The sequence below is a fragment of the Papio anubis genome, chromosome 1, assembly GCF_008728515.1.
Source record: "Papio anubis isolate 15944 chromosome 1, Panubis1.0, whole genome shotgun sequence".
Lineage (NCBI taxonomy): Eukaryota > Metazoa > Chordata > Mammalia > Primates > Cercopithecidae > Papio > Papio anubis.
The window spans coordinates 289,703-411,598 of NC_044976.1; the positions used below are offsets into that span (position 1 = coordinate 289,703).

General features: G+C 60.2%; 5 protein-coding genes and 1 long non-coding RNA gene across 21 annotated transcripts; 3 read left to right on the forward strand and 3 right to left on the reverse strand.

The window, feature by feature from the left end:
* Positions 1-17,041: 17,041 nt before the first annotated feature.
* On the forward strand, positions 17,042-49,519 carry C1H1orf159 (chromosome 1 C1orf159 homolog). Of its 4 annotated transcripts, none has more exons than XR_647277.3 (11): positions 17,042-17,218; positions 38,372-38,484; positions 38,940-39,033; positions 40,079-40,154; positions 43,061-43,156; positions 43,457-43,522; positions 45,457-45,591; positions 46,826-46,851; positions 46,949-46,979; positions 47,211-47,407; positions 48,328-49,519. XR_647277.3 is itself a non-coding variant. In XM_021934723.2 (11 exons), exons 3-10 carry the CDS (start codon positions 38,962-38,964, stop codon positions 47,354-47,356), a joined length of 648 nt encoding a protein of 215 aa, XP_021790415.1. In that variant the 5' UTR covers positions 17,042-17,218; positions 38,372-38,484; positions 38,940-38,961; the 3' UTR covers positions 47,357-47,398; positions 48,328-48,440. The 4 variants fall into 4 exon arrangements, 3 of the variants coding, with proteins under 3 accessions (XP_021790415.1, XP_003890993.1, XP_021790412.1); XM_021934723.2 differs by having other exon boundaries at positions 47,211-47,398; positions 48,328-48,440; XM_003890944.4 differs by lacking the exon at positions 47,211-47,407.
* A 3,833-nt stretch (positions 49,520-53,352) lies between these two features.
* On the forward strand, positions 53,353-57,024 carry RNF223 (ring finger protein 223). Its single transcript, XM_003890943.4, has 2 exons — positions 53,353-53,974; positions 55,381-57,024. Exon 2 carries the CDS (start codon positions 55,390-55,392, stop codon positions 56,134-56,136), a length of 747 nt encoding a protein of 248 aa, XP_003890992.1. The 5' UTR covers positions 53,353-53,974; positions 55,381-55,389; the 3' UTR covers positions 56,137-57,024.
* A 3,271-nt stretch (positions 57,025-60,295) lies between these two features.
* On the forward strand, positions 60,296-68,172 carry LOC116273781 (syncytin-2-like). Of its 2 annotated transcripts, none has more exons than XM_031663414.1 (2): positions 60,296-60,504; positions 65,615-68,172. In XM_031663414.1, the coding sequence occupies exon 2, from the start codon at positions 66,576-66,578 to the stop codon at positions 67,608-67,610; it is 1,035 nt and encodes a 344-aa protein (XP_031519274.1). In that variant the 5' UTR covers positions 60,296-60,504; positions 65,615-66,575; the 3' UTR covers positions 67,611-68,172. The 2 variants fall into 2 exon arrangements, with proteins under 2 accessions (XP_031519274.1, XP_031519275.1); XM_031663415.1 differs by having other exon boundaries at positions 60,297-60,504; positions 65,882-68,172.
* A 1,738-nt stretch (positions 68,173-69,910) lies between these two features.
* LOC103881263 lies at positions 69,911-79,283 on the reverse strand. Of its 4 annotated transcripts, none has more exons than XR_642660.4 (3): positions 79,199-79,283; positions 71,218-71,323; positions 69,911-70,062 (listed from the first exon to the last, which is right to left on the reverse strand). It is a non-coding gene; the product is annotated as an uncharacterized LOC103881263 (long non-coding RNA). The 4 variants fall into 4 exon arrangements; XR_642661.4 differs by lacking the exon at positions 79,199-79,283 and adding an exon at positions 75,124-75,236; XR_642662.4 differs by lacking the exon at positions 79,199-79,283 and adding an exon at positions 75,124-75,236 and having other exon boundaries at positions 71,218-71,403.
* A 2,840-nt stretch (positions 79,284-82,123) lies between these two features.
* Positions 82,124-116,752, reverse strand: AGRN (agrin). 7 transcript variants are annotated; one of them, XM_031663434.1, is made up of 39 exons: positions 116,507-116,752; positions 114,409-114,670; positions 102,605-102,652; positions 96,992-97,207; positions 96,566-96,790; positions 96,261-96,485; positions 95,614-95,820; positions 94,297-94,515; positions 94,021-94,215; positions 93,730-93,930; positions 93,496-93,644; positions 93,315-93,420; positions 92,464-92,580; positions 92,218-92,382; positions 91,866-92,009; positions 91,654-91,778; positions 91,477-91,582; positions 91,008-91,346; positions 90,784-90,921; positions 90,288-90,415; positions 90,054-90,168; positions 89,846-89,965; positions 89,378-89,731; positions 88,683-88,875; positions 88,328-88,543; positions 87,984-88,213; positions 87,748-87,882; positions 87,455-87,551; positions 87,196-87,360; positions 86,949-87,060; positions 86,743-86,754; positions 86,416-86,532; positions 86,142-86,334; positions 85,973-86,060; positions 85,793-85,816; positions 84,838-84,870; positions 84,353-84,577; positions 83,779-83,882; positions 82,124-83,490 (listed from the first exon to the last, which is right to left on the reverse strand). In XM_031663434.1, exons 1-39 carry the CDS (start codon positions 116,702-116,704, stop codon positions 83,333-83,335), a joined length of 6,204 nt encoding a protein of 2,067 aa, XP_031519294.1. In that variant the 5' UTR covers positions 116,705-116,752; the 3' UTR covers positions 82,124-83,332. The 7 variants fall into 7 exon arrangements, with proteins under 7 accessions (XP_031519294.1, XP_031519295.1, XP_031519306.1 ...); XM_031663435.1 differs by lacking the exon at positions 86,743-86,754; XM_031663446.1 differs by lacking the exons at positions 114,409-114,670; positions 116,507-116,752 and adding an exon at positions 106,022-106,110.
* A 3,102-nt stretch (positions 116,753-119,854) lies between these two features.
* On the reverse strand, positions 119,855-121,358 carry ISG15 (ISG15 ubiquitin like modifier). 3 transcript variants are annotated; one of them, XM_021933437.2, is made up of 2 exons: positions 120,912-121,358; positions 119,855-120,408 (listed from the first exon to the last, which is right to left on the reverse strand). In XM_021933437.2, exons 1-2 carry the CDS (start codon positions 120,930-120,932, stop codon positions 119,914-119,916), a joined length of 516 nt encoding a protein of 171 aa, XP_021789129.1. In that variant the 5' UTR covers positions 120,933-121,358; the 3' UTR covers positions 119,855-119,913. The 3 variants fall into 3 exon arrangements, with proteins under 3 accessions (XP_021789129.1, XP_003918909.1, XP_031519322.1); XM_003918860.5 differs by having other exon boundaries at positions 120,930-121,348; XM_031663462.1 differs by lacking the exon at positions 120,912-121,358 and adding an exon at positions 120,825-120,838.
* Positions 121,359-121,896: the final 538 nt, after the last annotated feature.

Below are 121,896 nucleotides of genomic sequence, written 5' to 3' on the forward strand. Positions count from 1 at the left end.
CTGCCCGCCTTGGCCTCCCACGTGCTGGGTTACAGGTGTGAGCCACTGCACCCGACCACAAGCATAACTTTGATAGAAAAGGCAATAACAAATTAGGTTGGTGTGAGCTCTATCCTCCGAGGCCTGGGAATCGTTTTTAAATTATAAAGGTTTCCAAAACTCACAGCTGTCAACTTATCTGTTCTCAAGGGGCCATCTTTGATCGATTTTCCTAACTCTTCTATGATAATCGGCCTTTTCACCTCTTCCACTTCCTCTCGCTCTGGCGGCCGACGCTCATCCGTAACAGTGCCTGTTTCCCTGGATTTTCCCAGCCAAGGGCCACGCGGTCTGCAGCTCCCCCACCACGGCCACAGCATTCCGTCCCTGTGTCGCGTGGCCGCACATGGCCCAGTACCGTGGGAGCCTCTCCATGTCTGAGGTTAAAGGCAAGTTGGTGCCTCACTCAATGTGTGCCTCACAGGCCGCCCTGACACTCTGAGCTCCAAATCTCTGCAGGACTGGATTTTGGCCGGGACAGAGGAGGCTGTGCCCCCACCCAGTTGTTCCCAGTGCCCATGCACCTCGCCCTGTCAACTGGAATAAATCTGGTTTCCCTGCAAGAGCTCTCTGCCAGGAAATGTAAATCAGAGCTTCTCAGTCTCTCTCCCCCTCCGAGGGCCCCCTGGCTGGGTCATTTACAGGCCCCCTGGGAACTCCGGGGCCTTCACAGCCATCTTTTCCTACAGGAACCCCGAACACCCATAATCATCACGGGGACCCAAGACCTCACCTTCTCCCAGGGCACACATGGTCACCCTGTGGCCCCCTCCAGGCAGCTACGATCAGGCTGTGGGACACCAGGCTCGGCCCATCTGGCCAGCAGAGCCCCGCAGGCCCCAGCCGACCCTCAACACCCCCCAGCCAATAGCAGAGGCCGCCAGCCCTGGGGAAGACGCTCCTGGCTGAAACCTTCCTCTTCTGAGGCCTCGCGCTCCCTGCAGGCTCTGCCTGCCATGACCGAGCCCTGGGCTCACCAGCGGGACCCCCAGGTCCTCCCCAGCACACCATGGAGGCCCCTGAGGGCTGGGTCTCGGCCGGGCGACCGGGGAGGGGCTGGTCCCGGAAGAAAAGCTTTGTGGGGTTGTGAGTGGGGGAGCTTTCGGCTCATCAGAAGCCACCAGCCCTTGAGACAAAACCTCCAGACGCTGCGGGTCAGACCCACAGAGCCTCAGTCCTACCTGGTCCTGGGAGGGCGGAGGACAGTGTGGGCCTGGTCCCAGGACAGCGGAGGGCAGTATGAGCCAGGCGCGGACTCCCCCGGGTGCCCTCACGGTCTTATCTTGGCCCGGATGGCGGAAGGCAGCGGAAACCTTTGCCTGGTACAACCACTGCTGCTCCACAGCCCAGGAATTTTGCATTGAATAATTTTTAACTTCTGCTCTGAGAGAGGAGCTGGCCTTGGGTTTAGTGTCCATGCACACAGGAATGCCGGGGCTCCATTTTCAAGTAAGTTCCTTGTGGAAAGCTGGCCTTGGAAAAGCAGAGAGAAAAGAGCAAGAAAAGTCGGAGGGGCTGGCAGACCTCGCTGGCGTCCAGCAGTGGCCAAGCCCGCAGCCCAGGTCTGACCTCACAGATGGACAGCTCCCCATCGGGGAGAAGCTGCGGACATCTTGGGGGGGCACCAACTCCCTGGGATCCAAAGCAGGGTTTACACTTCCTGGCAGGGTGGAAAGGCTGCACCTCACACCTCTCTGGGTGCAAAGCAGCTCTGGGACGGCTCCCCTCTCCTGTGTGTCCACCCTGCCTGTAACCCTGGGCCTGGTCCCGCACAACCTCGTTGAATGCCAGAACCTGAGGGAGCCCGTGTCACCCCCAAAACCTGCACCCCCGTCTTGCAGTCGCTACCCTTGGCAGCCAGCACGAGCGCCAGACCTGGGGTTCAGTCTGTGCTTGTCCAAGGCTCAGGCCTGTGACCCTGGCTGCAGGTTGCCCCCAACCCCACAGCAGGGACCACCAAAGCCCCAGTCCTGGGCCCACAGCGGGGCGGTGGCGATGACACCCAGGGCCCTACGGTTGAACGTGGCCAGGGCTACACAGAGACCCGGGACCACCTCGTCTCCAGCCACCGTGGGGGAGGCGGCCGCCCTGTGGCTCTACCCGTGGAGTTGGGAACCACAAGGCCCCAAAGCAGACTTGTCCTTTAATTGAGTTTCGCTGGGGCCAGCTTGGGGACCCACCTCTCACAAAAGTGCTGACCTGCCGGGGTACCAGAGCCCCAACACCACACAGGAGCCAGGTGGGGGCTGGGCGTTGCCTGCAGTGTCAGCCCCCCAGACCCAGCCACCTCGGCCCAGGGCAGCACCCATGGAGGACCAGGGTCTGGGTGGCCGGTGACTTCCTGAGGCCACTGCTCAGTCCGACTCTGTCCAGCCCCCGGGAGTGGCTGTGGAGGGCATGCTGGAGGGCCAAGATGGGGAGGACTCTTGTCCGGAGATCCAGGGGTGCCATTTCAGAAAACAGAGCATCATGTGCCAGGGCGCGACACGCCTCGTCTTTTCCACGGGACAGCGAGAAGCACAGGCTGGGTTTTGCAGACCCTCACACTCCTGCTCCTCACAAGGGAAGTGCCTCCAGGGAGCTGCATTTGGGAAAATATTCCACCAAGTACTAAAGAAACACAGCCATAAAGCATCCACGGGGAGAATGTATTCAGATCAATAAAGCTGCAGCGGGCCAGGTGTGGTGGCTCACGCCTGTAACCCCAGGACTTTGGGAGGCCGACACAGATGGATCACGAGGTCCAACATGGTGAAACCCAGTCTCTACTAAAATACAACAAATTAGCCAGGTGTGGTGGCACGTGCCTGGAATCCCAGCTACTCAGGAGGCTGAGGCAGGCGAATTGCTTGAACCCAGGAGGCGGAGGTTGCAGTGAGCAGAGACTGCACCACTGCACTCCAGCCTGGGTGACGACTCCATCTCAAAAAACAAATAAATACATAAAATAAAAACAATAACAACAACAGCAACAAAAAACTGCAGCAAGGGCCTGGCGCATGCACCGCTCATCCACAAGTCAAAGTGCAAACCCCGTGGTTGCACCAGCCGGACCTCGGGTGTGCCGGCTTCCCCACACCCAAACCCGCAAACCTCACACCTGCTGCTCGGGGAGGGCCGCTGAAGCCACAGTGACCTGAGCGAGACCCCCCCATGGCAGAGAAAGACCCGCCTCCCCCATGACAGAGAAAGACCCGCCTCCCCCATGAGAAAGACCCGCCTCCCTCATGGCAGAGAAAGACCCGCCTCCTCCATGAGAGAGAAAGACCCGCCTCCCCCATGAGAAAGACCCGCCTCCCTCATGGCAGAGAAAGACCCGCCTCCCCCGTGACAGAGAAAGACCCGCCTCCCCCATGACAGAGAAAGACCCGCCTCCCTCATGGCAGAGAAAGACCACTGACAGAGAAGACCCGGCCCCATGGCAGAGAAAGACCATTCCCCATGAGAAAGACCCACTGCGGACAGAGAAAGACCTCAGCCCCATGAGAAAAGACCACTGAGAGAGAGAGAAAGACCCCCATGACAGAGAAAGACCCGCCTCCATGACAGAGAAAAGACCTGCCTCCCATGAGAAAGACCTCTCCCTCATGGCAGAGAGTTGACCTCGGCCTCCATGAGAAAGACCAGCCCCCATGGCAGAGAAAGACCCATTCTCAGGAGAGAGAAAGACCACTGACAGAGAAAGACCACTGCAGGAGAGAGAAAGACCCCCATGAGAGAAAGACCACCCCTCATGCAGAAAGACCCGCCTCCTCCATGAGAGAAAGACCAGCCCCTCATGGCAGAGAAAGACCAGGAGAGAGAAAGACCCTATCTCAAGTGACAGAGAAAGACCCTCCACAGAGAGAAAGACCAGCCCCGGGAGAGAGAAAAGACCCCGTGACAGAGAAAGACCCGCCTCCTTCGCGAGAGAGAAAGACCCGCCTCCTCCGTGGAGAGAGGACCCTCATGGCAGAGAAAGACCCGGCCCCCATGAGAGAGAAAGACCATTTCCCCTGTGACAGAGAGACTCTGCCTCCTCCCAAGTGGAGAAAGACCCCCATGACAGAGAAAGACCCGCCTCCTCCATGAGAGAGAAAGACCCGCCTTCCTCAAGGCAGAGAAAGACCCGAATCCCTCATGACAGAGAAAGACCATTTCTCATGGCAGAGAAAGACCCGCCTCCCATGAGAGGAGAAAGACCCCCACAGACAGAGAAAGACTACCCTCCCGTGAGAAAGACCTCATGGCAGAGAAAGACCACCATGAGAGAAAGACCCACCTCCCCTGCGGACAGAGAAAGACCCGGCCCGTGAGAGAGAAAGACCACCCCCATGACAGAGAGACCTCACTTCCTCCATGAGAGAGAAAGACCCTCAAGGCAGAGAAAGACCCGCGGAGAGAGAAAGACCAGCCCCTCATGGCAGAGAAAGACCCGCCTCCCCCATGAGAGAGAAAGACCCGCCCCCATGACAGAGAAAGACCCGCCTCCTCCGTGAGAGAGAAAGACCCGCCTCCCTCATGGCAGAGAAAGACCCGCCTCCCTCATGAGAGAGAAAGACCCACCTCCCCTGGAAAGACCCTCCCAGGAGAGAAGATCCATTTCCCATTGAAAGACCCTCATGAGAAAGACCTCAAGACCCGGCCTCGCGGACAGAGAAAGACCCTCCAGAGACCCCGTGAGAGAAGACCCGCCCCCGTGACAGAGAAAAGACCCGCCTCCATGAGAGACCCACCGAGAGAGAAAGACCCCGCCCCCGACACAGAGAAGACCCGCCCCATGAGAGAAAGACCCAGCCCGAGAGAGAAAGACCCGGCCTCATGGCAGAAAGACCCCCAGGATGAGAAAGACCCGCCTCCCAGACAGAGACCCTCCTGAGAGAGAAAGACCCCCATGACAGAGAAAGACCATTCTCCATGAGAGAGAAAGACCCCTTTCCTCAAGGCAGAGACCAATCCCTGACAGAAAGACCATTCCCCATATAAGAGAAAGACCCCCATGAGAAAGACCCGCCCCATGACAGGAAGACCCGCCTCCTCCTGAGGCAGCACCCTCCCCTGCAGAGACCCCTCATGAGAGAGCACCCACCGCATTAAGACCCGCCCTATATATATAGTTAATCAGCCCCCAGACAGAGAAAGACTACCTCCATGAGAGAGAAAGACCCGCCTTCCTCAAGGCAGAGAAAGACCTCGGCCTCAGGACAGAGAAAGACCCTCCATGAGAGAAAGACCTCCTAGTGAGAGAGAAAGACCCGGCCAAGTGATTAGAGAAAGACCCTCCATGAGAGAGAGAGACCCACTGAGAGAGAGAAAGACCCCGACAGAGAAAGACCCGCCCCCATGAGAGAGAAAGACCCGCCTCCTCCGTGAGAGAGAAAGACCCCGCCATGCAAGCAGAGAAAGACCGCCCCCATGAGAGAAAGACCCCTTCAGACAGAGAAAGACCTGCCTGGAGAGAGAGAAGACCCAGCCCCCATGACAGAGAAAGACCCGCCCTCCATGAGAGAGAAGACCCTCAAGGCAGAGAAAGACCCTGACCCCTCATGACAGAGAAAGACTCGGCCCCTCATGGCAGAGAAAGACCGGCCCCCATGAGAGAGAAAGACCATTCCCCATGACAGAGAAAGACCTGCGGAGAGAAAGACCCGGCCCCTCATGGCAGAGAAAGACCCCGGCCCCTCATGGTAGAGAAAGACCCGGCCCCGTGACAGAGAAAGACCCGCCTCCTCCGTGGAGAGAGAAAGACCCGCCTGTTGAGAGGGAAAGACCCAGCCTCCATGAGAGAAAGACCCGCCTTCCTCAAGGCAGAGAAAGACCCAAATCCCTCGCGACGCAGGTGTTGACCCTCCCCTGGCAGAGAAAGACCCGCCCATTGCAGCAGCACCGCTCTCCCCATGAGAAAGACCCGCCTCCTCCACAGAGAAAGACCCTCATTTCCCAAGTGTAGGCAATCTCAGCCTCCCTGGCGGCAGCAGTTGACCTCCAGCCCCGCAGGAGAAAGACCTCGGCCCCCGCGACAGAGCTAACTCTTCCCCAGACAAGAGGAAAGACCGCCCCCATGGCAGAGGAAAGACCCTCAGCCTCCATGAGAGAAAGACCCTCAAGCAAGAGAAAGACCCCAATCCCTCATATACATCCTCATCTACGGTATAGAAAGACCCCTTGGCGACAGAGAAAGACTCCGCTTTCTCAAGGCAGAGAAAGACCCGGCCCTCATGGCAGAGAAAGACCTGCCCCCATGACAGAGAAAGACTCACTTCCCCATGACAGAGAAAGACCTCAGCCCCTCATGGCAGAGAAAGACTCAGCCCTCAGCAGAGAAAGATCCTCAGCCCCCATGAGAGAGAAAGACTCAGCCCCCGTGACAGAGAAAGACCCGGCCCCTCAAGGACAGAGAAAGACCAAGCCCCCGTGACAGAGAAAGACCCGCCTCCCTCAAGGCGGGTGGATCACCTGAGGTCAGGAGTTCAAGACCAGCCTGGCCAACATGGTGAAACCCTGTTTCTACTAAAACTACAAAAATTAGCTGGGCATGGTGGCAGGCGCCTGTAAACTCAGCTGCTTGGGAGGCTGAGACAGGAGAGGCGGAGGTTGCAGTGAGCCAAGATGGCGCCACTGCACTCCAGCCTGGATGACAAGAATAAAACTCCATCTCAAAAAAGAAAAAAAAAAGAATTCCAGGGAAGAGGCCACCACGCTGGTGCCGCCCAGGGAGCAGCTCACGCTGACTTCGCAGACACACAGGGAGGCTGTGGTGCGGGAGAGTCAGACCGGCTGGCAGGCCAGCACTCCAGGCTGCTGAGGGGCTGCTGCCAGCCGACGGGAGGCGCCCTGGTCCCCACCCCACGGTCCCTGCCCTCCCCCATCTCCCGTCCTTCCCAGGGGTGCCTGACTGTGATGGACAGCAGTGTATTTGGTGCTGCCTGTGCCTGGGGAGCAGTTCTGGAGTCTGTCTAGGGCTTCTGCTTATTTGAAGGCTGTTGTGACTCTCTCATATTTATCAGCAAATTTTCGGGATTTTTTTTCCAGCAGGTGAATGGCCCAGGGCTGGGAGCAGGGTCCGCTCTCCCGAGCTGCTCTCCTGGGCTTCCTGAGGGCTCAGGTCTCTGGAACAAGGTGGACTGGGGATGGGTCCCCTCCAGGTGCACTCCACCCCAAGCCCAGCACGAAGGGCACAGAGGGCAGAGGTCTGGATGGGGTGCCCCAGCCTAGGAAACCGTGCTTGCCTGGGACTCCCAGGGTGTGTTGGAGGAGGACGGAGGACCCAGGAGTCTTCCTGCACGGAGCCTGGGCCACCAGCTCCTTGCCCTGGGGCAACTTGAGGGCCTGGGGAGGAAACATCTTTACTGGAGTCCTGGCCTGAGAGGATGCTGAGGGTTAACCCCTGAGGCTGACCCCAAGGGTGTCCATCCCTGCGCAGCTCAGCCGGTCCCACCAGCCACTGTGGTCGGGGAAGAGTGGAGCTTAGGCGAGGTGTGGGACGGGCCCCTGCTGGCCTCAGAGTCCACCCCTGCAGGCCACACCTTGGTTGCTGCAGTCCCTTTGAAGGAGAGGAAGGCCTGGAGGAGACGCCTCGAGGCAGACACACACCCTCCCTTGTCCCCACCCCACTCCTCTGAGCTCCTGTCTCCGCCACGGTCCTCTGAGCTCCTCTGGGTCCCAGGCCTCGAGGCAGACACACACCCTCCCCTGTCCCCGTCCCGGTCCTCTGAGCTCCGGGGCCCACTCCTGTGATGGGGGCGGGCTGCTGTGCTGGGCCCTGAGACCAAGCACTTCCCTGCGGGGTCAAAAGGCCACCTCGCTGTCTGAGTGCCACCCTGGGGTGTCTTTCTGTGCCACAGCCCCGGGAGCCGGGAGCTCCTCCAGCACCATGGCCTTCCCTATCGTCTCATATCAGAACAGAGAGAGCAGGCACAGGGACTGTCCTGTGCCACACAAGCCAGGCTCCAGCAGCTGGGGCTCCCACCATCCCCAAACTGAGCTGGGGACCCACAGTCGGAGGCCCCCCTTTCCCCACATCCATCCTGCCTCTGCCAAGTGGACAGACTCCTTGGCCTCCATGGCCGCTCAGGGGCCGCCCTGGGGAAAGCCTTCCATGGCCTTCGTCCTGGTGAGCCCTTATTTGTCAAATAAATATTTGCGCAGGGTGGTGCTTGCTGCTCAGGGTCAGGCATTAAATGAGCCTAAAGTCCGAAGAGCCTGCAGCAGCACGGTGGCCCAGGCCAACAGCAAGCGAGGGGGAGGCTGGACCAGGGGTCTCTGCCTGACCTGGACGCGTCTTCCAGCACTGAGCTCCTGACTCACATAAACTCTACAAGGCCAAGGGGTTCTCGGGGTTTGGAGAACATGGAGACCCCGGAGCTGATGGGAGGCAGTCACCCCCTGGGTGGGGCAGTGGGTGGTGAAGGGCCGCACCCTCAGCCTGTGAGGCTCCTTCCAAAGAGAACCTGCGGTGCCTGCCCTGCCAGTGCCCACGGGGCTGCAGTTTCCAACAGTACAGAGGCCGAGGGAACCTGAGAATGTGAGGTCTCAGAGGCAGCAACCCCTCGCCTGTGGCAGCCCCAAGCAGCGAGCAGACTCCGTGCAGGAGGAGGCCCCAACAATGCCCGGAATTCACATGGTTTCCTGCATGAGTTAGGTGCTGCCTTGTAACGAGTGACCCCACACGCAGTGGCTGGAACATAGACGCTTATCACGTTTGCTTCCGGGGCTCAGGAACTCAGACCTGTGGACATAGCAGGAGGCACAATTGTGATGTGGACAGGGCTGTGGTTTGTCAGAGCTCAACTGCAGGGTGTGTGTATGCATAGGTGTGTGTTCAGGTATGTGTGCAGGAGTGTGCACAGGTGTGTGCTCAGGTGTGTGCTCAGGTGTGTGTGCAGGCGTGTGCACAGGTGTGTGTGCAGGCATGTGCTCAGGTGTGTGCTCAGGAGTGTGCTCAGGTGTGTGCAGGAGTGTGCTCAGGTGTGTGCAGGAGTGCGCAGGTGTGTGCTCAGGTGTGTGCTCAGCTGTGTGTGCAGGCATGTGCACAGGTGTGTGCTCAGGTGTGTGTGCAGGCGTGTGCACAGGCGTGTGCTCAGGTGTGTGTGCAGGCGTGTGCTCAGGAGTGTGCTCAGGAGTGTGCTCAGGTGTGTGTGCAGGAGTGTGCTCAGGTGTGTGCAGGAGTGTGCTCAGGTGTGTGCTCAGGTGTGTGTGCAGGTGTGTGCTCAGGTGTGTGCACAGGTGTGTGCAGGAGTCTGCTCAGCTGTATGTGCAGGTGTGCACTCAGGTGTGCACGCAGGTGTGTGCTCAAGTGTGAGTGCAGGAGTGTGCACAGGTGTGTGCAGGAGTGTGCTCAGGTGTGTGCGCAGGTGTGTGCACAGGTGTGTGTGTAGGTGTGTGCACAGGTGTGTGCTCAGGAGTGCACACAGGTGTGTGCTTAGGTGTGTGCTCAGGTGTGAGTGCAGGTGTGCATGCAGGTGTGTGCTCAAGTGTGTGCTCAGGTGCATGTGCAGGAGTGTTCTCAGGTGTGTGCACAGGTGTGTGCAGGTGTGTGGACAGGTGTGTTTGCAGGAGTGTGCTGAGGTGTGTGCGCAGGTGTGTGCAGGTGTATGCTCAGGCGTGTGTGCAGGAGTGTGCGCAGGTGTGTGCTCAGGTGTGTGCAGGTGTGTGTGCAGGTGTATGCTCAGGTGTGTGTGCAGGAGTGTGTGGCATGAGCTGTGTGCACTAGGTCGTGTGCAGGTGTACTGGCTCAGGCTGTGTGTGCAGGAGTGTGCCATTGCAGGTGTGTGCACACAGGACGCAGCCTTTTCAGCCTCATCTGGAGAGCACCATCCCCACTTCTGCCTTTGTCCACAGGAGAGGGGCTTGTGCGGGGGACCAGCAAGCGCTGCCTGCCGGAGGCCCCGGATGTAGAGCGGCCGCGGCCAGGATCCTCGCCTGGGTTTGGTGTTGCTGTTTTCCTGGAAGCCGCTGCGTCCCATCCGCGGGTTTGCTGGCACTGGTGGCGGGTTCATGGAATGAAGTAGAGCAGTCTTGAGAAGATCTGCATTTTGTTTTAGCTTCATGCAGGCACACGCGGGCGCACACGGCCCTGCAGGGGCCAGGAGAGCAATTGCAGAGAAGGCTGTGCTGAGCCTGCAGAGCTGAGGCCAACAGCAACCCCAGAAGTGTGGGGCTTGTCCTCACACCACTCCTCAAAGCGTTCCTCTTCATCTTCACAGACACAGCTCCGTGTCTGGCAGTTATTTCACCGTTTATATCATATTTAAACTGCATCCTTGCACAACCAAAGCTCTGGCCCGAGTCTGAGTGACTGGCGTCCCTACGGTGAACCAGGGTTTCCTGTGTGGATGCAGGACTTTGGTGCATAGAGAACCCCGTGGGGCAGAGGGGCTGGTGGATGGGGCCCCAGGTGGGCGTCTGGGGTTCGAGGCCGGGGTGACTGCCCCACGATGGCCCCAAGGGTGTTGGTCACAGGCCTCACCTCCCCGCGGGCGAGGGGCCCCCTTTGATTCAGGAGGTAGAAGTTGGCACCAGAGGGAGGTGCCATGGGCACGGGAAGACGTCTCCACCTCGCTCAGTGGCCGGCAATAGGAAGGGGGGGGGCATGAGGCACGGGGGGCCGTTGGGGGTGTGAGGAGCACGGCTGGGGTTTGAGCTTCGAGGGGCCTTAGCTTCACTTCCAAGGGAGCTGGCCTCACAGGCCGAGGCGGGGACCCTCTGCCACCCACCCAGCCCGGCGGGGCTGCCTCCCATCAGCTCCGGGGATCCCCCAGATCCCGAGAACCCCTGCTTGGGGTCTCCTGAGGAAGGTCCCAGCCACACTGCCGGACTTCCCGGACAGGAGTCGGAGCAGCTGGGACGGCAATGCCGGTGCAGTGCCCAGGTCGGGCCCGGCACCCGCGGAGGAGGGATGCCACCTGCAGGCGGGCTCAGGGACCTGGCACTGGGGAGACCAGGGTCCGCGGATGCCCCAGCCTGTGCTCCCAGGGCCCCATGACCCAACCCAAGAGTCTCTGCCCGGGTGCCAGGCCCACTGAGGCCACAGGGGAGGGCGGAGGGTGGGGTCCCACGGAGGTGATGGCCAGACAGAGGCCCAGCCACCTGCTCAGCCGGGCAGCCGAGCTCCAAAGGCAGCTGCAACCATGGTCATCTGAGCCCTGGCGAGGACAAGGCTGTCTCACAGCCGCTGGAGGCGCTTCAGCGAGTTCAGGACAGTTTCTGGGGAGGAGATGCCCACCCACACGGAGGGTTCCTGAAGCTCCGAGGAGGGAGCAGCCACAGCCCAGCCCGCTGGTCTCCACGTCTCCTGGTCATCCATCAGCCGAGAGCCCAGCGAGCATCAGGGCCAGCAGCTCAGCCTGGGAGGCTCCAGGACCTCAGGGCCGGCACCCCTCTGCCCAGAGCAAGGAAGGCCCTTCCCCACCCACAGAGCAGGTACCACGTGGGGCTGGCCTCACCCCTGGGCCTGCTGTGGCTGCTGTAGGGGCAGGAGTCCCAGATGAGGCAGGGGGGGAATTCCAGGGGGCAACAGGGGGAGAGGTAGCATGGGCACCAAGAGGGGCTGGGGTGGCCACAACCCTGTCCTGCGCAGGAGAACACAGGGTCTACTGCCGCAGACCAGGAGGCTTTGGCCTCCTTGCAGGGCAGCAGTCTGGCTGGGGAGGAGGTAGGGCCGGGAACAGCACTTGCCTCCTCTAATTAGGGGATTAACTGTGTGCTGATAATTGAGCCTCCCCCAGCACCTGCCTGTTTGGAAGTGCTCACATCTCTGCTCACACCTCCGCCTGCTCACACCTCCACCCGCTCACACCTCCACCTGCTAACACCTCCGCCTGCTCACACCTCCGCCCACTCACACCTGCTCACACCTCCACCCGCTCACACCTCCACCCGCTCACACCTCCACCTGCTCACACCTCTGCCCGCTCACACCTCCACCTGCTCACACCTCCGCCTGCTCACACCTCTGCCTGCTCACACCTCCACCTGCTCCTCCCTTGGGCAGGGAGGCCTCTGTGCCCTCCATGTCAGTGTGGGGGGAGGGGTGGACAAGGTGCCAAGACTCTGCACTGCCAGGGGTATGGGGCACCCAGCTGCAGTTCTGAGCCTCCCTCGTCCACACACGTCCTGGTGTAGCTGTGTGGGGGCCAAGCCCCTTCCCCGTGAGCTGAAGAACACCCCCTATCAGGGAGGCACAGCCCAGCCTGCTGGGAAGAGCAGCCCTTCTGGGAACGGCCTGTGGATAATTGGGGTCCCAGTGCAATGGGAAGCCAGCAAGCTTTGGCATGCCAACCTCAGGGACCGCAGAGAGGTGACGCAACAGAAACCGCACCCCACCGAGGCCTCCAAAACCGAGCCCCACTGAGGCCCCCAAAACCGAGCCTCGCTGAGGTCCCCGGGAGCCCTCAGGAGGAGCTGCTGTTTGGCATGGCTGGGAGCTCCACCTCAGTTTCCCCTCTTTCCGAAGTCATCTCTTAGGGGTTGTTTTGTTTGTTTTTGAGACAGAGTCTTGCTCTGTCACCCAGGCTGGAGTGCAGTGGTGTGATCTCGGCTCACTGCAACCTCCACCTCCCGGGTTCAAGAGATTCTTCTGCCTCAGCCTCCCAAGTAGCTGGGATTACAGATGCCCGCCACCACGCCCGGCTAATTTTTGTATTTTTTAGTAGAGACGGGGTTTCACCAGGCTGGTCTCGAACTCCTGACCTCAGGTGATCCGCTTGCTCAGCCTCCCAAAGTGCTGGGATTACAGGCGTGAGCCACCGCGCCCGGCATCATCTAGGGGTTTTGAACTCTTTGTCCAAACAGCCATGTTCTAGAAAAAAGGACAAAGTCAAGGTCAAAAGACCGTCAAGCCCAGTCAGGGCCGAGGAGCTCAGGGACCCCCGACCCCAACCCTGCTTCCCCCAGCAGAACGGCAGAAGAAGAAGGCAATGTCACGACCAGGAGGCATCCGGGCCCACGTGAGTGGTCCAACCTTCTGGACCCCTGGGGCGCCCACCCCACCCCTGCTCACCGCCATGATCTGTGATCCAGCTCCACCGTTTTACCCTTTAAGAGCTGTCGAACCAGGCACAGCGAGAGGTAGGCAGGTCAAGCCAGGGAGTTCCAGGCCAGCCCGGTCAACACAGCAAGGCTGTCTCTGCTTAAAAAAAAGTTTAAGAGGGAATGGTAGACCGTAGAATCACCGAGCACGCACCCTTTGGAGGCAGGGTTTTCTCACCAGCCAACGCCCTTGAAGTTGTGCGGGTTGCCTACATATGGATGCTGCCTCCTTTTTTTTTCCTGTTTTTTTTTGAAGATGGAGTCTCGTTCTGTGGCCCAAGCTGGAGTGCAGTGGCGTGATCTCGGTTCACTGCAACCTCTGTCTCCTGGGTTCAAGTGATTCTCATGCCTCAGCCTCCTGAGTAACTGGAATTACAGGTGTGTGTCACCACACCCGGCTAATTTTTGTATTTTTAATGGAGACGTGGTTTCACCATGGTCGCCAGGCCTGTCTCAAACTCCTGACTTCAAGTGATCCGCCCGCTTCGGCCCTCACGGTGCTGGGATTCCAGGTGTGAGCCACCGCGCCCAGCCGGATCCTGGCCTCTTCACGGTGCTTGCTCCTCAGGCTGTCTGCACGGGGTGGGCTCACCACCCACCTGGGGGGAGAGCGTTGTTTCAGGTGTGGAACTACTAAAATGAAGCTGCCAGCGAGTGTGTGAAGTATTTATTTCTCTGCAATGGACGCCCCAGAATGCCACTGCTGCCTTCCATAGCACCTGCATGTTCCAATTTTTAAGGAACTGCCAAGGGCTCTCTAGGGGCCGCACCACTCCACACCCCCAGCAGTGCATGAGGGACCAGCTGTGGCTGTCAAATCCTGGTCATCTGGACAGACGGTGGCATCTCCTGGTGCTCTGAATTCACAGCCCACTAGCCAACATTGCACACTGTATTTACAAATGCGTATGTTCTAACTCCTTTGCAAACACTTTGAATTAACAAAATCTTCCCCATTAAATCACTGATACACCTCCAGACTCATTAAAAGTATAGTTTATTCCTAAAATCTCTTAAGTTTTTCAAGACCCTACATAAATGTAGTAAGATTCCACTTCAACTATAGAGCCTAAATAATTTCCTCATTTGAACGATGATTCAGCAGCAAAGCCGCCTCTCTCTCAGGACAAGTTCTCTTCAGCACTATGAATGCTGGGCTGGTCGCGGCAGCTCACACCTGTGGTCCCAAGGCAGGAGGAGGATCCTTGAGCCCGGGAGGTTGAGGCTGCACTGCCACACTCCTGCCTGGACGACAGAGCAAGTCCTCATCTCAAAAACACACCCGCCCCTACAAAACCCCACACATTACAAACATAAAATAGGTTATATTTTAATACAAAAAATACTAGTGCACAACTTAGTTCCCCAACCTTCCCATACCGAATTTGAAATCTCCAGGGAGGAAAGTCCCGTTCAGGGACACAAACAGCCCAGTCGGCAGAGGTGGGTGCCCTCAGCCCCAAGACGTCTGTGGGGTCTCTGGTGTGATCTGCGGGCACCTGCGACTTACGATGCTTCCCTGTGGCCTTCAGACCTAGCATCCCCACTATAACCTGAGTATGGGATTCAGCCCAAGCGGCCCTTAGGGTAGTAAACGTCCTTTCTGTTTTAGTCTAGAGATTGTCGTTCAACTTGATGCGACCCTAAGATGTCCTTACGTTTCCACCTGGCCTACTGGAATCCTGCACCCTTTCATGTTCTCGGGAACGTGCACCCCGTGGGGTTCCTCAGGAGACTCCAGGGACATCTCGTGTGGCCTCATCTCCCTTCCCCAGGGAGAGGACTAGCTATCCACTGCCCGCCTGGCAGACGAGGGAATGCCCAGTGCCCAGGCAGCTGCTGTCAGGTTGGCCCAGGCCGGTAGGGGCTCTGCTCCCAGAGGTCGGGTGGGTGCCGGTCTCAGAGCACAGTTTGGCAGGTTCAGGGCGGGCCCTGTTGGGGCCTGCAGCCCGGGCCCAAGGCACACACGCCCGTACACTGCACAGCTTCCCGCAGCCCCAGGGCTTTGCCCTCTTCCCCCTGACAGGGGCCAATGTGTGGAGAGGTGCAGACCGCTGTGAGTGATGGAACAAGGGGCGGGGACGCTCGTGCACCAAGCTCCAGCATAAGGACGTGGTCACCCAGGGTCACAGTCCCAGGCCAAGCCAAGGGGTAGGGACTTGAAACTGACACAGCAGCTTCTGCACCTGTGAAATGAGCTGGGAAACGCTGGTCTTCAGGAAATAGTCAAGAAAGTGGACGCCAGGCATGGTGGCTCACGCCTGTAATCTCAGCACTTTGGGAGGGCCAGGCGGGAGGACTGCTTGAGCCCAGGAGTTTGTGACCAGCCTGGGCAAAACAGACTCATCTCTACAAAAAATAAAGAAATATGTGCCAGGCATGGTGGCAAACACCCGTGGTCCCAACTACTCTGGAGGCTGAGGTGGAGGATCACTTGAGCCCAGGAGGTCTGGGCTGCAGTGAGCCTCGATCACACCACTGCATCCAGCCTGGGTGACAGCGTGACACCCTGTCTCAAACACACACACACAAAAAGGAAGTGGAAACACTGGCTCAGCTCCATGATGAGGTGCCGCAGACGACAAGAGCCCGTGGCACAGACTCGACTCCGAGAAGGGGACCGCGACTGTGTCCTCCCCGTGGTCCTCAAACGTCGCCCAGGACAGGTTCCTCTTAATGGGGCCGACACACAGAAGCTGCACATCCGCGGGCGCATGGCCGGAAACCCTGCAGCTGTCAGCGAAGCCCTAGTGCTGGGCGCCCACGCCCAGGCGTCCCACGGCCAGAGGCACTGGTGGCATCAACTCCTCTACAGAGGCCCCGAGGGAACCCTGGGATGGACCCTCAGACGAACACTGTTCTTCTAAAGAGAAGATACAAGCGTGGCTTCCCCACCTGTCCCCAATACTCCTGTTTAGAAAACATCCTCCCGCTGTTAAGATGGGAGCTTTATTTCCATTGAAATCTCTGGCATTTAAACTTGGGAGGGAATCCGGAAGCGGCGTCCACCAACGGGGAACAACCCCAGAGAGCACGCAGGACGGGCCTAGGAGCTCCCGGGAGCCAAGAGAGCTGGAGGGTCTGGGGGTTTGGGGGGTCTGAGGGGTTGGGGGATCTGGGGGGGTCCTAGGGGGTTGGGGGGTCTGGGGAGGTTGGGGGCCCCGGGACACCTGCAGCGCCCCCCAACCCTGTGCGCTGGCCCAGCCAGGAGAGGGCCCGGGGACACCGACAGGACCCAAGCCTTTCATGAGCGGACGGACGCCCCCAGTTCCTTCGGGGAGCTCCTTTAAAGGTGTTCGCCGAAAGCTGCGAGAGCCGCGGGACGCACAGAGCGGTCCTTTTCCTCCGAGGGTGGCTCAGAGGCAGAGTCCCGGAGAAACCCACGCGCCCGGCCTGTGCGGCAGCGACGCCACCCGGACCCCGGGACAGCCGAGACTCACGGGGGAGCGTCCTGAGGCCGCAAGGCCCTGGCCCGTCCGAGATGCGGAGCCCCGGGAGCCCTCCGGGTCCCAGCCGTCCTAGCCCCGCACCCGAGCCGGGGTCTCTCCCGCCGCGCTCCGACCCCGGCAGCCGAGGTCCCAGCACAGGCGCTGGCCGCGGACTTCGGGCGCATTTGGCAGCGGCTCGCGAGGCGCTCGGGGCGCTCCGTGGGTCTGGAGGGCGGGGGCTCCGCGCGCCCGCGGCCAAACCTGGTGCAGACGAAGCCGAAGCCGAAGCCGAAGCCGAAGCCACAGCCCCGGCCGCCCCCAAACGCTCCGCCTCCGCCTAAACCTGCGGAACACTAAGGACGCCGACTCTTGGGTGGTCGCCCGGGAGACCCCGACGACGCCCCGCCCCGTCTCCCGGCAACGCCAAGCAGCCGGCGCGCGAGGAATCCTGGGGAATGTAGTCCCTCCCTATCGGGGGGTGGCCCGAATCGTACGCCGGGTCTTCCAGGACTACATTTCCCAGGGCGCTCCGGCCCCGCCCCGGCACCCCACCCACGGCCTCGCGCGACGGTACCACCGGGCGAGGGCGGCTCTCGCGCGGGCCTCCGGGAGTTGTAGTTTTCTGTGGGAGCTGCGGGGCCTGGTGCCGGGGCCGGGGCGGAAGAAAGACTACAAGTCCCAGGGGGCGCGGCGCCGCCGCCTGAGGGCGGGGTGTACGAAAGAGAAACTCGGAGGCCGCCCGGGTGAGTGAGGGGCTGGGGGCGGGCGTGAAGGCAGCGAGTGGGGGCGCCGGGGTCCGTCTGGGCGGCTGGGTAGGCGCAGGGAGCGCGAGAGGCAGACAAAGGTCGGCGGCCCCGGCCCGGCCCGAGGGACGCCCCCTGCACGTCCCCCATCGTTCAGCGCGCGGAGAAGCCGTCCGCGCCTGGGCCCGCGTCCTCGTCGCCGCCTCCCAGCAAGCCTGGCCGCGTCCTGTTGGGGAGAGGCGCCCAGGCCCAGCGGGACGCCTGGGGAGGGGAAGGGGCGTCTGAGGAGGGAAGGGGGAGCCCAGGGAGGGGCGGGGAGGGGGTCCCTGGGGAGGGGAGGGGCTCCCGGGACAGGGGAGGGGGTCCCTGGGGAGGGGAGGGGCTCCCGGGACAGGGGAGGGGGTCCCTGGGGAGGGGAGGGGCTCCCGGGACAGGGGAAGGGGTCCCTGGGGAGGGGACAGGACGGGCCCCCGGGAGAAGAAAGGGGGCGCGCTCGCCTCTCCTTCCCCGCAGGCGGGAGTGGGGGCCCCGGCGGTCCCCGGTGTCCTAGAAGTCGGCCACGATTCGGGTCTTTTTCCCGCGAGGCTTTGGGATTTGTTTTTGTCCGTTTGTCACCTGCAGTAGCCGAGGGCTAGTGGGGGGGCAGTTTTTCAGGAGCGCGTCGTTGCGGTGGCAGCGAGTCGATGTTTTAGTTTGGGTGTAATTTAAGCCCAGGTGTTCGGGTGCATTTGTTACCACGTTTCAAAGCAAACGCGGCTTCTTCCCTGGGAAACTACTTTGTGACTGAATTCTTACCCGCCTCGTCCTGTTAAATTTCAGGATGTCAAACTTGGCACCCTGTTCTGGTTTTCGTTTTTCTTAGTATTACCACAGTGTGCAGAGAAGGCAGAGCTGCGTCTTCCTCTTTTATTTTTCCGTAGGTTACTGCTCAGGTGGTTTGGTTACATGGGTAAGCTTTTTAGTGGTGATTTGTGAAAGATTTTGGTGAACCCATCACCCGAGCAGTACAAACTGCAACCTATTTGTAGTTTTTTATTCTTCGCCCCCTCCCACCCTTTCCTCCAGAGTCCGTTGTATCATTCTTAGGCGTCTTCCCGTTTCCTGATGGCTTAACCTGGGAAACCCTCGTCCTCGCAGAGGGTGCCGGTTCCGAGCCCCGGAGTAGGGGCAGCCGCCCGGGATGTTCAGTGATGAGCCCAATTACTCAGGTTTCCGTTCCCCGTTTGCGTTCAGCCAGGATGCGTCATGGCCACGTTGTTTTTAACGTATATGTTTATGAATTATACAGAAACGTTATTTTCCTGACACACACACATCCTGCCCCCAGTACTCCTCCTAAAAGCCGGTCAGGCAGGTGTCTCCACGCGCAGTCACCTCAGCGCTGGGGTCCACGGGCAGCATCCCGGGAACCCGAGATACCTCCCAGCCCCTCCCTGCCTTGCCGCTGCTCTCCACCGTAGCTTTGACTTATTGGGTAGCTCATTTAAAGAACGGTTGTGGGTGCTGGGGTGTGAGATCACTTGAGACCAGCCTGTGCAACATAGGGAGACCCCGTCTCTATAAAAAATACAAAATATTATCCAGGCATGGTGGCAAGCGCCTGTGGCCCGTTAAAGTAGGTTGCTAGTCAGACATGAGCAGGGCAGAAGAGGGCCCCTCTACCAGGGACATTTGGCTGGTCAGTGAAGGCGGCCTTGGCCGGGCGTGGTGGCTCACACCTGTAATCCCAGCACTTTGGGAGGCCCGGGGGGTGGTGGTGGGCGGGTCACAAGGCGAGGAGTTCGAGACCAGTCTGGCCAATATGGTGAAACCCCGTCTCTAATAAAAATACAAAAATTAGCTGGGCGTGGTGGCCTGCGCCTATAGTCCCAGCTATTCGGGAGACTAAGGCAGGAGGGAATTGCTTGAACCCGGGAGGGGTAGGCTGCAGTGAGCCGAGATCGCGCCATTGCACTGCAGTCTGGGTGACAGAGCGAGACTCCGTCTCAGAAAAGAAGGCCTAGAGGGAGCGTGGGCACAACTCCAGTAAACTCTACGCATACTTCCTCCCAAGTGCTGGCAGCCGTGCGTGAGGATGGCCTACCCCGAGGGAAGAACTGGGAGAAGTAACACACCCCGGAAGCCTGCCAGTAGAAGACCCGAAGTCAAAGGTCAAACCACGCACTTGATCTCTCAGGTCCCCCAGCCTGGCCCTCTTCCAAGGGTGCTTTACTTCCTTTCATTCCTGCTCTAAAGCTTCTTCATAAACTGTTGCTCCTGTTGTAAAACTGCCTGGGTCTCTTTTGCCTCCTGCCGCTCAAATTCTTTCTTCGGAGGAGGGAAGAATTGAGATTCACTGCTGCTAACGTGCTTTGGTGTCAGAAGTGGGATATGTTCTGCCACTAACAGTCCCAGCTACTCGAGGGACTGAGGCAGGAGGATCACTTGAGCCCCGGAGGTGGAGACTGCAGTGAGCCGAGATCACAACGATGCACTCCAGCCTGTTTCACAAAGAAAAGAAAGAGCCACCGCTTCTCACCACTCCGGCTGAGGATTGTGTGTGCTGAGATGGAGCATGGAGCTCAGGTGAGCCCGCAGAGCTCTGTTACCTGCAGAATGTATCTGAGTCGCGGCACCAAAGTATGTCAGCAGCGGCCTCAAATCTCGCCGCTTCAGAAGAAAAAATTTGGTGGAAGGACATGAGGCAGAAGGAGAGACTGAGGCAAGTTTTAGAGCAGGAGTGAAAGTTGAAGCTTTAGAGCAGGAATGAAAGGAAGTACCCTTGGAAGAGGGCCAGGCTGGCACTGTGAGAGATCAGGTGCGTGGTTTCACCTTTTGACTTGGGGTTTTATACGCTGGCAGGCGTCTAGGGTCTTGCACCCCTTCTTCCCTGATCCTTCCTCAGGGTGGGCTGTCCACCCACGCAGCAGCCTGCTGCACGTGGGCGGGAGCATGCGCGGTGTGGTCACTGGAGGGAGGGAGCATGCGCGTTTTCCCTGGAGGGAAGGAGCATGCGCCGTGTGTTCACTGGAGGGAGGGAGCATGCACCGTGTGTTCACTGGAGGGAGGGAGCATGCGCCGTGTGTGCCCTGCTGGAGGGAGAATGCGTCGTGTGCGCCCTGCGGGAGGGAGCATGCGCCGTGTGGTCCCTGGAGGGCAGGAGGGAGCCTGCGCGGTGTGGGCCCTGGAGGGAGGGAGCATGCGCGGTGTGGGCCCTGGAGGGAGGGAGCATGCGCGGTGTGGGCCCTGGAGGGAGGGAGCATGCGCCGTGTGTTCACCGGTGGGAGGTAGCATGCGCGGTGTGTTCACTGGCGGGAGGGAGCATGCGCCGTGTGCGCCCTGCGGGAGGGAGCATGCGCCTTGTGGTCCCTGGAGGGAGGGAGCATGCGCCGTGTGTTCACTGGAGTAGTGCTCATGCTCACCTGAGGCGTTCTTCCTTTGCCTGTCAAACGTCCCTGGAAGGTCATAGACCAGTTACATGCCGCCGTTTTGCCTCTCAGTGCACACGCTACCGGTTTCGGGTGTTTTCTAGCTATTGGGAGCTGCCTTTCCCTGGCGCTGGCTGCGACCAGTTCTTTTAGAGAGACAGTTAACAGCCACCTGACCATCACCTGATGCTGGCCTGACCTTCCTGGTGGGGGGTGGGCCCGATCCTGCCCTGCTCCACCTATGGCAACAGCCCGACTCGGGTGTGCTGAGCCCAGGGGTAGGTGGGCAGCGTCTACCGTGCAGGTCAACAAAGGGGGATGTCTCCTTCACAGCCCATCAAGGGGTTCGCGGTATTTGTTTCTATCACAGCAGGAGAGGGGATCTTTAGATAGAGAGGCCTGCGTTTAAGGCTCCCAGACAGTTCTCACTGGGCCCTTAAAGCTACGTTTCACGTTGGCTTCCTTTGCTTGCTATGAAGATGACCAGCATTAGCTACACGGGTGCAGCGGAAGCTCCAGCCGGCCCTTGGGGCTGTGTTTACCGGGGTTCGGCAGCGTGAGAAGCCCGCCAGCGGGCCCTCCCGCCTCCCTGTTCAGTGACTGCTGCCGGGAGGCTGGCATTACGGTGAGCGTGGGTGTGGTCTACCCACTGCCCCAGCCGGTGGTTGCTTTTACAGGGTGGTTTTGCAAGATGATACTTATTTAAAATCACAGTGACCTGAGCCATCATTTTTTCATTGAAACGAATTCTTTTTTGTTGTTGAGACGGGGTCTGGCTCTGTCGCCCAGGTAGAGTGCAGTGGTGCCATCGTGGCTCACTGTAGCCTTGACCTCCGGGGCTCAAGAGAGGCTTTCACCTCAGCCTCCCAAATAGCTGGGACCACGGGTATGTGCCACCAAGCCCAGCTATTTTTTTTTTTTTTTGGTAGAGATGAGATCTCACTTCCAGGCTGGTCTTGAACTCCTGGGCTCAAGCGATCCTCCCACCTCGGCCTCCCAGAATGCTGGGATTACAGGCCGGAGTCACCACACCTGCCCTGAAACCAGTTCTTCTAAGGGAAAATAAGGGTGGTGAAACAGTGGATAGCACAATTTAAATTCTCACTAACTTTTACATTGACTTGTAGAAATTTTCACCCCATTATGTAGCTTTGTGGCTCCAATGAGATTTTCAAAATAGAAAATGCATTTATTTAGTTACTGAGGCATAATTTATATGCAGTGAAACACACAGAGCTTGTGTCCAGTTAACTTGTTTTGACAAAGGATTCACCTGCGTAACCCAGACTCCTGTCGTGATGGAGAATCTGCCTGAGACCCGCGGAGGCCGCCTCGCAGGCTGTTCCAGTGCCTGCCTGCCGCGCAGGACCAGAGCGCTGACTCTGAGTGTTAGGAGTCACATGTGTGGGCGGTTTTGCGCCTGCCACGGTTCACACAGAGAACCGTTTTGGAGTTTCCTCTGAGGCGCTGCACGAGGAGCTGCTGTGGGACGCGCTGTTGCGGGCTCGTGGTCTCTGAGGGCGCTCGGGTGGGTTTCCAGCGTCTGAAGACCTTGGGCCTATTTTTGTGCACGTTTGGTGGGCAGGTGGTGTTTTTCTTGGGAACGTGCCCGGGGGAGGCGGCATCCCAGGTGTGGAAGTCCCAGTGGTTCCATGTGTCGCCACAGTGGAGGGGCCGAGTACCGTTTGGTGGCAGAGGCTTTAGTTTGCATTTCCCCGATGCTCACCCGTGTCGGGTACTCCACCCACCTGTTGCCATTCGCACACGTTTTCTGAGTGTCCGAGGACGTCTTTTGCCCAATTTTTGAGGGCCAGGTTGTGAAAGTCCTTTATATATTCCATATACAGGGCTTTTGTCTGGTACGTGTACTGTGAATATCTCCCATTGTTTGATTTGCCTGTTCATTGTATTACTGATGTTGTAAACTAAGAATAAAATCGTAAGTCCCAGCCGACTGAACGAGCTCCCTCTTGGCCAAGGGGACCCCAGAGAAACTTTCAAAATTGAATTTCCGGCCATAAAAGGATGGGAAGTTGGACACACCTGGTTATACTCGGTTTGGACACAACTGACCAGCATTAGTGTTAAAGTGGTGATCACAAGACTGACAGACTGTGGCAATAAGACACCAAGTTATAATCAGGACCTAAGGCTGTGCCAGGCAAGGATTAAATAACACACACACCCCGACACACACACTTAAAGAATGAGGCTCCAGTTCCTTTTCTCTAGCAGTTGAGCAGGCACTGGCCTGAGATGAGCGGAATGGAAACAGTGATGGCTCGTTGCCAGGCGCTAACTGACTCCCTGTTTCCCAGCCATAACTACAGCATCACTGTCCGTAACTTCCTCCTGGTAAGACACCGCCGACCACGGACTGGTTCTGAAGGTCCACGGAGGACGTGACTGGCGTGACTTCCAGGCCCCGCCTCACCTTTGGCCATACAGGGCCTCATTGTCTTACATGTAAATGTCTCACCTCTCAGTGAACATGGGTCCTACGTTACACGCGTGTTTATCCAGTGCACATGCATTAAGACACGCAGGAGAGAGGAGCGCTTGGGCCCAGGAGTTCAAGACCAGCCTGGGAAACACCAAGGCACCCTTTTTACCGAAATAAAATAAAATAAAAATAAAATTGGCCAGATGTGGTGGCAGGCATGTAGTCCTAGCTACTTGGGAGGCTGAGGCGGGAGAGTTGCTTGAGCCCAGGAGTTCAAGATGGCAGTGAGCTGCGATCGCACCACTGCACTCCAGCCTGGGCAACAGCAAACCTCTGTCTCTAAAAGGAAGAAAGAAAGACATTTTAAAAAGGAAGAAAGGAAAGGAAACTGTTCCCATTAAACACCAACTCCGCGTTCCTCCCTGCCCCCAGCCCCTGGTAACCACCATTGTCTTTTCTGTCTCCATGAATTTGACGGACGACCCTGGGAACCTCATGAGTAGAATCATACGGTATTTCTCCTATTGTGATGAGCTGCTTTCACTTAGCATAGTGTTTTCAAGGTTCATCCTTGTTGTAGCATGCATCCAAAGTTTCTTTTCAGGACTATAGAATATTCCACTGTGTGTATAGACCACGTTTGGTTTATCCATTCATCTGTGGGTGGACACTTGCTCCCACCTTTTGGCTGTGGTGAACAATGCTGCTGCAGGCGTGGTGGCCATGGTGGCCCATGCTGCAGACGTGGTGGCCGTGGTGGGCCATGCTGCAGGCGTGGTGGCCGTGGTGGGCCATGCTGCAGGCGTGGTGGCCGTGGTGGGCCATGCTGCAGACGTGGTGGCCGTGGTGAACAATGCTGCTGCAGGCGTGGTGGCCGTGGTGGGCCATGCTGCAGGCGTGGTGGCCGTGGTGAACAATGCTGCTGCAGACGTGGTGGCCGTGGTGGGCCATGCTGCAGGCGTGGTGGCCGTGGTGGGCCATGCTGCAGACGTGGTGGCCGTGGTGGGCCATGCTGCAGGCGTGGTGGCGTGAAGGCGAACAATGCTGCTGCAGGTGTGGTGGCGTGGTGGGCCATGCTGCAGGCCTGGTGGCGTGTGGTGGCGTGGTGGGCCATGCTGCAGATGTGGTGGTGGCGTGGTGGGCCCATGCTGCAGACATGGTGGCGTGGTGGGCCATGCTGCAGACATGAGTGGCCGTGGTGGGCCATGCTGCGAAGGGTGGCGTGGTGGAGGCCATGCTGCGCAGGCGTGGTGGCGTGGGCCATGCTGCGAATGTGGTGGCGTGGTGGCCGTGGTGGGTAATACTGCAGGCGTGGTGGCATTGGTGGCCGTGGTGGGTATGCTGCAGACGTGGTAGCCGTGGTGGCGTGGTGGGTATCTGCAGGCGTGGTGGCGTGGTGGCGTGGTGGGCCATGCTACTGACCGTGGTGGCCGTGGTGAACAATGCTGCTGCAGGCGTGGTGGCGTGGTGGGCCATGCTGCAGAAGCGTGGTGGCGTGGTGAACGAAATGCTGCTGCGAAGTGGTGGCCGTGGTGGGCCACATGCTGCAGGCGTGGTGGCCGTGGTGAACAGTGCTGCTGCAGATGTGGTGGCCGTGGTGGGCCGCGCTGCAGGCGTGGTGGCGTGGTGAGCCGTGCTGCGAACATGGTGGCCGTGGTGGCGTGGTGGAATACGCTGCAGGCGTGGTGGCCGTGGTGGGCCGGATGCTGCGGGCAATGGTGGCGTGGTGGGCGTGCTGCGAAGCGTGGTGACGTGAGCGTGGTGGGCCCATGCAGACGTGGTGGCCGTGGTGAACAGTGCTGCTAAGACATGGTTGTACAAACATCTCTTGGAGTCCTGGTTTTCAGTTCTTTGGGGTGTAGACCCACAAGTAAAGTACCTGGGTCATAGGGTAATTCTGTGTTTAATTCTGTGTGTGTGTTTAGTTTCTGAGAAACTGACATACCGTTTTTCACACCATTTTATATTCTCAGCAGCGTGCACAAGGGTTCCATTCTCTCCGCATGCTTTCGCCAACATTTATTTCTGTTTTTTTGGTAATAGCCATTCTCATGGGTATGGAATAGTATTTCATTTTGGTTTTGGTTTGCATTTCCCTAATAGTTAGTGACGTTAATTGATACTTTTTAATTGAAGATTTAGCCATTTGTATTTAATGCCGATATTAGAGTGTTTGGGTTGGAATCCCCCATCTTTATGTTCGATTTTATTTTTCCACCTACTTTTCCCTGCTCCTCCTTTTTCCTTCCTTTTTTGTAGGTGAATTGAGTTGTGTTTTTTAATCCAATTTTATCTCTCCTGCTGACTTTTTAGTTCTGCCTCTTTGTGTTGTTTTTTAAGTGGTTCCTCTGGAGATTAAATATGCACGTTTAGCTTACTGTAATCCATCTTTAAAAATATTCCTGTGCTTCACAGAACCTTAGCGAACAGACTCCAGTTACACTCTGTGCTCTCGTCGGCATACATTTCACTTCTGGGTATGCTGGAAAATTCTACAACACACTTACTATTATTATTTATTTTATTTTATTTATTTATTTTGAGATGGAGTCTTGCTGTGTCACCCAGGCTGGAGTGCAGTGGTATGATCTCGGCTCACTGCAACCTCCATCTTCCTGGGTTCATGCCATTGTCCTGCCTCAGCCTCCCAAGTAACTGGGAGTACAGGTCACCCACCACGCCCGGGCACTGTTTTTGTATTTTTAGTAGAGACGGGTTTCACCGCGGCTAGCCAGGATGGTCTTGATCTCTACCGCGATCCGCTTCCACCTCAGCCTTCCAAATGCTGGGATTACAGGTGATGAGCCACCGCGGCACCCGCCCACACTTATTATTTTACTTTAGTTAATAGTCTAATATTAAGGATTGATTTATTTATTTATTTTTATTTATTTATTTATTTATTCTTTTTTTTTTTTTTTTTTTTTTTTGAGGCGTGAGTCTGCCCGTCGCCTTCAGGCTGGAGTGTAATGGCCGGATCTCGCTCACTGCAAGCTCCGCCCCGGTTCACGCTTTTATTCTCCTGCCTTCACTCTCGGTAGTTGGGACTACAGGCGCCCCGCCACCGCGACCCTCGCTAGTTTTTTTGTATTTTTTAGTAGAGACGGGGTTTCACCGCGTTAGCCAGGGATGGTCTCTCGACCTCCTGACCTCGCGGATCACTTCCTCGCCTCGCCTCCCAAAGTGCTGGGATTACAGGCTTGAGCCACCGCCTATTTATTTTTTTTTTGAGACGGAGTCTTGCTCTGGTCGCCTCAGGTTGAGTACAGTGGCCGGATCTCGCTCACTGCAAGCTCCGCCTCCGGTTCACGCCATTCCTCCTGCCTCAGCCTCCCGAGTAGCTGGGACTACAGGCCTGCCACCGGGCCTCGCTAGTTTTTTGTATTTTTAGTAGAGACGGGTTTCACCAGGTTAGCTTGTGATGGTCTCTGATCTCCTGACCTCGTGGATCCACCCATCTCGCCTCCCAAAGTGCTGGGATTATACAGGCTTGAGCCACCGCGCCCGGCTATTTATTTTTTAAATCCAATGCATTTACTTTTTTTTTTTTGAGATGTCTTGCTCTGTCATCCAGGCTGGGGTGTGGTGGCGCGATGATGGCTCACTACAGCTTCAACCTCCTGGACTCCAGCGATCCTCCCACCTCCCTCCCGAGTAGCTGGGATCACAGGCGAGCGCCAGCGTCTGGCTGATTTCTGTAAGGGTTTCGCCGTGTTGCCCAGGCTGGTCTCAAAACTCCTGCCTTTGATCCTCCAGCCTCAGCCTTCCAAAGTGCTGGAATTCCAAGTGTGAGCCACTGCTCCTGGCCTTTACTTCTTAAATTGAGAATTTCTATACAATTTTACGGTAGTTGGCCAGACATGCTGAACATATTTGCTGAACGTTGCAGTTGAAAACTGTCAGACACCAGTTTATTCTGCAGTCAGAGGGCCTGGCCTGGGCCTATCCGTGCCACCTACTCACCGTGTGGTCTTGTTCAAGTCTTTTTCCTTATCTTTAAAGTGGGGCGATAAGAGGCATCGTTGACATTAGTGAAGACAGATCCCTTTGCGTGGGGTCTGGCACGTGGCAGGTGCTCTGTAAGTGTTGATTGCTGCTGTTGTCGGACAGTGAACAGGTTTACATCCCTTGGAGACCCAGGATCTGTAGCACAAAGAGACTCGTCCTTTCAGCCCGTGCTCTCCACGTTCTGTGCTGCCAAAGCTTTTTTGTCTCCTTTGAGACAGGGCCTCACTCTGTTGCGCAGGATGGAGTGCAGGTGCATTCCTGGCTCGACCAGTTTGAATGCACCTGCACTGTGGCTTCGAACTCCTGGCCTGAAGCAGTCCCCTCGCATCAGCCTCCCAGGCAGCTGATATTCCAGGTGTGAGCCACCATGTCCAGACCGCAGGCTTGTTACTGCCCAGAGCTGAGCCCCTGGGAAGCAACACCAGTGCCCACCGTCTGGAAACTTTTGGTTTCTGGATACAGAAAGCCATACGATGGGGTTCTTCTTCCAGTGTGAAAGAATAAACTTCTAACAGAGTGACCCTGCCATGGCGCAACTATAACCCTGGACAGAGTATGAGAAACAGCTCCCTGAGGGCTGTGGAGAGGGGCAAATTTTGGAGGCAAGTTTAGACTTGAAGGAAGCAGCCAGCACAGTTTCCTGTTTTTGCATCTTTGCCCTGAGGAGAGCCACAGTCCCCACATGATAGTGTGAGGTGACTAACGCACTGACAGAAAGTCTGCTATCTCGGCCTGGCGCAGTGGCTCATGCCTGTAATCCCAACACTTCAGGAGACTGAGGCAGGCGGATCGTGAGGTCAGGAGTTGGAGACCAGCCTGGCCAACATGGTGAAACCCCGTCTCTACTAAAAATACAAAACATTAGCCAGGCGTGGTGGCGGGCTCCTGTAATCCCAGCTACTCGTGAGGCCGAGGCCGGAGAATCGCGTGAGCCTGGGAGGCAGAGGCTTCAGTGAGCTGAGATCTTGCCACTGCCCTCCAGCCTGGGTGACAGAGCGAGACAAAAAAAAAAAGTAAAAAGTCTACTATCTGGCTGGGCAGCTCACTCCTGTAATCCCAGGATTTTGGGAGGCTGAGACGGGAGAATTACTTGAGGCCAGGTGTTCAGGACCAGCCTGGGCAAAACAGTGTCTACAAAAGACTAGAACATTACCTGATTCCCAACTATTCAGGAGGCCGGGGTGAGAGGATCGCCGCCACTGCATTCCTGCCCGGGCAACAAGGCAGAATGTGTCTCCGAAAAACAAACAAACAAAAAAGAAAGTACGCTACCTTCCTCGTTCCAGGAGCAGGCAGGGGAAGGAGCGAGGCACCCATAGCCACTCGAAAATGAGAGTAGAAGCCCCAGAAGGACTCAGAGAGGAGGAGTCCTGTGTGTAGATGCCACTCGTTTCTGGCAAACCCCTGACCCCTGCATGCACCCCGTGCCATGCAGTGACCTGAGCCACTGCTCACCGCAGGTGTGACAGCGTTTGCAGTTTGAATCTAATGAAATTAATTGCCTGCTAAGTAGAAACATGGATTCTCTTCAGAGGAATATCTCAGAATCCGGTGTCTCCACAATGTGACGTTTGCAATGGGTGGGATGCAGTTCAAACTAACATATGAAGAGCCGGGAAAATGTGCGCCCTTCTCGAAGGGAAAGACGACAGATATGAATCGTGCCCTGACCTAGCTGCTGGGGTCATCAGAAAAGCACTTTGGAGCAGGCTTAGGGACTGTGCTCAGTGAAGAAAGGGGAAATGCATGCAGAATGAACAAAGTGCCGGAAATCTCAGCAGAGGAAACATGTTTAAATGAGCCAAATGGGAATTTTAGGTTAAACAAATACAAGATCTGGCTGGGCGTGGTAGCTCACACCTGTAATCCCAGCACTTTGGGAGGCCGAGGCAAAGAATCGCTTGAGCCCAGGAGGCGGAGGTTGCAGTGAGCCGAGACTGTGCCACTGCACTCCAGCCTGGGGACAAGAGCGAAACTATCTCAAAAACAAAAACAACAACAAACAAAAAAACCAAGATTTGGGCGGGGCGCGGTGGCTCAAGCCTGTAATCCCAGCACTTTGGGAGGCCGAGGCGGGTGGATCACGAGGTCAGGAGATCGAGACCATCCTGGCTAACATGGTGAAACCCCGTCTCTACTAAAAATACAAAAAACTAGCCGGGCGTGGTGGCGGGCGCCTGTAGTCCCAGCTACTCGGAGGCTGAGGCAGGAGAATGGCGTGAACCTGGGGGGGGGAGCTTGCAGTGAGCCGAGACCGCGCCCCTGCACCCAAGCCTGGGTGACACAGCGCGAGACTCCGTCTCAAAAAAAAAAAAAAAAAAACCAAGATCTGAAATTTTATTTTGTTTATTTTATTTATTTATTTATTTATTTATTTATTTTATTTATTTTTTTTTTGAGACAGGGTCTTACTCTGTCACCCAGGCTGGAGTGCAGTGGTGTGATCTCGGCTCACTGCAACTTCCGCCTCCCGGGTTCAAGTGATTCTCCTGCCTCAGCTTCCTGAGTAGCTGGGACTACAGGCACTTGCCACCACGGCCGGCGATTTTTTTTTTTTTAAGTAGAGAGGGGGTTCACTATGTTGGCCAGGCTTGTCTCAAACTCCTGACATCAGGTGATCCACCTGCCTCAGCCTTCCAAAGTGCTGAGATTACAGGTGTGAGCCACTGCACCCAACCAAGATCTGAAATTTTAAAATTCACCAAATGAATATAACAGAAGAGAAATAACAGAGAAAATAGGCAGAGTCCTCAAAGACAGAGGAATAGAAATTGTCCAATCTGTGAAAAAAAAAAAAAAAAGAGAGAGGGTGGAAGCGATTGGAGGAAAAAAACAAAACAAAACCATGAACAGAACCTCAGGGACCTGTAGGGCAATATCGATGAAATGTCTAACACTTCAGGGACCTGTAGGGAGATATGGACATGTCCTAACATGCAGGTAATTACAGAAGTCCAGGAGAGGAGAGGCACAGCTGACAGAAGAAATACTTGAAGAAACAGTAACCAGAAACTTTCAAATTTGGTGAAAGACATAAGTTTATAGTTTTAAGAATCTCAAACAGTATAAATGTGAATAAAACCATACCTGGACCCATCACTTCAAATTTTTTTTTTTTTTTTTTTTTTTTTTTTTGAGATGGAGTTTTGCTCTCGTCGCCCAGGCTGGAGTGCAGTGGTGTGATCTCGGCTCACTGCAACCTCCACCTCCCGGTTCAAGTGATTCTCCTGCCTCAGCCTCCCGTGTAGCTGGGACTACAGGCCCACACCACCACACCCAATTAATTTTTGTATTTTTAGTAGATAATGGGGTTTCTCCTTGTTGGCCAGGCTAGTCTCGAACTCCTGACCTCAGGTGATCCACCTGCTTTGGCCTCCCAAAGTGCTGGGATTACAGGTGTGAGCCACCATGCCCAGCCCCAAAACGATTAAAAACTAAAGATTAACTTTTAAAATCTTGAAAGCAGCCAGAGAAAAATAACAGATCACACACAGCACAGCACTGTCAAGACTGTGAGCTGATTGATAAACCGTGAGCTGACAGACCCTGGGCCGAGAGAGCCTGATCCTACAGAGCCTGGGCGGACAGAGCCTGGGCCGACAGAACCTGAGCCGACACAGCCTGAGCCGACACAGCCTGAGCTGACAGAGCCTGGGTGGACAGAGCCTGGGCCGACAGAGCCTGAGCCGACAGAGCCTGGGCGGACAGAGCCTGGGCGGACAGAGCCTGGGCGGACAGAGCCTGGGCCGACAGAGCCTGGGCCGATAGACCGTGAACTGATAGACTGAGTCTGTGAGATTTAAAAAAAATTTTTTTTTTTTATACAGAGTCTCTGGGATTAGCGGCGTGTGCCATCACACCCAGCTAAAAGATACACTTTAAATATAAAAAACACAGGTAGGCTGAAAGTGACTGCAAAAACCACAAACACACACACACACATATACATGTATACATATACACACATATATACACGTGTATGTGTATATATATAATCAGGCTGGAGTGGCTTTTGTTGTTGTTGTTGTTGTTGTTGTTGTTGTTTGAGATGGAGTCTCGCTCTGTCTCCAAGGCTGGAGTACAATGGCATGATCTTGGCTCACTGCTACCTCCATTTCCTGAGTTCAAGCGATTCTCCCACCTCAGCCTGCCAAGGAGCTGGGACAACAGGCACGCACCACTTTACCCAGCTAATTATTGTATTTTTAGTAGAGATGGGGTTTCACCACATTGGCCAGGCTGGTCTCGAACTCCTGACCTCAAATTACCCGCCTGCCTTGGCCTCCCATGTTGCTGGGATTACAGGCATGAGCCACCGCACCCAGCCTGGAGTGGCTATATTTATGTAACACGAAATCAGTTTCAAGATACAGAGTGTTACCAGAGGGAAAGCAGGGGAGGGAAGACATCAGTTATGCATGTGCCTAATAACAGAGCCTCAAAATACATGAAGCAAATCCAACAGGATTAAAGGGAGAAATAGACAATCCCACAATCATAGGAGGAGATTTTAACATCTCTCTCTCTCCAATTCTTAGAACAGTAGACCAGAAACATCTGAAGACATGGAGGATCTGAATAACGCTATCATCATCTTGACTTAAGTGGTATTTATAGTAACATATCAGGCTGCACGTGGTGGCTCACACTTGTAATTCAGGCACTTTGGGAGACCGAGGCAGGTGGATCACCTGAGGTCAGGAGTTCAAGACCGACCTGGCCAACATGGTGAAACACCATCTCTACTAAAAACACAAAAATTAGCTGGGTGTGGTGACGGGCACCTGTAATCCCAGCTACTTGGGAGGCTGAGGCAGGAGAATGGCGTGAACCCAGGAGGTGGAGCTTGCAGTGAGCCGAGATCACACCATTGCACTCCAGCCTGGGCAAGAAGAACAAAACTCTTCTCAAAAAAAACAAAAACCAAAAGTTACACATAGTAAATAACCAAAGTGCACATGGTACATTTTCCAGCACAGACCAACTGCTGTGTCCTAAAACAAGTTCCAACCAATTTTAAAAGAATCATACAAAGTACACTTTCTGAGCACAAAGGAATTAAATTAGAAATCAACAACAAATAAAACAGGAAAAACTCAAATGTTTGGAAATGAACCCACTTTTGAATAAACCCTGGGTCAAAGAAGAACTCAAATGGGAAATTAGAAAATATTTCCAGGCTGGGGCCAGGCGCGGTGTCTCACACCTGTAATCCCAGCACTTTGGGAGGTTGAGGTGGGTGGATCACAAGGTCAGGAGTTCAAGACCAGCCTGGCCAGCATGGTGAAACCCCATCTCTACTAAAAATACAAAAAATTAGCTGGGCGTGGTGGCACACACTTGTAATCCCAGCTACTCGGGAGGCTGGGGCAGAGAACTGCTTAAAAACCCGAGAGGCGGAGCTTGCAGTGAGCCGAGATTGTACTACTGCACTCCAGCCTGAGCGACAGAGCGAGACTCTGTTTAAAAAAAAAAAAAATTTCCAACTCGGGTGGGGAAAAAACAGAAGAAAATATATTTCCATTAGCCGGGCACGGTGGCGGGCGCCTGTAGTCCCAGCTACTCGGAGGCTGAGGCAGGTGAATGGCGAGAACCCGGGAGGCGGAGCTTGCAGTGAGCCAAGATTGCGCCACCGCACTCCAGCCTGGGCGACAAAGCGAGACTCCGTCTGAAAAAAAAAATAAAAAAAAATTTAAAAAAGGGAAATAAAGAAAAATACAGAAATCAATGGCATCACAAGCATGAAAGAAAAAATGGAAAACCTTAACAATATGAAAAGCTGATTTTTTCCCTAAAAGATTGGAAAGATTGACAAACCTCTACCAAGAATGGTCAATTTTAAGAAATGAGAGCCAGGTGAGGTGGGTCACACCTGTAATCCCAGCACTTTGGGAGGCATAGGCGGGAGGACTGCTTGAACCCAGGAGTTTGAGACCAGGCTGGGAATCATAAGGAGACCCCATCTCTACAAAAAAGAAAAAAGAAAAAAAGAATTTAATGAGCTGGGCGTGGTGGCTTGAGCCTGTAGTCCCAGCTACTCAGAAGGCTGAGGTGGGAGGATCGCTTGAGCCCAGGAGGTTGAGGCTGCAGTGAGCTGTGATCGCACCACTGCACTCCAGCCTGGGCGACAGAGAGAGACCTGTCTGAAAAGCAAACAAATAGAAAGATAGGCCGGGCGCAGTGGCTCATGCCTGTAATCCCAGCACTTTGGGAGACCGAGGCAGGAGGATTGTTTGAGCCCAGGAGTTCAAGACCAGCCCTGGCAACATCGTACTTCAGTTTTATTTCATAGTGAGACCCTGTCCCTACAAAAAAAAAAAATCAAAAAATTAGCCAGGTGTGGCAGCACTTGCCTGTGTTCCCAGCTACTTGGGAGGCCGAGGTGGGAGGATGACCTGGGCCTGGGAGACTGAGGCTGTGGTGAGCTGAGGTCACACCACTGTGCTCCAGCCTGGGTGACAGAGCGAGACCATGTTTCAAAATACTAGGTGACTATTATGACCGATTTTAGGCCAGTAAATGTAGCAATTTCAATGCAATGGATAAACTCTTGGAAGAATGTAACTGGTCAAAAGTGATGGAAATCTGCATGGCCCTCTTTCTGTTCAGGAAATTGAATTCATTACCAGAGAACCTACCTACCGAGAAAACTCCTGGCATACATACATGGTTTCCTGGTGAATTCTCGCCAACATGCAAAGAAGAAATCACAATATTCTTACACAGTCTTTCAGGAAATAAAAGAGGAGGGGGAATGGGTGCTGTGACTCCTCCCTGTAACCCCAGCACTTTGGGAGGCTGAGGTGGGAGGATCCCTTGATTGCAGGAGTTCAAGGCTGCAGTGAGCTATGACAGCACCACTACACTCCACCTGGCAACAGAGTGAGACCCTGTCTCTCTTTAAAAAAGGAGGGCATATTTCCCAGCTGGTTTTATGAGGCAATATAACCCAATACCAAAACCTGACAAAGACATCTAAAAAAAAAATTATAGACCACTATCCTTCATGAACACAGGCAAAAATCCTTAAGAAGGTATTGGCAGGTGAAATCCAACAATAGCCTAAGAGGGCAGCACACCTCGGCCAAGCATGGTTTATCCCAGTGATACAAGGTTGTTTTGATTCATAAATCAATCTTTGTTACCACCATGTCACTAGAATAAAGAAGGCAAGGACGAACAGTGAAATAGGTGCAGAAAAGACATTTGGAAACATTTATACCTGTTTTATGATTTTTAAAAATAAACCTCAGCAAACTAAGACTAGAAGGAAACTCCCTGAGTCTGATACACAGACATCTATGACAAACCGACACTAGACATTGTACTTTTAATGCCGAAATATTGAGCAGTTTATCCCTAAAATCAAGAACAAGGATGACACCCATTCTCACTCTTCTGTCCAACATTATACTCAAAGTCCCAGCCACTGCGATAAGGTAAGAAAAAAGGCAAATTGAAGTCACAAGGATTAGAAAGGAAGAAGTAAAACTGTATTTATTTGTAGATGACATGATTATTTATGTAGAGGACCCTAAGAAAGCTACAGAGAATTGCTAGAACTATTAAGTGAATTTGGCAAGATTCCAGAAATCAAGGTTAATGTGCAAAATTTTATCATTATATAGTAGCAGCAAACTATTGGAAAATGAAATCAGAAATTCCATTCCATTTGCAATAACAAAAAGTAAAATACTTAGTAATTACCTTGATAAAAGATACACAAGACCTGTTCACTGAAAACTATAAACACTGCTGAGACACACTGAAGAAGACGTGGAGGGATGAAGAGAGAGAGCATGTCCCTGATGAAAAGACTCAATCCTGTTCACACCTCAGCTCTCCCGTCAAAATCACAGTAGGCTTTTTTGTAGGAATTGAAACAATGAGTCTAAAATAGGAAACACATCTGACCTAGAATTGCCAGAGCAATTAAGGAAAGCAGAGCCGATTTCAAAGTTTCTGTTCGAATTACTGGGTCAGTAATCCAGTCAGCCACGGTATCCCTGAAGAGGAGACACACAGGTGAGTGGAACCGAATAGAAAGCCCAGAAATAGACCTCACATCTATAGTCCATTGATTTTCAATAAAGATATCAACATAATTCCACATGGAAAGAAGTCTTTTTAGCAACTGTTTATATATAAGGAAAGAAATGACGTTTGACCTGCATTTCACCATACACAAAGGTGACTCAAAATGCAAAAACTAAAACCGTAACACTTCTGGAAGAAAGCAGTAAATGTTAGTGACCGTGAGGTCAAGGCAGAGGTTTCTTAGGACACAAAAAACAAGAACCACAAAAGGAAAAATGGATGCATTCAATTTTATTAAAACTTTCATTAAAATTAAAAATATTTGCACTTCAGAAGATGTCCATAAGAAAATGATAAGAAAGGCCGGTCACGGTGGCTCAAGCCTGTAATCCCAGCACTTTGGGAGGCCGAGACGGGTGGATCACGAGGTCAGGAGATCGAGACCATCCTGGCTAACACGGTGAAACCCCGTCTCTACTAAAAAATACAAAAAACTAACCGGGCGAGGTGGCGGGCGCCTGTAGTCCCAGCTACTCGGGAGGCTGAGGCAGGAGAATGGCGTGAACCTGGGAGGCAGAGCTTGCAGTGAGCTGAGATCCGGCCACTGCACTCCAGCCCGGGGACAAAGCGAGACTCCGTCTCAAAAAAAAAAAAAAAGAAAATGATAAGACAGGGGCCGGATGCAGTGGCTCACACCTGTAATCCTAGCACTTTGGGAGGCTGAGACGGGCGGATCACGAGGTCAGGAGATCGAGACCATCCTGGCTAACACGGGGAAACCCCGTCTCTACTAAAAATACAAAAAACTAGCTGGGCGTGGTGGTGGTGCCTGTAGTCCCAGCTACTCGGGAGGCTGAGGCAGGAGAATGGCGGAACCCGGAAGGCGGAGCTGGCAGTGATCGGAGATGGCACCACTGAACTCCAGCCTGGGCGACAGAGCGAGACTCCGTCTCAAAAAAAAAAAAAAAATGGTAAGACAAACCACAGGATGGAAGAAAATATTTGCAATATACATAAATCTGATGAAGAACGTATTTTAGCCGAGCGCGGTGGTGACGCGCACCTGTAGTCTCAGCTGCTCGGGAGGCTGAGGTAGGAGCATCGCCTGAGCCCCAGAGGTCAAGGCTGCAGTGAGCCACGATGGCGCTGCACTCCAGCCTGGGTGCCAGAGTGAGGCCCTATCCGCCACCCCACCCCACCCCGCCAAAAAAAGTGTATTTTACAACTCCACCCGATTAAACAAAATGGGCAGAAGATATGAGCAGACACTTCAGAAAAGAAGATGTATAAGTGGCTAATAAGCACATGGAAAGATGCCATTGTTAGTCTTCGGGGAAATGCAAACAACACAGACTCCCACACGTGCACGACACCCTGTGTGCACCCGCACTGCCAGTGGGAGGGCAAAGATCCCGCACATGCACGACACCCTGTGTGCACCCGCACTGCCAGTGGGAGGGCAAACAGCACAGCCCCCGTGGAAGATGGCTACAGTTTCTCAGAAAGTTAAATGTGCACCTTCCTGTGGGCCAGCCACTCTGCTCCCAAGAGAAATGAACACAGATGTCCACATGAAGACATGTGCCAGGGCCTCTGCCGCAGCTTCATCCAGTCACCAGGAACTGGGAGCAGCCCAGGCACCCACCGGCAGGCGATGGGTAATGGTGGCGATGTTTGGCCACACGGTGGAAAAATCCTTCGGCTGTGGAAAGGAAGAAAGTGCAGATAAAACAACATGGAAGGATCTGAAGGTCACTGTGTGTAGCCCCTTTGTATAAGACTCTAGAAGATACGGCTGCAGTCCCGTCAACTCCTGGGCGCTGGGAGCCCAGGCTTTTGGGGGCCGCAGTGAGCACTGGTAGCTGCGTGGGACCAGGCGCCATCCCAGCTGTGGTGGCAGCTTCAAGGGGGTGGTCAGACTCACCTGCTTGTGTACTGACATGGATGTGGTTTATTGTATGTAAAGTACACCTCTGTAGAGTTGACTCAATAGCAGATGAAAGTGTTGGTTGAAATCTTGGTCTTCTGGTTGCTGAATCAAAATGATGTTTTGTGACTTACTGTGGTACTCAGGACACCCTTTAACCAGAGAGGGAGCAGAAGGGTCTGTGATGTCTGGAGTTTTCCACCAAGCAGAGGAAGATGGACTCTGCTGGGCAAATGTTAAAGGGACAAAAGGAAAAGCAGACTTGATCACACTCTGTGGGTGGGGCGAGCAGCATGTCTGTGACTTTAACACGTTCCATCTGAAGGATTTCACATCAGAGAGAGGAGGAGCTGAATTAGAGAAGAGCATGCTTTGTTTTTTTTTTTTGAGATGGAGTTCGCCTTGCACAGGCTGGAGTGCAGTGGTGCAGTCTCGGTTCACTGCAGCCTCCACCTCTGGGCTCAGGCGATCCTTCCACCTCAGCCTCCTGAGTCGCTGGGACCTCAGGCTCCCGCTACCAGGCCCAACTAATTTTAAACTTTTTGTAAACTTTAACGGGGTCTGGCCGTGTTGCCCAGGCTGGTCTCCAGCTCCTGAGTTCAAAAATTCCGACCACCCCCACCTCCCAGAGTCCTCCAGCAGGCTCACACCTAGGCAGCCTGGTCAGTTTGTGAGGCCATGACCTGAATCCAGCATGGAGTGGGTGACAGAGTGGAACATCCGTGTGGCAGGGATTGGATCTGTGTCCTCCAGGGCCTCAGTCTCCCTGCTGCTCACAGCCCTTGTCCAAGGACCCCTGGCCTAGGCCATCAAGAGGAGCTCCACAGGCCTGGCTCGGCCTCAGCCCCTCTCAGGGTAACTTGCCAGGGAGGCCCCTGAGCCAGTGCAGTGATACCACTTGAGGGTTTGTGCGCCTGGCAGGCGTCTCCTCCCTTTACTTAGGAAGGCAGGGCCATGGCGCCAGGTCCTGTGGCTGGCAAGTGCAGGAGAGAGGGGTTTGTGCTGGAGGACCGGTGCCCACTGCGTGCAGCCTGGGCCACTGAGTTCCGTGCTTGCTCCCTGAGCAAAGGCCAGGCCAAGGGCCTGTATCCCAGGCACTCTCACCCGCAGGAGGCCAGCAGGCCAGCTCGGGGGAAATGCTCATGGAGACAGCCCTGCCAAAGCCCCCACAGCCCAGGGACGGCCCCTCCAGGACGCTCTGCTGGACAGCCAGGGACCAGCAAGGGTGTAGACAGAGGGCCCAGACTGGACCCAGACCCCGCACTGTAGGCCACAGCCCACATGGGTTGCCCTCGAGTGACCACAGTCTCACCTGCTGCCTTCATCTGCAGGACTGGGCCGGGGTCTGCACGGCTCAGCTGAACCCATGAGCTCCCAGAGCTAACCCCTGACCACCAGGGCAGGCAAAGGGCTGATGTCGGTATCCCCCATCCTGGAGGGGCAGGTAAGGCCCCGCCTACCCCCCCCCCCCCCCCCGTGCCTCCAAAGGCCCCAAGCCCTCACTCTTTCGTCCCACCTCCATTTGGCCCCGCCCTCTCCATCATGGCCCTGGACCTCTGCCATGGCCCTGCCCCATCTCCATTTGACTCGGCCATCTGCCTCTGCCACAGCCCCACCCACTTCCATTTGGCCCCGCCCTCCTCACCACAGCCCCGCCCATCTCCATTTGGCCCCACCCTCCCTGCCTCAGCCCCCCCATCTCCACTTAGCCCCACCCTCCGTGCCACAGCACCACCCACTTTCATTTGGCCCCGCCCTCCCCACCACAGCCCCACTCATCTCCATTTGGCTCCGCCCTCCTTGCCTCAGCCCGCCCCGCCGACATCTCTATTTGGCCCCACCCCCGCTGCCTCGGCCCCACCCCATGTCTTTGGCTCTGCGCGCTCCTCGCTGTTGCAGGCCTTGCGCATCCGCTCCTGGCATGGCGCTGCGGCACCTCGCCTTCCTGGCTGGCCTTCTGGTGGGAGTTGCGAGCAAGTCCATGGAGAACATGGTAGGTGCCCCCGTCACGTGTCCACGCGGCCTAAGCCAGGGCCTCTGAGGAGGGCGGTGGGCCCTTCCCCTAGGGGTCTAACCCTTCAACCCTTAGGACACTGATGTCCCAGTCCCAGAGGTGCTGACCGGGGCCACTGCTGGGGTCAGAGGGGCCTGTGCCTCGCAGAGGGGAGCCCTGCACTGCCTGCTTGGTGAGCACCTGCTCAGGAATGGCTGGGTCTGGCGGGGCCCCCATGGTGAGGCATCGTGACCCGCACTGGGAGCAGCGCTGCCAGCGGTGACGGCACAGCCCGCCGCACGTTGCTATCGGGGAGTGTAGCTGCAGCGGTTCCCGACTCCCAGTCGGAGTGGTGGGGGGTGGGGACCCCTTGCCAACCTGGCTGGGGCGTTTGAGGGACTGGACCTGGACCTCTCCCTGGCGGTGTGGATTCTCTCCCGTACTCCACCGTCACCCCTGGACGCCCTCACCGTTCACTGCATTCAGGTCACGAGCAACAGCACAGCTGTGATCAACACACAAGCTGAGGGCACCCTGAGCCCCCCAGGCCTGTCCAGCCTGCCTGTGGTTAAGGAATGGGCCCTCACACACACCGCAAATGCCAGCACCCAGTGCACCTGTGCAGCACCTGGGCACCCAGGCGTGAATTCGTCCCCTGAAATGCCAGCCAGGCCCAGGCACTTCCTCTGTGGGGTCAGGCTGGAAACCTGTGATGGAGGGGTGTCCAGAGAATTGCAGAGAATGTCAGTGGCACTGCCACGGCCTGCGGGTGCCACCTCGTGGGGGTGGTTTACTCTGTTCCAGGCCCAGCTTTTCCTTGGAGACCGCCCACCCAGGGTCCCACAGGGATGTGCACTGTGGCCATGAGTCCCCTCCTTGCTCCCAGGCCCACAGGGGACAGAGGGCCACCCGATGCTGACTCCAGAAGAGGCTGGAGCTGTGGATGTCGAGATGTGCTCATACGGCACCCCTCAGCCACTGCTGCTCTGGGCACGAGCCTGCCTAGCAGGTGCGTCCTGGAGTTTCACTGCTGTGTCCCCTCCAGGCCCAGCTGCCCGAGTGCTGTGTGGATGTGGTGGGCGTCAACGCCAGCTGCCCAGGTGCAAGCCTATGTGGCCCAGGTAAGCTACTTTGTCTCAAGCAGATTCCAGACCAGCCACTGAGCCACTGGCGTGTGTGCCAAGGTCCCTCCCCTCGGTGACAAGGACAGTGCTCATCTGCTCTGCGGGGCCGGGGGAGTGGGCGGGACGGTGAGGACTGTGGAGCTTGGGGAAGGACAGCTGAACCTCCTTCCTGGCGGGCAGCCTTGAGCATTGGCCCAGTGAGGAGACTGGCCCGGCAGAGGGCTGGGAGCAGAGGCAGGAGCTGAGAACAGAAAGGTGCTGGGGGAAGGGTCTGGGGGAGCGGCCCATGAGCTCAGCCATTCTCATGGGAGCAGTGCTGGCTCTAGAGGCCTTTGGCAAAGCCCGAGACATTTTTGCCTGTCCGTGCTCGGGCAGAGGTGCTGCTGGCCCCTGTACGTGGAGTGGGATGCTGCCAGAGGATGCCTGTGTCGGTGCGCCACGGGCAGGCCCTGTTCATTGGAGGTTCTTGGAGGCTGCAGAAGGGACTACCTGGGGGCAGCTGGACGTCGGGAGGTCGAGGCTGGTGGGGGCAGCCAGTGGGAGCAGCCAGGGGAGGGGAGGACAGAGTGAGAAGGTGCACGGGCCTCTCCTTGGCAGCCCTTGGGGTGGTCTCCAGTGGGGCCGTGGTGGACGTGGGGCTGAGATGTCCAGGCTGTCCCTCCAAGGGCCTTGGCACTCTCATCCTGGGGGTCCAGCCCTCCCATGATGGAAGAACCCAGAGGGGCTGCTCCTGGGGACCCAGGGGCCTTGTGAGGAGGGCATGGCCAAGATGGAGGCTGAGGCAGCCAGTGAGGCTGGGCGTGGGGGTCCGAGGCTGGGCGTGGGGGTCTGAGGCTGGGTGTGGGAGTTGAGGAGGCTGCAGGAAGGCAGTGACATCTGAGGTGCAAGCGGGGTAGGAGGGGGAGGGGGGCACCGCTCTGAGGGAGAACAGAGAGACTGGGAGGAAACTGAGCACCTTGGGGCCCCTCATGCTCTGATGCGGAAGCCCTGGTGGCCAGGTGGAAACCACCCCACTCACACCCCCGTGGCAGCAAGAGTGCTGGGGGCGTGGCGTCTCCCATGAGGGATCGTGTACCCCAGGCACTGTGTGGGCGCAGGCAGCTATGCAGCAGTCACGGTGCCCATGGAGGGGCCAGGCCAGCGGGTCGTGAGGTCCAAGGGCCGAGGTGGCCCCATGTACGGGCGCAGGGTGGGAACCGTCAGGCGCATGTGGAGAGGGGCCAGGCCTCGGTGTTGGATGCACTTCTCCCTGCGTACGGCCCCGCCATTGGCAGCTCATAGAGAAGTCCGGTCATGTGTCTGCTCGGGGAGGCAGTGGGCACTTCTGGGGACAGCGCAGAGCTGGTGTTGGGCTCCCTGCCGTGGACTCCATTCCTCGGCCTCCGGGGCAAGAGACTCTCAGGTCAGAGTGAGCCTCACTGAGGTCCGCCTGAGCCCTGTGCCAGGAGATGCCAGGAGACAGAGGCTGCCCCAGCGCTGGGAGAACGCGGCTCCGCCCCGGGAGGACTGAGTGGGTGGGCTTCCATTCTCCCAAGAGGTGCATCCGCAGAGCGGCCCCTGTCACAACCGCGCGGGGCCACCGTGTCGCCATGGCCCGTTCGTATTCAGGTCAGTCCGTGAGAAAGGGTCGAGGCGTGTGGTCCACCCGTGGCCCACACCAGCATGAGCACTGGAGTCAGCATCCAGCGTGTGTCTGCTCAGCTCTGGGCTAAGTGTTGGAGATACTTAGAAAGTCGAGGGGTAAGAGTCAAGTCCTGTCCTTAAAGGCACCCTGGCCGGTGGCCAGAAACGAGGCTTCAGGGCAGCACCGGCCTGGGGTGGGAATGCGGCCTGGTTTTGCAGGATCCCCCAGGAGAGACCCCGGGGAGGGCGCCAGGGTGTGGAGGTGACAGACAGACCAAGGCTCAGGATCAGCTTGGGGCAGGAGGCTGTGCTGCTGGGGGTGGGCCTGTCCTGCCTGGGCCGCTAGAGGGAACACGGCATTCGAGGCAGCGGCTCCAGGCATTGCAGGTGGGGGTCCTGGGGAGGTCGTGGGGGGCTCCTGGGGAGGTTGTGGGGGGGGAGGGGGGAGGGGAGGGGAGGCGGGTGGGGTCCGGGGGGGGAGGTCGGTGGACGCCGGAGGTCGTGGGGGTCCTGGGGAGGTCGGGGGTCCTGGGGGAGGCCGTGGGGAGTCCTGGGGAGGCCGTGGGGGGGTCCTGGGGAGGCCGTGGGGGGTCCCCCTGGGAGGTCGGGGGCCCCTGGGGAGGTCATGGGGGAGTCCTGGGGGAGTCCTGGGGAGGTTGTGGGGTCCCAGGAGGCTGTGGGGTCCTGGGGAGGTTGTGGGGGGTCCTGGGGGGAGGCCGTGGGGGGTCCTGGGAGGTTGGGGCCCTAGGAGGCCGTGGCCCCAGGGAGGGGGCCGTGGAGTCCTGGGAGGCCGTGGAGTCCTGGGGGAGGCCGGGGGTCCCCAGGAGGCTGTGGGGGAGTCCTGGGGGAGGGGCCGTGGGGGGAGGCTGGGAATGGGGGAGGGGCTGGGGGAGGCCATGGGGCAGGCGTTGCAGTGGGGATTCTTGAAGAGTCTGTGGGGCGAGGGCTGGGTGGTGGAAGCTGGGCCTAGCCTCCAGTCCTGCAGAGCACAAGCCCCCGCCACAGGCCTGTTCATTCTGGATGCTGCCGCCTACCACTTTCTGGAGCGCGCAGTGTGGAGTGCTCAGGGCCAGGGTGCTCTGTGTGGAGTGCACAGTGTGCAGTGCTCAGGGCCCTGCCACGCTCCCTGGGGGTGTCCTTGTCTACCGCCCGCCCACCCTCCAGAACACGTTCGTGTTAGTGTCCGGAGTGGAAGTTACCTCACCAGAGAATCATTCCCAAGAGACCGAGCTGGCGTGGATTTCGCTTTGGCTGACATGCCTGTTCTCTGCCCCACACAGGCTGCTACAGGCACTGGAACGCGGACGGGAGCGCCAGCTGTGTCCGCTGTGGGAACGGAACCCTCCCAGCCTACAATGGCTCCGAGTGTAGAAGCTGTAGGTCTGCCCGGCTGCCCCTGGCTTCCTTCTCAACAGCTCCAGCTGTGGGAGAAACTGTGGGAGTTGCTGTCTGTGTCCCCACCTTGCCCCAGAGCCACTGTCCGCTGGGGGAACAGCCCCGGGAGCCCCCTCTTCTCGAGTCCTCTGGCCCATTTGGGACAGCTCTGTGGTGAGGGCTGCTCCACCCCCTCAGCCCCTTGCTTTCGTATTTCCAGCCTGAGATCCCCTTCAGGGTGCTCGTGGGTGTTGCTGTGGGCTGCGTGCTCACAGGCTTCCCACGGCTCTGCTCTCCTACAGTTGCTGGCCGGGGTGCGCCATTCCCCATGAACAGAAGCTCAGGGACCCCCGGGCGACCACATCCCGGTAAGTCTCAGCAGGCCATGGCCACCTCTGCCAGTGTCCTGGGGACTGGGGCTGTCAGAGCCAGTGCAGACCCTGACCACTGACGCGGCCACAGCAGGCTCAGGGTCTGCAAAACAGGACCAGAGGAGAGTGCGGCAGCCCCTGCAACTTGGGGTCAGCTGAAGTGGGTGGGGATGTGGGAATGTCACCAGGGCTCCACCACATCTCCAAAGGGCCGTAGTTAGGGGAGGCCATCATGGCCACACCGCACCCTCTCGGGGTCACGCGGCTCACAGCCACACGCTCTCAGGTTCACACTCACGGCTCACAGCCACACCGCACCCTCACAGGTTCACACTCACGGCCACACCACACCCTCTCGGGGTCACACGGCTCACAGCCACACGCTCTCAGGTTCACACTCACGGCTCACAGCCACACCGCACCCTCTCAGGTTCACACTCATGGCCACACCACACGCTCTCAGGTTCACACTCATGGCTCATGGCCGCACCACACACGCTCAGGTTCACGCTCACAGCTCATGGACACACCACATGCTCTCAGGCTCACATGGCCACACCACACGCTCTCAGGTTCACACTCACAGCCACACCACATGCTCTCAGGCTCACACTCATGACTCATGGCCACACCGCACACTCTCAGGTTCACACTCACGGCTCACAGCCACACCACACACGCTCAGGTTCACGCTCACGGCTCATGGACACACCACATGCTCTCAGGCTCACACGGCCACACCACACACAGTCTCAGGGGCACGCTCACAGCTTGGTCCTGCCTCTGCCTCGCCCCAAACCCACCCCAGCCTGCGGTCACAGTCCCAGGAACCAGGAGGAGCAGGTGCTCTGAGGTCTCTGCTAACCATGTCTAGCAGCTCTTCCAGGGTCTGTGGCCCCAGGAGACGCAGACACGCAGGCTGGACAGGAATACCTGCCACACTGCCTGGGCCTGGGGCCACCAATACCTGATCCTCAGGAGGACACAGGGCCCGTCTCCCAGACGGACTCATCTCCTGGGCCTCTGAACCCACCTGAGATGTGGGTGTGGCTTGCAGACCCTCATCCTTCAGCAGAGAAGGACATGCTGGACCTGGGGCCGGGGCTGAGGGCTATGTTCTGAGACGGCAAAACCCTCATGTCTTTAGAGCATGGACCCGGGCCCTGAGCTGGCCTGGGTCCATTGCTGACCTGAGTGGCGTGCTTTAGGGTAGGGTTGGCCTAGATGGGCTCCTGGCCTCCTGTGGCTCTGTGCTGGGGTCGGAAGGAGCAAGGCCCCCAAGCATGGCAAACACGCCTGTGTCTCCGGGTTGGGAAGTCCCCTCCCCAGCATCTCAGAGCACACCCAGCAGCCATCGCCAACTTTCCTGAGCCCCAGGCCAGCAGCCCCGGCCCAGGCAGGTGGAGGTGAGTGGGGAGGTCCTGGCCCAGGCAGGTGGAGGTGAGTGGGGAGGTCCTGGCCCAGGCAGGTGGAGGTGAGTGGGGAGCAGGAGCACCTGCTGCCAGGTTGAGCCTCTGCCCTGTGTGGGAGCCCCAGGGCCTGTGCTGACTCCTGAGGAAGGAACAAGGCTGAGAATCCCCTGGTCCCCCGGCTTTCAGGGGCAACTGGAATCAGAGAGGGGGCTTTTGCAGGGAATGGGCCAGGGCTGACCCCTGTAATGCTCCCAACATCCGAGCTCCTGCGAGAAGCTGAGGCCGGGGCAGGTGGTCACTTTCCCAGACCCTGCAGCCAGATGTCCAGGCATGGCTGAGCCTGCAGGGATGACCCAAGGCCAAGTGCAGAGCCTTCGGCACCCACAGCCGGTCTGTGAGACTCAGGCATGTTCAGGGAGCAGCGAGTCTGCCGTGCGCTGGTGGCTCTGGGAGCCAGGCAAGGAGGCAAGAAGCCAAGGCCACCATCCTTCCTGCCCGCTCAGCGGTGTCTGTCTGCAGGGGCTCCGCGCGTGGCCGCCTCCCTCTTCCTGGGCACCTTCTTCATCAGCTCCGGACTCATCCTCTCTGTAGCTGGGTTCTTCTACCTCAAGCGCTCCAGTAAACTCCCCAGGGTCTTCTACAGAAGCAGCAAAGGTATCTCCTGGACCAGCGCGTGCCCCACAGGAGGCCACAGGCAGGCGGGACCCAGCTGTGGGGATGGGGTGCCCCAGGGTCTGCCACATGGCTTTTGGGTCCCGTGAGAAGAGCCGTCACTTCCTGGAAACGGCTGTGTGTGGATTTGATGGTCGAAGCACCAAGGGGCCTTCCTCGGGCCCAGAGCCTCCGCTGGAACCCTCTTCCGGCAGAGGCGGCTCCCGGGGCCCTCAGGGCATGACGAGGGGCGAGTGGAGCGGGGCCAGGTGGCTCTCGGCAGCTTGGACTCGCCAGGACTCCTTTGGCAGCCACGGCCCCTCCCTCCCCTCTCCTGGGGTCAGGGCCGGCCAGGCTGGTGCAGGGCCCACACCCCAGCCTACACCATGCTGTACACATGGTCACCCCAGGCCTGGGCACTGACCCCTCCCACCGAGAGACCTTGTGGTGACTGTGGTGCCTTCAGGTGGGGGCGAGTTCTGAGCAGGGTCCATGGTACCTGCCCTCATTGTCCCAGGCCGGCCCTCACGGGGTCCCTGCCAGGCAGATGGTCCAGCCGGCAGATCGGACCCCGAGGTGAGCACTTGGCCAGACTGTCATAGCCGAGCTGGGGCCTCCTCCCAGGTCTCTGGACAACCCCACCTGGCTGCTGTGAGACCCCTGTCCACCCCTCTCAACCTCTCTTGGGGTCCCAGGGCTCAGCCTCCAGTCAGGAGCCCGCTGCCAAGGGCTGCTGCACAGCCAGGCACCGAGAGGCCCCGGCCTGCTCAGCATCTCTGCCTGTGGGCATCCTCGGAGCAGGGCAGGGCTCAGGGCTTGGTCAGCCCTGGTGGCCACGGGACAAGGAGAAGTCAGGTTGACCACGATGCCACGGCACCGCCACCGTGGGGGCACCATGGAGGCAGAAGCCCATGGCCCTGGGGCTCCTCCTGGGAGGGTGGGAGGGCAGCCCTTCCCCTGGGACCCTGGAGCCTAGGGAAGCGCTTCTCATGAGGGTGACTCGTCCCCTGTGATGAGGCGGGAAGGTGGGTCTGGGGAGAGGGGACTCGCCTGGGGTACTAGGGAGGCCCCCGCACCCCTGAGTTCCCTGGGGGAATGTGGCACCGCGGGGAGAGGTGGGGTGAGACCAGCCTGACCCCACAGCCCCGGGGGCCTCTGCTGCTCCGCGGACTCTGCACTGGGCTGATGCTGAGGCAGCTCCTTGGCTCCAGGATGACGTCCGCTTTCTTCCCCACAGCCCCAGCCCTGCAGCCTGGCGAAGCCGTAAGTAACCCGTGTCATCTGGGCTGAGCGTCCCCGGCCGCGTGTGTCTGTGCCGGGCCATCCCAAGTCCTCACTCTGCCTTTCTCTCCTTTTCAAGGCTGCAATGATCCCCCCGCCACAGTCCTCAGGTAACAGCAGCATCCTCCTGTGGGGTTTCCCATCTCTAGGCCAGACCCAGGGTGCTCGTGGGTGTGTCCCCAAACAAATGGGTTTGCCTGGCTCTGGATCTCGGCCGCCCCTGCCCAGGTCCCCAGAGAGACCCACGAGGCTGGGCCGGGGCCGGATTTGGCTGGCACCCCCTGCTCCGGATCTCAGCCAGATTTGGCCAACATACCCTGTCCGCCCCCTTTGATCCCCAGGACTTCCATGCCCTTTCCTGTTCCTGAGACGTGGGGTCTGCAGGAAAGGAGGACCCACCACAGGGCAGACCCCCAATGCCTGCCCCTCCTTCAAGTCCAGCTCCGCCCAAAGACGGACGCAGCCGGCCTCCGCCAGGCCCTCCTGAGCAGCCGTCGCTTCAGTGGTGCTGGGTCAGGTGGACCCAAGGGTCAGCCTGGTTAGGACCCATTTTATAGGCGGGGCCACAGACACAGAGGCTGAGTGACTGGCCCACAGCCACAGAGCTCCAAGGCCATGAGCAGGGCTCACCCAGCCTCCATCCCCCTGTGCAGAGGTCTCTCATGGGGGCAGGTGACAGTGCCTTAGGGGACAGACAGTTCTCCATCAAGGCTGGACCTGCCCCATCCCTAAAGCAGCTATGTCTGCAAGGGCCCAGCAGACCACAGGGTGCCCAAGTGCCCCGGGCCTGCCAGCTTCAACAGCAGACCTTTAATCTGACTGTCCTAGAGTTCAGAGTCCAAAACCAAGGGGCAGGTGAGGCCACGTGCTTCCCGAGGCTCCAGGGGAGGACCCTGCCTACCTCCCCAGCCCCTGCCGGCTCAGGCATCTGGCTGCGTTGCCCGTCTCTGCCCCCTGGTCCCACGGTGTCTCCCCCGCCTCTGCGTCTTCTCTCTCCGCCTCCCTCTCAGGTGGGCACTGGCCATTGATTCAGGGCCTGCCCCAGGAACCCTGGGTGATCACGCCTGAGACCCTGACGTTAACCCCTTGCAAAGCCCCTTCTAAATAGGGTCACATTTGAGGTCTCGGGGCTAGGGCCTGCTTATCGCCCCGAGGTACATGGTGCTCTATGACCCACATCTTTGTCTTCAGGGATAGCCTGGCCCTCGTCCCGGCCCCGGGGCCCAGGGTGTGAATGAGAGGATGCAGCGGTGCAGGAGGAAGCCGTCCCTTTCCCGAGCCGGAGCTCTGAGGGCACCTTCGGGGCAGGGGGCATCTGGGTTCCCATCTGGTCAGCGTAAACAGCCCCGGGCGCCTGTGCCATGCCCGCTCCCGAGAGCCTCCGGTAGGGGCTGAGGCCTGCACTGTCCCTGCTGTCCAGGTCCCACTCTGACCCTGCCTGTCTCTGACCCATTTCAGTACGGAAGCCGCGCTACGTCAGGCGGGAGCGGCCCCTGGACAGGGCCATGGACCCCGCTGCCTTCTCCTCGGCGGAGGCCCGTATCAGCAACGTCTGACCTGGAGGCCGAGACCACACCATGCGCTTGGCAGCAGTGACCCGGAGGCTGACCCCTTGGCGGGAGCCCGGCACAAAGGGTTAGCATCGCCCAGCGCCCGGGACAGGCCTGGGCACAGCCCTGGCTCTGAGTCTCTCTGTCTCCCAGCGACAGACACCGAGGGGTCCCGGGCTGCCTGAGGCTCCTTCACACCACAGCCGTCGGCTTTATGGGACCAGGAGCAGGCATCCGTGAGACCTCAGAGCATCAGATCGAGGCCCTGGGGGGTCTGGGCCCCCCAGGAAACATGATGAGGCCCCAGCACCTGCAGCCGAGATGCAGGCCTGGCTCAGGCAGCCAAAGCTGGTGTGATCTACGGGGCAGGCACCGCTCTGCCTAGAAAAGCCAGGGGCTCTGCTGCGATGCCCTCCGGAGCCCACGATGGGCAGGACTCCTCCAGCACCACCGCACCAAGACCCCTGAGAACAGTGAGGCTTGTCCTCGTGCCATTGCAGCCGATGCTGGGCCAGTGGGGAGGACGCAGCCTGGGAACCAGCTGCCTGAGACTGGGGCTCCTCTGGGCTGTCCTCCCGTGTGGCAGAGACCCCAGGCACACAGCCACCCATTTCCGGGGATGCAGGATAGCTTCCTCTTCATCTCGTTCTGTATCGAAGCAGAAATTCATGTGCAGGAAAGTCCTCCAGAGCTCTGCAGCCCTGCTCGGACCCCCTGGTCCCCCGGGCCTGGACCCCGTGCCTGGGCCCCGGGCCTGGCTGATCCCTGCCCACGCGGGGCAGCCCACATCTAACCCCCACAAGTCACCGCCTCGCTGGACCTGCCAGGCGACCCTGGCGCTGTCTGAGTCCCGGGGTCCCTCCGGGGTTCCTGGGAGAAAGGCGCGTTTGTGGCCGCCCCCTGCACACCAGGCTCGGGCTCCACTGTGGTCTCAGATGCACTGTTTGCTTTAGCATCGGGCCCCCATCTGAGGGGCGGCCTGGCCTTCGGGGCCCCACGCTCCTCTGTGAAGTCCCCTGTGGGTGTCGCCATGGTCCCCGGGACCTGGGCCAGTGGGAACGTGGAGGCGCTGGTGCTGATATAAAGTCAGCGTTCCGAGCTGCCCTCTCCCGTAGCATCCTCTGTTCTCTAAGTGCAGGTCGGGGAGCAAAGCCCCCGCCAGGCTGGCCCATGCACTCACCACCGTGTGCTGGGGGCCAGGAGGCGGGACGGGGGTGGAGGAGAGTTGAGCCCCCACCTGCTGCCTGGTTGGGGCCCTGAGAGCTACGAGCACAGGGTGCCCCCACCCCCTGCACCCGCACATTTTCTGCCACAGGCCTATTCCCTGAATACAACCTGTGCAGGTGGGACCTGCGGCCCCCGACCCCCCAGCTCGGACCTGAGGTGGGACAGAGTGCAGACGTGCGTTTCCAGGGGCCGGCCGGGCTGCATGGGGCTGTGGACATGGGCCCGGGAGGGCTGCCGTGGGCCATTAGGGGCAACAGTGGGGGCGTGTTTGCTGACGGTGGTGGGCCTGACCAGAGAGGGCTGAGCTGGGGCAGGACAGGCCCTGAGGGGCAGAGGGCCTGGGCATCAGGACGCCAGAACGCTGCCCCTGCTCGTAACTGTGCCTCCCACCCAGGCAGAAACGGCCCCTGCCTGGAGGGCTGTGTCTTTAGACACCTGCCTCCCTGTCCCTGAAACCCCCAGCCTGAGGTTTGCAGCCAGGGAGCGCCTGGGGGAGCATCGGCTCTGCCCTGGGCCCTGGCCCAAGAAGTGTCCTGGGGCTGGGAGGGTCACCTGGTCCTAGGGAGAAAGGGACGGACTGGACAGCCCAAGGCTACTCTGAGCCCAGCACCGGCAGCCTCACCTGACGGAGAGCGGGGTGAAGGGAAGGAGCGGGACCGAGAGGAGTGGGGTGGAGGGAAGGAGACAGGGACGGAGGTGGGGATGGAGGGAAGGAGCCGGATGGAGAGCGAGGTGAAGGGAAGGAGCGGGACCTAGGGGAGTGGGGTGGAGGGAAGGAGACAGGGATGGAGGTGGGGATGGAGGGAAGGAGCCAGATGGAGGGAAGGAGCGGGACCGAGAGGAGCGGGGTGGAGGGAAGGAGCCAGACCGAGGACCGAGAGGAGCGGGGTGGAGGGAAGGAGTCCACGCCCCGCTGGAAACTCCACTCCTGCATTTGCACCAGGCTGGGCGTCTGGTTTGGAGGATAAAATCAGAAACAGGCACGGACAGCGGGTTCAGCCAGGTAGGCTCTGGAGGCCGGGCCAGACACAGGCACCGTCCCAGCCCACCCTCTGAGTAGCCCCCCAGGTCCCATCTCTCAATTCTGGGTCCCCTTCCTCTCTCCCACCCAGTGGCTGAAACCAAAACCCCAGGGTCCTCCTGCCACCTCCGTATATCCCCCTCAGCTGGCTCCCCACGTCCCCCACCTGCGCACTTGTGATTGGCCCCTGGTGGGCAGCACGCGGTCAGCCAGGACCTGTGGCAGCGAGGGACGCACCCTCCTCACTAGGTATGGGAGGGACTTACTGGCTGGGCCTAGGGTTGGCCCAGCACGTCCCAGAGCCCTACTCCCCGACACCAGCCTCCCCTCTGCACATCTGGGCCCCTGGGAAAGAAGTCCAGCCCCAGAACCAACAGAGCTGCTGCATTTGAGCCAATGGCCCAGCACGGGGCAGGTGGGGCGGGGCGAGGCTGGGGGGGCCCCAGAGCAGCCCAGGCCCGGGAGGCCCCTCCCCATGCCGGCCACACCGCGTCCCAAGGCCTGGCAGTGCCGGGTCTGACCTGTAATCCAGGGGCCTGGAGGGGAAGGAGTCCCTGAGGGGGCGTGAGGAGACCGAAAGTGAAGGAGGTGAGGGGTCAGGCGCTCACGCCAGCATGCAGGCCTCAAGCATGCGCACGTGTGATCACACACACGCCCACAGGCTCACCCAGCTGCCTGCCCACTGGCTACGATGGAGGGGACCAGGCGGGCCCACCCCATGCCCTGGACACGGCCAGCCAAGCTGCTCCGCTGCCATCCCGAGCCCCCCGAGAGCCCAGCACCCCGACCCCGGCCTGGTCTGAGCTGGGAGAGGTGGAGCTGCTGGCTCCTCTCCTACACAGGGAGGCCTGGCCTGGCCCCGAGACCACACATTCCTCCGGCCGTCCCTCACCTTCGCCGCCAGCACGAGTGTCAGCTGGGAGCCCAGAGTGACCTCAGTGCCCAGATATTCCCAGGAGCTGTCGGGAGGACGTTCCCACAGCTGCAGGGGCCCGGGCGCTTCCTGGAGGCGGCATGTGACCCGAGTCACGGCCCTCAGGAAGCAGAAGCCTCCAGTGAGCGCTTTCCGGGCTGGGCCTCGCAGTGGCTCCCCACATGGAGTCCCCATAGCCTCCGCCACCCTGGACCCCCTCACAGAGCTCCCATCCCTCCCCAACTCTGAGTATCCACTCCTCCCTCTCTGAACCCCCAGCCCTCGCCCCACTCTCCGAGCATTCACCCCTCCCTGTCTGAGCTCCGACCCCCTGCTGAGCCCCCCAGGCCCCCACTGAGAGTCCTCATGGGACTGGCAGGGGTCCCGCCCTTCCTGAGCCCAAGCCCCATCATCCTCCTCCTCCACGGGGCATTGCCCGGCCTCTGCAGTCTTGATTCCCACTTCCCAGCATCCCTTGGGCTCCAGGATGCTCACGGCAGCACTGGGGGAGCCTCTGGGTCCTCACTGAGGGGTCAGCGGGCACCTGCGGGGGAGTTGCCTGAGGGCAGCCTGTGGGGTGGCCTGGCCAGCTCTCCCACTAGGGTGGGCCCCTCACTCCCAGCCCCACCCAGTGTGACACCCCCCAGGCTGGTGTGTGCGGTCCCAGCTCAGGTCCAGCCCAGGCCTCACGGCGGGGATGGGGCTGTGGCACCCAGGTCAGACCTGCCCTTGCATGAGGTCCACTGGGCTGGGGGAGAGACGCCTCAGTGAGGTGGGGAGCCAGCAGCTGGACAGCCTGGGGGTGCAGCTCTATACCAGGCCCTCGGGCAAGCAGCAGCGTGTGCAGGGGGGTGGGGGCAGCCCATGCCACTGGCTACTCCTCTGGGCCTCTCACACCCTCCATCCCAGCCCCCCGGCTCTCATCAGCTCCAGCCCTGGTCTTTGCACAGACCAGTTCTGTAGTCTGCTGGGGCATGTGGACACAGCATGTGTGTGAGAGCATGTGAACACAGCATGTGTGTGAATGTGTGGACACAGCATGTGTGAGCATTTGAACATGGCATGTGAATGTGGACAGCACATGTGTGAGAACATGTGGACACAGCATGTGAGCATCTGGACACGGCACAAGTGTGAGCATGTGGACACGGCACGTGTGTGACAGCATGTGGATATGGCGTGTGAGTGGACATGGCACGTATGCGAGAGCGTGTGGACATGGCACATGTGATAGCATGTGGACGTGTGTGTGAGAGCATGTGGACACAGCATGTGTGAGGGTCTGGACATGGCACATGTGTGAGAGCATGTGGATATGGCATGTGTGTCTGTACATGGCATGTGTGTGAGAGAGTGTGGACACGGCAACTGTGAGAGCGTGTAGACGCATGAGAGCATGTGGACACGGCACGTGTGGGAGCGTGTGGACATGGCATATGTGAGCGTCGACATGGCACGTGTGTGAGAACGTGTGGACATGGCACGTGCGGGAGTGTGTGGACATGGCATGTGTGATTGGACACAGCGTGAGATCATGTGGACATGGCACATGTGTGAGCATGTGGACACGGGATGAGTTGTGTGGCCACGAGGGGCATGTGTGTGACAGCGTGTGGACACACAGCCCATGTGTGAGAACAGCTACGTTTGTGTGTGGATGAGGCAGGTGAGCACATGGGTGGGTATAGGCAGGGAAGTGGCAGGAATGGGCTGTGAGGTGAGGCAGCCATGAGCAAAGGGCAGGGGCAGGCTGGGCATAGGTTGTGGGGGGCTCAGGGGAGGGCCCTGCTGGGAGCCCACCCAGGAGCTCGGGGGCCACAGGGACCTGGAACCCGGCGGAGCAGCTTCCAGCGGTTGCTCCAGCCTCCTGGGGCTATAGGGAGACAGGGCTTGGTCCAAGCACACACCCCAACCCAGACCTGCCCAGACAGCAGCGAATGTGCTGACCCCCACCTGGCTCCGACCCTCACCCCACTCCCTGCCCTCCAGCCGCCTGGCCTGCCAAGGAGAGGATGAAGCCAGCCAATCCCTGAGGCTTGTGGCCACACCCTGGGCCAGCACGACCCACAAGGTATAAATAGACCTGCTCGGGAGCCCACACCCGGCAACTCACACCTGCCTCAGACCAGAGCTCTGCGCGGCGAGGGCACACACATTCCCTGTGTCCCCACCTGTCTTGGACGGAGCAGAAGCCACACCTGCCAGACCAGTGCCACCGGGACAGCTACTGGTGATTGGCCCCGGGAGGGATACCTGCCAGGTGAAGCACAGGCCGGGCTGGGCCCGGAGACGAGGAAGCAAACTCTGCCAGGGCAGGGCAGCCCAGGGCCTTGGAGCCCAGCCGTGGCCAGTGAGGAGGACCATGCCCAGGACCCGCTGACCCCCAGCCACCAGGTAAGGCCAGCTCAGCCTGTGTTCACCCCTCACCTGCACAGGCTCAGGGTGGGGCACCATCGTGGAGGGGTGGGGCCTGGTGCCAAGGAACCGGTTCTGTGGGGTGCACAGGCCACAGAGCACAGTCCCCGGGTCCCAGTGCCTGGGGCACTCACGGCCTCACCGTGATGGTGCGTGACTCAGGTGGTCACAGTGGCCTGTGTCATCCTGCCAGCCTGTCTGGGACTCACTGGCAAGTCATGGGCGGGCCAGGGCAGTGCCAGGAGTCACTTCTGGGGCATCCTCCTGGGCCCCAAGGAGACACACAGCCAGGCCCTTGAGGCTCACTCTCACCCTTGCCCACTTCCCTCCAGCTGGGACCCCTGCAGGGGATCCTGGGTGCAGGGGAGGGGCGGGAGGTGGAGCAGGGTCCCAGGTCAGCTGAGATGCCCACCTGAGCCACGCCCAGGGGCAGAGCAGCGTCCCCCAGTGTCCGTCCCCCAGGGCCCCTGCCATGAAGTGGGAGTGGGTCAGGGAGAAGAAACACCCACTCAGTGGGCGGCTGAGGGTGCCCTGACCATCACCTGACCATCAGGCAGTGGGCCCAGAGGGAATGGCTAGGCTTATCCAAGTCCCAGTCCTCCGCCATGCACATCAGACCCTCAGCAGCCAGACAAGCTGGCCCTGCAGGCCCCAGGTTGTGCCTGACACTCACCTTCCTTGGGCACTGATCCCTGTTCCTGTCGTCCCGAAGCCCCCCGGGGCTCAGCCCGGTCCCCAGACCCAGAGACCCCCACACACCACCCTCACATAGCTGCCTGCAAATCGGGCCTGCACCGCCCAAGCCAGGCACCCATCCTGGGATCCGAATTCAAACTCACTTCACTTGACTTGGAGCCCCTGGCCTGCCTGAGAGCCATATCCTCCAGGGTCCAGGGCCTGCTGGCTCCCTTGGGGTGGCCCTGGCTGAGTCACCCATGCTCTGGGCAGCCTTTTCCACACTGTGAGTTCCCTGATGTGGGCCCAGCCTTGCAGAGCCCTGAGATAAACAGTGACCACTGTGGCTATCATCACCCTCACCATTATTTCTGCCCAGGCAGAATATTGTCGGCCAGGCAGGTGAGGCAGGGCCGACAGGAGGTGTCTGCCGAGCAGTCGGCGAGACCCCCGTGCACACGGCCTGCATTCCCGGAGCCGGCCTGGGGTCCCGTGGGAGGCTCACCCGGTGCAGCCGTGTGATGGGGCAGAGAGGGCAGGATTGCACGTGGGGCAGAATGACCTCCAGGGGCACCGGAGGAACTTTCTGGAGTGGCGCACGGGGAACAGAGCCCTTCCCTGGGATCTCCAGGCAAGAGAGGGGAGGGGGAGGTAAAAGGCCACCAGAAAGGGGCGGCCTGTGGTTGCTCAGCACGGTCCCTGTCCCACAGCTCCGAGACATGTCTGGCCAGCAGGTGTGGCACACGGCCGTGCCCCCCCATCGCCGGAGCAGCTCCACAGCCTCGATGCCCAGGTCCCCCAGCTCGGCTGGCAGCCCCAGGTCCCCTGGCACCCCTGGCTCGGAGAAGGTGGCCTCCCCCCTGGAGTGCTCCATCTGCTTCTCAGGCTATGACAACATCTTCAAGACGCCCAAGGAGCTCTCCTGCACCCACATCTTCTGCCTGGAGTGCCTGGCCCGGCTGGCGGCTGCTCAGCCTGTGGGCCGCCCCGGCGGTGAGGCTGTACCTTGCCCCTTCTGCAGGCAGCCCACGACCGTGCCGCCTGCCGGAGCTCCCGCACTGCGCACCAGCCGCCAGTTGCAGGCCCGGATGCCAGCGCATTTGCGGCGCGAGGAGCCTGTGTGGCTGGAGGGCACCAAGCTGTGCTGCCAACCACTGCCCACCACACCTGGCCACAAGCCCAGCTTTGTATGTGTGGACGTGGGTTTGAGCAAGCCTGCCGAGCCGCCCGCACCCGCCCAGGACCCTGCCCCCCGCCGGGGCCGCCTGGCCCGCTGCTGGATGCGCTGCAGGGACTGGAGGCGCATGGCACTGGTCTCTGCCCTGCTGCTGGTGCTCTTCTGCGTGGCACTCTGGCCGGTGCAGTGCGCGATCAAGACTGGGAACCTGCACTGCCTGCCGCTGCCCCCCCGGCCCCCGGCCACCACCACAGCCGCCTCCCCCCGCGGGCCTCTGACTGACAACTAGGGCCACCGGCCTTTGCACAGGTCAGCCGCCTTCACCCAGCTCCACGGGTGGGTCCCCCACTGGGGGGCTCAAGGGCGCAGCAGCCACTGGAAGTCGATCCCTGAGGATGCAAAAGGAGCCTGGCGTCTCTGAAGACTCCTTCTGGGCCCCACCAAGACCAGGCTCCATTTAGCTTGTCCACCCCTCACTCTCCAGGCTGGGTCCTGACGGGGTGGACAAGAGGGTCCCCAAAGCCTCCGGGAACCACACGTTCACCGGGCGCGGTGGCTCATGCCTGTCATCTCAGCACTTTGGGAGGCTGAGGCGGGAGGATCACTTGAGGTCGGGAGTTCAACACCAGCCTGGCCAACGTGGTGAAACCCTGTCTCTACTAAAAATACAAAAATTAGCTGGGCGTTGTGGCAGGCGTCTCTTAGCTACTCGGGAGGCTAAGGCAGGAGAATTGCTTGAACCCAGGAGGTGGAGGTTGTAGTGAGCCAAGATTGCACCACTGCATCCAGCCTGGGTGAAACAGCGGGACCCTGTCTCAAATTGAAAAAAAACAGAAAAAAAAATAAAAAACCAGGCTCCTACAGGAAGCGCCCAGGAGAGAAGCTGGTCAGCGCTCCTGCCACCCACACACAGTGTGACTTGCCTGCCAGGGAAGCCCCTTGCCAAGAAGGAAGGGGCCTTGCCATGCTTCGACTCATGCCGACATGTCCCCCTCAAGGCTGGCCCCACCGTTGGGTGGGGATGCCAGTCTTGCCCTCTGACTGTGGGGAGAGAGTGGAGGCAGGGCAGCCCCCAGTGCAAGGTAACCACAGAAACTTCCAGCTGCCCTTGTACATTGTAAAATAAATTATTTGTATCCATCTTTGGTAAGAGGGCCTCACCTTGGGTGCGCCTGCTGCAGCCTCAACCCAGATGATACCCTGACAGGATTAGACTCCCGGCAGACACTGGGACAGGTGGGCCCAAGGTTTCAGGGGGTCCAACTCCCAGCCCCTCTGGCTACGGACAGGCTGGGGGTTTCTGGAGTTGGCTGGAGACTCACCGGTGTGAGGCTCCCCGGGGACGCTTGGGGCCTGACGGGGGGAGGGCGTCAGCTTGGCTCAGAGCCCAGTGGCTGACAAAGGGGGCCTTTCTCTTCCCCCATCCCCCACTGTGGCCATACTAGGCCACACCTCCAGGATTTCATGCCCATGGCCCTGCCAGCGTCCCTGACTGGAGAGCCACAGAACCCATGACCCCTGTGGGAACCGAGAAGCAAAGGTAACAGCCGGCAGTCTGCAGATCCACAGACCCTCCGGCAACTCCCGGGCCAGCCTGGCTGGGAAGAGGCAGAGTGCAGCTTCGTGAGGCCTCGGCAGGAGGCTTGCCAACCCCAGCCCTACCCCGTCTGTCATCAGCCCCACAGGCAGGCACGGCCAGGAGGGCCCAGGCCAGTTCCAGCTCACGCAGGCCTCCTCGGCCTTCCCATCCCTGACCCCAGAGCCCAGGTACTTCCTGCTCCAACCAGCTGGGCTTCTGATCCAGGATGGGGAGGGCTCAGGAAGGCCCCACAGAAGCTGACTCCGGCTGTGGGCACCACACCCACCCTTGCCCCAGGTCCCAACAAAGACACAGAAGGGGAGAACACAGCACTTCACAGGAAGGCCGCAAAGCCGGTGATGTGGGGAGTGCAGCCACAGGTCACAGCGACATCACTCTGTGTCACACACACGGTCATGCCCACGCAGGCCCACACCCTTGTCATCGGCAGGGCCAGGCGCGTGACGCTGCACGGGCGGCCACAGGAATATGTCACACCCACCTCACTCCACAAACATCCACCTTGTGACTGATGGGGCCACATCCCAGACCACGGGAGCAGGCAGGGCCGGCAGACGGGAGCTGCGGTGAGGGCAGCCTGGTGTCCTGGCCGCTCAGACCCGCACTGAGTGGCTGAGCTGGTGGCGCACACGGGTTCACACGTGGTCACGGGTGGGCTTCGCTGCCTGCCGCTCCCTCTGCCGCCCCTGGGCCTCCCTGAGCTGGGGACAGCTTGTGGCTCCGTCCCGGACACAGTGCCGGCCCGCGGCTCCGGCCCCACGCGGGCTCCTCAAACACCCGCGGCTCTGCAGGTTCGCGTCCAGGGCTGCGGGGTCCTGCGCGCGGAGCAGCGGCTCAGCCCGGCGCCCCGCACGTCCCAGTCCCTCCCGGAGGACCCCGGCCCGGCCCCGGCTCTCCACTCACACTGCGGGCGCCCGGGGAGACGCGGGCCGGGGGCTGCAACCCGATTCGCGGGGGGCGGTGCCCGCTTTTTGGTTCTCGCGCTCCTGGGGCGGCTCGAGCTGTGGGGAGGGGCCGCCGGTCACCATGGCGACGCCCGCAAGGCCCCGCCCCGCAAGGCCCCGCCCTCGCGCAGGCGCAGTCGCCCGCCCTGGATGTGTCGCTGCAGCGCCAGGTGCACGAGCTTGTCCTGAGCCTCTCTCTGCACCATCCCCGAGCGCTGCCGCCGAACCAGCTGGATAGGGACGTCGATCTCGCGGTCCAGCCCCGGGAACACGCGCGCTTAGGGAGGGGCTACGGATGAGGGGCGGGGTTTGCCGGCACGGGTGGGGTCGTCCTGAGGGGTGGGGCTATAGCCGGGCAGGGTGGAGGCACCCAGGGAGGAGGAGCTCACCTGCCTGCGGATGACGTCTGCGAGGATGTCAATCACGATGATGGTGCCGGTGCGTCCGATGCCCGCGCTGAGGACAAACCAGGCGGCCTTCGATGGGAGTGGGGGGCGGGGGCACCCCGCGCCCCCCGATGGCTCCGCCCGCATCGTCCCGCGTGGCCCCGCCCCGCCGCATCTGAAGGGCACCCCCACGGGCCCGGCCCCCCGCTCGCTGCTCTGGGCCGGGTTCACCTCGTCCCGGAAGCCGAGGACGCCGTAGTCCGGCCAGCCGAAGTACTGGAAGTGCCGCGCCCTGTGCGGTGGCTCCTCCGGGCGGAGCAGGCGTTGAGTGCGACCCCCCGGGGGGAGGACGAGGCTGAGGCACAGCTGGGTTTGCCGGGAGTGCCCAGGTGGAGGGACTGCGGGGGCCACGGCGAGCAGGAGGAGGGGGGAAACGGGGAGGGGCGCCGAGATGGCCCCAGGTGGCTCAGGTGCCTGGGGAAGGCAAGAGAAAGCTGGGGCAGGGGAAGCAGGCTGTGAGGACAGTGATTCTATAAGGAAAAACCAAATGCGAGGGCTCCATGGCGGCCTGGGGGATCCCCTCACACACACTGGCGGCGGCTGGGGGGAGCAGGAGGGAATCTGCCTGGGACAGAAATGGGCGCCGCTGGTACGCAACGGAAACCAAAGCTGCAGTTCTGAGAGGTGTGTGGGGGGAGTGGCCGCCAGCCTCGGGCTGAGAATGTGGCCACCTCAGTGACCCCTGCCCAGGCTTGAACTGCACCTCCTGGGTTGAGGGGCGTGGAAGTCCCCAAAGGCGGTGGGGTTGGATGCAGGCAGGTGTGGGGGTCTCCCAGTGCAGGTCCATGGTAGGCACGCTCCCCTGCTGCCAGGCTCACCTGGCCCGGCCGCCACACCTGCAGCTCCTGCACGCAGTAGCCCTGGGCCTGGCTCTCACCCAGGATGCCCACATGCACCCAGCCAAACTCTGGGCCAGTCCCGGAAACACTTGTTCTGGGGGGAGTGGTTCGCATCAGCCTTGCCGGCAGCCCCCCAGCACCCTGCCCCTGCGCCCTGCAGAGATGCAGGCGTGTACATGCAGCCACGGGGCTCTGTGGGACCCTCCCCTGTCCGGAGCTGCACGCCCCGGCCATAGCAAATAATAACTGATGATTAAAAAACGCCTGAGCTCTATTCATTTCTACCCCATGCCTCCTCCCTAGATTTGTCTTTTTCCCCTGTATTAAATACCTCACACAAGATGGCACTCTTCCTGCTGCTTCTTCACCCATCTTTCCCGCGCCGGGGAATATTGTTACTTTGTAGCACAGGCGCCATCCCGCGCCCGGGAAAGTTTCCAACTGACAGGGCAGGCGCAACATGACGTCGGACAGGACAAACCAATACCTACCTGGCCACGCCCTCTGTGATGAGATCATTTCCGCCTTGGCCCAACCCCTTCCCCTCCAAGTGTATATAAGGCGTTGCATTACCGCCATTAAACGAGACTTGATCAGAGCACTGTCTTGTCTCCATTTCTCGTGTCTCTTGTTCCCCAAATTCCCACTCCCTCCTCCAGGGCCTGCTTCGACGATCCCGCGGGCCGGGATACATGGCGCCCGAACAGGGACCTGGAAACGAGGGACTCCGTGAGGAAGAGGACGCCAAAGGACGGTTGACTGCTAACAAGGACAAAAGAAATTAAACTCTTCCGATCACCGCGGGAACCTGCCGCGTCTGAATCGAAGGTAAGTGGCGCGTCCGAAATGGGACAAGAATTAAGTCAGCATCAAATTTATGTAGGACAATTAAAAGAGGCTTTAAAGATACGAGGAGTAAAGGTTAAAGGTAATGATTTGTTTAAATTTTTTGATTTTGTAAAAGACACTTGCCCTTGGTTCCCACAGGAAGGAACTATTGATTTCAAAAGATGGCGTAGAGTAGGGGATTGTTTTCAGGACTATTATAATACTTCTGGGCCAGAAAAAATTCCTGTGACCGCCTTCTCTCATTGGAACCTCATTAGAGATTTAATAGATAAGAAGGAGGCTGATCCGCAAGTTATGGCTGCGGTTGCTCAAACAGAGCATATTTTAAAGGTCAGCTCCCGCTCTAACCTTACAAAGCCTCCGCAAGATACGGAGGAGGATCTCATTTCCCTCGAAAGTGATCATGAGGAAATTAAGTCTCCTTCTGTAACAGATAAAGAAATGCCACACGAAAACAAACCAAAAAAATACCCAATTTTGCAGATGCTTCAAAAAGAGGAGGAAATTAATAAGCCTAATCAATCAGACATAAATTGGGATGATTTAGAGGAAGAGGCAGCTAAATATCACAACCCTGATTTGCCTCCCTTTACTTCATACCCGCCCCCATATAATAAGACACATAATGAGGCTTCTGCGCCCATTGTTATGGCAGCAATAGATCCCAAAGAAGAATTAAAACAAAAAATTGTTCAACTAGAAGAGCAAATTAAACTTGAAGAGTTACATCAATCATTGATAATTAGGCTCCAAAAGCTAAAAACAGGAAATGAAAAAATACCCAACTCAGATGCTATGGAGGGTTCCTTGCGCCCACCTCAGCGGCCTGGACAACATGTTCCAAGAGGGGGGTTGGTTGCTAGCCGACATAGAGAAGACTCCTCCCCCAAAGACGTTTTTCCGGTCACTGAAACCATAGATGAACAGGGACAGGCTTGGAGACATCATACTGGGTTTGACTTTACTATTATAAAAGAGTTAAAGACTGCTGCCTCGCAGTATGGGGCTACTGCTCCATATACTCTTGCTATAGTAGAATCTGTGGCTGATAATTGGCTCACTCCTACAGACTGGAATACCTTAGTTAGGGCAGTCCTTTCTGGGGGAGACCACTTAATTTGGAAGTCAGAGTTCTTTGAAAATTGTAGAGATACAGCCAAAAGAAATCAACAGGCAGGAAACGGTTGGGATTTTGATATGTTAACTGGTTCAGGTAATTATGCAGACACCCAGACCCAAATGCAATATGATCCTGGATTGTTCTCACAAATCCAGGCTGCTGCTACAAAAGCCTGGAGAAAACTTCCCGTTAAAGGAGATCCAGGGGCCTCGCTCACAGCGGTTAAACAAGGACCCGATGAGCCATTTTCAGACTTTGTGCATAGACTTATGACCACGGCAGGTAGAATCTTTGGAAATGCAGAAACGGGTGTAGATTATGTTAAACAGTTAGCTTATGAAAACGCTAACCCCGCCTGCCAAGCGGCAATCAGACCTTATCGAAAGAAAACGGATTTAACAGGATACATTCGCCTTTGTTCAGATATTGGGCCCTCATATCAACAAGGCCTAGCAATGGCCGCCGCCTTTAGCGGCCAAACAGTAAGAGACTTCCTCATTAACAAAAGTAAAGATAAAGGAGGATGTTTTAGATGCGGTAAAAAGGGACACTTTGCAAAGGATTGCTATGAAAACCAAAATAAAAATCCAGAAGCAAAAATTCCAGGCCTTTGCCCAAGGTGTAAAAGAGGAAGGCACTGGGCAAACGAATGTAAATCTAAAACTGACAGTCAGGGAAATCCTTTATCCCCCAGGCAGGGAAACGGGATGAGGGGCCAGCCCCAGGCCCCGAAACAAGCATATGGGGCAGTCAGCTTTGTTCCAGCCAGCAACAGCAATCCATTTCAAAGCTTAGTAGAGCAACCCCAGGAAGTGCAGGACTGGACCTCAGTTCCACCTCCCACACAGTACTAACACCTGAAATGGGACCACAAACCTTAAATACTGGAATATATGGACCCTTACCACCTAACACTTTTGGGCTACTTTTAGGAAGAAGTAGTGTCACCATGAGAGGCTTACAAGTCCTCCCTGGAGTTATCGATAATGATTATGAAGGGGAAATTAAAATCATGGCCAGAGCTATTAACAACATTATTACTGTCCCTCAAGGAGTTAGAATAGCTCAGTTAATCCTGCTACCTTTGGTTAAAACAGATAATAATATCCAACACTCTAATAGAAATATAAAAGGTTTCGGATCATCAGAGATATATTGGGTGCAACCAATTACAAATCAAAAACCCTCTCTAACCTTATGGTTAGACGGGAAGGCATTCACGGGGCTAATAGACACAGGGGCCGATGTAACTATCATTAAACAGGAAGACTGGCCCTCTCATTGGCCTACCACAGAGACTTTAACTCACTTGAGAGGAATTGGACAAAGCAGTAATCCTAAACAAAGTTCTAAATATCTAACATGGACAGATAAAGAAAACAATTCAGGCCTCATTAAGCCATTTGTCATCCCTTACCTACCTGTTAACCTTTGGGGGCGAGATCTACTCGCTCAAATGAAAATTATAATGTGTAGTCCAAATGATATAGTTACTGCACAAATGTTAGCTCAAGGATACACCCCTGGTAAAGGTCTTGGAAAAGGAGAAAACGGTATTCCACAGCCTATACTGGTTTCAGGACAACTTGATAAAAAGGGGTTTGGAAATTTTTAGCTCAGGCCACTGACATACCTGCACCCCAAAGGTGCGCTGACCCCATTACTTGGAAGTCAGATGAGCCCGTTTGGGTTGATCAGTGGCCTTTACTCAATGATAAACTAAGTGCTGCCCAACAGTTAGTGCAGGAACAACTGGTAGCAGGACATGTTGTGGAAAGTAACTCTCCTTGGAACACACCTATTTTTGTTATTAAAAAGAAGTCTGGCAAATGGAGACTCTTACAAGATTTAAGAGCAGTAAATATCACTATGATCCTTATGGGTGCCTTACAACCAGGATTGCCTTCACCAGTTGCGATTCCTCAAAAATATTTTAAAATCATTATTGACCTTAAAGACTGCTTTTTTACAATTCCCCTTCACCCTGCTGACCAAAAAAGATTTGCCTTTAGTCTTCCATCTACAAATTTTAGACAACCAATGAAGTGCTATCAATGGAAAGTCTTACCTCAGGGTATGGCCAATAGTCCTACCTTGTGTCAAAAATATGTAGCTGCTGCTATAGAGCCAGTCAGAAAAACATGGACACAAATGTATATTATACATTATATGGATGATATTTTAATAGCAGGAGAAATTGGCGAACAAGTCTTACAGTGCTTTGCCCAACTCAAACAAAAGTTAACAGTAGCCGGACTACAAATAGCCCCAGAAAAAGTACAATTACAAGATCCATACACCTATCTTGGTTTCCAAATTAATGGACCCAAAATCATTAATCAAAAGGCCGTTATACGTCGTGATCATTTAAAAACTTTAAATGATTTCCAAAAATTACTGGGAGACATAAGTTGGCTTCGGCCATACTTAAAACTCACTACAGGAGAGTTAAAACCTCTTTTCGATATATTAAAAGGAGACTCTAATCCAAAATCCCCCAGGTCCATTACTAAAGAAGCATTAATAGCACTCCAACAGGTGGAATATGCCATTGCAACACAATTTGTTACCAGTATTGATTATTCTCAGCCATTAATATTCATTATTTTTAACACAACAATAACCCCTACTGGCTTATTCTGGCAGAACAATCCCATTATGTGGGTACACCTGCCCTCCTCCCCTAAAAAGGTTTTGTTGCCTTATTATGATGCCATAGCTGATCTAATTATCTTGGGAAGAGAAAACAGTAGAAAGTACTTTGGAATAGAACCCTCTACCATTATACAGCCCTACACTCAATCACACATCCATTGGCTGTTACAAAATACGGAAGCCTGGCCAATTGCTTGCGCTTCTTACACTGGCATAATTGACAACCATTACCCACCTAACAAACTCATTCAATTTTGCAAACTTCATGCGTTTGTGTTTCCCCATATTACCAGTAAAGAACCCCTCAATGCCGCATTACTAATTTTCACTGATGGATCTTCCACAGGACTTGCCACTTACACTTACAATAATGTAATCGTTAAATTCCAGACCACTTATACATCAGCTCAGCTGGTCGAATTGCAAGCTATAATTGCAGCATTATCAGCTTTTCCTTGTCAGCCACTTAACATTTACACAGACAGCGCCTACCTGGCTCATTCAATACCCCTCTTAGAGACCGTGCCTCAAATTAAACATATTTCAGACACAGCTAACTTATTTTTACAATGTCAACAACTTATTCAAAAAAAGGACTACTCCCTTTTTTCTTGGGCATATCAGAGCACATTCAGGATTACCGGGACCTTTAACACAAGGTAACGCAACAGCCGACACGGCAACAAAAACCATAGCCACAGTCACTACAGACAATTTGCAACAAGCACAAAAAGCACATGCCTTACATCATTTAAACGCCCAAACCTTAAGACTTATGTTTAAACTTACTAGAGAACAAGCTCGACAAATAGTTAAACAATGCGCCAACTGCATAACGTATTTACCTGTTCCTCATTTAAGAGTTAACCCCCGAGGACTCATCCCCAACGAAATTTGGCAAATGGACATTACTCACCACTTAGAATTCGGTCAACTAAAATATATCCATGTATGCATAGACACCTATAGTGGATTCATTATTGCAACTCTCCAAACAGGAGAGGCCACCAAACATGTCATAGCTCATTTATTACATTGCTTTTCTATTTTAGGAATACCCAAACAAATCAAAACAGATAATGGCCCTGGTTATATAGCCAAAACCTTTTTACAATTCTGCAATACCTTACAAATTAAACATACCACAGGCATTCCCTACAATCCCCAAGGACAAGGTATAGTAGAAAGAGCTCATCTGTCATTAAAAACTGTTATCACAAAATTAAAAGGGGGGAGCTGGTACCCCGTGAAGGGTACCCCCAGAAACATACTCAATCATGCCCTGTTTATCCTTAATTTTTTAAATTTGGACAGTCATGGAAAATCTGCTGCCGACCGTTTCTGGCATCCTGAATCTCAAAAACAGTTCGCAATGGTAAAATGGAAAGATCCACTTGATAATTCATGGCATGGCCCCGATCCAGTTTTAATTTGGGGAAGAGGCTCAGTATGCATCTTCTCACAAAAAAATGATGCAGCCAGATGGCTGCCTGAAAGATTGGTAAGACAAATAAATCATAACCATTGTCAGTCCAGGGAAGATAAATCTCCCTGAGAAGTTTCTTCCTTTTTGTTTTTCAGAAAACGAAGCCTAAAATGAGATTCCTTTGGAAAACAATCACTCTATATAGCATAGTGACAGTCTATGCAGGTTTTGGTGACCCTCGTAAAGCAAGAGGATTACTACGAAAACAATACGGCCAGCCTTGTGACTGCAGAGGGGGACAAATATCTGAATCTCCGTCAGACAGAATCACCCAGGTGACTTGCTCGGGCAAGACAGCGTACTTAATGCCAGACCAGTCGTGGAAATGTAAGTCTACCCCAAGAGACACCTCGCCTAGCGGGCCGCTCCTAGAATGCCCTTGTAGCTCTTTCCAATCTTCTATACATAGTTCCTGTTATACCTCCTATCAACAATGCAAATCAGGCAATAAGACATACTATACGGCCACGTTACTAAAAACACAAACTGGAGGTACCAATGACGTACAAGTATTAGGATCCACTAATAAACTTGTACAATCTTCTTGTAACGGCCAAAAAGGAAAGCCTGTTTGTTGGAGCACTACCGCTCCCATTCACATTTCTGATGGAGGAGGCCCATTAGATATTGCAAGAATTAAAACCGTCCAAAAAAAAATTAGAAAAGATTCATAAAGCTCTATATCCTGAACTTCAATATCACCCCTTAGCCCTGCCTGAGATTAGAGATAATTTTAGGCTCGATGCTCAAACTTTTGATATCCTCAATGCTACTTACAATTTACTTCAAATGTCCAATACAAGCCTAGCCCACGATTGTTGGCTTTGTCTTAAAATGGGCCCCCCTATTCCTCTAGCTATACCTAACCTTTTGTCGTCCTATGTCAATTACTCAAATGAATCCTTGGTAAATAATTCCTGTCCTATTATTTCTCCCCTCTTAGTTCAACCAATGACGTTTTCTAATTCCTCTTGCCTCTTTTCACCGTCATATAATAGCACTAAAGAAATTGATCTAGGCTATGTTGTGTTTGACAACTGTACCTCCATAATCAATGCCACTAACCCTTTGTGTGCTGTAAATGGCTCGGTTTTCGTCTGTGGAAACAACATGGCATATACTTATCTACCTACAAATTGGACAGGGCTTTGTGTTCTGGCCACTCTTCTCCCCGACATTGATATCATCCCTGGAGATGAACCTATCCCCATCCCTGCCATCGAACATTTTATTTATAGACCGAAACGAGCCATACAATTTATTCCCTTATTGGCTGGACTAGGAATCACCACTGCATTTACTACAGGAGCCACAGGCCTAGGGGTCTCACTAACCCAATATACTAAACTATCCAACCAATTAATTTCAGATATACAGACCTTATCCAGTACTATACAAGATTTACAAGACCAAGTAGACTCATTAGCTGAAGTAGTTCTCCAGAATAGAAGAGGTCTAGATTTATTAAGAGCAGAACAGGGAGGGATCTGTTTGGCTTTACAGGAAAAGTGCTGTTTTTACGCCAACAAATCCGGAATCGTCAGAGATAAGATAAAGACTTTACAAGAAGAACTAGAAAAGCGCAGAAAGGGCCTGGCTGCCAATCCATTGTGGACGGGACTCGATGGACTCCTCCCCTATCTCCTGCCATTTCTTGGTCCTTTACTTACTCTTCTACTCTTCCTCACTCTCGGGCCTATAATCCTTAATAAGCTTATGGCATTCGTCAGACAACAAATCGAGGCCTTCCAGGCCAAACCTATACAGGTCCATTATCATCGCCTTGAGATGACTGAAAATGGTGAGTCTTATTTGCCTCAATAAGACCACCTCCCCTGTGTGCTGAACTGGACAGTCAATGACGGGTAAGAGGACACTATCCCCACCGGAGCCTAAGACAGGAGGGCCGCCCTTGCTGCTGCCTTATCCCATGACGGGCCTAGAAGGTGGGGATGAGTTGACCCAACCTAAGACGGGCGCAGTTCCCGAGGGGTCATTTTCTTATCATAAAATAATAAAAAGGGGGACCTGTCCGGAGCTGCGCGCCCCGGCCATAGCAAATAATAACTGACGATTAAAAAACGCCTGAGCTCTATTCATTTCCACCCCATGCCTCCTCCCTAGATTTACCTTTTCCCTGTATTAAATACCTCACACAAGATGGCGCTCTTCCTGCTGCTTCTTCACCCATCTTTCCCGCGCGCAGGGAAATTGTTACTTTGTAGCGCAGGCGCCATCCCGCGCCCGGGAAAGTTTCCAACTGACAGCGCAGGCACAACATGACGTCCCACCGGAGAAACCAATACCTACCTGGCCACGCCCTCCGCGATGAGATCATTTCCGCCTTGGCCCAACCCCTTCCCCTCCAAGTGTATATAAGGCATTGCATTACCGCCATTAAACGAGACTTGATCAGAGCACTGTCTTGTCTCCATTTCTCGTGTCTCTTGTTCCCCAAATTCCCACTCCCTCCTCCAGGGCCTGCTTCGATGATCCCGCGGGCCGGGATACTCCCCACTCCCACAGCGTCCCACAGGCTCCTTGGCCTGGTCGGGAAGGGCCTTGGGCAGCTGAAGATGCACAGGGTGGGATGGGCACTGGGAGTGCTGGCACCGCGCCCCTACCCGGCCTCGCTCCACCTCCCTGCTGGTGGTGACAATGCCACGCGTGTTCTCCTGGTGCACCACGGCCTGCAGACAGCCCTGCGTGGTGATGTACACCTGCCATGGCCTGGCTCCTCCTCAGGGTCAGTCTGAAAGGGGATGAGGCCAACTGCTGCTGTTTCCAGAGGACAAACAAGTCCATGCAAATGCTATGCAAATATTATGCAAATACTAAGCAAAGGAGCTCTGGTGGCTCAAACACACTCCTCACTCCAGGCCAGCAAGGGGCTGAGGACCTATGCCCGTCCAGCCTCTCTGAGGACCCCTTGGGGACTGCTGCCCACCCCTCCCCTGGGGACCCTGGTTCTTCCTGGGTCCTCCAGGAGCAATGGGCCCAGGCCCCACCTCCTGAGCACACCCACCCTGATGTAGTCGGCTCCAGGCCCACTGTCATCCTTGTCGAGCAAGATGACTCAGGTGGTGTCAACTGGGAAGGGAGGTGCCGCTCAGTTCTCCAGGGCAGAGCTCGTGGGCCCAACACTGCCTCTTTGCCTGCAGACCCCGTGGTGAGCAGAGATGGAGGGTCCAGGGTGTGGGAGGGGAAGCCTCAGGTCAGTGGTGGCAGATGCTTGGCCTCCCCCCACCTTCCCCAGGCCCGACGGGTAACGCCCTGGCCTCTGCCCTCACAGTGATTCTTGGGCTTGTTCTCTACCCTCTGCCCCTCCTTTCCAGGGTACAAGAACCAGCATTCCTGCTGCTGCAGCATCTGGAGGTGATGGAGCCTTCAGTTCACAGCCCTGGCTCCTTCCCAGAGCCCTAGATGGCCAACCCCACCTTGTCCTGTGTGGGCAGAAGAGAACCTAGGTGCTGAGGCAACAGACTGAAAGCACAAACTGTTTCAGTATAATAAAGAAAATAGAATAGAATGATGAAATACGGTAGATATAGAGATGATCACAGGCAATTATCAATCATTATTATAAACATTATTAATCCTCATTGGCTTTTGGCGGGCCTGATGGCTCACGCTGTCAGGCTTTGGGAGGCCGAGGCGGGAGGATCGAGTCAGGAGATCCCAGCCATCCTGGCTGCTTGGTGAAACCCGTCTCTACTAAAAAATACAAAAAACTAGCCAGAAGCGGTGGCCCGAGAGCCTGTAGTCCCAGCTGCTGGGGAGGCTGAGGCAGGAGAATGGCATAAGCCGGGCTTGCAGTGAGCTGAGATCCGGCCACTGCGCGGCACAGGCGACAGGAGCCAGACCGTCTCAAAAAAACAAAACGTATTACTCCTTGTTGCATTACTAATATAACCCTAGGAATATGAGATTGGGTATGAGGTGCGATGCTGAAGGACATGCGTGAGAAGTGAACTAGAAGGCAAGAGGTGAGCGCCTGTCATGCCCACGTAAGAGGGCCGGCAGGGAGCTCTTTGGTCAGTGGTAATGCCAGTGTCTGGGAAGGCACCCGTTACTTGCTGAACCCGCGAAGGGAGTCTCCTTTGCTTGGAGGAGTCGGGGCTCTGCTCCGCAGGCTTCTTGTGGAAGGCTGGATATCATCCAGGCCTGCCCGCAGGCATCCGGGGCCGAAACCCCTCCCTGTGGTGCTGTGCTTCAATGGTCACGCTCCTTGTCCACTTTCACATTCCTCCTGTACTCCTGGTTCCTCTTTGAAGTTCTGAGAAGATAGCGGTAGAAGAAATAGTGAAAGTCTTAAAGTCTTTGCTCTTTCTTGTAAGTGCATAGAAGAAAACGCTGAGGTATGCTGCCTTCGCTCTGCTTCTGATACCTAAAAGGGAAGGGCCCCCTGTCCCGTGATCACGTGACTTGCTTCACCTTGTCAATCACTTAGAAGATTCACCCTCCTTACCCTGCCCCCTTGTCTTGTATCCATTAAATATCAGCGCCCCCAGCCGTTCGGGCCACTACCGGTCTCCGTGTCTTGATGGCAGTGGTCTCTGGGCCTAGCTGTTTCTGGTCATGCCTAGGTTCTTTTATTATTATAATCTTCTTGTCTCCAAGACATCGGAGAACGCCTGGGCTTGCTCTCGCGAGGGCTGGACTCCTGGTCCCGACCTGTGCTCCCAGCCCAGGGGGAAGGAGCCTGAGGCTCAGGAGGCATCTCACCTCTGTCCCAGTTCTGCTCAGCCTCTGCTGGGTGGCATGTTGCCCTGCACAGTTGCCCAGTTCCAGCACGATCCCAGGCCTTTGAGGGGAGGTGCTCATGCCTAAGTTCAGGGACCCAGGGCCCTCGTGACCCCCACAACTCTTCAGGGCCCCGCAGACTCCACCACAGCCCCCCGGGGCCCTGCAGACCCCACCACAACCGGCCAGAGTCCTACAGACTCCACCACAGCCCCCCAGGGCCCTGCAGCTCCCCACCATTAACCGCCCCAGAGTCCTACAGACTCCACCACAGCCCCCAGGGCCCCTGCAGCCCCCACCAGCCCCCCCTCGGGCCCTGCACCCCACCACACCCCCAACCGAGGGCAGCTGCCCAGGCCCCCCAACAATCTGGCCACCCTGGCCCAGCCTCACACCCCTGCACCTGGCCACCCTGGCCTAGCCCCACACCCCTGCGTCTGGTCACCCTGCCCTGGGCCCTGTGCCCCTGCACGTGGCCACTCTGGCCTGCTCCTGCACCCTCATCGGGTCACGGAGGTCGCCACGTGCCAGGAGGACACACAGAGGGGTTTGCAGGTTCTCCTTCCTGTGGCCATTCAGGCGCCTGGGGGCTCCCCTGGTAGGGGGTTGTCCCTGACCCCAGTGGACCCCCAGCTGTCTTCCTGGGTGAGGCTGTGCCCTCGGCTCTGGTGCCTGTGGAGGGGCCTACCTGCTTGAGGTGCACAACAGCCCCCGCCTTCTCCATCGTCGGGCTCCACTGGGTCTCCAAGGGTATCCAAGTGCTCCCTGTCTCTCACGTCATACTTCTCATCTGGCTGTGGGGGCGGCAGTGAGGGGCCTGGCCAAGGCCGCCTGCCCTTCCCAGAGGCCACCCCAGCCCACCGCCACCTCCCACCTGGAAGCAAATAAAGATGTGGGTGACCCGTGGCTGGCAGCCCACGCCCTGCGCCTTGTCCCACTCCTGCGTCAGCACTGACAGCAGCAAGTCCCCAGGACTGCTCTGGCTCTCGTGCACCAGGAAGCTGCCCGGACGCCCCTTCCGCAGCAGCAGTTTCTCAGCCTCCTTGCCAGACAAGCTCCCCTGGTACTACCTGGCCCAGGCAAAGGGGAGCTCAGGTGAGGCTGGAGGCCACGGCCTGGCCAGATGAGGGGGAGAGACCCACACAGATGGGGCAGAAGGCTCAGTGAGACATACGCAGACCTTGGGGTCCAGGCAGCGCCCCCACCCAGGCCCCAGAGCTGCTCTGCCCACCTTTCTGGCCCTTGCCCACCCAGGAGCCTGCAGGAGGCAGGCAGGCGCTGCAGGGGTGGGTGGCCACCAGGTGGCAGCCTGGTCCTCAGCAAGGAGGGGCCGGGCGGCCTCCCCAGACCAGGCCTCATTCCCTGTAGATGCAGGACCCTGCAGTGGGGAAACCGAGGCTGGAGGAACCGGCTCAGTCCAGGGCAACAGCCAGGAGGGCAGGGATGGGGCCAGGGCAGGCACTGGCTCCCCTGAGTCACCCTGGACTCCAGTGCCTGAGACCTGAAGGAAGGAGGCCTGGGGAGGCAGGTGCAGGACCCTGCACCCTCTGCTTTGCTGCAGCCATGCCCTGAACCAGTGCTTAGCAGACGCCATCCCTCAGGATGCAGGCACGTGCACTCACACACATGCACACTCACACATGAACACACACACATGCATAAACATGAACACGTGAACACACGACACACGCACACACATGAACACATGAGCACACATAAACACACGCATACCCAAACACACATGAACACACGAACACACGACCACACACATGAACACACATGACACACGAACATGCACACGTGTGTGCGCCCGAACATACGCACACATATGAACACACACGAACACACACATGCGTGCTGGCAGACACACGGATGCTGGGCCAGGGCTCACCACTCTGACGTGGGGTCCTGGCAGCCCAGCAGGCACCGGAGCTGCACCCCCAGGCTCTGGCAACACAGTCACAGCTCCGGAAGCCCTGCCTGTCCCCAGGCCCCTCACAGGGCAGGAAAGGGTCCTGCGGAGCCCCTGACTCAATGAGGCCTCCCCAAAGGCCTCTCTAAATAGTTCCTTCCCGCCCAGAGGCTGCCCAGCACCACGTCCAACTCTCACAACCTTCCCAGCGCGTCGGCCCCCTGCACCAAGGCCTTGTGTCCAGGAAGCTGCCCACCGGCCCTCCAGGAGGACCCAGGTGTGAATTGCCCCAGGCCCCCAGCTGAGGACGTCCAGACCCCACGAGGCCTTCAACCAGAGCCTGTCCATGCCCTGACGGACACCATGAAGCCCCCGGGGCTGCTCTCGCTGGGCCTGGCAAGGAAGTTCCCACACTGACCCCTGGAGAGGAACAGCTGCTCCGCCTCCACCCCGCGGACCTCGGGGTGGAGCCACCCGGAGTGGGGAGAGCAGGTCAGCGCCCAGAGGAGGAGTCTGGCCCCACACAAACCTCCCTCACTGTTTCCATGGTAACACCCACGATGGTGGCTTGAGGCCACTGTGCTCAAAGCCAGGAATGGTCACTGGCCAGGGGCTGTGGGGTCCCAGGGACACGGACGGGCTGGAATTCTCCCCCAAGTGGCAGGGCCTGGGGCCAGTGGGGCTCCCTCCTTCTCCACATGCCCCCGAGGCTCTCAGCAGCCCCGTCCACTCCACCCCTCCCAACCTCCACTGCCAGGGTCTCGGCAGCCCCGTCCACTCCACCCCGCAACCTCCATGGCCAGGATCTCGGACTTCCAGCCTCCAGAGCTGAGGGAAGGAGCTGCCTGCCTGCCCAGCTTATGGTCACTGTTTCAGCAACCCAGCTGCCTGACGACAGGTTCTCATCTCCTGGAGGGCAGAAGCTGTTCCCCGCACTGCAGCGTCCCAGGTCCGTAACACTGGGACTGAGACACTCGACAGAGGGACGGGGCCGTAACACTGGGACTGAGACACTCGACAGAGGGACGGGGCCATAACACTGGGACTGAGACACTCGACAGAGGGACGGGTGGGTGCACAGGGAGGGGGGCGAGAGGCCAGCAGATGCCTGTGCAGCCCCAGGGAGCCTCGCTCTGTGTCTCAGGCGGGGCAGGTCAGGAAGCTTGGGGGTGTCACTGAGGAGCTGGACTTTGGCTCTGCAAACCTCGGGGCCCCATGCAGGCAGAGGCTGGTGCTGCCAGCACCTGGAGGGGAGGCTGAGGCTGCAGCCCTGCCCCTTCCTGGTGAACAGCCACCCTGTTCCCAGGACCCTCCTCGTCCACAGCCCCCCACGAGGTCAGGGCTGCCCTGGAGCCCACGTCCGAGATCACAACTGCCCCTTACTTTCGAGGCACAGGAGCCCAGAGCCCAGGACTACATTGTACTCGGGTGGCAGCCCCAGAGGCCAGAATGTCAGCAAAAAAGAGTGAGTGACTGAGGGAGGGAGGGAGGGAAGGGGTGGAGGGAAGGAGGGGATGGAGGGAAGCGGGGAGGGAGGGAGGGAAGGGGAGGGAAAGAGGGGCAGAAGGGGGGAAGGAGGGAAGGGGAGCGAGGGAGGGAGGGAAGGGAATAGGAGGGACCCCATCCCCGGCTCCAGCCCACCCTGGCCAGGTCCATCTCCTGGGGCCCCAGCTCCTCCTCCTCCTTCAGGCCCTGCCTCCACTCCTTGCAGCTCCTGTCCCTCTGCTCCCCTCTGAGCACAGCTTCTCCCGGAAGAAGCACGTATGGCTGTGTGATTTGTAAATGTGAATGAATTAAAATTCATGGCCGGGCACGGTGGCTCACGCCTGAAATCCCAGCACTTCGGGAGGCCGAGGCGGGCAGATCACCTGAGGTCAGGAGTTCGAGACGAGCCTGGCCAACATGGTAAAACCCCGTCTCTACTAAAAACACAGAATTAGCTGGGCGTGGTGGTGCCTGTAATCCCAGCTACTCAGGAGGCTGAGGCAGGAGAATCACATGAACCTGAGAAGCGGAGGTTGCAGTGAGTCGAGATCGCGCCACTGCACTCCAGCCTGGGCAACAACAGCAAAACTCCGTCTCAAAAAATAATAAATAAAGTAATAATAATAAAATTCAGCAACAGCAACTTTGCCGCCACTCAGGAACACTGTGGTGCTGGTCGGCACAGCCAGTCCCCTCCCGTGTCTCCAGAGCTGTGTCCCGCCCTCCAAGCCCACAGAGGACGTGGCTCTCAGGGTCCCCATGGACCTTGGGGCCCAGCCGGTCCTCAGCAGCCTCCAAGGCCTTCCGTGCCACCTCCTTCCAATGGCGCCTTCTCCGCGTGGCTGTGCGGAGGCTGCGTTTCCCGGCTTCCCACCTTGCCCTGGCCAGGGCCCTTTGTCCTCCTCCTCCTCGATGGGAGCCCACAGGCCCTGGCTCTTCTGCCTGCGCAGAGCCTCAGCCCGTCCAGCGCCACCTCTGCTCTGAGCTCCAAACTCAGACACCTGGTTTCAGCAGCTTCGTTTGGAAAGCCAGCAGCACCTCGTTCCCACTGTCTTCAAAACCCAAAGCTCCTGATCTTGTCCCCGCCCCCCACACCCTGTTCTTCATCTTCCCCACGCGGGCAAGGGTGGCGGCCCTGCCTCCGGCCCCCCTCGGCACTCCCCGCCGGTTCCGATCCATCAGTTCCTCTCGTCCTACCTTCAAAAGGTGCCCAGAGGCCACACGCAGTGGCTCACGCCTGTAATCCCAGCAGGGTGGATCACGAGGTCAGGAGTTGAAGACCAGTCTGGCCAACATGGTGAAACTCCGTCTCTACTAAAAATACAAAAATTAGCCAGGCGTGGTGGCGCACACCTGTAATCCCAGCTACTCTGGAGGCTGAGGCAGGAGAATCGCGTGAACCCGGGCGGGGGCAGAGGTTGCAGTGAGCCGAGATCACGCCACTGCACTAGAGCCTGGGCAACACAGCGAGACTCCATCTCAAAAAAAAAAAAAAAAAAGGGTGCCCAGAGCTGACCACTTCTCCCCCGACCGCCTCGGCCTGCCAGGACTATTGGTTCCGTTCTGCCTGACTCTGACCCCATAGCCAAGCCACGGCTCTCGGGAAACGCAAAATTCTGTCCACCCGAGCCTGGCCAGCCTGCTGGGCCTGCCCCATGAGGTACGGCACACACCTCCAGAGGGGCCCTCCCGGGCTGGCCCTGCAGCCCCATCCCTGTCCCTGCTTCTGCATTCAGCGCTGATAATGGCAGGCAGCACCCCACATTTGCGTTCACTCTCTCCCTGTGTCTTCGCCTCTAGACAAGAGCCCGTGAGGTCGGCCCCCTTCCAGCCTCATGGCACCCCAGGGCCTGCACACTGGTTCAGGGAGGCTCAGGAGCTCAGATGATCTGTGCACGGCCACCCAGCAGTGAGCAACACCTCCATCTACACCTGGCCTGTGGGGAAGGGGGGATCGCCCGCCAGGCACGTCCTGGGCACTTGCTGGGCCTGGCGCCCTAAGCTCCTTCCCATGAAACTGGTTCCATGGGGGAGCCAGACCTGGGGGCGGTTCCCACTGAGTGGCCATGGGGGAGGCTACCAGGGAAGGCTTCCTGGAGGAGGAGTGCCACGTGGTGACCTCCAGGGCCAGTCACAGGAGAGCAGGTGAGGCCACCGGGAAAGGGTAAGCGCATCCCCGGGCCGGCACTGAAATGCTGCGGGGCCAGGGGAACGGACGGGAACCCAGGAGGCAGCTTCCAGCCCCGGCCTGGGCTGCCCACTCTGCTGAACCACATCCCACACCTGCTGCCCCTCCCCAGCCCCACAGCCTCAGCCTCTACCCCAAGACAGGCAATGCCCAGGGTGTGGAGGCAGGGACAGGGGTGGAGACACAGAGCCGGGGAGAGACCTCATGTGACCCCTCCATCACACTTTCCAACCCCTCCTCCTGCCCGAAAGCTGCCACCAAGTCTGTCGCGTGGAAATCTCCAGGGGCGGGGCCGTGAGGCTGCAGCAGATCACGCCACCGCCCCCAGCATCACCGCATCCCCACTCCCCGCTCCCGGCCAGCCCAGTGCAATCCCAGGCTGAGCGTGGGCCTCACACCTGGGCCTGGAGGTGGAGCTGGGTGCCCAGTAGGCGTGGGGGAAGAGGGCGCGGCCCAGGTTCCCAGCTCCCATCCCTCCCTCTCGTGGTGCTGCTCAGGCAGGAGAGGTTTGGAAGGCCTGGACCCTCTCTAGAGGGCCCAGGGTCACCTCTGTGCCGAAGGGGTCCTGGCTCCATGGTGGGCCAGTGGCTCAGCTCTACCCTGGTGACAGGGCCCACAGCGGGAGGGGCGAGGGGACTGGCAGTGGGCAGGACACACTGGGTTTCAGACCCCCAAGGTCCCCCAACAGGTCTAATGACATCAGACAGATGAGGTCACCCAAGAGGTCACCCTGACCCAGACTGGCCACCGGCTGCTGCAGCTCCCTGCATGGCCCTGGTCTTCGTGTCTCATCCGTAGTGGGGACGGCTCCAGCCCTGGGACACTGGGACTCCCCCTGAGGAGAAGTGTGGGTTGCAGCGTTCGTGAATGGCTTGTCAATGTACATACACACACACACACACACACACACACACACATACACACCCAGTATGGGGGCGGCATACACACACATACACACACACACACAAACACACACACAAACACACACACAAACACACATACACACACATACAAACACATACACAAATACATACACACACAAAAACACGCACACACGGTATGGGGGTGGCATACACACACATAAACACACACACACAAACACACACACACATATAAACACACACACATGCAGTATGGGGGCCGCAAACACACACACACATATACACCCACAAACACACATGTACACACACACACACCATATGGGGGCTGCTTTCCCCCACGCTGGGGCCTGGCCACACCTGCATCTTGATGGTGGCAGGTGTGCAGACCAGGGAGAGGGTCTCAGAGCACGGGAAATGCCCGTTCCACCTCCCTCCCTAGAACCTCCAGGTCTCTCCTGCAGCCCCCAGGGCTGACCCCTCAGGACCCAGAGGAACCACAACCAGGGTGGGCTCTGCCCCCGACACCAGCCACAGTCACGATTCCCTCCCCAGCCCCCGAAGCACAGGAAACCCAGGAGCTCGGCGGGTCCACCCCTGAGGGACCCAGGACCCAGACACCATCATTGCTGCAAGACACGCACAGGGCACAACCCTGCCAGCCCCGCCGCGCTGCACAGGAGCCCCAGGGCCGAGTGGTGTCCACAGAGGTGACGCTGACATGGCAGACCACGAGGAGGGGGCTGGGGACAGCGTGGTGGATCTACCCTGGGATTTGGCTGGGACTGCCCAGGCCTGATAGGGCTGTGGGCAGGGTCTCAGGGGCCAGAGGACTGACAGTCCAAATGGCCGTCCCAGGGCGGGGTGCGGAGGGGGTGGCCAGGTTGCGGGGGAGTCCAGCCCTGGGCTTTCCCAGGCAGGCCCCGGGTCACAGGCCGATGACAGGCACATGGCTCTCCCTGGGCACCAGCACTCTGCCCAGGGGTCCTGCCAACCAGTGCCTGAAATGGACAGTACACAGGCAGCCTCCTCCTTCCTGGGTTCCGGCTGGACGCTGAACATGACAGGCACGGGGCTTTGGGCGGACAGATTCTCAGTGATCCAACTCAGTCCACTGTTCCCACGTCTGAGAAGCCCAAGACTGTGCTGGAGGCTGCCTGGGTCCCCCCACACACCTGGGCCTCTGCCCTAGCGATCCAGGCCCCTGACTGCTGGGGCACTGCTGGGCAGGGTGGGTCAAGGGTCTCTACTTTGGGTTATGGACCTTGAGCTCAGGCTGGGAGAAGACCTGTGAGCCCTGTTGGTTCCTTCATGGACCTGGGGGTCACTCAGGGTCACAGAGCAACTGCTGTGAGCTCCAGGTTCACCAAGCCTCAAGCTCCAGAGGAGGGGGCTCTGCGTGCTGCGCCTGGAGCTGGGAAGTGGTGACGAGTGGCAGTGACCTCCGAAGCTCCCGGCTGACCGCCAAGGCACGCTGCAGGGTGAGCCTGCATGCGTGGGCACACGCGGAGGGTGCAGGGGTCAAGCAGAAAGGGCAGGAAGTGCCCGGCTGCCGTACACGTACCACCCCCTCTCTGGAGGCAGGAAGCAGGCCCGACCTGCGGCCCGTCCCAGCTCCGACGCACCCCCGGCCCTGAGCCCCGCGACCAGACAGGGATCCGCCCTCCACACTGGGCCCCGGGGGGTCTGGAAGGGAAGTGAGTCCTCCAGAGAACCGGGTCCTGGTAGGTGGGCAGGCCACGCCTGGGTGGGGAGGGCAGAGGGCTTCACCTCCAGGATCCCCTGGTGTTGCTGCCTCAGTTTCAGGACTAGGAAAAGCGGGGTGCCCCCCAACAGACTGCATCCCCGGTGGCCAAAAAGGGAGTCTGGAGCAGGGCACGGGGTAAGAGGACAGAGGGAGAGGCTGTGCCCCCCACCCGCAAGGCACCTTCCCCCGGGTAGGGGTGCTGCTGACCCTCACCTAGGCCCAACCTCTGCAGCCCTTTCCACCCGCCTGAGTCAGGCCAGGCCTGGCGCGCCAGGGACCAGAGTGTCCCGGCAGGGCCTGAGGGTGGAGGAGGGCAGGAGTCCGGGACCCCAGGTCTGAGGGGCGACCCAGCTGGGAGCGCGAGGAGGTCCCGGGTGGCATCTCGCCACGCCCACCCGTCGAGGCCGTGGGCGCTTTTCCTGGGGTCCAGGATTCTGGGCCGCCGCGCGCCAGACTCACCTGCACGACGCCATGTCTCACCGCGCCGCTCGCGGGCGCTCGGGGGCCGCACGTTCTGGCAGCTTCGCGAAGGCCCCGCCCGGGCCCCGCCCCTGAAGCCCCGCCCCGGGGCACGCCCCGACGCCACGCCCCCGGCTTCCTTAAAGGGTCCGCGCCAGCCAGTCTTGCCGGGCGCCTGGGAGGTTGGGCTCGGGGGAGAAGCTCCGGTCGTCCCCGCTTCAGAGCCGGGTCGCGGGTCGCGGACGCTGTTGCCGGCTCCGTCCCGCGCTCCCTTCCAAGACCCTCTGGCTTTTCCGGGGCCGTCTCCTCTGCGGACGGGGGCCGAGGCTCCAGGCTGGGGGGCGTGGCGGGGCGGGGCCCGCGGGACCGGCCCCCCGGCTGTGCCGCGTCCGCTCCCGCGCAGGTCCCAGCCTCAGGCCCGCCGGTTTCGCGAGTCTGGCTCCCACTGCGGCCGGTCCCGGACGCGGGCGCCTCTCCCTGGCCTGCGCTCAGCTGCCCTCGTTTTCAGGCGTGGCCCAGGCTGCCCTGGGCTTCCGAAGCCTCTCAGACCTGCAGCCTCCAGCCTGGGACCCACCAGCGCTTCTCCGCCCGCGCGGCTTTCCTCCTCTTCACCCCCGGCCACGAAGGCGTCGTCACCCTCCAGGTCCCCTTTGAGGTGACCTCTGGGTCCTGCGCGCTCCGCAGCGGTTGTTCCCCCAAACTCCGTCTCCTGGTTCTGCGCCTCCTCTTCCTCCCCTCCGAGATCCTCCTCCCTCCTTCATTTCTGGCGTCGGAGCTTTTTCTCCCCTGCTAGGCAACACCCAGCAGGGGCACCTGCGCCAGGCTTCAGCCCAGCCTCTCCCTGCCTGGCACCCCTCGGCCCCCTGGACCCCACTCAGGGGACCCTAGCTTCCCCAGCGCGGCCCTCCCTCCAGACGCATCAGGGCGAGTCCACCCAAAGCTTCGGTGCCTCCAGCTCCATCTCCACCTCCCTGAGCGCCTCTTCTCACCCCCCTCGACCCACCCATTCTCCCTCAAATCCCTCCCTCTGCTCCCCCTGCAGCCGAGCACCCTGTCCCAGCCAGCGAAGTCCTCGTGAATTCTGGTGTTCTCCTGCTTGGAGCCCTCCGGGAGCCTCCCACATCTCATCAGGCAGCGCCCCCAGCCCTCTTCCCCAGGCCCACGCAGCCCCGCTGGACCTGCCCTGCCCATCTGCGTCCAGCCCCTGCCGCTCTGATCTGTGACCTCTGTCCTGCACGCTGGCCTCTGGCCACTCCTACGCCTCCGCTTCTGCTGAAAGCTCCCTTCGTCAAGACACAGGGCCCTGCACACCATCCAGTGGACCCACGCCACATGCCCCACCTCGGGCCTCCTCACCTGCCCTTCCCCGCTCATGCTTGGGGTCTGGGTTTGGGTATGTTTTCCCTGGACCTTTCCTGGAGCCCAAAGTTGGTCTGGCCCCCCACCGTCAGCGACCTGTGTGTGGCCACCACTCCGGGACTCTGTCCTCCCTGACCCCCAGTGCCTGACACCTGCCAGGCACACAGGGTCGCTCAGCGCGTCCCCAGAGGACCGAGTGAGGAAAGGCTCAGAAAGCAAACACCCAGACTCGTGGGACCACCTGGGTGTGGAGCTTATGGGCATTATCTTCTTTTTCTTTTTTTTGAAATGGGGTCACGCTCTGTCGCCCACGATGGAGTGCAGTGGCGTGATCTCAGCTCACTGCAACCTCCGCCTCCCAGGTTCAAGCGATTCTCGTGCCTCAGCTTCCCGAGTAGCTGGGATTACAGGTATGCGCCACCACGCTCGGCACTCGGCTAATTTTTGTGTTTTTAGTAGAGATGGGGTTTCACCATGTTGGCCAGGCTGGTCTTGAACTCCTGACCTCAGGTGATCCACCCACCTCCCAAAGTGCTAGGATTACAAGGTGTGAGCCACCACACGCGGCCTTTTTTTTTTTTTTTTAATCATTAATACAAAATAGAAAAGTACACTTCGTTATTTTTCATAAGAGCCAGCACTTTGCAAAGGCCACCCAGCTGGTCACACACCCCACCCCTTCTTCCCCTGCTTCTCCCTAGGGCTCACATCTGCTGGTGCTGGATGCCAGCTCTTTGTTTTTTAAACAGGTTCTTGCTCTGTCACCCAGGCTGGAGTGCAGTGGTGCAATCACAGCTCACTGCTGCCTCAACCTCCTGGATTCAAGTATCCTCTTGCCTCAGCCTCCCGAGTAGCTGGAGCTATAGGTGTGCACCACCACGCCTGGCTAATTAAAAAAATTTTTTTGCAGAGATGTGGTCTCACTATGTTGCCCAAGCTGGTCTCAAACTCCTGGCCTCAAGCGATCCTCCAGCCTCAGCCTCCCAAAGTGCTAGGATTACAGGTGTGAGCCACGGCGCCCTTCGCTGAGGTTCAGCCTCTGCAGTGCTCTCACCCACACACTAATTTAGGAAGCAGGTTAGAGGGAGTCCAGGAGCCCAAGTACGCTGGGGGTTACAGGCTGCCAGCAATGCCAAGGGTTGGCGCTGCACATCTGGGCCAGTGAAAAGGCTGCCCAGCAGCCCCACACACCCTGGCTCCCCCCAGGCCCGTGCAGCCTCCTTCCAACCCTGTGCCCTGACACAGACGTGGGCCAATTACGTGTGCAGACACACACACCCACACGTGCACGCTGGAGAGCCTCCTGCCTCCACGGCCCCGCCCCCCACGGTGCTCCGCGTTGTGTGCTCCCCACTCAGGGCCTCATCAGCCACAAGGAGCCCCTGTGCAGGGCCTGGCTCCATCCAGGGCCACCCAAGGAAGCTCCAAGTCTGCGTTCCCACCACAAAGCTGAGCAAGAAGCCGCCAGGCCAGGGCGCTGGTGAGGACGGACCCAAGCCAGGCCAGGGCGCTGGTGAGGACGGACCCAAGCCAGGCCAGGGCGCTGGTGAGGACGGACACAAGCAATGCTTTCAAAGTTTTCAGACTTTATTTCACAGCGATCAACACAGAAATGTACTAGAGTTAGTAACAGGGCGCCCAGCCTCCCCGCCGCCCGCTTCATCGGGTGCTGCTCCTAGGAGGACTGGGCGAGGGCTGGGGCTGGGGGTGGGGATGGGATGGGGGTGAGGAAGGGATGGGACGTTGCAGTTTAAGGCATTTCTGGCTTCGGAGCCATCCCTGCCACCCCTGCACCTGCCCCTTGACCTTGGTCAGACACTGGCTGGCCCCTGGTCGTTCTGAGACAAGGATGACCGTCACTGATGCTGTGGGGAGGGTTTGCAGTGAGGCAGCCCTCAGCTGCTCTCAGGCGAGACGGGAAAGATGAGACCCACCACTCCAGGGGTCAAATAAAATCAATACACGAAGAACACGGCCGGTGGCCAGACCCAGATACCCAGGCAGGCAGCAGAGGTCAACTGTACCCCACAGTGAGCTCCCCTCGATAGCCCCTCACAGGGCCTGGGGTGTGGCAGAGGGACACGGCCGCATCCAGGGTGGCTGGGCAGGGCCAGCTGAGGGTCAGGGCACCTAGACCGGCCCTGGTCTGGCCTCTGCTTCTCAGCAGCCTGGGGCTGGTTCAGGCAGCACGGGGAGGGACGCAGAGCTGCCCAGCAGTAACATTGTTTCGAAGTCACAGTATTGGCATAGGAGGCCAAGGCAGGGCCCAGAGCACACACAGGAAGGTGCAGCCCCTGGGGTCCGGCCAGCCTGGGAGAAGGCCAGCCATGGCCCAGAGCACACACAGGAAGGAGCAGCTCAAATGAGGGCTTGGAAAGGCCCTGTGGGGGCACCCGGAGGAAGGGCCCCCTCAGACCTCAGCAGCCCCTTCCTCTCCGGGACACAAGCCCCACCTCACAGAGCGAGGGTGATTCAGGGGCCGGGGCTGCTTCCTGGCGGGGACACCGTGGGGGAGGCGCAGTGCAAGGGGGGGCTCAGCGCCCTGAGGCAGAGGTGTGTGTCCTGAGGCTGCCATCCACGCCAAGCCCTCCACGCTGCCACCTCGCCTGTCCGTCCCTCGGCACCAGGTCTGTCTGCAGCACGGCTGCCTGGACGGAAGGGAGGCCGGGCCAGCAGTCCCTCCGGCCAACACTCAGGCAAGAAAATCATATCAAAAAGCGACAAGTTTACAAAAATAGAAAATAATTACAGCGGGCGTGGGGCTCTGGTGCCAGCTCATGGGGCGGGGCAGGGCCGCAGCTCTGGTTTGGTGATGGCGTCCTCCAGTAGGTGCAGCGGGCGCTGGCCCACCACCACGTCCCGCAGGCAGCCCACGAAGCCCGTGCCATAGGCCTTGGGCAGTGCTGGGCCCACGGGCAGCTCCGGCAGACCCCCTGCAGCACAGACAGTGGGAGTCACCCAGCTGTGACTCAGTGATGCTGATGGGCAGAGGGACCCACGGGCACCCCAACAAGCAGGTGACCAGCAGGGGGACCACACCTGGGCCCCCGCCTCCTGGCCCCACAGCACTGGGAACTGCAGGGGCTACAGCGGGAGAAGAGAGAGCCCAGCCCGCCGGCTCACATGCACCCTGACTCAAGGTGGGCCCTGGGGGGTGAAGTCTGTCCCTTGATATTATGAGACCCTTGGGTATCCCTCCCTAGTCTCCCCAGAACACTCACCAAGCCACAGGGCTCCATCAGTGTCCAGCTGCGTGGCGCCCAGCGGGGAGGAGCCGGTCACAGGGGCCTCATTACCCACCTGCAGGGAACCTTCCCTCTGCTCCCTGGGGGTACAGGGAGGGGGAGACCATCAGGGCCCAGAGCTCCCTCTGCCTCCTCTAGACTGTAAACCCTGCATCCTTCCTATGCCCTGCAGGTGCCTCAGCTTGGGGGACCCCCCAGGTGTCACCCCTGGGGGCAAGGATGGGGTGGCCTTGACCCCAAGGAGGGCACTAGGAGCCAAGGCGGGGGACATTCCCGCAGCTCAAGCTTTGCTGGAGGTGATGGCCAGGCTCGGACCAGAGCAATCCCCAGCAGGCTCTGGGCAGGGCTGGGATGCCTTTCAGGCCTGGAAGCTGATCACTGCTTCTCCTGCATCTTCTCGGCCCTTCCTCCTCCCACTGGCAGCGACCTCGGCTCAGGCAGCAAGGCGTGTCCTCCCTGACCCCCGGCCATAAGTGGCTGGACACAGCCCAGCTGGGCAAGTGTGGGCAGCCCTCACCACTATTCTCGGCATGCTGGGTTCCCTACTCACCTATGTGCCACGACCCGCAACCAGCGGTTGGTGTTGACGGGCACGGTGGAACGCAGCACCACGGGCTGGGAGCCCAGGTTGTAGCTCAGCTGCAGGTGGCCGTCCACAATGGCCAGTGCCACGTAGTCCGCCCGCTCCGTGGCCTTGCCGCTCCAGAGCACCAGCCCCTGCGTGGCCTCGGTGCGCAAGCTCAGTTCAAAATGGTTGCTCTGCAGTGCCTTCTCGCTGGAGGGCAGAGGGCAGGTCAGGGCCTCTAGGAAGGTGGTAACAGGACAGGGTGGGGGAGGTGGGAGGACAAGGGCCCCGGCGGCAGAGGCCACAAGGGCTGGTGACGGGACCCAGGGGTGGCTAGTGGGCAGACACCGACAGTGGGAGGGAGAAGAGGGATGGAGACAGGGGCAGCCTGGCAGAGAGAGATCAGAGAGAGAGGTGGGAGGACAGATGGGCCAGCCGAGGATCTGCAGGCGCTGCTGCCACGTGCTCACCTGTGAAGGGCCCCGGACTCCAGAGTTTCGGGGCTTAGAAGCAGGAAGAGAGGGAGGCAGGTGAGCAGGGGACAGGCGCGCCAATGCAAACCCTCCCCAACACTGTGGGCTGCAAGGAGCAGGCGCCCACAGAAGACACACGTGACCTCGAGGATCATAGGCCTGCCCACCAAAGAGCCCCAGCAAGGACACTTAGACATGCGTGTGCGGACACGCGAGGGCACAGACACCCACGTGCAGACAGCAGGAGCACGGCCAAGGCTGGGCACAGAGATCAAGGAGGTAGGCGTAGGGTGGCATGAAATGGAGACCAGGGGCTCAGATGCCCCAGTACACACATGCGTCTGTGCATGCATGCAGATCTACACACAGACACACGCACCTGCATGTCCACACACATACACACGTGTACATGAACACACACAGACACACCTGAATGCTCCCCACTTACACCTGTTCACACACACACACATCTACATATACCCCCATATATACACGCACATACACGGACCCATGCACACACACACACACACCCCCGGACACAAAGCTGCATGTCTCCCCCACACACACACATATACATGGGGCCATGCACACACATGGCTATATATTCACACACGTACACCTGCCCATCCACCCCATATACATAGACACGCACCTACAGACACCTGCATGTTCACACACACGGACGTGCACACGGACACAGACACGCATGCATGTGCGCACACATGTGTATAGCCTCCGTGGTGGGGGCTGGCTGTGGGACGACCCTCGGCCTGTGCCCTGGGAGGGGCGACTACACTTCTGAGGCAGGAAACAGCCTCTTGCCACAAAACAGCGCCGGACCCCCATCCTCCACCACGGGGGACGGACTGGGGGGCTCAGGACCGTGCTCCCCACCAGGAAGGATGGAGGGGTGGGAGTGAGAGGCAGCAGGCGGGGGCTGAGCTTTACTCACACGGGGATCTCATTGGCCAGTTCGCTTGGAAACAAAGAGACAGACAGTGAGAGGTGGGAGGACGGAGGTGGCAGCGCCGGGCCGTCCCCTCCTGGCCTCGGAGCGAAGGCGTGTGGGGGTCTGGTGTCCCGCCCCGAGGGCACAGACGGGACCAGGAGCCAGCAGAGGATGGCACATTACCTCTCGGTCACAGCGTTGAGGTACTCGACGAAGGTCCGCCCGTCAAAGGCCAGGGTATCCACGTCCCCTGCCGACTTCTCCACCAGCCCTGTGAGACAGGTAGGTGAGGGTGGGCCTCGTGGGCTCTGGGCCCGTCCAGCCTCTACCCCCTGCCCTGTGCCAGGCTCACCGTTCTCGCAGTGTGGCCCTGAGAATCCCCCGGGACACAGGCACACATAGGCAGCCTCCCTCGGGACACAGGAGGCCCCATTGAGGCAGGGGTGGCCTGAGGCCCGGGTGCAGGGGTGATCTGCAAAGGATGTGACATCCACCTGCCGCAGTACGTGCTCCGGGGTCAGCAGCTGGCGGCCTCCCAGGGAGACCTGCAGGGCAGAGTGAGAGCCTTGTCCCGCCTGCCACCCCGCCCACCCTGGAGGCCGGTGGGACGCCCCACCCCCACATACCAGCTGGATGGCACCGTTGAAGCCAGAGGACACGGCAGCAGCACGGGCCAGCTTGCTGAAGTCAGGAGCTCCCCCTACATAGAGCGGCTCCTTCAGGTTGAGGACAGTGTGCGGAACCTGTGGGGACAGCGGGTGAGGGGCTGTGCAGAGCCCACCCACGGTGCAGACCCAGGGCCCAGGCACTTGCACGCACCCCTCTACCCAGCCGCCCATTGCCTATCTAGGGGGCAGTGTTAATCACACAGAAATGGCAGGGTCCTTAGTGGGGAGGAGCTACCCCGGGGGTGGAGGCGCCAGAGACGTGAGCGGATGAGAGGCTGACAGTACCTTGCGGGACTTCTGGCCTCCGAAGAGTGGATGGGGTTGCAGAGCGAGAGCAGAGAGCAGGGAGGCAGAAGAGGCAGAGGACAGGGCAGGCGGCCAAGAGAACAGGACAGAAAAACAGCTCCGTGAGCGCTGGCAGGGGCGGGGCTGCCGCCCGAGGAGGAAGAGCAGGCAGCAGTGGGAGTCCCCTCAGGGCCCAGAGCACTCACCGGGGACTCCCCCAACACGCGGGGGCCGTCGCCCACACGCATAGCACCCTTGCGGCCGTTTCGCTCCAGTGAGACCCTGGTCCAGGCTCCCAGGGTGACTGGCTCCTTGCTCCTGGTGAGGAGGGGTCAGTGTGAGTGGGCTCTGGCCGCCACCGGCCGCCTGACCCCCCAGGGCCCGAGTGACCTGTTGGTGCCCCAGCCCCAGGCCAGTGCCCCCGGCCTCCCACAGCCACCCTTGCCGGCCCACCTGATGACCGCCGCCCCCTTGCCCAGGTCATAGCGGAACTCCAGGCGGCGGTCCTGCAGTGCCAGCGACACGAAGTCTCCCTTGCCGTCCGTCTTTTGCCCGTTGTAGAGCAGAAGGCCACTGGGGCCTCGTGCCAGGAACACGACCTCCAGCGCCATCTTCTCCCTGGGGTCATGGGGAGTTGGGGTGTCTCGCTGTCCTCTCCCCACGGGATAGACAGAGGTGGAGGCCGGCCCTTCCCCACTCCTGCCCCACCGACCCCAGGTCCCGTGCAAACGTGTGCAGGCCTCTCAACTCCAGATGGGAGAAGCCGTTGAAGTCAGCCACGAAGGGCCCAGAGCCGTCCTGCCCCGAGGCTGTAGGGAGAGTCACCAAGGCTTCAGTCCTGACCCCCAGGGCCTCCTGCACCCCATGCCAGCCGCGTGCAGAGCCTAACTCAAAACCCAAACTAGACTGAGCCGCATCCTAACTGCAATGCTACCTGGAACCCGTACCCACCCAAACGTTTGACCCCACCCCTAACCCCTGCCCTGAGAGCTCCACACCCCCGACCTGTCTGACAGAGGGTGCCCCCACGCCCCAGGGGGCACTCGCACTGGGCACCACCCTCGGGCAGCACACGGCAGGGCGCCGCCCCGTGGCAGGGGTTGGGCTGGCAGGGGCTCTTCTCATCGGTGCAGGTTGGTCCTGGATGGAGAAAGACAAGACCAAGGTCCCAGGAGGTGTCGGTTGGGTACCGCCCACAGGCCCCGAGGTCCCACTCCCACCCGCCCCAGCCCCACTCTCACCGACGCGGCCGGGTGGGCACTGGCAGTGGAACCTCCCAGCCTCCAGGGCCTGGCACGGGGCCCCGCCACGGCAGGGGTTGGGCAGGCAGGGGTGGCTCCCGCACTCGCCCACGCCGGAGCCTCGGGTGGCAGCCCCCGGCCCAATGCCGAGCTCCAGGAGCTGGTTGTTGACGTCCAGCAAACGGATGCAGCCCCTCAGGCCGGTGCCCACGAAGGTCCGCTCCAGCGCCCTGCCACCAGAAGGGATGCCGGGTCAGGGCTCAGGGATCACAGGCAAAGCCACCTTGCACACCAGGACCCCAAAGGGCCAGGGCCGGGGCCACACCACCCTCCAGGGGACTCACACAGCAGCCTGGTCCTCCGGTACACCGCCCACAAAGAGATCTGTGTCCAGGTTGAGGCCGTCAGTGCCACTGGGGCTTTCGCCCAGAACGGGGGTCTCACCATCCACCGAGAGGGTGCCCCGGCGCCAATGCCGCGACAGCTCCAGGCGGTGCCACCGGCCCGGCTCTACCGGCACCGCACTGGTCAGCACTGCGGGCCCCGAACCGGTGTCAAACCTGAGGGCGAAGCAGGTGCTCAGGACCGTCGCCCGGCCCCGCCCCCCGAGCTACCCCGGCCCCGCCCCCTGCGCCACCCCGGCCCCCCCCCCCCCCCCCCCCCCTGAGCTGCACGCGGCCCCGTCCCCTCCCCGCCCACCTGAGCTGAACACGGCCATCCAGCAGTGCCAAGGCCAGGAAGTCCTTGCCCCTGGCGTTGCCATTGTACAGCAGCAGCCCCTGAGGCTCCAGCGCCCGGAATTCTAGCGCCAGGCGCAGAGTGTGGTAGGCGCGTAGGGTGGGGAAGGCCAGGAAGGAGCGGCCCTCGAAGGCCGGCACGGGGGCACCAAGCGCTGCAAAGGGCAACGGGGAAGGCCAGCTGGAAAAGCTCCGAGGATTCCCCACTTTTATCCCTGAAACCGCCTCCCCGCATTTTTTGTTTTTGTTTTTGTTTTTTGAGACGGAGTTTCGCTTTTTTTGCCCCGGCTGGAGTGCAATGGTGCTATCCTGGCTCACCGCAACCCCCGCCTCCCGGGTTCAAGCGATTCTCCTGCCTCAGCCTCACGAGTAGCTGGGATTACAGGCGCCTGCCACCACGCCCAGCTAATTTTGTATTTTTAGTAGAGACAAGGTTTCTCCCTGTTGGTCAGGCTGGTCTCAAACTCCCAACCTCAGGTGATCTGCCTGCCTCGGCCTCCCAGAGTGCTGGGATTACAGGTGTGAGCCACTTCGCTTGGCCGGAACCCCCCCTTAATCCTGCCCCCAACTGAAAGCCTGATGGTGGCTTAGCCCCACCCTCAATCCTTGCCCCAACCCTGCTGCCTCCCTGTCCTCCCCTGCAGTGGACGTCCTTACCCTTCTCACAGGTGGCGCCTCCCCTGCCTGCCGGGCAGCTGCAGGTAAAGCCCCCACCAGAGACCTGGTGCTGGCAGGTGCCCCCGTGGAAGCAGGGCTGAGAGTCACAGGGCTTTGGAGGTTGCTGGGGGGCTAGGGGCCGACGTCCGGGCACACGGCTGGGGGCAGTGGTGGGGGGCCGACGTGTGGTGGGGGCTGCCGTGGTCTTGGCAACAGGCTGGCTTGTGTGACTGGGGTGCAGGGTCCGAGGGGTCACAGCAGAGGACGGCAGGCGGGATGCCGTGGTGGCTCTGGCCGTGGCGACGGCAGCAATGGCTCCTGACGTGACTCCCGTGAAAAACGCAGGAAACCAGTCTGCCAGCACAGGGAGCTGTGAGGGTTTCCTGGGAGCAGGGCCAGGAAGGGGTGGGGGTGTGGGCATGGGCAGAGGAGAGTCAGGCAAGCCGTGGCACACGGCCTGGCGCTCACCAAAATCCATAAATCGCACATGCTCCTGCAGTGGCCGCCTCACCCCCAAGGACCGGCGCCTGGACACCTGGATCTGCCGGAGCAGGGCCCGGGCCACGTCGGGTGCCCTGAAGGCTGTGGCTGGGGAGGAGCGAGCTCTGAGCATGGCAGAGCCCCAGGCATTCCCCACCCACTGCCTCCCAGGAAGGGTCCGGGGTGGGGGTCTCACTGGGGTCAAAGTGCACATCCACAATGGCGCGGACGGATTTGCCGGGCCCCAGGTCCCGCAGGCGGACACTCCGAAAATCCTTCTTGACGTCTGAATTCCGGAAGAGGTCGTCCAGCTGTGGCAGGGGGTAGGCAAGGACTTGGGGGGCCGCCCAAGCCAGGCTGCCCTGGTGCTGCTCTGGGTATCTGGGGAGGAGGGCCAGTGGCTGGGCGGGGGCTGCGCCCCCCATCTTACGGTGCTCTCAATACTCCTGGCTGTCTCCCCGAACAGCTCTGACTTGGGGTCCGCCATCTCAGGCGTGTAGAACAGCTCCTGGCCCTCGACGCCCTCCAGCTCCAGGACGCCCTGGAACACCTTGGTGGCTGTGGGGGAGGTGCAGTGAGGCCCTGCCTGGCATCTGCCTGGATCCAGGCTGGCCCGGGCACAGGCCCCAGCAGTAAGCTACACGGGCGCATGGGAAGGTGGATGTTAGTCAGATGGTCATGAGATTAGTGGGGACCCCAGGGTGGGGCTGGTGTCGGTTACCAGGCAGACTCCTCAGAGCAGTGTGCCACGCCGGCTTGCAACGAGAGAGACGGGTTAGGAGTGGGGTCCCGGGCACGCACGTGTTTGAGGGGGCCGAGTCCCAAGACCATAACCCTGGCACTGACCTGCTGCCCAGGCAAGGGGGCAGCACCCCGGCCGAGCCCAGGCTGGTCCTCACACTCCCCTCGCCCAGCCGTCCACTCACCAGGGCAGTTGGAGCCCTCTGCGTCCAGCGAGGGCGTCTTCCCATCAGAGCAGCAGCCCAAAGGGGAGTTGTAGCAGGAAGCCCTCTCGATGGGTGGCCCAGGGGTTGCCACGCTGCTGCCCTCGAAGGGCTCGAGCCCTGGGGAGACATGCTCTGAGCCCAGGCTCTGGGGCGGAACCTCTCTGTGCCTGCCCGCCCACCCCAAGTCCTTGATCCCTGCTTACCCCCAGAGCCACCCCCACTGGCCTCCTGGTCCCCGCTCAGTTCCTCATCACCACTTCCATCAGCGCTGCCAGATTCACCAAAGGCAGACGCCACCAGGCTGGGTGCAGGGGAGGGTGCCGTGGGGGGTACGGTCAGCATGGGCCACACAGTGGTCCTGGGGATGCTGGCGGTGGTCCGAGGTTGTGATGAGTGCAGAGGGGTGGTCTGGCTGTGTGCGGTACTGCTGGGAGCCGGGGGTGGGGCACCAGGGGGAGTTGGCAGTGCCTGGCTGGGAAGGAGCCCTGGGCTGGTCACAGTCACGGAGGCAGATGTCGGGTGAGTGCTGGGAGCAACAGCCTCTGCAAGGAGAGGGAGGTTGGCGGGGGACTGGTTGGGACAGGGTCAGGTGGCTCAAGGCAGGTAGGGCTGGATTTAGGGCAGCGTCAGGCCTTCCTGGTCAGTTCTGGGGCAGTGGCCGTCAGGCCTCACCCTGGCACGGGCCCAGGCTCTGGATGGAGATTTGCAGGCCCTGGCGGCAGGCGATGGTCTTCAGCTGACACTCATTGCCGTACGTGACTCCATCTGACCCACAGACCTGGGGTAAAGAATAAGGGTGCTCAGGGCAAGGCCTCCCCCCCACTCCCCTTCACATTCCACACTCCATACCTTGGTAACATTGGCCTCTGGACAGGTGAGCATTGGGCAGACACAGTGGGCTGAGCCAGACTCCTCCACACACAGTGCACCGAATTCACAGCGCATCTCCGCACAGGTTGCAGGCGCAGACGCATCTGGGGCACAGGCACGGGAAACCCCTGTGGCTCGGGTGGCCCCACCCCACACCATGAAGCCCCAGGGTAGTGCTGGCCCTCACTCACCAGCTTCACAGCCCGCGGGGCCCAGGGCACGGCCATCTGGACACTGCCCACACTTGGGTCCAGCCACCCCGGGCTTACAGGAGCACAGCCCAGTCATCTGCTCACAGTCATCCCGCACGGCGCCCTGGGGATCACAGCTGCAGGCTTGGGGGAAATCGGGGAGGAATCTGATGTCTGCAGCTGGACAGGCTTCCCCACCTCCTCCAGAGCCTGGTCCCCAACCCTGGCCCTGCCGAGCCCCCAGCCAGGTGTGGGTCAGGCCAGGGTCTGGGCAGGTGAGAAGGGGCACAGTGACAGGGGTGGACAGGTAGGAGGGCATAGCCGGTGGCCAGTCCTGGGCCCTGTCACTCACGTGTACAGCCACTCCGGCCATCGGTGACGATGCCTCGAAAGTTCCAGAAGCCAGGCTCACAGCGATCACACCTGAGGCCCCCCACACCTGGGCGGCAGGAGCACTGGCCTGTGACTGGGTCACAGGTGCCACCGTAGGAGCCATGGGGGTTGCACTGGCAGGCACCTGCAAGGTCAGGGCAGGACAAGGTCACGTGGCCGCACAGCCGCACCAGGCCCGAGGTCAGAGCTGAGCTCAGGTACTCACTGGGACAGCCAGCCAGGCCCACGCCCCGGGCTGCAGTGATATTGTCCTGGCAGCAGCCATAGGGCATCTGGGCACAGTGTGAGGGGGCCACGGGCAGCAGTGGAGCGAAGGTGGGGCCTGCAGGGAAGGGTATGGGACTCAGATTTCATGACTCAGACCCATTTCATGGGTCATCCAGGTGCTGGACACCTACCCTGGGCCCAGCCACTCTGCCTCCACCTGCCCCCACTATCACCACTCAGCCCTCCTGATCCCAGCTCCCAGAGGAGCCCTGGAGCCTGGGGCTGAGGACACAGGTGAGGCTCCCACATCGTACACAAGGACATGTCTGTAAATGCAGGTCCAGGAACACAGAACACACAGAGCACCCAAAGATCAAGGACACGCAGCTCTGCGCACACGCAGACGAGTGTCCTTGCAAACCGAGAAACATGTGAAGATGTCGCATGTATTCTCACCCACATTCCTCCAAACCGTACGGTTAACGTCTCCCTGCAGACACACATCTGTGCACGTGCATCACACACACTGGGCACAACTTTTACCTAATTAATGTGATACACTGACTGGATGGATCTATCCAGAGACAGTGCCCACTGAGTGGTGCCTCACATGGTTCATGCTGCCTTCCAGCACTGAGGCCTGGCCTGGTGCACGCCCACGACGGATGGACACACGCCCACACACGCAGCAGCACAAATGTGCACATGCACCAACACTGGACACCGCCCACTTACAACACCACACGTCCACAGGGGCCCACCACAGCACACAGGCATGCCCACATGCCCGACGCGGACACCCAGAGGCCGGCGTGCCTGTGCACAAGACCCAGCGTGCGGCCGGCTCACCTCGGCAGGCTCCCTGTGCCGCTACAGACAGCTCTTGCCGTGACTCACACCTGGCCTTCTTCAGCTCACACTCGGTGCTGTAGGTGACCCCATCTGAGCCGCACACCTAGAGGGTGGTGTCAGTGTGAGCGGCTGCAGCCACGTCCTCGCCGCCCGCAGAGACCAGGGGCGCAGGGCTCACCGGGCTGCCCAGGACACTCTGGCAGCTGAAGTCACAGACACACGGCCCGTCCTCCGAGTCCTCGTCCCAGATGCCACCACGCTGCCGGCACAGCTCCTGCTCACAATCACCGTCCTCCCCAGAGCCAGAGCCTCCAGAGCCACACTCAGCTGCGGGGAAGGGGAGCCGAGTCACCCAAGGGCTTCTTGTCCAAGGCCAGAGCCCAGCAGTTCTCGCCAGCTGTCCCCGGCCTACCCTGCTCGCATGGCCCTGCCCGGGCCTCCTCGATCTGTGTCTGCTGCCGGCAGGCGGCTTCCCGTAGCTCGCAGGCACTGCCATAGGTGACACCGTCACTGCCACACACGGGGCTGGGCGGGGGGTGCTCACACCGGGGACACACACACTGCCCCGCCGAGCACACAGCCCCAAAAGCACACACGGCATCTCCACAGGTCTCTGCAGGAGACAGAGCCAGGCAGGGGTCGGCAGGCCCAGGCTGAGGGAGGCACAGGACCCCGGCCCGCCCGGCCCCACGGCCTCACTCACCGCAGGGTCCAGTCGAGGCCACGTGCAGGCTGATCTGGTGTGTGCAGGCGTGCACATGCAGCATGCACTCGCTGGGGTACGTGTGCCCATCGGAGCCACACACGGGCTGGGCCAAAGCCACGCATTCAGAGGGGCACACGCAGCGCCCGGTCTCAGCCTCACACAGGGCTCCAAATCGGCACTGCCCGCAGGGGTCTGGGGAGGGGGCTCCATCACCATGGCGACCAGGAACCTCCCTCTCCCCGACCCCCACCAGACCCCTCGTCCGCCACTGACCACAGGGTCCTTTGCGCGCCACCCGGATCTCCCGCCCGAGGGTGCAGGCTGTGGCCTCCAGCTCGCACGTGCTGCCGTATGTGATGCCGTCGCTGCCGCACACAGGATCGTAGAGGCTGGAGCACGCCTGCCGGCATTCACACGCCGCCTGCCCGTTCTTCACAGCACACGTTGCTCCAAATGCACACTGCACCCCGAGGCACGGGGACGGGGCCTGGCCTGGGGAGGACACAGGTGCTCAGTGGGCCCACAAGCACCCCCCGCCAGCTGCAGGCAAAGCCCCCAGCCCCACGCAGCAGTCCCTCTCCCAGGGAGGGGATGGTGGAGGAAGAGAGAACACAGGAGAAGGGCCAGATGCACAGCAGACACGGCAGAGAAAGGGACAGACACGCAGCAGAGGCGAGCGGGACATACACCCAGGAGTCCCCAGTGGCCGTGGGCGGAACTGCCCCCAAGCTCAGGGCTTCCTGACTGTCCACAGAGGGCTATGGAGGGGCCAAGCTTCCCCAGCCTGCCCAGGCCATGGACCCCCAGGGGACCACCAGCATCCCCAGGACACCCATGCATGTGGGGGGCTCTCTGTGGGTAGGAGGAGCCTGCACCCCTAGTCACGCCCAGGGCTGCATGGGGGAGGAGGTGTCTGTCCACTTGCTCTGAGGACCACAAGGCCAGGCAGCAGCAAGCCCCCCCCCGCCGCACGGGGGCAGACCTCGGGCTGCGGGCTCCCGGCGGGCAGGCACGGCACCTCATCCTGCCAGCAGGTCAGGCTGGAAGACACAAGAGGCGGAGCCGACAGGGAAGGAGAGACCAAGGAGAAGAGACAGACGCAGAGAGAAAGACCAGAAGATGGGCGAACTGACCAAGACGAACACAGGCAGGCAGAGCCATGGCAGCCATGCCCGCCGGGATACGATGGCCACTGCCTCCCCCTGGCTCTTCAAGTCCTGACACTGACTCCAAAAGGGCTGCCCATGTCCCAAGAGTGAGGACCCTGGTGTCGCGTCCAGCCTGCCCACCCCAGCAGTCTGCTTACAGAGTGGGGAGACGCGGACAGGCCAGAGGACTCCCGGGGAGGGCATGGCCGAGGGCAGGGACCAGGGAGCCCACACAAGGCCCTGCCTCTGCCTCACCAGCCCCCAGGTGTCCAGATACCCTCCACACACACAGCCTCCACCCTCCCCAGAGCCTTCCCAGAGGGACCAGCCCACTCCCAGGACCCCAAGAGGAGCATGACGGATGAAGATGGCATGTGATGTCCAGGCAGGAACTGACGCAGGAACAGCCCACCCCGCCTGGCCTCCACCCCGGGGTGCTCACCACACGGGCCCTGGTGCTTGCTGGGGATGGCACGCTGCTGCTGGCACTCAGCCTGCTGGCGCCAGCAATCACTGTCATACGTGTGCCCGTCCTGGGCACACACGGGCCTGTAGGCTCCGTCACAGGTGACACGGTCACAGGAGCAGCGGGGACGGCCACGGCGGGACAGGCACACAGCATTGAAGCGGCAGGGCTCCGGGCACTGGTCTAGGGTGCAGGGGTGAGGGGATCATGGAGAAGCCGGAGCACCCTCCATCCCTGCCCTGGGATGTGCAGGGAGCAGGGGAGCAGGTGGCCCTCCCAGGGGGGAGCCACTCACCTGAAGGCTGGCACTGACCGGAGCCCTCCCCCTAGGGAGCCACCCACCTCGATCCTGGCACTGGCCGGAGCCCTCCCTCAGGGGAGCCACCCACCTCGATCCTGGCACTGGCCGGAGCCCTCCCCCTGGGGAGCCACCCACCTCGATCCTGGCACTGGCCGGAGCCCTCCCTCAGGGGAGCCACCCACCTCGATCCTGGCACTGGCCGGAGCCCTTGCCCTGGGGAGCCACCCACCTCGATCCTGGCACTGGCCGGAGCCCTTGCCCTGGGGAGCCACCCACCTCGATCCTGGCACTGGCCAGAGCCCTCCCGGGGGGAGCCACCCACCTCGACTCTGGCACTGGCCAGAGCGCACTTTCTGCAGGAGGAGACCCCGGGCGGCCCCCGATCTGCCCATGACGCAGTCGTTTTCGTAGGTGACTCCGTCGTCCCCACACACTGGTGCCCGCCGGGCAGGACAGCTCTCGGGCCGTAGGAGCATCTCAGGGCGCCGCGTGCGCGGGTTCACGCGGCAGCTGCGGCTCGGGTCAGGGAGGGCGCCCTGGCAGGGGTCTGGGGGTCGAGGGCAGGAGTCAGGACGCTGTCGCCGCGCGCCCACACAGGTCGAGCCGTGCGCCCGCCGCCGCGCTCACCACAGGGGCCGTCGAACTTCTTGAAGACATTCTCCTGGCGGGCGCAGGCGCGGCGCAGGAGCTGGCACTCGCCGGGGTAGTCGGCGCCGTCGCTGCCGCACACGGTCCCCTCGGGGGCGTCACGACAGGTCGCGGGGCACAGGCACGAGGCCGTCAGCCCGTCGGCCGAGCGCGCACAGGTGCTGCCGAAGGTGCAAGTCACGTTGGAGCAGGGGTCCCGCGAGCCTGCGGGCAGGGCTTGCCGGTCAGACGGGCCGCCCCCGCCCCGCCCCGCCCCGCCCTCTCCGACCCGCTACGCTCCCCCCCCGCCCCCGGCCCCGCCCAGCCCCGCTCCTTCCCGCCGGGCCCCGACCCTGCCACAGGCCCCGCCTCCACATCTCCATGGCCCCTCCCAGCCCCGCCCCGCCCGGCACCAGCCCCGCTCACCGCACGGCCCGCGGCTGAGCAGGCGGATGCGGCGTTGCTGGCTGCACTGCGCCCGCTGCAGCTCGCATTCGTTGCTGTAGGTGGAGGCGTCCGAGCCACACACCGGCGCCACCACGCTGGGGCACGGGCCCTTCTTGCAGACGCAGGACGCCCGGCCCGGCCCCTCCGCGTTGGGCTCGCACACGGCGCCGAAGCCGCACAGCATTCCCCGGCACGCTGGGGCGGGTGGGGGAGAAGGCTCAGGGTGCCGGGGCGCCAGTACCCACGTCCACACGCCCGCGAGACCTTGCCGTGCTCACGGCCCGCGCCTTCACCCCCCTGCGCCACATCGGGGGTTCACCATGGACACGGACACGCGTGCATGCGCTCAAAGGACCGGCCCTGCCCCTCGCAGATCCCGCCCGCCGAGGGTTCCCGCTAGCCCCGGGCCTCTCCAGGGGGGAACATTCTCCCCCACCCCGCCCCTGCAGCCGCGGAGAGGGGCGTCTCCTGCAGGGGGCACCTGACTGTTTCTGCGACGGACGAGCACCCACTTCCCACCCACCTTGTGCGCCCCCAGCGAAAAGCAGAGTCGCCTGGAAACCAACTCGGGCACAAGCGGTCCAGGCCCCAGTTCTGCTCAGGGGCCCCTTACACATCCGCACCGGAGCACCTCACCGATTCACCCCATGAAGCCCGGGGAGCCCCTTCCCGCGCTGCTGCAGCGTCCAGCACACCTGAGCCCTGCCGCCTCCTGCCTGGGTCGCGCCTGACGGCCCCACGGGGGCGGGGTGTGAGGCCAGGTCACAGCTCTGACCCACCTCTGGCGCCTCCCTGACTGCTCCCTGCACCCAAGATGGGTGGGGGATCTTCTTCCAGCGGCCTCCCTCTCCCCAACTCTTCCCCAGCTTCCCTGGAGAAGTGCAAATTCCTGGCCGCCGCCTCTACTTTAATCTCCTATTTTTTCCTGGCCAGCCCCCGACCCGCGGCAGGCCTGTGCCCTTCTGCAGCCTCCCATCGCTCCCTGGGATCCCTGGGACACCCACACGCCCCCTCCTCCCTGGGCGTCCCCCTTGCCCCCCACCTCACCCCTGCGTCCTCCAATCCCCTCACTCTCTGTCAAAGTGATCTTCCTTCTTGGGGAGGTGCAGGAACTGTTGCTCATTTTAGTTCTTATTGTTGCAGACCACAGCGCCTGGCACACATCCCATCACCAGACCTCAACGTGGCCAGCAAAGCTGCCTCAGGCACGTTAAAACCCAGAGCCCCTGCGGCAGCCCATCCTGAGCACCCCCACCCCCCAGCATGGCCCACCCAGGATCAGGGAAGGGCCCATTAGGGGCTGCAGCTGTCTGGATTTAATAAATGTTTAATTGGGTCCAATTATCATTAATAAGTCATGTCAGAGGGGTGGCTACCACCCATCACTTCCCAGCAGGCTCTCGAAATGGGGCAGGAGGAAACCCCCCCGCCCCGGTCTCCAAGGAGGGTGGGTGCACCGGGAGCTGGAGCCAGCTGTTGCCACGGCAACAGCCCACCCCAGGCTCTGGCACTCTCTGTCTGGGTGTCCCTGCCCCCACCCCAGAAGGCTGAGTGAGGGCCATCAGCCTGCCATCCTTGCAACCTACCCATGCTCCCCGCCCCCCATCCCTGTCCTCCTCCCCAAACCTTGGCTGTGCCGCCACCCCTCTTCTGCTCCTCTCCCACCTCAGGTCCTGCAGCCAGGCTGCTCAGTTCTGCATTACCCACTGTGGGACTGTGGGCAGGTTCTCACCTGCCTGGGCCTCAGTGTCCCCTTCTGTGAATACGAGCAATAGGACCTACCTCCCAGGATTGTGGGGTTAAATGGGCCAGTATCTGCAAAGCTTAGAGGGTGCCCAGCACACAGCACTCTGTGGCCCGTCTGCTGCCATCATAAGTACAGTCATGAGAGCTGCCATCACCACTGGCCTCCCACCGTCCCGGCTCAAACCAAACTCAAACCACATGCACCCCTGGCCCCTTCACTTCCCTTCTGGCTCCCCTTCCTTCCCCTCAGCACCTCCCTCTCCCTTTGGCCCTGCCATGTCCAAGGCCCTGGGACACCCAGTCCAAATCCAACAGGCACCTGCCGATGCCCGACCAGCTGTTCTCCTGGGCTTCAGCTGGACCTGTGGACTAATGGCTCCCCCCAGGTCCCATCCCCACGGTCAAGGACCCAGTCACCTCCCTACACCTGGGTTCCTGAGCCTTTCTCCCCTTCTGGTCACCTTGGCCCAGCCAGACCTCTCCCAAGGCCCCGACACCACGGCCAAGGGCACTGTTCCTGGATGGCTCCTCATCCACCAGGACCTGCAGCTCCCTCCATAGTCCAGCCCGAGGTCAGTCCTGCTGCGTCCCAAGACAGAATCTCGGGGAAGAAGGTGATGATGGCAGCTCACCAGGATGAGCCGGGCTGGGCTGCCTGCAGGGGCATGGAGGTGCACGGAGAGCAGTGGGAGCCCAGAGATACCTTAGGGACAGGCTCTGAGCGACCAGCTGCTGGACCAATGTGGCAGGGCAGTGGAGAGACTCTGGGTACCTGGGGGGGACCTTGAAGCCAGGCTGAGCACTGGGCCCCCCATCCCCGTCTGGTGTGCAGGGCCAGGTTCTGGCCCCTACCCCTCTGCCTCCAGGGCCTCAGAGAGTCCGCTCCTCTTGGGATGTGGCCCCAGCTGTGGAGTGGGGGTGGATCTCCCTCACAGCATCTGATGGTGTGACACTGCCATCCAGCCCAGAGTTTAAAGGTCACAGTGCTGGTCCCTCCCTCCTATCCCCATCCAGGCTGGAAACACAGCTGCCTCTCAAGAGTGAGCTCAGGAATCACTGCCTCCAGGAAGCCCCACACCCCATTCTCCACTCACACTGCAGGCTTAGGTGAGGGGCAGCTCCCATCACTGTGCTGAGTCCACCTCACAACTACTTGCTTCCCCACAGGCCTAGGGGATCACAGAGGCTCCACACGAGATCACCTGAAGACAGGTGCACCTGGTGACGGCACACACGCATCTACCCACCAGGCACAGAGCATCGCAGCAGCAAACCCCGAGATGTCAGGCCACTCGTCTCCCCAGCCAGCTGGCAGGAGGAAGGTGAGACATAGCTGAGGCCGCCTGACAAGGCCACATTGCTAGAAATGCCAGCGCTGGGCTCAGATGCATCCATGGTCCGGTCACCTGCCCACATGGCCCCTCATAGATGCAGGTGACACACCTAGGCCCCTGTGAGCCCTGTGTTCCCGATGGGTCATTTTTGGGGGTCCTGCCACGTCTGTCCTAGCTCCGCCTCCTGCAGGAGCCCCTCCCCGGCCACTCGGCCTCCCCACCCACTCTCCCGCAGCGTGACGGGTCCCCCCGCCATGTGTAATGCTGGAGGCGGCAGTGCTTTTTATAGGAGTGGGTATATTTAACTCCCTTCCTGGTCCTGGGTAGGCTGGGGGATGGAGAGGATGCCCCAGCCCTGCTGTGAGCTACGGCCCGTAACTATGACGGCAGTGAGGTAGCACATGGGTCACGATGGCCTTGGCGTGGAGCCCTCCACACCACTGACTGTGTGGCAGGGCGGGCTGTGGCTGGGTGCAGGGAGCAGTATGTAAAGAAAAGGAGACACTCCCAGCCTTCTGGGTGTCAGGAGAGGAGGCTGAGGATGCTAAGAGAGGGGACCTCCCACCGGAGCACATCTTTAAATCCACATGGCTCCAGGCCTGTGGCTCACAGGTGGTGGAAACTCAGTTCTTGCCCTGGCCCTGCCCAGCCCCAGCCACCAGCACAGACCTGTCTCCTCCCCAGGACACAGCCCACTGGGAGGGTTCAGGCCCCTTCCTGCAAGACTCGGGTCCTTCTCTGAGTCCATACCCTCCTGCCCCCAGTCCTGGGGCTACCAGGAGGGAGAGGGTCTTCCAGCACAAGCCAGCTGCTCACCTACCTGCTCTCCCAGCCCATGTCCTGTCAAATGCCTCAGGTCACAAACCGCCCATGGTGCTGTGCTGCCCTGTCCCACAGGGCTCCTGAGTCTCAAGAAGGGGGACAGCAACCCCACTGGGAGGAGCCCTCAGAGGCCTCAGTCACCTTGGCCATGCAGACCGGTCTCCTCTCCCCACAGTCCAAGAGGAGTCTGGCGCTCTGAGGAGCCTTTGGGATCTCGCAGGAGCGTTCTGGGGGGCGGGGGTTGGAGGGCCATCAGGGGCTGGGGGCCAACAGACAGGCTGCAGCGCTAGAACCCAGGGGTAGGACTGGTTTGCACAGCCACCATTCCCCATTCCCACTGCCCAGCTCCCCACCCCAGGCCCAGCGCTGCCCCAGCCCAGAGTCTCTGGGACCAGGAGTTGAGTAGCTCAGTGTGGAAGAACCACTGCCCACTTGCTGGAACGCGGCTTCAGGAGCAAAGCACAGCTGACTACAGGCCACGCCAGCCTGGCCGGCGGCTGAGGAAGCAGAGTGCCTCCATCTCATGCTCCTCAATCCAGCTCTGGTTCCCAGGTGCCCAAACTCCACACTCCCAGGAAAGACCCCACCCTGTCTTGCAGACCACTGAGAACCCCAAGCTGCCCCCACCCCTGCCCCCACCTCTCAGCACAGGTGGGTATCACAGGGCCCCCTGCCCAGGCCAGGCCACCTCCTCCAGCCATCATCCCCCACTCCCAAGACCTGGAAAGTGGCCCAGACAATCTATGCAGCCCAAGGCCCTGTCCTCAGGTCACCTCAGGATTCCCCCAGGTCATCCTCCCCCCACCGTGTCCTGATCAGGAAGGCCTCACAGCGCAGCCCTTGCACAGACAGTCCTGCACACGCGACTGAACGCAAGTGAGACCCACTGATGGGGCAGGTGCTGAGAGAAAACCTGGGTGCTCCCTCCCCACCTGCTGGAGAGGACCCCAGGTTTGGCAAGGGTGTCACCAGCCCTCCCGTCCGTGCTCCCCTGCGGCGCTGACCGCTTCCTCTCTTCCCCTCATACACCCCGATGACAGTAGCCCAAACACCAGCAGCACCCCCAGGAAGACAGGCCCCACCTCACAAAGCAGATCAACAAGGTCAGCCCGCCCCTCCATCACTCAGCCCGCCCCTCCATCACTCAGCCCGCCCCTCCATCACTTGTGCCCCCCCATGACAGCCTGCAGAGTCCCAGGCACAGACTGCGGCCTTCCAGGCCCCTCCCCAGATAGCTGTCACTGATCAGGCCAGGGCCCTCCCCCAGCCCAGCCTCCCCTCTGACCTCCTGTCCACTTCCAGCCTCTGTCCAGCCCCACCCCTTGCTCAACAGGGAGAAGGAAGGACAATGGAGCGGAGCCCCCTGACCAGACTCTGGCCCCACCCCACACATCTGACATGTCCTCACCACCCGTGGGTCCCAGGACTTGTTTCCAGTTTTGAGGCTGAGGGGGCTGAGGCCCAGAGAAGTGAGAGTCGTGCTCCAGTGCCGCCAGGCCGGGGCCTCCAGACTGCGAGTTCCCACTGCAGCCTACCGCTGCAGACTCCCAGGACAGACCCAGGTGCCCTTGTCCAGCCTCCTCCGCACTCCAGACACACTCCACACACCTGGGGTGCACACCTCCAAATGGCCCTTGACTCCCAAGCGTGCCACAGCCCATCCAGGTCCCCCAAACTCAGCCCCACTCACCATCAGGAGGCGTCGGAGGCACTGGAGTAAAGTGGATCCCAGGTTTATCTGGAATAAAACAAACCCCCAAGTTAGGCCCCTCTGAGCAGGCCCCTCCCTGTCCCATCCCTTTGCCCAGCCTGGAAAGGGGCACCCCTGCCCACCCACCTCCCTCCCTTCCCCATGGGATCCAGGCAGGGGTGCCGAAGGGTCCAGCCCTGACCCCATGGGCTGGCTGAGGCCTGAGACGGAGGCCCCTGCTTTTCTCTGCCCCTACAGCCAAATGGTCATGGCCTGACTCCTATCAGATGGGGCCCCAGCCACAGGGGTGCAGGCAGGCCCCACTGCCCTGGAAGAGTCCACTGCAAGCCCCACCTTAACCCCAGCTGCCGGCTCTCAGTGTAGCCGGGTGCCCCTCCCTCCCCAGCTACCGCAGGAAGTGTTTCTGCAGCTTTGGGAGAGGGCCAGGCCCACTGAGAGCCCAAGGACAGGCCTCCAGGGACCAAGGGGTCCACAGAGTGACCCATCCCATCCCCCTGAAGCTGCCGGCGGCGCCGCGGCCTCCAGCCTCTATGTGCAGGGACTTCGGGTTGGGGCTTGGCCAGTGCGGCGCCCCGCCCGTGGCCACCTACAGTTGTTGAGGAACAGCAGCACCGCGAAGCCGAGCGTGGCGGTGGCCAGCAGGATCAGGCAGGCGTTGCACGGGACCATGAAGCCTCGCACCAGCAGGGAGGCGCCACGCGGCTGCCGGGTGTCCCGCGCCAGCGGCAGCGGAGGCATGGCCCGGGGCTCCGGCTCTGTGCCCCACTCTCAGAGTGTGGGGGCTCCTCACGGGGTGCCCTTGGGCCTCTTCAGGGCTGCTCGCCCCATCCTGGGACCCCTGGGGCGGCGGACCGCAGCTGTGCCCTCAGAGCTCACGCAGTCACAGCCCTGGGGGTGCCAGGTCCCGGCTCCAGCCCTCCAGGCTCATCGTGGGAGGAGTGCAGAATTCTCCCGGAGTAGAAATCCCAAATGTGGGCTCCGAGGCAGGCGGAGGAGGCACGGGGAGCCCGCGGTCACCCTTGCTGCCCACAGCCTCCCCGGGCCGGCCGCCAGCGCTTGGTCTTCCCGGAGCCCCGGAGCCCCGCAGGCCGGAGAGGCGGTGTGCGCGGCAGGTGCGCGGGGTCCAGGCGCCGAGAGCCTGGGCAGCTCCTGTCCCCGGCAAAGGCGGGAGCGGCGATGGGAGCGGGCAGGCGGGAGGGGCGGCCGCGTCGGGAATGAGAAGAAAGCGCCGCCTGCGGAGGCCGCGCCGGCTCCTGGGCTCCCGGGCTCCCGCCACTGGGCGAGCACCGCCAGCTCCCCTCGTCCTCGCGGGGCTGGGGAGGTGAGTGAGGGGCGAGGGCGCCGCGGAGGGAGGGCGGGAGCAGAGACAAAGGAAGCCGCCTCCGGGGACCCCGGCGTCCGCGGGGAGTTCCAGAGGATCGGGCCGACGCGGACGGGAGAGCGCTGCACAAAAGGGAACGCCGGGCAGGCGGGGCCGGCGGCGGAGCTGAGGGCGCTCGGCTGGGGCTGGGGCTGGGGCTGGGGCTGGGCCCTGGATGGGGCCGGGACTGGGGCTGGGGTGGCTGAGGCTGGGGCCCGGGGTGGGCCTGAAGGCGCTGGGGCTGGGGGTGGGACTGGGGCTGGGCCTAGGGGCGCTGAGGCTGAAGCTGGAGCCGGGGCTGGGACTGGGGGCGCTGGGGCTGGGCCGAGGCTGGGGCTGGGGCTGGGGGCGTTCAACTGGGACCGAGACGGGGTCGGCGGTAGCGCTGGGCCGGGGGAGCAGGGTCGGGTGCTGGAGCGGAGGCGAGTATGGCCAGGGCAGGTCGCGGGAGGAGGAAGCGCCTGGGGAGCAGGAGCTGGACCGGGCGGGTCCGCGCCCCGCACCCGCTGGGGTGAATCGGAGTCGCCGCAGGGGGGCCCGGGGGGCCGCGTGCGCCCGCGTGTACGCGTCGTCGTGCGTGTGCCCGCGAGTGTTTCTGCGCCCGCGGCCCCACCCCGGCGGGGCGTAGGTGGGGGAGGGCCCCAGGTGCGGGGCGAGCTAGAGGGTGGAGTGAGGTGAGCGGGGCCCAGAAATCGCCTCGCCCACTTTCCCCTGGGGATTGACAGTGGCTCCTCCAGTCGCCAGCGCCCCCGACTCCCGCGCGGGGCGGAGTCATGCAAATGAGCCCCATGCAAATTGCGGCGGGGACTCCCTGCGGGCCCGCGGGCCTGGAACGCCCCCGAGAGGCCGTTCCAGGAACGTCGGGGCCCTGACGTCACTGCGGCCGGGGGCGGGGGATGGGGGTCTCGGCCCATCTGGGACTCCTGACGCGGTAGTCCGGCGTCCCCACACCCGCCCCCGAAGGTCGCCCCTCTCCCTGTCCGCTGCCCAGTTGGGGGATCCGGGGATCAGCAAGGGGCCCGTCTGGTCTGGTGTGTGCACCACCCCTAGAGTCCATGCCAGGTCCGTCCACCCTGGAGGCCAGAATCCCTCGGCGGCGGCACCTCGGTCCCCCGCACACCCCTGGCCACCAGCAGCCTTTGGAAAAGACCCCTGCGCACCCATTACCCTGCCCTCCCCTCTGTCCCTGCAACGACCTACCCCATCCCCCAAGCCCCAGCTCCAGGAAAGCAAGGACCTGGCGCCAGGGCGCTTCTGCTCCGCCAGTCCCCTCCAGCACCGCAGACCAAGCCATCTGCCACACTCACTCTCACCCACTCTGCAGACAACAGCTGCCAGCAGTCACCAGTGCCACCGCGTGGTCACACCCAGGTCTCACCTCAGTCCACCCCAGAGGACCCACTGCCCACACCTGCCTTCTTGGAGTCCCACAGTCTGGCCTGTGGGCCCCTTGACGCCATGGCCTCCATCTGGACTCTCCCCAATGCCTCCTTCCCTCCGGTGCCCTGTCTCACCCTCCTGGTCAGGCTCTTCCAAGGGCCCCAGCCAAATCCCACCAACCCCACCTTAGCTGGGAAGGTCCTGTCTTGCCAGTTCCCTCTCCTGGGACTCCTTTCCACCCCCCAGCCAGGGACCAGCACCATGCCCCGTCACCCAGACAGGAGGCTTCCACATCTCTATGGCCCTGGAACCTGGTGTTCCAATGAAACCTTGCAGGAAAATCCACTCAGCCAAGGGGTCTCACCCACCGCAAGCCACGTCCCATCCAGAGCAGCTGTCAAAGGAACCACTTGGAGACGCACCCCTGCTGGCCTCACCCTCTCCTCAGGGGAGCTCCTACCCCGACCCCCCCCACCCCGCTGGACCTTGGCACTGTCCACACCAGGCTGACAGTGTCCCAGCAGCGCTGACTGTGGGTGCCCTGGGCAGGATCTGACTTTTTATCTCCCCAGCACAGGGTGTGGCCCAGGGATGAGAAAACCCAGCACAGGACTTGTGCAGAGGCAGCTGGTTCACACACATTCCCCATTTCTCACCTCCCAGCTCAGAGTCCCAGGGGCAGTGCCAGGGTCAAACCCAGGCCGTGCTACCAGGTCACGCGCCAGACCGCCTGCTGCCACCACCTTCAGCCATGGGATCTCTTGGTGGGCTCTGCAGGAGGAGGACATGCAGGTACCAGGATGTGGGAGGGATGGGGGAGCCCCAGGTACAGGCTGGCAGAGGGGGCCTCAAAGACTGCCTGGGAAGTTTGCCCCCACACAGAGACCCTGGGATCTGCCAGCAAAGGGGGCCCAACAAGCTGAAAGTCACATGGGGGGGCCTGGCTGGCCCAGGCCAACACTGGAATGAGGCTTAGGGCCCCTTGGGCTGGCTCAGGGGGAAGGGGAACCAGGCAGGCGGCCTGGCTCCACCCAGCCCCAGTCAGTGTCTGAGCCCCCCACAGAGGCCCAGATGCCTTCAGAAAGACAAAGGGCCATTGAGGCCCCAGGCCCAGCCAGGGAGGGGAGCTCAGGCGACATGAGCTATTTTGGGATCTTCAGACAAAATCATTCAGCTCTGACCAGCCCACGCAGGCTCATGTTCGGGAAAGAGGCAGGCATGAGCCCCCTGGTCCCTGAGCTCACACTCACAGCACCATGCACTGCACACACACACGGCCACACAACGGGTATTCCAGGCCTGCCCAGCACCACACCCGCTCCCTGACCCCCCTCAGCCCCCTGTTCAGCCCCACTGCCGTCTCCAGCCCCAGCCTCAGTCCTCCCCCCGCACCTGCCCGCATAGACATGGGATGTCCCCCTTCCCCCCCCACCTGCATAGATAGTGGATGTCCCCCACCTGGCCTCAAAGAGCATATGATTACCTGGATGTCCCCCACCTGCCTGCATAGACACTGATGGCCTCTGATCGCTCAAGGTGTGCAGACACTCGGGATGGCCCCCACTCGCCTGCATAGACACACACTGACGGGCTCCCCCACCTGCTCGCATAGGACACTGGGCGTCCCCCACCTGCCAAGGCCTGCATAGACACTGAATTTCACCTGTCTGTATAGACACTGATGGCCTCCCCCAGCCTGCTTCGCATAGACACTGGATGTCCCTCACCTGCCTGGCAGACACCGATGTCCCCTCACCGCCTGACAATTGATGTCCCCACCGCCTGCATATGACACTGGGCATCCCTCTCCACCTGCCTAAAGTATAGATACTGGGCATCCTCTCACCTCCCCTCTCTGCATAGACACTGATGACCTCCCTCACCTGCCTGTATAGACACTAGATGTCCTCACCTGCCTGCATAGACACTGGATGGCTCCCCTGTACCTGCATAGACACTGGGTATCCTCCACCTGCCTGCATAGATACTGGGCATCCTCTACCTCCTGCATAGACACTGATGTACCCCCACTCTGCCTGCATATAGACACTGGCCGGATGTCCCCACCTGCCTGCATAGACACTGGGCATCCCCCCACCTGCCTGCATAGATACTGGGCATCCCCCCACCTCCCTGCATAGACACTGATGGCCCCCCACCTGCCTGCATAGACACTGGATGTCCCCCCACCTGCCTGCATAGACACTGATGGCCCCCCACCTGCCTGCATAGACACTGGGCATCCCTCCACCTGCCTGCATAGATACTGGGCATCCCCCCACCTGCATGGTGCTGATGGCCCCACCTGCCTGCATGGCACTGGGCGTCCCTGCCATGTGAACACTGGGCGTCCCCCACCTGCCTGCATGGACACTGGCGTCCCCACCTGCCTGCAAGACACTGGCGTCCCCCACCTGCCTCGCGTGCACTGATGACCAGCCACCTGCCTGCATGAACTGCTGGATGTCCACCTGCCATAGACACTAATGTCTCCCACCTGCCTGCATGAACTTTGATGACCCCCCCCACCTGCCTGCATGAACACTGGTATTCCACCTGCCTGCAGACGCTGGTCCCCAGTCTGCCTGCATGAACTGAATCCCCAATCTGCCTGCATAGATACTGGATGTCCTGTATAGACACTGATGACCCCCCCACCTGCCTGCATAGACACTGATGACCTCCCCGCCGCCGCCTGTGTAGACACTAATGTGCCCCTACCTACCCAAATAGATACTGGGCATCCCACATCTTTGTGCAACATTAATTTTGACCCTCAACCCCCACCCATTTGTATGGGAAGGCATGTTCCCCACACACCCCACACGTTCCTGCGTGGATACAGGCACACTCTGGTTGGGCACCCGCAGGTACTTATCCTGCCCTCAGAAGGTGAGGGTTGGGGCCTGGAGAGGGTGGAGCACTGGGGCTCTCTGGCAATTGGCAGGCCCCAGAGGGGCTGGGGCTCAGTTCCTTTGGAAAGGCTGGGCTGAGTATGGGTGCTGTCGGCCCACACACCGCACATGCACGCACACGCGAGCGCTTAGTGCCCCCAACTCTAACCAAGGAAAACAGAGCTGGCATGGAGTGGTCAGTGCTCACAGGTGCCGCCAGCCAGGTGCGGGGGAGCCAGCAGGGGAGACGGCAGCTCCGAGGCAGGAATCAGCTTGCTCTCAGCTGTGGGGTCATGGCAGCTGACGACTGCGTCCCAGACCTCTCTCCTGCCCGTGTCCACAGCCTCTTTCTCCCACCGTTCCCTGCACAGACCTTCACCCCTCAATGCACAGCTGACTCCTGGCTTCCTTGGGAAGCCCTGTGGAGGTGCCAACAGTGAGTGTGTGAATGGGGAAGGTACTGATGATCAAATCAGTGAAGGCCAAGGTGAGCCCTGCTCACGCCCCACCCTCCTCTGGGAAGAGAAGGGGGCACAGCCCCTCCCCACCAGCCATCGTCGCCAGGGCCGCCGTCGGCCGGGTGTTTGTGTTTGCGCTTCTCCAGCAGGGGGTGCATGGGAGCCTCCCACCTGCGGACACACAGGGGCTTCTCCTAGGGCCCAGTGCGAGGTGGCCAAGGTGGGCTGCCAAGGGGCAGGGCAGGGAGGCTCAGGTCAGCGACAGAGCCCCCCTCCCGACTTGACCATGCCTGGTCTGAGTCCCAGACTGCCCTGCCGCCCCCAGACAGAGCCCCATCTTGGCAGGGGTGGGCATCTGTGTCAGCCTCGAGGTTCAGCAGACATGTGAGGGGACTGTGACCCAGGACCCTCTCCTGTCCTCACTGCAACCCCAAGGGACCCAGCATGCCCCTTCCTCTCAAACCTTCAGAAACCACACTGGTCATCTCAGAGGCAGCACCTGCAGAAGGTCCCGGGCCCTTTGCCAGACACGGGGCAGCCCGCTGGACGCAGCGAGCGGAGGGCAGGAGACTGGACAACCAACAGCAAGCTGAGGCAAGACACGTGCACAATGACAGAGGCAGAGCCCAGCTCCCAAGGCCCCCAGGACAGGCCAGGGTCACCCACCACCAGCCCCACACCTGCAGCACCGGCCCGGGCTGAGCCCAGGGACACAGGGTGGCAAGAATGATGGCCCACTAGCAGAGGCTCCAGCCAGAATTCTGAAGTGCACAGGCTGGTACATCTGAGGCTGCAGGCACGTGCACACACACGCGTGTACAAACACACAAACACGTGCACACACGCAGGCCACACAGCTGGAAGCAGCCGGCTGCCTGTAGGACAGAGCGCGCCCCTTCTCCCACGCCTCTGCTCCGTGGGGGGACTGCAGGAGGAGGGGGCTGGGAGGGGCCATCTCCCTTTCCCAGGTCCCGCTGTGAGCTGCCCCTGGCAGGGGGCCTTCCTCAGAGGAAGTTCCCAGGATCTGCGCTGGGGGGAGAGGCCCCTTCTGGGGAGCTTCCCTCTGTGCTGGAGGCTCCAGTAGAGAACTGCCTCATCCCCTAGATCCCAGCCACAATCTTGCCACAGCCTGGGGGGCACACAGGACTGCTCCGAGCACCAGTGCAGCCCCCCATAGGCAGGAGGTGCTCGGGCACTGAGCCTCCTCCTCCAGCGGCCGACTGTCCGTGGCGCGACACTCAGCCCCGCGCTTCCTCTTTCTTATCTGTGAGGGGCAGGTACCTCCTGGGACCCCGGGGTGTCCATCCTCAGGTGGGCGGGCCACCATGGTGTTTACATCTGCAGCCCCAGCCCAGCTGGGCCTCGGGGGGCCCTGGGGAGCCCAGTACAAGTGGGGAGGGGGTGCCAGAACTAGGACTGCAGGGAGGGGTCCGTTCCTGCCCCACCCAGGCCGCTGGTGGGGCTGTGGACTGGGGTCCCACAGGTGGAAGCAAAGCCCTGGGGGTGGGGCATCTGCTTCTGCAGTTGTTTTCCACTCCCCTGTAGTGATGGGGGCCAGAGTCAACCCTTCAGGAAGGAAGCTGCACGGGCCTGGCTGGAATGACCTCAGGCCAGACCTGTGGCCCCGAGGCACGGGCACCCCTCTCTAGAGCAGCTCCAACCTGCCTTCTGCCGGCTGTGGGGTTAATGATTCCCTCTCCTGATCTTGCAGGGACAGGAACCTGTCCTCGCCCTAACCTCCTTCTCCCCGACCTCGGCCTGGAGGCTGCAGCAGGTACCATCCCCACCGCCACCCACAGAGGCCCCACCAGAGCGGCTAGTGTGGGAGGGAGCCCTCTCCAGTCTGCAGAAACAATGGAGCCAGGGCTGTTCTCTGGGTGGGGAGTGAGGGGGTGGGGTGGGGTCTGGAAAAAGCCAACAGTTCTTTCCACCAGCTCAGCCCGGCCCTCTCAAAGAGGTCACCTCCACAGAACTGACCGGCCCAATTCCTCTACCCCTCCCACCACCTTGCTCCCTTTGGTTTCAGCCAGCAAAGCCCCCCCAGGCCAAGGCAGGGGCAAGCCCAGGTGAAGTCGGAGACAGGACAAGTCCATTCACGCAGGAGGGAAGCACCGAGCCCCGACTTCCCACCAGGAGCCCCTGGGTTGGGAGGGACAGAGGTGGGCCCTTCACCTGGCAGACCCCCCTCCCAGCTCTACGAGAGACAGAGGTGGGGCCCCAACTTCCTACCAGGAGCCCCTGGGTGGGGAGAGACAGAGGTGAGTGGGGAGGGGCAGGGGTGAGTGGGGAGGGGCAGGGGTGAGTGGGGAGGGACAGAGGTGAGTCGGGAGGGACAGAGGTGGGCCCTCCCACCCGGCAGACCCCTCCCAGCTGCAGGAGGGAGATTGGGGCAGCAGCCTCAGGCCCAGACCTGCCTGGGGGAGGGCCCGAGAGGGGCTCATGGGGTGGGGGTGGGGGAACCAGGGGGCAGGATGAGAACCTGGAGTCAGGAAGGGGCAGGAGAGGGTGGCAGGAACAGAGAAGCCCCTTCCCCACTCCGAGGGAGAAAGGCAGAGGAGTTGGGGGCAGGAGCTGAGCCCTGGGCAGGAGAGGGGGCTGGGCCCAGCCCTATGGGAGGTCCTCCTGCACCCCAGAAACCTCCCCCATCTCCTCGACTGCCCCACACTGAGGGGAGCCTGGTCTGGGGCTGCTGGGCCCCTCAACCCCAGCACCGATGTTGCCCCCGGGGCCGTGGGACTCTGGGCTTCCCCTAGGACTGCCGTCCTGAGGCCTAGACAGCTGGCCAGGCAGAGAGGAAGGGAGGGCGCGCAGGCCGGAATACAGGCAGGGCCAGGACTAGGCCGCCGGGACCCCGCGCTTCAGAGCTGGGCAGGGCTGGGCTGGGAAGGCGCCAGGCTCACTCCGACCCTGGCCCCCTGCCCTGTCCCTGTGCCAGGCCCCGGCAGGGGCAGACAACACTTCCTTTCTCTGTTCCTGGCTCCTAGCAGGGAGGGATGGGCCCCAGGCGGCCTGGCCGGCCCTCAGCCAGGAGTCCATCCTGGGGGCTTCAGGGAGGCTCTAGGACCAGCCTTCGTGAGGTGGGTGGGAGGGCATGGGCAGTGCCCAGACAGGACAGGGTGGCAAGGGCCGGAGGAGTCGCCTGCTCAGCCACCAGCCTTGGGCAGCTAGCACTGCGGAGGCCAGGCCACTTCCCTGACAAAGCAGGGGCGGGGGACTCCTTCTGGAGGGAGCATGGGCCTCCCCCGCCCAAAGGTGGCGCAGAGGGAGGGACACATACCTGTCTTAGTTATGCCAGGAATGTGGCTCCCTAGGCAGAGAAGGGGGGAGGAGCCTTTCCTGAGGGCTGTCGACTGGGGGAGGGGCCTCGGCTGGGCAGGGCCAGAAAGACCCAGCAGCAGGGCCAGGTGAGAAACTGAGGAAAGAAGTCCTCAGTAGACCTGAGTCCAGGTGTGGTCCAGCAGCAGGTGCACCTCAGGCGGTGTCCAGGCAGGGGTGGTGAGGGGCGTGGCCTGAGAGGACGTGCCCTCCCCTACCCGGGGAGCGTGGAGGGACCTTTGACCCCAGCATGGGGTTCCCCATAAAAGGTGGGACCCAGTGGTCTCGGGTAGCTTCCGAAGACTAGGGACTGCCCAGACATCATCCTGTGCCCCGGGAGGTGGGGTCAGAGTCTGACAGGGAGAGGTCAGCTAGCCTCAAGCCCCCTCCATCCATCCCCCTCACTAGGGTGAGGCCTTGGCTACCAGAGGGCTCACGGTGGGGTTCAATACCCTTATCTCCTACAGAACAGGAGGTGGACCCAGCTCCCACCCCACCCAGTGTGAGGAGAGGGGTAGGTACACAGGATTGTCCCTTCTCCAGCCAGGTCAGCTCCAGGGACCTTGTCCCTCAGGGGTCACCCAGGGCTTCTGGGAGGCATTTACCCTGTCCTGGCACCAGTGCTCCCAGCCCCCCGAGATATCCCTGGTCTGTTTCCAAAGCAGAGCCCCACATGTCCCACTGGAAGCTCCTGGGCTCCCCGGCACCTTCCAGTGGACCCCACTCCTCATGCTGCTTCCCTCCTGAGGCTCCCTTCGGCCCCTGGCTCATCTGCAAGGCCCCTCCCATGACATTCTTCCCTGGCCCACCCTCCCCTGGCCAGCCCCACCCCAGGGGGGTTCGGTGGCCACAGCCCCTCCCAGGTGCTCCCCAAACTGCATACTGGCTATGGGTCCCAGGCTCCCCACCTGGAGCTTGTCCCTGAGCGTGACTGTGCACAGCTGGGCTAAGCCACACCCTCCTGGCAGGGGCTCCCCACGGACCCTCCTCCCTGCGCTAGGCTCTGCTCAGCCTGGGCACTCGCTCCAGAGCCAGGGCCTGGCATGCGTAGAGCTGCTTTGCTAAGACGCAGAGCCTCGTTCTGCCAGGGTGACTCTCCTGCCACATGCCCTCTGACCTTACAGCAAGTCCTCGGTTACTAAGTCATGGACCCTCAGGCTAGACCCGCCTGGCTGTGGGGTTAATGATTCCCTGGATAGGAACCTGTCCTCGCCCTAACCTCCTTCTGCAGCCCCTCCTCAGCTCCCGACAGCCTATCCTGACTTCACAATGCCCCATCTTTTTCCCAGACCACAAGTGCCCAGAGGAGGGCCAAGGTTATCGTGTCCTTCCAGTGGAGGACCCAGGGGACCCTCCTCTGTGCTCCATTGCGGCCTGGACCCTGAAGGCAGCTTGGGGGCCACTGACCACAGGCTGGGGAAGAGGCCGCAGCACTCCCTATTTTGGGTGCCGCCCCTCCCCCTGCACAGCTCCCAGAAGGCAAGAGCAGTGGACAGTCTAGAACCCTACAAGGACCCCTCAAGAGCCAGGCTAGCGTCAGGGCAGCAGTTTCCTGCGCTTTCCTGCTGGCCAACGGAGCAAATCGAAGAGACAGGAAGTCAGGACCCTTGCCGTTGCCTTGGGGAGGAAGCATTCTCCGGACCCCCCACCGACACATCCCTTCCCAGGCAGCCATGAGGGAGCAGACAGGATGTGGGGGCGACGGGGACCTCCTATATTTTCCCTGCCACATTCCCCAGCCAACAATCTCAGTCCCCAACTGGGATTTGTCCTGGGGGGGCTGTCATGGGACTTCTGCCCCCACCAGGCTGGGGTCAGGGAGGGCCACTCCTCGGCCATTCGGCAGAGCCATGGGAACAGCCAGAACTCTCGATGGCAAATCACACACCCTCCAAATCCGCAGAAACCTTCACCGCACAGCCTCGCCCTCCCGCCTGACCCCCACGGCAAGGGGTGCTGGATTTGTGGGCCCATCTAGACGGAGGTCTGGGCCAACACAGGCGCTGAAACAGCTGGGGACATTCACCTGTCCAGCTTCTCTCTAGAAGGGGCCTCCAGGAGGAAGTGTGGAGAGCTGGGAGGCGGGGAGGAGGCAGGAGGCCATCCGTTTGCAGGGCTGGGACTTGCCTTTGGCCCATCTTTTCAAGGGCCAAAGATGTCTAATGTGAGGGCTTGGAGACGCAGCTGGAGAGCCGGGGAGGGGCAAGCAGAGAATAAGGTGGGACACAGTCAGACCACAGGTCAGTCTACAAGACACCGTGTGCTGCAGCCCCCAGCAGAGCACGAAAGGGCCCCTCACAGCGACCCCTGCAACCTGTCCACCTTGGCCGCTGCCCTGACCCCCAGCGGCCCCAACGTGAGCCCCCCACCACGCACCTTCCACACAGAACTCCACCTCCTCCAGGTTTCGCAGAGTGATCCGCATGAGGCTGGAGTTGAGCATCAGCTCGTTCTTGTGGGCTGGCCACAGGTATGGGGGTGCAGGGTTCACAAAGAAGATCCTGGTGTCCCCAGTGGACACCTGGTTGTCACAGATGAGGGGGTCTCCGAAGCCACTGATCACCACCTTGTTGCCGCCGTCCAGCAGGCTCTCCCGGGCCACCAGCTCTTTGCCCTTCAAGTACCGCCAGACCCGAACCTGGGGTGGACATGGGGGTAGGGTGTCATTAGTCCTCTCCTGGCGAAGGGGCTAGACTGGGGGCTTTAGCTGCTCAGGACAAATGTCCACAGCAGACTCAAGCCCTGGGCAGAGATGTGGGGAGACCTCTGGGTCAGACCGCTGGGCGGAAGCCGGGGGAAGCACACGCCGGCCACCACGGCCCGTGCAGGAACGCTCAGAGATGCATCACCTGTAAACATGTTCCCTCCCCCAAGTCACCCTTTTCAGCCACCCCAGCTCCAATAACGTCCCTATCAGTTAAGGCTGAATTTGGGAAGGGGGCCCACCTGGCTTGGGGTGCCTGCCTTCCACGTTCCCATCCTCTCCCCACTGGCCCACTGCTCAGGGCCCTCCTCCTGGCAAGCTTGGGCAGTGGAGAAGGGGGACGGGGCTTCAGGGTAAGGGGCCTGCTTGGCTCCTTGCAGCCCTGCGGCTGGGCTGAGATGCCCCTTCCTAGGACTCCTACAGTCTGTGCAGTCAGGGCAGCCCGTGAACCACGAAATCAAGTTTGGGCAGCGCAGGGTGCCCCACCCTCCACCTTCTCAGCTCCTGGGGCCCTGAGGGCAGCTGCTCTGATGGCTGCCTGCGGTAAAACCTACAGCCGACCTGGTGGCCCTCACAGGGTCAGGGACCCACGCACTCCCCTGAGAACAAAGCCGGGAGAAGAAGCCCCTTCCTCAGGAGATCTGGGGGGCTGGGGCTGCCGGATGGGGGGAGAGACAATGGTTGGCCTGTCCACTGCGCAGCCCCTGCTGGGAGCCTCAGGACTGCAGCATCCGCAGGGACCCCCTCCAGTTGCCTAGGCAGACCTCCTCCACGCCCCCCAACAGCAGGCTCCAGGAGGCAGATGACCCAGGCCCGCGGAGGGCCTGGTGGCTTTCATCGCCTTCCCCCACCCCAGCCACACCCAGGAGCAGCGGGGAGGAAGTCGGGAAAATCCTGCAGGGACCTGGCAAAGTGCCCTGGCCGCTGTGGAGGAGACGGGGCCGGCGGGGGAGCCCAGCTGTAGCCCGCACCGGCCAGTCTGAAAGAAGCTGCCACCTTCTCCACCTCCATGGAGGGGAAACGAGCCGATTTCTGGTCCCAGGAGGTGGTTTGGGGGGTACAGGGGAGCCGGGTCTGGGTTCCCCGAGCCCTTACCAGAAGATTGTGGGGGGCCCGGCGTACCTACCCCGGGGGCTCCCACAAGCACCTGAAGGAGAAGCCGGGCAAACTTCCCCTCCCCGGGCTGGGGAGCCCCGGTTCCCGCAGGAGCGCGATGGGGCACCGGCCCTGCCCCCCAAGCACTCGAGGCCAGGCAACGGCCCCGCCCACTTCTCTGCTCCTGCACGCCCCCCCCTCGCCACTGCGGCACCCCCCACCTGGCTCCTGGTTGGGGAGCTCAGGCTGTGAGCCCCTTTCTCTCTCCTGACCACCCCCTCTAGCCCTGGGAAAGGCCTCTGGGGAGGGGGACAAGCGGACCCCAGGCCCAGCCCCCGCTCCCCGCCCGGGCAAAGGCCCCTCGCCCCAGGCCCCTCTCCTTCTCCTTGGCCGGTGGGGAGGGCGTGAGGCAGCCGCAGTCGCGGGGCGAGGTGCACTTGTCTCCCCGAGGAGGGAGGGGGCGGCGGGCGGAGGACGGCGGCGGCGCAGCAACTTTCCCCGGCGCCCGCGAGTTTCCCGGGACCCGGCGACCCCCCCCTCCCGGGGCTTGGCGGTCGCCAAGGGAGCCGGAGCGGGGGCTGCGGAGCGACCGGGGCTGGTTCCCACGGCCTGGGGCGGGGGTCCCGGCGGGGCGGCCGGCGTCGCGAGGGGAGGCCGGGGTCAGGGTGGGCGCACCTTGCAGGAGTACGTGTGCTGCACCGGGTCCACGTTGAGGATCTCCTCCACCGTCCCCGTGAGCACCACGTTCGCCTCCTCCTCGCGCCGCTCCAGCGCGCGCTCCGGGCACGTCCCGCCGGCTCCGGGCAGGACGCACGCGGCCACCACCAGCAGCAGCAGCGGCCGCAGCGGGCCCGGGCGGGACGGGCCGGCCATGGCGCAGGCGAGAGGCGGCGGAGGAGCGCGCGGGCCGCGCCGGGGACGGGACTGGACAGGACGGGACGCGGCTCCGGAGGCGGCGGAGCGCGGGAGGGCGGGCGGGCGGGGGCGGGGCCCCGGCGGCGCCCCTCCCCCTCCCTCCTCCCCGCCCCCACCCCTCCCCGCGCCCTCCTCCTCCCCCTCCCTCCCCCTCCCTCCCCGGCCCGCCCGGAGCCCTGCGACCCGCGCCGGCCGCGAACAAAGCCCCGTGACGCGGCGCCCCGCGCGGCGGTGGGGCGCGGAGGGGGCGGCCCGGGAGGGGCGGGGAGGGAAGGGGGGGTCTGGATCCCGCAGGCGCCCCTCCCCCGCCGCGGCCCCCCGGAAGTGCGGCTGCACCCGAGTTAATGCCTAATCTGGAGGAGACGTGACGGGACTGCCGAGGGGTTCCGGGCGGCGCCGAGCCGGGCGGCGGTGCTTACAGGCCGCCGGGAGGGTCCCCAGACCCGGGCCCGATACCGCCCCGCAGGCTGCGCCCCTCCCGCGCGGGGCCGGACACGGAGGCTCGGCCCGGCCAGGACCCCCGGGGCTGCAGCGAGGGGGCAGGTCCCGGCGCCAGGGCGGGCGCTGATTGGCCAGCATGGCCCGCGGCCCCGCCCATTCCAGTCCCGCCCCCAGGCCCCGCCGCGGGGAGGCGCGCGCCCCCTTCCGTCCCGAGGCTGCAAGCGCTGGTCCCGCCACGCCCCCTCCCAGCTCCGGGCCGGACGCCTCTGCAGCTTGGCCTGGCTGGGTGCAGGGGGAAACTGAGGACTGGAGGGCCCAAGTGAGAGCCTGGCCTAGCTGAAGATTGAGAGGAGGGAGCGGAGGCCCTCTTTGTCCCCTCAGAACTGTGACTAGGCCGAGCGTGGTGACTCACGCCTGCAATCCCAGCATTTTGGAAGGCCGAGGCAGGTGGATCATGTGAGGTCAGGAGTTTGAGACCAGCCTGGCCAACATGGTGAAACCCCGTCTCCACTAAAAATACAAAAATTGGCCGGTGTGGTGGCGCACACCTGTAGTCCCAGCTACTTGGGAGGCTGAGGCAGGAGAATTGCTTGAACCCAGGAGGCAGAGGTCGCAGTGAGCTGAGATGGTGCCACTGCACTCCAGCCCAGATGACAGAGCAAGACTGTCTCAAAAAAAAAAAAAAAAAAAATTAGCCGAGGGACCGGGCGCGGTGGCTCACGCCTGTAATCCCATCACTTTGGGAGGCTGAGGTGGGTAGATCACTTGAGGTCAGGAGTTCAAGACCAGCCTGGCCAACATGATGAAACCCCATCTCTACTAAAAATACAAAAATTAGGCCGGGTACAGGGGCTCACACTTGTACTCCTAGCACTTTGGAAGGCCAAAGCGGACGGATCAGGAGGTCAGGAATTCGAGACCAGCCTGGCCAATAGAGTGAAACACTGTCTGTACTAAAAATACAAAAAAAAGTTAGCTGGGCATGGTGGCAGGCACCAGTAATCCCAACTACTCAGGAGGCTGAGGCAGGAGACTCACTTGAACTCGGGAGGCAGAAGTTGCGGTGAGCCGAGATCGCGCCACTGCACTCCAGCTTGAGCAACAGAGCGAGACTCTATCTCAAAAAAAAAAAAAAAAAAAGACAGGCGCCGGGCTCACACCTGTAATCCCAGCGCTTTGGGAGGCCGAGACAGGCGGATCACGAGGTCAGGAGATCGAGACCATCCTGGCTAACACAGTGAAACCCCGTCTCTACTACAAATGCAAAAAAATTAGTCGGCCCTTGTGGCGGGCGCCTGTAGTCCCAGCTACTCTGGAGGCTGAGGCAGGAGAATGGCGTGAACTCGGGAGGCGGAGCTTCCAGTGAGCCGAGATGGCGCCACTGCACTCCAGCCTGGGCGACAGAGTGAGACTCCATCTCAAAAAAAAAAAAATTTAAAAAAAAATAAATAAAAAGGACTGGGCCTGTGGTGCCCCCCCTCACCCCAAGCTAGCTATGGATTTCTGGACCAGAAGCCATGAGGGAGGCCCCGCCCTGCTCTGCCCCCGTTGGGAGTTCAGGAGAGGCCCCTGGCTCAGTGCTTCACTCACCCATTGTGTCACAGGGGTGAGGTGGGACCCAGACACAAGGCTGGAGCCAGGACAGCCCCTGCTGGGCACATGTGGGCACACAGTGGTCCTGGTGCAGCCAGACCGGGATCTCCCCACCTGGATATGGACCCCCACAGATGAGGGGGCACTCTGCGTCTCCAGCTGGATCCTCCAGAGGGCTCTGAAAGCTGAGGTCCAAGTGCCCAGAGTCTGGACTCTGCGTGTCCCTCCATGCCCCATCCTCGCTGCGTCCCAGCCGGCATGCATGCCCCATCCTTGCTGCATCCTGGCCAACAGTTGGCTTCTGGGAGACTCATTTAGCAAATTGGAGTAGGAGAGCTAGAGAAGGGTGCACCGTTGGGGGACGGGTGTAGCTTGTACTGAATTGGGTGCCCCCAACCTGGGACAAGCTCTTCTTCCTGGATGGTGTCAGCCTCAACTCCAGGCGCCCCCACTGCTGGCCACGGCCCCTCATTCATGCAGAGCCTTGAGGGGATGTGCTTAGCCACCCAGGCGGTCTTCTACAGCTGGCCCCAGTGGTGATGTGAGCACTCAGGACCTGTCTCTATCCCTCCCTTGCCCAGCCCAGGCAGGTGGAGCAGGCTGTGCAGGCTGGGCTAGGGACAGCTGAGGCCCCCAGCCCCCAGTTCCTATGGAGAGCCTGCCTCACAGCCCACTGGGCAGGCCCCAAGGACTCACCCCTCACCGCTTCCAGGGGCCCACTGGGAGCCTCCCCCGTAGCCTTTTGATTTGAGCAGGCTGGTCCCTGCCTAAGCTGTCTCCTGTCCCAGATGGAGGACGGGCAGGATGGGCTCCAGCAACTGTGTCTCTTTTTCTTTCCCTAGAAGTTAATTTCCCAAAGGGTGGGGAGAGCTGTCTTACTTCAGTTTGGTAGGGAGGAAGCTCCGTATTTTGATCCCTCGAGGCTGTAACTGCAAACCCTTATCCTTTCACTTGGCAACCAGGCCTGGTCACCAGGATGGACCCTGGGATCTCCCTCCTGACTCCTCCCGCCACTTCACTAGGGGTCTGAGGCGGAAGCTGGAGGAGGGTCACGTGCAGACACAGAGGCAGCCATTTCTCTTTACAACATTTATTTCCAGCCCTTGATCTTGCTCGAATGCTGGTGGAGGCCCTTAGCTCTGCCCGCCAGGCTCTGTGCCGCCTCCCCGCAGGCGCAGATTCATGAACACGGTGCTCAGGGGCTTGAGGCCGTACTCCCCCAGCGGGAGCTGATTCTCCAGGGGCTTCCCCTCGAAGGTCAGCCAGAACAGGTCGTCCTGCACACCCTCCTGCTGGCTCACTTGCTGCTTCAGGTGGGCCACAGTCTGCGTCAGCTGTACCTCGTAGGTGCTGCTCCGGCCCTTGTCGTTCCTCACCAGGATGCTCAGAGGTTCATCGCACTTGTCCACCACCAGCAGGACCGTGCTGCCGGGGCCCAGGCCCTGGTTGGCAAGGGGAACCCTGTCCTGCAGGGTGGCGCCGCTGGGGTGGACAGCCAGACGCTGCTGGAAGGCGTGCACGCCGATCTTCTGGGCGATCTTTGCCTTCAGCTCTGACACCGACATGGAGTTGCTCAGGGACACCTGGAACTCGTTGCCCCCCAGCATCTTCACCTTCAGGTCCCAGCTCTGCAGACATTACACAGGCTCAGAGGCTGCCGCACCAGTCCCAGGCCCACGACACACAAGGCCCTGGCTGCTGGGCGAGCTCCTGTGCCCAGGGACAGTGCTTCCTCCTGTTTGTCCTCTACATCCCATCAGCAGGGACCCCAGGCACAGAAGGCACTGAGGGGTCATTACTAGAAGGCCAGCTGCCCACAGCCATCCGTGGCCTCCCTTTACCTGCTAGGGTGCCCCTCTGTGCCCACCCTGAGGATCTCGGGTGACCTGCTTTCAGGAGCACACTTAGAACCTGGCCGAGCTCTAAGCAGCTCTGCTCTCCCTGCAACCCTGGGAGACCTTGGCTGGGGGAGGGAGATGAAAATTGACTGGCACAGAGGCCTGCCCCCCCCCCCCCGAGCCCCCACCTGTGACATCTCCCTTACCATGGCTGTGGGCTGTGGGCCACGGGCTGGGGGAGGGAGACAAAAATTGACTGGCACAGAGGCCCCCCCCACTCAACACACACACACCTGTGACATCTCCCTTACCATGGCTGTGGGCTGTGGGACGCGGCACGAGCTCCTGTACTGGCAAAGATGAGTTCGCTGCCTCTCAACTGCCGGCTCCTGCAGGCAGCAGCCAGCCCTGTTATAAGCCTGAGCCACACACGTCAGGGGGCGTTGCCGCGCGAGCCTGCTCCGGTGGCCAAGTTTCGGTTTCCTTTTCCCCAGGCATGCCCCAGAGTGAGCAGAAGAAACAAAACAGAATGGCCGAAAGACGGGGAAAAGCAGAAGGGGGTGGGCAGGGTCTCAAAGGCACTGTCATCCCCACCCCCACCCAACACCCTGGAAACACCTAAATATCGAGCATTCCAGATCCTTCACAAGATGCACTAAAGCTGGTCGAATGCCGTGGCTCACTCCTGTAATCCCAGCACTTTGGGAGGCCGAGGTGGGCGGATCACCTGAGGTCGGGAGTTTGAGAGCAGCCTGATCCACACAGAGAAACCCCGTCTCTACTAAAAATACAAAATTAGCCAGGTTTGGTGGCGCATGCCTGTAATCCCAGCTACTTGGGAAGGTTGAGGCAGGAGAATCGCTTGAACCTGGTAGGTGGAGGTTGCGGTGAGCCGAGATCGCGCCATTGCGCTCCAGCCTGGGCAACAAGAGTGAAACTGTTAAAAAAAAAAAAAAATGCGCTAAAGCCTTCACATGAACTAATGGTTTCATTTTCCATTTACCAACTTGCAAACAGTAAACATGGAAAACACCTCTATGGTTAATTCAGAAACAAAACCTCCAAACTCCCCAGAGATGACAACACTTGGTTTAGGGCAGTATTTGCCCAGGTTTGGTGTTTTTTGTTGTTTTTGTTTTTTTGAGACAGGGTCTCACTCTGTTGCCCAGGCTGGAGTGCAGAGGTGCGATCTCAGCTCACTGCAGCCTCCGCCTCCCTGGCTAAAGGGATCCCCTCACATCAGCCTCCCACGTAGCTGGGACCACAGGGGTCCGGCTA

Excerpts from the sequence above, each read along its gene's own strand:
- C1H1orf159 (XM_021934720.2), top strand. The coding sequence starts at position 38,962 with ATGGCGCTGCGGCACCTCGCCTTCCTGGCTGGCCTTCTGGTGGGAGTT. Across the intron at positions 45,592-46,825 it reads CTTCTACAGAAGCAGCAAAG|CCCCAGCCCTGCAGCCTGGC; the intron begins GTATCTCCTGGA and ends TCTTCCCCACAG. Across the intron at positions 46,980-47,210 it reads CCCCCCGCCACAGTCCTCAG|GACTTCCATGCCCTTTCCTG; the intron begins GTAACAGCAGCA and ends TTTGATCCCCAG.
- RNF223 (XM_003890943.4), top strand. The coding sequence starts at position 55,390 with ATGTCTGGCCAGCAGGTGTGGCACACGGCCGTGCCCCCCCATCGCCGG.
- LOC116273781 (XM_031663414.1), top strand. The coding sequence starts at position 66,576 with ATGTCCAATACAAGCCTAGCCCACGATTGTTGGCTTTGTCTTAAAATG.
- AGRN (XM_031663434.1), bottom strand. The coding sequence starts at position 116,704 with ATGGCCGGCCCGTCCCGCCCGGGCCCGCTGCGGCCGCTGCTGCTGCTG. Across the intron at positions 93,421-93,495 it reads AGAGTGTCCTGGGCAGCCCG|GTGTGCGGCTCAGATGGGGT; the intron begins GTGAGCCCTGCG and ends ACCACCCTCTAG. Across the intron at positions 85,817-85,972 it reads CTCAACGCTGTGACCGAGAG|CGAACTGGCCAATGAGATCC; the intron begins GTAATGTGCCAT and ends TTTGTTTCCAAG.
- ISG15 (XM_021933437.2), bottom strand. The coding sequence starts at position 120,932 with ATGGTAAGGGAGATGTCACAG. Across the intron at positions 120,409-120,911 it reads TGGTAAGGGAGATGTCACAG|AGCTGGGACCTGAAGGTGAA; the intron begins GTGTGTGTGTGT and ends TAATGTCTGCAG.